The sequence below is a fragment of the Lontra canadensis genome, unplaced genomic scaffold (genome assembly GCF_010015895.1).
Source record: "Lontra canadensis isolate GAN:19392208 unplaced genomic scaffold, GSC_riverotter_1.0 scaffold170, whole genome shotgun sequence".
Classification (NCBI taxonomy): Eukaryota; Metazoa; Chordata; class Mammalia; order Carnivora; family Mustelidae; genus Lontra; species Lontra canadensis.
In genome coordinates, this window is record NW_022631164.1 from 1060949 (window position 1) to 1182003 (window position 121055).

At 38.2% G+C, this 121055-nt stretch overlaps 3 protein-coding genes and 3 non-coding genes across 12 annotated transcripts; 1 reads left to right on the top strand and 5 right to left on the bottom strand.

Moving 5' to 3' along the window:
* Nucleotides 1–12420: 12420 nt before the first annotated feature.
* On the bottom strand, nucleotides 12421–57455 carry WDR43 (WD repeat domain 43). Its single transcript, XM_032845881.1, has 18 exons — nucleotides 57187–57455; nucleotides 48576–48713; nucleotides 45764–45885; nucleotides 41266–41386; nucleotides 40365–40504; nucleotides 35435–35537; nucleotides 34817–34881; nucleotides 32725–32896; nucleotides 30737–30823; nucleotides 29727–29858; nucleotides 28039–28170; nucleotides 20971–21057; nucleotides 20130–20161; nucleotides 18851–18914; nucleotides 16502–16615; nucleotides 15877–15946; nucleotides 12946–12995; nucleotides 12421–12842 (listed from the first exon to the last, which is right to left on the bottom strand). The coding sequence occupies exons 1-18, from the start codon at nucleotides 57409–57411 to the stop codon at nucleotides 12648–12650; spliced, it is 2049 nt and encodes a 682-aa protein (XP_032701772.1). The 5' UTR covers nucleotides 57412–57455; the 3' UTR covers nucleotides 12421–12647.
* On the bottom strand, nucleotides 29350–29425 carry LOC116860068. Its single transcript, XR_004381267.1, has one exon. It is a non-coding gene; the product is annotated as a small nucleolar RNA SNORD53/SNORD92 (small nucleolar RNA).
* On the bottom strand, nucleotides 30178–30257 carry LOC116860067. Its single transcript, XR_004381266.1, has one exon. It is a non-coding gene; the product is annotated as a small nucleolar RNA SNORD53/SNORD92 (small nucleolar RNA).
* LOC116860069 lies at nucleotides 40813–40897 on the bottom strand. Its single transcript, XR_004381268.1, has one exon. It is a non-coding gene; the product is annotated as a small nucleolar RNA SNORD53/SNORD92 (small nucleolar RNA).
* A 10471-nt stretch (nucleotides 57456–67926) lies between the features above and the next one.
* Nucleotides 67927–83262, top strand: TRMT61B (tRNA methyltransferase 61B). Of its 2 annotated transcripts, none has more exons than XM_032845845.1 (7): nucleotides 67927–68667; nucleotides 73827–73929; nucleotides 76603–76793; nucleotides 81508–81599; nucleotides 82053–82279; nucleotides 82985–83065; nucleotides 83148–83262. In XM_032845845.1, the coding sequence occupies exons 1-7, from the start codon at nucleotides 67957–67959 to the stop codon at nucleotides 83189–83191; spliced, it is 1449 nt and encodes a 482-aa protein (XP_032701736.1). In that variant the 5' UTR covers nucleotides 67927–67956; the 3' UTR covers nucleotides 83192–83262. The 2 variants fall into 2 exon arrangements, with proteins under 2 accessions (XP_032701736.1, XP_032701737.1); XM_032845846.1 differs by having other exon boundaries at nucleotides 82988–83065.
* A 177-nt stretch (nucleotides 83263–83439) lies between these two features.
* On the bottom strand, nucleotides 83440–116192 carry SPDYA (speedy/RINGO cell cycle regulator family member A). 6 transcript variants are annotated; one of them, XM_032845852.1, is made up of 8 exons: nucleotides 116157–116192; nucleotides 110080–110332; nucleotides 107860–107918; nucleotides 105647–105732; nucleotides 100708–100879; nucleotides 90687–90981; nucleotides 87781–87848; nucleotides 83471–83541 (listed from the first exon to the last, which is right to left on the bottom strand). In XM_032845852.1, the coding sequence occupies exons 2-7, from the start codon at nucleotides 110312–110314 to the stop codon at nucleotides 87829–87831; spliced, it is 867 nt and encodes a 288-aa protein (XP_032701743.1). In that variant the 5' UTR covers nucleotides 110315–110332; nucleotides 116157–116192; the 3' UTR covers nucleotides 83471–83541; nucleotides 87781–87828. The 6 variants fall into 6 exon arrangements, with proteins under 6 accessions (XP_032701738.1, XP_032701739.1, XP_032701743.1 ...); XM_032845851.1 differs by lacking the exon at nucleotides 83471–83541 and adding an exon at nucleotides 86912–86984; XM_032845853.1 differs by lacking the exon at nucleotides 83471–83541 and adding an exon at nucleotides 86928–86946.
* Nucleotides 116193–121055: the final 4863 nt, after the last annotated feature.

Here is a 121055-nt window from a genome sequence, read left to right on the forward strand (position 1 = left end):
TGCAGTTATACAGGTGTAAACACCTGTTGAAACCCATTGACCTATATGCTTAAAATGTATGCTTATATAGATTGTAAATTATACCTCAATAAAGGTTTGGTTTTCCTTTTCTTTTTTTTTTTTTTTTTTAGCTAGCATCACTACTTGTAAGACCATGTGTCATTATCTCACCTCCTGATGTGTTACAGTGTGAAGTATACAGTGTCATCTTTGATGTCTAATCAAAACTAGGAAACCCAGGGGCGCCTGGGTGGCTCAGGGTTAAAGCTTCTGCCTTTGGCTCAGATCATGATCAGGGTCCTAGGATTGAGCCCCGCATCGGGCTCTCTGCTCAGCAGGGAGCCTGCTTCCCCCTCTCTCTCTGCCTGCTTCCCCCTCTCTCTCTGCCTGCTTCTCTGCCTACTTGTGATCTCTGTCAAATAAATAAATAAAATCTTAAAAAAAAAAAAAACCTAGGAAACCCAAATCTGACTAAGTCTTAAGATCTGTGCTGTTCCATACCATAGCCACTAGCCACATGTAGCTATTTCAAATAAGTGAATGAATGAATATTAAATAAAATGTAAAATTCAATTATTCAACCATGCTGAATAAATTCTAATTGTTTGATGACCCCATCTGCCTAGTGACAACCATACTGGGTATTACAGAGAACATTTCCATCATCACAGAAAATTCTATTGGATCGTACCAAGATGTAACATCTGGGTTATAGAAAACACAGAGTTTAGAAGAATGAGTTATACCCACAACAGAGAAACAATCAAATCCAGTGTGTGGCTCATTCTACAAGACAACTGGCCTGGTCACTTCAATATGTTGATATCAGAGAAAAACCAGAGACTGTTCTAGAGCAAGAGTAACCAAAGAAGACTTAACCAGATCCAATGAGCTAAACTTGACTAGATCCTGGCTTGAGAAAAAAGACAGCTATTAAAAAAAAAGTAAAAGGAAATAAGTAAAAGGCATTGAGGGGACAGTTGAAAAAAATTGAATATGAAGCAGACATCAGACAACATTAGGGAATTACTGTTCAATTTTTTGGGGTGTAATATTGGTGTTGTGATTATGTTGGCAGTCACAATTTTTAGGAACTTCACAATGAAGTATTTAGAAGTGTTGTGACGTCTCCAGTTTACTTTCTGAAAGATGGGCAAAACTAAACATGCCCACAAGTATAGAGGATGCAAAATATAATATTAACAACGGTTTAATGTAACCGGTGTACATACAGATAATTATACTATTCTTTCAGCTTTTCTGTATATTTGAAATTTTTATAATTTGGGAAAAGAAGTGGGAAAAAATTCTACGCCCCTTCCATCACTGCCATAGTGTAAAATCATGGCTTCCATGGACAAGGTTCTGTAGGGCAGACGAATGCTGTTGGTGTATGTATGTGTGACTTTTCTGACTGTGGCTTTATCATTATTACTTTGTGAGGGAATGGAGAAAGGGAAACATCGATTCGAACTCCCTAAGCTGAGCGACTCCCACAGATTGCTGCTTTTCCTGGCAGCTGGCCATTTTGTCAGGCAGGCGCTTGTGGTCCCATGGGGGACCTGGCGGGGTTGGGGTGGGGTGGCACGCAGCAGGCAGATCTGAGAATCGAGTTGACAGACCAGCTGCCTACTCCACAGCCACTGTCAGGAGGGGCCAACCAGCTAGAGACTCAACCTCTTCTAAATTCGGGTTCACATCTGGGTCCCTCTCACAATGCACGTTGCTGGGTTTGAGACCCTCGGGCTCTGTTTCTTGACCTGGACCCCAGAAAAGAGTTCTGGGCAATTTGCACAAAGCAAGGATGGCACCTAGTGGTTGTTTTTATATTGATGTTGTCCTTCTAAGCTGAGAATGTACCAGGGCAACCGGACAAGGCCTGGTGAGGATGGGAGAAAATGCAATGCTCTGGTTCTAAATGCACTCACTGGGCTCAGCAGAGTCAAGCCAGGGCAATAAGCAACACACGTGTGCACTGGACACGGAATGTCGGGTGGGGGACAAAGAACCATGTGGGGCTACCTGAGAAAATTTTGCCATAGGCTCTCTGGTCATCAAAACTCATTTTGGTTTCTTAAAAGTGGATAGTCTCCCACACTTCACTGATCAAGGATCTCAGGCCTAAGGTGTTCATGTTGGAAGTTTCTAGAACGCACCTAGTAAGCATCTATTTGCTGCTCGCTTTCGTTGTTCTTGCTTCCTAAAAGACCCTCCCTCAGGCCAGGGTCAGTGTAGTAAAGTCTGATTCTGATTCCTGGTTGGGACAAGTTTATCTCCCCTTTTTCATGACTTCCATGGCATCTCTCTTGTGAAAGGAAATGACACTTACTTTATTCCACTTGTTTTCTCGTTAGTTGTTCCACGGTCTCTCCCTACTCATCCCCACCCCCAAATTATAAGTGTGGGAAGCAGCAATCCCAGGGAACTTCAACGCCGCGTGTCAAATGCAATCAACTGTGTGCAAAGCACTAAGCACCCAGCTCGGGAAGACGAGAGACACAAAAACAAAACAAAACAAAAACAAAACAAAACAAAAAATAACCCTTCCCATTGAAGACACTCACCTGTGCAGAAGCCCAGTCCCTCCCTAGCCTATTGGAGTCCTAAACAAACACACAAAGTAATAGCCTAGCAAATATTTTGTGCAAGAATCTTGTTTACTTTGCCTAAACTGGGATGTTCAACCACACACACTCCTTAAGGAGCAATTAGGTCATTTCTTCCAATGCAATGACCCCAGCCTGAGGAGATAGAAGCAAGAACCACCATTTCCCAATTTAAAAAAAATCACAGGGGCGCCTGGGTGGCTCAGTGGTTAAAGCCTCTGCCTTCGGCTCAGGTCATGATCCCAGAGTCCTGGGATCGAGCCCCGCATCGGGCTCTCTGCTCAGTGCAGAGCCTGCTTCTCTCTCTCTCTCTGCCTGCTTCTCTGCCTACTTGTGTTCTCTGTCTGTCAAATAAATAAATAAAATCTTTAAAAAAAAAAAATCACAATCATCATGTGATATTCCTATCAAATGGGAAAAATAAATTTTAATGTTAGAATCTTTCAAAATGAAATCAGTTCTCTTAATGTCCTGGTCTATTCCAAGCCCCACCAGCTGGTCCTGATGCAGTTTGAAGGAATGTGGTAGTTCTATCTTACTAACTTGGAAAGTCCTCCAAGATACGCTGGCTAATAAGAGTGAGTTCAAGTTGCAGAATACAGTATGATTCCATTTACATGAGAAAAGAAGAAACTATTTATTTCCTAAGAGCACACCTGAATGTACCCAAAAGCACAGGAAAAGACTTGGATGCCTAGGTGGCTCAGTGGGTTAAGCAACTGACTCTTGGTTTCAGCTCAGGTCGTGATCTCAGGGTCTTGAGATCAAGGCCCGCATGGGCTCTGCGCTCACTGGGGATCCTGCTCCAGATTCTCTTCCTCTGCCCCTCCCCCTGCTTGTGTGCCCCTCCGCCCACTGGTGCGTGCTCACACTCTCTCTCACTCTAAAATAAATACATTGTTTTAAAAAAAAAACTTGGAGGAACCCAAGTTTCTTTTAACCTAAAATAACCACGCTCCCTTCTGCACGTAACCATTGCAAGTGGAGAGAGAGGGAGCCAAGGTGGTGGGCACATTCAGTTTAGCCTTATACCTAATGTTTTCATCCTTTCTTGTAAGAATGTATTTGTATTACTTGTCTAATTAAGATTTATTTTTTAATGAGGTGCCTAGAGTAATCAAACTCAAAGGCTGAAGGGAGAACAGTGGTTGCCAGGGGCTACGGGGAAGGGGAGATGAGTCCGTGTTTAATGCGTGAAGAGTGTCAATTTGAGAAGATGAGATGGTTCTGGAGACGGATGGCAACGGTGATGGTCGCAGTGTGAATGTACTTCCTGACACCGTACTGTGTACTTAAATGGTTCAAGTGGTAAATTTCATACTCTGTATATCCTACCACAACTTAAAACTTGTTAAATATATTTTTTAAATGCTTAAACTCTCATGAGCAAGACAACAGCTCAGCTCACAATGAACCTGGCTTTGGGCAGAAGACTGCCCCCCCGCCACCCGCCTTGACTGAGGTGGGCTCCTGGAAGGCACCCATGTGGCGCTGGGCGGTTGGATGCGACCCGGCAATCCTGACCGGCTCAGGCTCCCTGCGGAAAACAGGGGCACACTCCGAGAGTGTCTGAAGAGTTTCATCACGGGGCTGCTTACAGTGGTGTGGCCCGAGTTAGGAGAAATTGGCCAGGGAGGGGGAGGCATTCTAAGACAAGGCAAAGAAAGCAAATCAAACTTTAAACTGCAGCCAGCAGAGGAGCAAAGAAAGGCGACTGTCACTGGCCTCCAGCTAGAGCTAAGCCCTTGCTACCCCAGAGCAAGGTGCGGAGCTCGCCAGCCCCAGACAAATCAACATCACCCTCCTGGCCCAGACGCCCATCGCCGATGCCAACCAGCTGCCCGCCCAGGAGCCAGGCTGATGCAGTGTGTAAAACTCAGCGTCCCAGGGCACAGAGCAGATGTAGAAAGCCGGAGAGTAGGGCTGGGGAGGCAGAGAATATCCAGCTCTCCTGAAGGTCAGCAGTGGCTAGATTGTGACATGACAACGTGGGCACTGTCAGGCAGCCAAACGACGGAGACTCTGAGGCAGCAGAGGGCAGCAGGTAAGGGACCTCACGAAGACCCTGGCGGTTCTTGCCCCTGCCACCTGCAGTCCCTCCCCGAGGTCCAGCCGGCTCTGCCTGTGTGCAGAGATGCTTTGGGCTTTTAATACACCTGTTTTGCTTAAGCTGCCTCTGGTTAAATGTTTGTTTCTTACAACAAAAGAATCCTTCCTTAATAATATGTAAGAATGAAAAGGCAAACGAAGATTTAGGAAATATGTGGGAATAAAGATACCAAAAATAAAATGAAATTAACTATAAAGCTACAATAGTTCAAACTATTGAGTCCCGACCCGAGAGGGGAGTGGACTGAGTGGATGGCACTGAGACAGACTGACGGACGGCTGGAGCACGGGTCTGTGGGAGAGAGTGTTAGTGCGTTTGGGCCGCTGCAGCAAACTACCACAGTCTGGGGGGGCTTAGATGACAAATGACACTCACGGTTCTGAAGGCTGAGAAGTCCATCATGAAGGTGCCGGCAGATCTGGTGCACGCTGAGGACCCGATTCCCGGCCTGCGGGTGGCCATCCTCCGTGTGTCCTCACATGGAGAAAGCAGAGAGAGGGAGCAAGCTCTCCTGGGTCTTCTCTATAAAGTCACTAATCCCACCACAAGGACTTCACTCTGCTGACTTGATTAGCTCGCAAAGGCCCCACCTCCAAATACCATCACATCAGGAATTAGGGTTTCGACACAGGAATTTCAGGACACAAATTTGGTCCATAGGAGACTGTATTCAACAGTGTAGGGAAAACTGATGTGTGTAGGGGGAAAACTAAATTAGAGCCTCATCTCACAGATACACTGAAAAGAATTCCAAATGGATTACCTGCCGAAACACATTTTACATAGCAACCTAACATATATATGCCCCTGAACAATTACTCTCAACTACATGCAATGTACTGATAGATTTTATAGTAATTATTTTTTCTACTTTGAAAAGTGATAGTTGCAACCAACTTTATTTCCACAAGCATAATAAATCACAACCAGTGCCTAGAGAGGTAAATGTGAGGGCGGTGGGGGAGATATAAAAGGACTAAAACAAAATACAAGGAATATTTTCCTAGGGGAAAGGTTTTTGTTTTTTTTTTTTTAACTTAAAAATAAGAAAACTATAAAGGAAAATAGTATCGCACAAAAAAGGAAAAGGCAAACTGGGGAAAATATTTGTGGTATAAGTTTGGCAAGGGTTGAGTATCTTTAATTTATAAAAAGCCTTTACAGGTAAATAAGACAAATCTTTTGAGGCAAAGATAAGGACCTGAACTTGTAATACACTATGGAAATATAAGCAGCTATGAACAAAGCAGGTGAATGGAGATTCATAATAAAGCAGAAACACTAGCATTGCTTGTGGAGCTAAAAAATAAATACAACCTTTTTGGAAAATGATTTAGCAAATTTCTCAAGTCTGAAGAGACTATTCATGTGGAAAGTAACACTATTCCTATACATTTAAAAAGAAATATAAAATGTGAATTAAAATGTTCATTGTAGCATTACTTATAACAGGTTCAGTTCAAGTATAACGTGGCGGGATACTAAAACCACAGACAGCGTTATTTCAAAGGATAACTAATGATATTATGCAACAAAGAGTAAAACAAACAGATATTAGGACTCCAGGTTCATAAGAAAACTGTGTGCACTCAGGCAAAGAGAAAAAGATTAAAAGTAGGTACACCAACAGTATAAATGGCTATGTTTTATTTTCCTTCTATATGCTTTTTGCTGTTTTCCCAATCTCACTCAATGGACGGCACTAGTTTTAAAAAAAAATAGATTTTAAAAATATATTAAAGAGGGGCACCTGGGTGGCTCAGTGGGTTAAAGCCTCTGCCTTCGGCTCAGGTCATGAACCCAGAGTCCTGGGATGGAGCCCTGCATTGGGCTCTCTGCTCAGCAGGGAGCCTGCTTTCTTTCCTCACTCTCTGCCTGCCTCTCTGCCTACTTGTGATCTCTCTCTGTCAAAAAATAAATAAAATCTTTAAAATACATACATATATATATGTATATATGAAAGAAGGGAGAAACGATTCATTTTACTTTTCACCTGTGGAAGTGGGGAGGGATGTGTTCACCCATAAGGCTGTGTGAACTTCTTTAAAATGCCAGACACAAAAAGGAGGTTGCCTTAGAACTCGCACCTCATCTTCCCCTGTTAGAAAAATGTCTGACAATTGTTCTGAAAACTAGCTCCTCACCAAGTCCCGTGCCTTGGTGTTTGGTGTTCAGTGTCCCCCAGACACTGTTCCATTTGCTTCTCACGGCATTCTTGTCATAGACAGCATGGTTGTTACCTTCCTGTCACACGCCAAAAAAGAAAAAATTACGTAGATTTATCATTGCATCCTGCAGTGTGGGCCCAGAACTGAAGCTTCTGGCCCTAAATTGGGCCCCTCCACAGCATAGCAACTGTATTCACGTTTGCCCTCTTTCATTTCCTGTACCTGGCCCTATGACAAATTTCACCAACTGACTTTGCCAGTTGCACAACAATGTAAATGTAACGAATGCCACAGAACCGTACACTTAAAAATCTGTTAAAATGCTGCATTTTATGTATATTTTACCACAATAAAAGAAAAGGGGGAGAGCCACATTTTTGCTAGCTTAAATATAATGAACAAGGTCAAAGTTGGGCTGAAAATGGCAAGTTTCTTTCTTAGGTGTAACCGTGTGGTGATGGTACCATGGTCAGGAGGAAGCTGTCCCCTATATGATTAGGATACCCTAACCAGGTGCCCTAAGTGGGTGTCTGAGGAGACCCCAAACACCAGCACTGCAACCACAGTGACTGTCCTGTTAAAAGAAGGATTAATATGAAGCGAGAGGACCCAGAACGGCATAAAAGGAAGCCAAGTGGGGCGCCTGGGTGGCTCAGTAGGTTAAAGCCTCTGCCTTCAGCTCAGGTCATGATCTCAGGGTCCTGGGATCCCCCCGCATCGGGCTCTCTGCTCAGCGGGGAGCCTGCTTCCCTTCCTCTCTCTGCCTGCCTCTCTGTCTACTTGAGATCTCTGTCAAATAAATAAATAAAATCTTAAAAAAAAAAAAAAAAAGGAAGCCAAGATCTCAACGCTACCCATAACACCAGCCAGTAACACCAGCCGGTAAATCCATCCAATTCACTTCTCTTATTCTAATTCCACCCTCTGATGCAAAGACAGCCTTCCAGTTATAAAGGCAGCTTCCTCTGCGGCGCTGTGGCTTCCCTGCGCAGAAAGAAGACATGTCACCACCCAGCAAGAACACTCCGCTCCGCTGGAGACATAGAATTCTCATGGTAAATACACCAGATACCAAATTTTTCTTAGAAGTCTGGTTAATGACTTCACTCTATGCAACTGCATCAACTCCAAGGACAAAGATAAAACAAACTTTCTGAACCTGAGAAGCTTTGGCCCAGTTTCAAAGCATCGTGACCACACCGGGCCAGCTAAGGCAGTAGCCAGGTGGCCTCAGGCTTCAGGGACCGCATTGGCAGACCACCATGCCCCTTCCCTTCCTTCTAACTAGAAAACACCCATGGTGGGGCCATGATAGAATGGAATGCTTTCACACCTACTTAGCCCATCAGGAAATCCTTTACCTTCAGCAGCCAATAAGTAGAATATTTCCTCCCTCTTTGAGCCTCTTACTACCTGCAAACAATATGCCAGGCAATTTTTAAAAGTGGTGATTTTCAACTTCCAGGCTTAAGGGTTTTTTTGTTTTGTTTTTGTCAGAGAGAGAAAGGAGAGCACGCAGAGAGAGGAGTAGACTCCCCACCCAACAGGGAGCCCGATGTAGGACTCGATCCCAGGACCCGATCCCAGGACCCTGAGATCATGACCTGAGCCAAAGACAGACAATTAACTGACTGAGCCGGCCAGGCAACTCAACTTTTGGGTTTTTCATTTGACCTTCCTCACCATAAGTGCATTTATAATTGCCTTGTTCGTCTCTGAATGACCTTACTAAAAATTATCCACATATTTAGGACAATCTGATCAGAGTACTGCCAAGTACAGCCCACCTGGTTTTCTCACAGCAAGGCAGCCAGCACTGTACAGAAGAGTGAACCACGCCCCTGCCCTGGGGCTCTGCCAGACTGTGTTCTGATGTGAATGATGCCTGCTCATCTGTCCACACGGCTGTGGCCACTCATTCTGCATCCTCTGATGCAGTATACAATTTGGACACATAATGGGTTGGCACAAGGGATGGTGCTGAGGGGCCATAAAGGTGAAGACCACAACATCGGATTAAAGAAAGAGATCGTATGCCCGAGTTGCCTTCAAAGAAGGGATCAACGAATGGTCATTTGTGAAGGGCGGACATCATATCCCCTGCAGCCCGGGAGGACTGACCAGGAACATCACTTATAGTTTAAAGAAATCAGGGCTGAGGGTTGTCACGAATCCAGATTTGAAGAGAATGAAGAGTAAATGAACGCCAATCCTTCCTACCTTATGGACACGCTCTCTCGCAGCTTCTCTTCTCCGATGCTGGGGCACCAGGCCCGGGTGCTCTGCCTCTGTGCCTTCACTCCACGGGAAGCTCATGCAGTCTTGTGGCTTTACTGTCACATACATGTCAATACCAAATCTCTGCCTCCCTCTCAACCTTTCCCCAAGTCAACGTATGTATACACATTCCCAATCTGGTATCTATAATGTATACACATTCCCAATTTGGTATCTATAATTCAGCATGTCTGAAACTCAATTCCTGATCTACTTTTCTAAAACCTGTTCCGCCCACAGCATCATCCAGGTGCTCTAAAAACAAAACAAAAAACACCTGGTAGTCTTATTGGAATCCTCTGCCTCTCTCATACCCCATAGGAAATCCCATTAGCTCTAACTTTAAAACAATCCCAGAAACCAACCGAACTCCATGACCATCACCCTGACCTAAGTCACCAACATCTCTTGTTTGGATTACTGCAAAAGCATCCTACTGGCTTCTGCCTGTTAGGATGCAGTCCTTCGATTTCTCAACATAGCACCAGGGTGATCACAGAAGCCAGAGCACAGAGCACTCCTCTGATCAAACGCTACAACCGTGTTTCACTGAGAGCATGGCTAGTCCCTACAGTGGCCTGAAAGGCCTTATGCAACCTGACTGCTCTTTATTTCTGCTAACCTCTTGATGCACTCTTTCTCCCTCTGTTCGTCTCACCGACCTCGCTCTACAACACAATTGCAGGCATGTGCTAGCCACAGGGCCTTTGCTGTTTCCTCACTCCGAACACTCTTCCCCAGATATGCACTTGCTAATTCCCTCATCCCCCTATGATCAAATCTCACCATCTCAATAAACTCTAATCTGACGTGTACTTAATTCTGCAACCTACATCCCCCCACACAGACTACCCATTTCCGTACTCCACTCCCCAACCCCAAGTTACCACCCTCTAAAATACTACACAGAATCTACTTACTCTTTATACATTGTTTTTGCATAGATATCTCCGGCAGAATGTCAGCTCCTCGGGACATAATTGTGACGTATACCAAGCAACTACAAAATCCCTGGTAGAGTTGGCAATCAGTCAATATTTGTTAAATGAACGAAATGTAAAATGGAACTGTGGCTGGGGCTCTGCCAGAGGGGCAGAGCAGGGTCAGAAACAGGATCTTGGAAACAGCCTTATATAGCATCAATATACCCAGTGTTCGCACTACCAAGATCCTGTTTCTGACCCTCAAACACCCCTGTGCACTAAAACTTCAGAAGTCCCAAACCTAAAAGCTTGACATTTACTTATGTCAAAACATATTTATTCTCAATATATATTCACCTATACCCAAAGAACTACTTCTTACAAATTAATCTCAAATACCATTACCTATTTAGTATTCTTGCTAAAAAAAATTTTAAGCCAGAATCTAATCATAACAGACAAACCCAGACTGTAAAACATTCTCCAACACAGCTTAATTTACATGGAATCATTTAAACATCAAAATCATCACACACACACACACACACACACACACTCTTAAGAGAATTCTGGATTAACAGAGCAAGAACACAACCAAATACAATAGATAACCCTTGATGTTGATGGAAGGTTAACTTCTCAAAACAAAAGGTTGGGAGGAAAAATTAATCTCAGAAAAGATGACCCCACCCACAAAGAACGTTGCCTGGATTTGGAATGGGAAATAATAGTGAAAAATACCCTGAAACCAGGAATGTCTTTGCAACAAGCCTAATTAAGCCCTGGATTAGTCTAACCCAAAAAATACCGAGTAAGCAATCACTACACACTGTAGTCCGCGGCTCCATCATGAGAGTCGGGAAGTGAGACGCAGACAAGGCGGAACCAGGTGGATGAGCACTCTCGTCCTGGCCTGGGGGATGCCACTGCAGCCTGGGGCAGTGGAAGCACCACACGGGGCTGCATCTAAACTCAAAGTTCCTGGTTCTTTCACTGCTTTGCAAATTCTAAGTTTTCCAACAAACCCTGAGAGCTATTTTTAACCTTTTAATGCTAGTGGAGTAAGATCACTTTGACACCTGCACATGAGCCCAAACATGGCTATGTTCCTCTACATATACCACAAGACGAGCACCGGGTAAAGATGAATATTTATTCACTTTACAAAGAGAATGGTATTAAATTGCCATAAACAGTTCCATTTATAGACAAATATAACTGTACATTACACCAGTAGCGGCTCAAACTTGTCTTCCCAAGATGCTTGTGTGGCTCCAGCTCTGTGAGCTGAGCACAGAAATCTCTGTTCTGCCATTAAGCTTAAAAAGTCCCTCAGAGATAATGGTTTTGTGTTTTACATATTCACAGGTGGTAAGAATAAACCCATCTCCACAGCCCTCCCTTAGAGCTGAGCTTCCATCTGCATGTTCCCTAGAGAGCACTAAACAAATACTGGCTCATTCATGTAAAAAAAAAAAAATTACTGATAATTTGAAAAGGCTTTTGTAGCACACCAAAATACTTATTTATACATACATAAAAAGTCTCGAGTCAGATTTATTATTTTAAAGGTAAACAGATACCCTAACACTTCCAAGAGTGGGTAATGAAAAGGAAGGAAAACATTAAATTACTGAATTATAAAAATATTTTCTTTGGAAAAAAATTCCAACAAGGTTATCATTAATATCTAAAACCAAAGAGAAAAAATAAACAGTTGTTCTTTGATCCATTAGTAATTTAAATAAAAATGAAAACCTCTTCAAAAGCAGCTATAACTGAATTTTTTAAAAAGTTGCAGATAATGAGTATTTCTAAATCTATACACTGATGATTCTTTACAGGCAAGTTGCAGTCAAGAAAAATCCTTAATATGGCTAATTCTTTAGTTTTAATTACCATAATTTTTTGTGTTTTAAAAAAATATTCCACATGACAGCTTAAAAAATAAGTGGCTGTTTGGGGGAAGCACTCCAAATAGTCAACCTGACTCAAATCAGATCACCACCAGTAATAGACAAGCTAGGGATACTGGTATTTAAGTTTTTAAATTCCAACCGTTTTTACCCTGAATCTTTAGTTACCCCTTCATATTTTATGAAAATGTACCAAATTAAAAATTGTTTTTACGCCGCTTCGTGTCTGGATCTGATGAAAGATACCAACCTGAGATAAGAGCTGACTCCTTCACAAAGTCCAGGTCTTGAAACCTTACATGGGAAATGTCTGTGTCTTCACTTACGTCAATTCTTGCTATAACCAACCATACTGGGATATTATATTATAAAAATATACCATATATCGGACACTTATGTCAGTACATTGCAGAAAATGTGTCTATTTGCTGTGTAAAGTTTATTAACATTTGAAGGAAACACTCTTATTTACACAGTGAAGTCTGGGGTGCTCAGGACAGCGAGATGGCATGGGAACCACCACGAGGAATCTGGAAATGTGCAACGGTCCTTGGCGCCTGTCCCAGAGACAACCCTTCCCAGGAGAACTCGGCAGCACTGGGGAAGGCGCACCAGAGGTGATAGTTCCATCAACTTGTTCTCCGTCCTCATTCTTCTTCACTTTCATTTTCAGGATCTAAGTCAGAATCTCCATTTAATTCTTTCTCACTGGCCACATCCCTGTCCTCCTCCCCGTTCTCCTCATCTTTCTCTTCGGCATCTTCCTCTTCCTCTTCGTTCTCTTCATCAACATCCTCGTCTTTTTCACTTTCTTTCTCTTCCTCATCTTCATCCCAGTTATCCTGGTACGAACAGATGAAGCACGGAAAGCACTCATTAAGGACTCATTTGTAAGAGCGCAAGGGCGTAAAGGCAGATTTATGCACCAGGAAACAAGGTACTCACATCAGAGTCCTTCTCTGCAATTTCATCATCTGACTCCTCTTCAGAAGATTCTGCAAGGGGAAAAGCCCAGCCTTAAGTTTGTAATCAACAAGCAGAGGGCAGAGCCCTAACAACTAAACAGTCAGATTCCTGAATTTACTTTTAGAAATACTGCATTCAGCGATCATCCATCTAAGCAGTAACATGAATATTCTTATCCGCATCAAAGTTTGTTTATTATGTTCTTCTATCAAGATCTCACTGATTAGGACAAAGTACCAAAAACCTAACAAAATCCATCTTAAAAAAACTAAGCCGAGAATGTGGAGAAAAGGGAACCCTTGTGGTAATGTTGGTAGAAATATAAGTTGGCCAATCACTATTGCAAACAGTACGGACGCTCCCCAAGAAATTACAAAGAAAGCTACCAGGTGTTCCACCAATTCCACTACTGGGTATATGTCAAAGGAAACAAAATCAGGATCTCAAAGGGATACACACACCCCATGTTCACCGCAGTATCACTTAGAACAGCCAAGACAGGGGAACAACTTAAAAGTCCACCCATGGACTGGATGGATGGTTAAAGAAAATGTGGTAACTACATTCAGCCATTAAATTCCATTCAGCTATTAAAAAAAGTAAATCCTCCCATCTGTGACAACATGGATTGGCCTTGAGGGCACTGTGTCAGGTGTGTGAGTCTGACAGAGAACGGTTAGTGCTGCACGATCGTACTCAGATGTGCAACCTAAAAACAACAAACCAACAGACATAGAGAACAGATTGAGGGTTGCAAGAGGTGTGGCGAGTGGGGGAAATGATGAAAAATCAAAAGGTACAAACTTCCAATTATAAAAGAAGTCAGTCCTGGGAATTTAACGTACTTAACAGTATCATACTATATATTTGAAAGCTGTTAAGAGATGGGCGCCTGGGTGGCTCAGTGGGTTAAGCCTCTGCCTTTGGCTCAGGTCATGGTCTCAGGGTCCTGGGATCGAGCCCCACATCGGGCTCTCTGCTCAGCAGGGAGCCTGCTTCCGCCCCCCCCCCCTGCCTGCTGCTCTGCCTACTTGTGATCTCTGTCAAATAAATAAATCTTTAAAAAAAAAAAAAGAAAAGAATCTTTTGAAAGCTGTTAAGAGAGTAAAAGAAGTTCTCTGAGCAACTATGTGTGGTGATGGACGTTAATTAAACATATAATGGTGATCAGTTCACAATATATACATAGATCATCAAATCATTAAGTTGTACACCTAAAAAAATGTTGTATGTAATTATAACCCAAATTATATCTCAGTAAAACTGGAAAACAAATGAGGTCTAAGTAATAACCCAGGCATGCTTTTACGTCCTTCAGTTATGTTTTATTATTTTCTCTATAAAGGTTTTATTTCATTTTTTAGATATTAGGTATATATCTAGGTACTTCATAGTTTTGACTGCTGGTGTGAATGAAATCTTTTTTTCCTAATACATTTTCTGACCAGGACACACATCAGTAGACACACAATACATTACTGAGACAATCATGCTATTGATTCCTTTCTGCTGATCTTGGTGTCCAGTAAACTTACTTACGTCCGTATCTCATTAACTGTAGATTCTCCTACATTTTCTAAGTTGAAAAGGATAGCAACTGCCAGGGCCAAGGTTCTAGAATTCACTTCTTTCATATAATACTAGGCAGGCTATCCAGAAGCAATAAAAGGTACATTATTGTCTACTTGCTGACTTTATGGGAATGCTTCTCAACTTTTGTCTGATAGAGATTAAGGAAATTCCTTTAAATTTGTAGGTTACTCATATTATCAATAATGAGATGAAGACTGAATTTTACTGAATTCTTTTTCTGCATCTATTAATATATATTGTTCTACATTAATCTGTTTATGGTAATTAAGCAGATTTCTTGATGCTAAATCACCTTACAATCTTTAAATAAATTCTACTTGGTAATGACATATTATCCTACTTAAGTACTTCTGTAATATTAACTTGCTACTAAGGATATTTAAAGACATTGTAAAATGTTGTTTTCTTAACTGTCCTTATCTGGTTTTGACTCATAAAATGCCTGAACTGCTGGGGCACCTGGGTGGCTCAGTGGGTTAAAGCCTCTGCCTTCAGCTCAGGTCATGATCCCACGGTCCTGGGATCGAGCCCCGCATCGGGTTCTCTGCTTAGCGGGGAGCCTGCTTCCCCCTCTCTCTGCCTGCCTCTCTGCCTACTTGTCATTTCTGTCTGTCAAATAAATAAATAAAATCTTTAAAAAAAAAAAATGCCTGAACTGTTATATATGACAAAACTGACTTGTTCCTTGAAAGACTGATGAAATCCCCTATAAAAACTCTGCGCCTGATATCTGAGCAAAGCTTTTGATTAAATCAATTCAAAGCCACTGGCTTATTCAAGGTTTCTATTTCTATTTTTTTTTTAAATTAAAGATTTTATTTATTTGACAGAGAGAGAGAGAGCAGGAGCAGGGAGAAGGGCAGAGGGAGAGGGAGAAGCCAGGCTCCCCACTGAGCAGAGAGCCTGATGCCAGGGCTCAATCCCACGACCTGGGGATCATGACCTGAGCCAAAGGCAGATGCGTTTAACCAACTGAGCCACCCCGGTGCCCCTCTAAGTCACTTTTGGTCAATCATGTTTCCTAAGATATTATCTCTTATTATCTAGGGTTTTAATGTGCTGGCATAAAAGTTTGTTCACAGTGTTCTCCTACTTAAATCTCTTCCATACCTAGTGCCCTTTCTCATTTAACTCTATGGTATTTGCACCTTCTCTTTTCTTACTGGATCGTATTTTTGTCAAAGGCTTGCCCACTTTAATAGAAAATCTGACGTGCCACAGTATGATCTTAGTCATGTTCTACAAAATAAGGTAACAGAACTCAATGTTAAAAAATGAATATTCCAATTCTAGATCTACAGAAACCTCAAGCCTTACCTTCCTCGTACACCAATTTTGCCTTTTGTGCAGGACAAGTCATTCCCTTTGTTTTTTCTGATGCTGTAACCTGAAAGATAACCAAGTATTTTCATGAAGTGGAGTACAAGGTTATCTCAAGTATGTAGCCACCGCTATGCTCCACCTTCCCCAACAGGAAACTCGTCCTCAACCAGTATGATGGATGACCTCAATACGATACAGATCAAATACAGGGCAAAAAACAAACTTGTAAAATACAAGAATAAAGAGTTACTCTGTAAAAGCTGAAAACCTTTTAAGGTGATCAGAACTTGTTTCCAAAACTGCAACAATATCCTATATTAAGTTATAATATATATAAGCTATTATATATATGTTGTAATATATATGTTATAAATATCCTGTAACTTGCTATTCGTAGTAGCACAGCCATCTTAACTGTAATAACAACTGAAACAGGACAGTGAGAACCTTTGAGGAAAAGCTGAATCACAAGGAAGTTTACTTCCAGTTAAAGACTGGACCCTGATTTATCAATTTCTTGCTGAAACATGGGGCTTTTGTTGTTCAGGTAAACAATCCTTATTCCTCTCCATTCCTATCACATCCAAAGCTTAGCACAAAACAATCTTGATTTACTCACTTGAGTGATTAGAAGAATAAGCTTTCCATGAAGGTGGGAGAGTTTCTGAAAAGTTTTTACTCTGCTTTCCATTAACTGATACAGCGTTCCCAGCTGGGGTACCAGATCAGGCAACTAGGCGGGAAAAAGATTATCTCACACTATCATGACAAAGTACAGATAACAGACATATATACAAAGTACAGACAACAGACATACAAATCATGCTCAGATACAACCAAGTATCCAGCCACCACACCACAAACATCTGCTTACACCTCCTGTGGTAGTGGCTGCTTGGGACACACCCCAGTAACATCTTAAACTTTCACAAGCTGACCTTTAATGTCCTAATGGCAAAAAATAGTGTGCTTTTTAAAATAATGATACAGGCGGGAGGAAGAGGCCTGGGTGGCTCAGTCAGTTAAGCATCTGACTCTTGATCTCAACTCAGGTCTTGATCTCAGGGTAGAGAGAGAGTTCAAGCCCTGAGCCTACTAAAAAAAGTAAATAATAAAAAAAAATTTTAAATAAAATATTGAGAGGTCAATGTAATTCAAACACTAAATAAAAAATACCGTCACCACGTATCTCCGGGCTAAAGAGGGTTTCTTCTGAAACTTATTCTTTGATAGTATCACATGATCTACCTCTACCATAAGCAAGCTAAAGAAAGCTTTGCACAGCTTCCAGAGACCAGAAAACAGAGCGACAGAGTACAAAGCTGAACTTACAGTATTTCAAACATACATCCTGTTAAAGAACTCTCTGGAGTTCTTTTAAGTTACTTTTAAGGAAGTAAAGCCTGAAATTTGTCCCTCCAGGGGGGAAAAAAAAAGAACCCCACTCTTTGCCCTTTAATTAGCCTTTACTTGCCCTCTGACTGCTGACAATTTAGCATAAATAAGAGTTTCATTCAAATGTTAAACTTTAAACAGCAAACACACAAAAATGCATAAAACAAAGTTTAAGGTGATCACGTATCAACTGCCATCATCTCTTTTTTTATCTGTCCGTATTCACACAGTAAGCTCCAGGAACAGGGGCACCACAGTATCTTGTTCATTCCTTAAGCCCCGTGCCTAGCAGACCCTCAGCTTGGAGAAGGTAAGGACACCTGATAAGGAGGAGGAACCAAAGGAAGGTGAAGGAAAAAGCACTGCTCTCTGAGGAGAGAATTCCCGCAGGCCGTGGAGTCCTCTCCACACCATCCTTCTTTGGTCTACTGTGCCATGACTGTGAACTTTACACAACTGCTACCTCAGCAGTTCACCCTTGGCTCCAGAAGGGATTTCTCTACAAGGCCTCCTAGGGCTCTTTTCACTTCTAAGCAAATGAATGAGGTTATAAAATAAGTGCTGTCCTTTTCACCCCAAGTCCTGATGCTTGTGGGAATCTTCTAGTGCCCATCGCCCACCACTCAGCCATTCCACTTAACCACTGCCCTCAACTGATCCCAAGATTCCAAACCTAGGAAACCCCACAGCCACTCCTAGTGTCTTGTACCTCCTCTCATTCTAACATCCTGGCAGAGTTCTCCCCAGACACAGAAAGATCAAACTGCTGGCCTTAAAGCAGGTTATCAACTTGTTTCCCGTATTTCAAACTACTCAAGGCACAATGAGCCTGAGACAGAACAAGGGACAGCGACCAGGCAGAGCTGGGTGAAACTGTGTTAAGAAAGAAGAGCAATTACGAATTTTCTTCAACTATCCATTATACCTTTTTAAAAAATCTATTATAAGGTGCTAGGTATTAAAATTAAAGAAAAAGAAAAAAGGGAATTTCTAGCTTAAAATGTAACTGATTTAATGAGCAAAGAACCCAATTCATATTATGAAATGTATGTAAATATGTGTATTATAAATTTGTGTTTTCTGGTATTGATTAAAATTTGATGTTTCCTCTCTTCCATTTGTAACAGAGCTGACAGCAGCCCCACAAAATGACAACCATTTAATATTTAATTTCATTTTTACCACAAACTATCTTCTATTGTCCTGGAACAAGGCAGAACAATGGAGAGGTACATACATTGTAAAAATAATTTTGCTAAACAGGTTATACACATAAAAAAACACCTAAAGGCTAACATGACAGTATCTTCTCTTTCTTTATTTCTCAAAGTTCTCTATAAAATGTATATTACACTTTTAAAATCCAGGGCAAAAAAAGGGCAAGTTTTCAAAAGGCAACAATGATGACATTATTACATTGCACCTGGGGTAAAATAAAATCTTTAAAAGCGAGCAGCTGATGGTTGAAGGTTGAAGGTTGAAGGGCAGGTGGAAGGAGGATGGTTTCATTAACACAACCGTTTATAATCCTTATTAAAGCCAAACTATTCAGCAACTACAACTGAAGACTTACTGTGGATAAGTAGGATGCATGGACCGTTAACACACATTTTAGCCACTGAACCATTAAAACGGCACTGAAAAAAAAAATCCAAGTAAATGAATATTCATGATTTCAAAATTAAATACAATGGAGTGATAATATTAGATAAACTCAGACCAAGATCTATAAATTGTGCCCTGTAAAAAACAACCCTACTAAATAACCACTGACTTTGATGATCTTCTCGTCCCTCTGAGAGTCTGAGATCTGTGAAACAGAATCATCTCTTGGGGAGGAGGGGAGAGTAACATCAACTGAACCGGACAAAACTCTCTTCCTCTAAAACAATTCAAGAATAAAGCCCATGCTTTACTCCAACTGATACCAGGGCGGTAAACTGGGCTCAACTGACTACATTTTTACACCTATCATCTACTCGCCATCAAGTACAAATAGCATAAGATTTCCATGCCACATTCAAAGACAAATACAGACCAAGAATGTGGAAGCTGGGCTTAATCAATGAATTCGTTGGCTTTTCTTTGGAAGCTCCAAACACGAATGCAGTCTATCGGGGGAAAACTTGGAAAAGGGGACACCTGGGTGGCTCAGTAGGTTAAGCATCTGCCTTCACAGCTCAGGTCATGATCTCAGGATCCTGAGATCCAGTCCTGAGTTGAGCTCCCTGCTCAGCAGGGAGTCTGCTTCTCCCTCTGTACTCCAACACCACCCCACCCGACTCATACTTTCTCTTGGTCTCTCTCTCTCTCTCAAATAAGTAACATCTTAAAAAAAAAAACAAAAACAAAAACCAACTATATACTGTAGCACTGAGAATACTGTCAGTTTAGGATCTCTGAGATACCAACTCCCTATTCAAATACTTAATCATCAAATTATTAACAAAAAAGACTCACAAAAATTCAGTCCTACAAAATATTTACTTACAGTGTCTTACCAACTACCAGAGGTTTGGGGAGTTTGACAAATGGCAATTTTACATCTGATCAGGACTAAATCATTACATAAGACTAATTCATTACAAGACCGAACAACGAAGCTAGAAAAACTACACAGGATTTTACTAAAAGAAAGGGAAAAACTGTACTAAAATCTTAGGAATAAAAGTTATTCAACTTACAGTAAGAGGGAAGAGCAGTATCTGACCTTACAGATACACAGTCTTACCAATTAAGAATGTGGAGCTGCCCACTATGTAATTTCAAGCCAAAAACTCTTTTTTTTTTAAAACAATCGCCTCTAAAATATTGATAAAATCAAAGCAATTTAAGTCGCCTAAATATCTTACCTATTAGGATGTCCCTGCAATCTCTTTGTAAGCTGAGGGAGGAAAAAAACTGTATTAGCGACCGCACTTCAGAGGCAGTCCATATGCACCAATTCCCACGATACACACATCCAGGAGAACAAAGAAAATACAGAAAAAATATTTAAAGGGGCTCCTAGGTGGCTCAGTTGGTTAAGTACCCAACTCTTGATTTCGGCGCAGGTCATAACCTCAGGGTCCTCCAGGTCGTCAAATCAAGTCCCAAACTGGGGTTCCTCGCTGGTTGGGGAAGCTGCTTAAGATTCTCTCTCTCCTCCTCCCTCTGCCCCTCTCCCCAAAAAAGACTTAGGAAATCACTATTCCTAAAGGATCACTAATCCTAAAGGATTCCTAAATTTCCTAATTCCTCAATGTCCAACCAATGTATCATAATCTAGGAACACATTCCCACATGAAGAATAATTACTGATAAAAATCTAGGTTATAATTTATATGAATGAAAATTTAGAACAGGCAAATCCAGGGACAGAAAATAATCTCTGGTTGCCAGAAACTGGGTAAAGAAGAATGGGGAGTAGCTAACTGGTACATGATTTTTTTTGGTGTGACAACTGCACAACCTGTGAATATATGAAAAAATACTGAATTATATGCATTTAAACAGTGTATTTTATGGTATGTGAATTTTGTATCAATAAAAAAAATACATGAAAAAATGTGGACTAGGTAAATTTTTAGTAGATCTATTATCTACTGTGAATACCTTGCTTGCTTACACACTACAAATCTGCTTCTCTAAACAAGAGATTTTCTCTTTAACTCCCAGCGTTAGGACCTTAAAAAGAAAAGAGTATTCAGTTACCTCTTGCAACAATGGAATAACAGCATGCAGGGGCATCCTTAATACAGTCCTCTTAATTAGGTTTAAATTCCTAGTTTGAAGTACTTTCTGTGAGAAAATAAAAGAAACATGAAGATAAGCATATGCAGAAGCTAGACACTAGAGGAAAAACAGTAAAAAATGATTTTTTATTAATTTAAAATCTATTTAGTCAACATACAATGTATTACTAGTTTCAGGGGGAGAATTCAATGATTCATTAGTTGCCTATAACACCCAGTGCTCACTCCATCAAGTACCCTCCTTAATGCCCATCACCTGATTACCTCATCCCTCTTCCCACCTCCCTTCCAGAAACCCAAATTTATTTCCCATAGTTAGGAGTCTCTTATGGTTTGTCTCCCTGTTTTTATCTTATTTTATTATCCCTCCCTCCCCCCATGTTCATCTGTTTTGTTTCTTAAATTCCACACAGGAGTGAAATCATGGTATCTGTCTTTCTTTGATTTATTTCGCTTAGCATAACAGCTCTAGTTCCCTTCACGTCATTGCAAATGGCAAGATTTCATTCTTTTTGACAGCTGAGTAATATTCCCGTGTGCGTGTATGTGTGTGTGTGTGTGTGTGTGTGCGTACGTACACACATCATCTTTATCCATTCATGTTATCAATGGACATTTGGAATTTTGTATTTTGGCTATTGTGGATATTGCTGTTAAAAAACATTGGGGTGCCCCTTCAAATCACTATGTTTGCATCCTCTGGATAAATACCTAGTAGTGTAATTGCTGGGTGATAGGGTATTCTATTTTTAACTTTTGAGGAACCTCCGTACTGTTTTCCAGAGTGGCTGCACCAGCTTGCATTCCCAACAATAGTGTAGGAGGGATCCCTTTTCTCTGCATCCTTGCCAACATCTGTTGTTTTCTGACTTAATTTTAGCCATTCTGACAGGTGTGAGGTGATATCTCCTTGTGGTTTTGATTTGTACTTCCCTGACACTGAGTGATGCTGAGCATCTTTTCACACGTCTGTTTTAAAAAACCAAACAATAAACTACCAACTGAATTTTAGCTTGGAGGGACTAACTAGACAATGTTATGTTAATGTCTTTGGCTATCAGGAAAGTATTATCTTCAGGAATCAGGACATTTACTTTGATAAACGGGTTACTTTCCTACAGATTCTAATCTTTATGAACAAATTTTTATATAAAATACCTCTAGACACTTAAATACAGTAATATGCCACTGTAGAGAAGCTGTCAAAACTGTTATTTTAAGAAATCAGAGACATATCCATATGAGAATGAGCAAAACACACTAATACCACACTTAGCAACGAATCTTTCAAAACTGACAACTTTTTGATAAAACTTCAAGCCAATCAAAAGATCATATATAATGAGTGCTTGAGTCAAAATCCTGGGAGGGTGCATCAACTAGAGAAACCCAGTCTCCACCACAGAGGACAGAAAAGGAGAGATGAGTCCTAATCCTGGCAGGCCTTTCCATGTCTCAAACCCCAAATGCTTCATCTACAGGAAAGGATGGGAAATACAAGGCTTTTCAGATCTCAAAACCTTGATCTCCCCATTCCTCTTGAATACTTCTATATATTTTTTCTTTCCAAAGGGTTTAATTCCCAGAGTAACTTCCCTGATGACAGGTGCATACGGTTTTGGAGGTGGTTGGTACTACAAAGGTCATACCTAAGATACAAAGAGTGGAAGTACCAAAGAACAAACAAAATATAGAAAACTGGTTTACAGCCTATTTTAATAGTATCCTTTCAGAATTCCCTATGAATTTCATTTGCTTATAAAAATATCTTTACACGAAGCTCTTCTAATAAATCTATCAGGAACTATATAAAAAAACTACCACTGGCATAACTATATAGTTTCTCATGCAAAAGAAATAAAACTTTTTATACACAATCACTGAAGAAATGAGGGATGGAATGTCCTTATTTAACAGTCCCAATTAACCTAAATTTATATTTTCAAATAATCAGAATACAGGACTCAAAGCAAAATATGTTGATTAGAACTTCTACAGTAATTCAGAAGGTATGTGACGATACTAAACATTCCTCAAATCACCTCATTTATTGTAACTATTAGTTATCACAAAGTTCCAACAATGTACAGGTTATAGGGAACAATGTGTCTGAACTAGTCTACAAATTAGTGTTTGAGGTAAGACATGCTCTTGTTAAGATCCTGAATTTTCGTGGGATGTCCACCAAGCCATAAGGTTTCACTGACTTAACTGGCTAAGTAGGGCAACTGCCTTTCAGGTCAAGGAATACTAACTTGAACCTGCTGCCGCACGTTATTTCTACGAAGCTTAGTTATAAAACAATGTAGGAATGAGGGTTTAAAAAATATCTCCTGGTACCCTAAATACAAAGTGATCATAAAATCTGTTGTCTGAACTGGGACATCTCTAACAACAAAAGAAGTCACTAGTAATTACTGTATCAAGAAAAAAGGTATAAACCAGAACTATCAAAGGCAAACAAGAGTACCTATAGCCTAGGACGCTTGGGTGGAGTTGGTTAAGGGTCCAACTCTTGATTTCAGGTCAGGTCATGGTCTCACCAGGTTGTGAGATCGAGCCCTGCCAGCACTGGCTCCACACTGGACAAGAAGCCTGCTTAAGATTCTTTCTCTCCTTTTCCCTCTGCCCATCCCCATCTTCCCTCTCTCTTTTAAAAAAAAAAAAAAAGAGAGAGAGAGCGAGAGAACCTATGGCCTCGCTATTCGGAAGTTAAATCAAACTGCAAGGCAGAAGAGTTCTTAACAACCTCTCAAGAAATTCTTATGCCAACTAACAACAGGCTCTATGATAATTTTCAAATTTAAAATAAACAAGTAAAAATAAGTTATCCCAAAACAAAGTGAAGTGTTAATGGATACAGAAGTTAACATTAACTTCCACTGAAAATATATTTAAAGAACAACCCTATAAACCACAGTTGTAACTAGCAAGAAGATACTAAAGGTTTGGTTTTTTTTTTTTTTTACAAGTCTACACTATAAACGAAGCATAATAAACTGTACCCGCTTGAAGTATGCTATTTAATCAGTCTGACATAAACATTTGTCCATGAAACACTGTGATAAACATTCCATCGCCCTCAAGTTTCCTTGGGTCCCTTAACGTTCTATCCCTCCACCCCGCCCTCAGGCAACCACTGAACTACATACTGGTCTGCATGTCCTAGCACTGTACGTAAGCAGAATCACAGAGGGCGCGCACTCTTTGTCTAGCTTCTTTCTCACAGCGTTAAGTGTGAGATTCATCCGTGTTGTTGATGTATCAATAATACATTCCTTACACTGCCAGATAAAGAACTTGTTTATCCGTTCATAAGAGGAGGGTCACATGGGTGCTCTCCAGGTTCTGGCTATTAAAAAAATAAAGTTGCTACGACCATTCATGTACCAGTCTTTATATGAATATGTTTCTGATTCTCCCAGGTAAATACGTAGCAGGAAAAAGGCTGGGTCTTAAAGCAGATGAATCCTTAACTTTAAAGAAACTGCCAAATTGTTTCCCAAAGTAGCTGTACCATTTTATTTTCTCAACCAACAAGACAGGAGGTTCCAGTTGCACCACATTCTCACCAACAGATGGAATAGTCTTTTAAATTTTAATCAATCCATACTGGGAATATAGTGTTAGCTCACTGTCATTTTAATTTGCATTTGTGATGATCAATGATGTATAATACCTTTACATGCACTTATTGGCCATTTGAATTGTATTATGAAGTATCTGTTCACACCTTTACCAACTGCTTTTTATTTGAGTCTCATTCTTAAAAGTTTTTTGTATCTTCTGGATATGAATCCTTTGTCTGATGTAGAAATTAAAAATATTCTCCCAGCCTGCAGCTTGCCTTTCCACTCTCTTAACAGTGTTGTTTCTTTTCTTTTTCTTTTTTTTTTAAGTGACAGAAATTTATTGAGAATTCCTGGGATGATGGTTTTCACCTCCCCACCTGCAAGGAGGAACCATCACTGCAGGAAATCACTCAGAAATCACAAACACTATCATTTCAAGAGCAAAAGATTTCAACTTTCATTAAGTCCAAATGACCACTTTTTTTCCTATAGTGTCTAATACTTTTTGTGATGCCATCTAAGAAGACTTCATCTGCTAACATCTGCATAGATTTTATCCTGTTTTCTTCTAGAAGTTTTGTAGGTTTGGGTTTTACATTTATCTATTTTCGGTCAACTTTTGTGAAGGGCTGAGATGCATTTTCTCCCAAATGGGTATGTGGCTAGTTCACAACTAATTGTTGGTAAGATTTTACTTTCTGCATTAACTCAACTAAGTACTTTTACTAAAAACCAATTGTGAGAGGTCTGTTTCGGGACTCTCGATTTTGGTTCCTTAATCTGTATTTTTTTTCTAATATCAGACTACTTCGATTACTAAAACTTTACCTTGAAATCAAGTAGGCTAAACCCTCCAATTTTACTTGGAGATGCTACTGAAATTTAATTGGGAATGTGCTGGATATACAGATAAATAAGGGGAGAATTCCTCATTTTAACAGTACCGAATCTTTCAACACATAAAGGTGGTCTACATCACTATATACTCAATCTTTGTTAATTTCTTATAATTTTTTGTAATTATCAATGTAGAGGGAGAGGCATCTTCTATAGCTTTATCCTAACTTTTTGGTACTACTGTAAATGGCACAGAAATTATTTAAACAAATTTTTTAAAATCTTAAAAGTACCTGTCTTCTGTAGATGCCATAAATTACATAAATGACTAGGCCTCTCTTCTCTTCTTCTCATAAGCTATAGACATTTTCTTTGAGTCAAATTTCCACCTTCCTAACGCCACAAATTGAATGTCAAGTTTCTATGTAGGGATTCTTATCCTCACTTCTAGTAGTATGGTGCATCTCTGCCACTGCTCACATCATTCTTTTTGTCCTCCTACTAAATTTCATGTATCCCCATAAGGTAATTTTGGGGAATGGGAAGACTGTTTTTAAGAGAAAAAAATATCTATTTTTTTAACCTGTCCCTCTCTCTCTTTTTTTAAGAGAGATGTACAGAATATGAGTGCATCATCTCCTAGGTAAAATACTATGGGAAAATCTCCATACTTATTTTTTTATAGGATTATTTCAAACCCTTCACTATAACTTTTACAGGTTTTTTTCCAGGATTCTAGTTTCTAATTACTTCTACTGAAATAAAACAATATATCACCCAAAGATCCTTAATAATGAAAAAGTCTTATGTGCAGAATACTTTACAATTTAAGAAGTGCTTCCATAAAGATTTCATTTTTCTTCCAACAACTCTGTGACACCTGATGACACACGGTCACCTTTGAAGTACGAAAAGATTTTAACTTGAATCTCTACAAGCTTCTAGAGCCAACTACCAGTGTATAAGAAATATGTCAGAGGAACATGTTAAATGATACCATTTATCAGATTAAATTAAATGACCCAACAAAATGGAGTTTTGTGGGAAGCAAAATCTTGAATGTGAGAATCTCTACAGGGCAAATAAATTAGCTTCTCCAAAAAATCAGCTACAAGAGGTAGAAGAGACCTCTCTCTCTCCATACTGTGTGGACTTCATGGAGATTATGTTTTGAAGAAAGCAAACATAAAAACTTAAGTTTATGAGACAATCAGGGAAATGTAAACACACTAACTGGGTATTTGATGATTCTGAGGAATTACTGTTTATTTTTAGGTGTGATAATGGATTGCAGTTGTTTTCAGAAGGGGCTGTTATTGTGAGAGTTAAACAGAGATGTATTTATGGATAAAATGAGTGTCCCTATGCTTCACTATAACCTGAGGAAGCCTGTGGGCAGATAGATGACACAAGGACAGAAAGATATGGCCAGTGTTGATAATTTCTGAAACTGAGTGATGAGTTCATGGGGGTCCACTCTAGTAATTTTTAAATGTTTTGAAATGATTCTTTAAAAAAAAAAAAATTGGTAGCTAATTTAGTTGTACTACTGAGAAAGGTTTCAAAGGACAGTTAAGGAGATAATGGCAGATAAGTCATATTACATTTTAAAAACATTGTCCATTGTTTTCCATAGCTTATTTTTCACCTAGGTTTCTATGCCATGTTAACCAAAAACCACTTTCCAAATTACATACACTCACAAACTACTTTACAAGTAATTTTAAAAGTAATTTTAGAATGTACTGATTTCCCCTCTCATTTTGAAAAATCACCTTAGACACAAATGATATTCCATTTAGATCAAAATATAAATCAGAAAGACACTATTCATAGGTTACCTGAATAAAGTAACGTATGAATAAAGTCACATCAATACTAAGTGGCACCATAATATCACTGAATCACTGAGAATAAATGCACTTAAGAAAATATAAACTGTTTTAATCTAATCAGGAAATGCTTAAATCTAATTTTTACACTTATTTTTTTTCTACAGACCACTATTAAATTCTGGAGTCTAAGAGGACTAATTAAGTAACTTCATACAAGCAGTCACCAACTTACAAACACAGAAATAATAAATGCCTCCTTTACACAAATTTCTAGTATTTTTAACCTCTAAATACTTCACAACATAACCCCCAACCCTCTTGAATTTTTCCCCCAAACCTCCTACCCATTGCCAAGGTTCCACCTCACCGCCCCCTCTCACGGCCAGGGGGACATAAGTTTCTGGAATCCAGAGTAAAAACTCAGGAACGCATTTTCCTACAGAAAAAAATATAAATTGTGATCTAGAATGCTGAGTATTATAGTTCAGCTACACTATGTTTATAAAGGCTTTTGTGAACTAAAGCCTAAAACCTAGTAACAATTCATAACAGTATTTCTATGAGAAAATGCATTCCAGGTTCAAAATAATTTAATACAATGCCTTTGTAGGTTGGTGACTGTCTGTATAGTGCCACCAAGTGATAAATGTTTGACTAGACTCACAAAATATTAAATTCAAAACAGCTACATCATGTGACTATCACTCTGAGTATGCTATGTCAATCACTTTCTAAGAAAAATTAACTGTGTTAATTCATTTTCAAAACTGCCAGAATACTTACATTTAGCATTTCGAAATCATTACTTTCTAAACCCTGTGTGAGAAGAACTGGAAAGCTATTTGTCTGTGGAAGGTCATCCTTTTCTTTCTTTGTATCTATATCCAGTGCTCCCAAGCGCTCTTCAATGCTAATCTGCGAAACAGAAACGATCTATTAATGTTAAACCAGACAAGGCCTAAAGTTGTTTAGTCAAGGGGTAACTGGGTAGTTCCCAGATCGGTGATTCCCAATCCGTTTCCAGATTCTAGTGAAAAAAACAACTACCCAAGAAACCATGATTTAAAAACATAATTCATAAACATAGCTATATAAGATTCAAATAAGGCAAGCACCTGGCATCTATTACTAAAACACAAGAAAAGACCTATTATGGAAGAAGCTTTGTCATCAGCGTCAGATCTGCAAAAAGGAAACAAGTATTATCAAAAGGAAATTAAAAATAAAGACAACTATGTTGTTTTATTAGTCAGTTCCAAATGGTGGTTTATTTTCTAGAAGATGCTCTACTACAACTAAGTTTCCTTCATAAATACCTAAAATTTAAGTATAAATAAACATGATTCAATTTGCTACACAAAAACTCAATTGTAGGGGTGCCAGGGTGGGGAAGTCAGTTAAGCATCTGACATTTGGTTTCAGCTCAGGTGCTAATCTCAGGGTCGTGAGACTGAGCCCAGCATCAGACTCTGCAGTCAGTGCAGTCCGCTTAAGACTCCTTCTCCCTCTCCCTCTATCCCTTCTCTACCACCCCATGCGCACATGCATGTGTGGGCTCTTTAATAATTAAAATCTTAAAAAAAAACAAAAACCTTCAATTGTAGAGAACTGATCTCTTATTAAAACAAAACAACCATGTTCTGCCAGCCTCTTAGATTAAAATACAAATGTTCTACAACTACCAAACCAAATAGATAGGCTTTGGCAAAGCTTCCTATTTGGGTTAGCTTATCAAAAAAGGCAGGAGGAAATTAAAGAAGTGGATCTAGGCCAAGCTAAAAAAGTTGGCACATTATTTTTAAATACAGGTACCATGCTATTGAGAAATAATTTTTATGAATAGTTATTCAGCCCCAACCCCCCAGCCAATAAAGACATTTAAAATTGCATAAAGAAATAGAACACTCTTTCTCTAAAGACAGAACAGTTAAAGCTCTAGATCATTTAGGGTGACACACATGAAGGGCTGCAGAGGCAAGTACAGTAACCACAGGAAGGAAGGTTTAGGGAGTTGAGAAAAAATGAAATTTATATGCACTTTAAGAGGTTATAATGACCACTTCTAAAGACCAACTATCACTAAACTAGCCAGGATTGCTCAGACAGCCAAGAGAAGAGGCATCACTGATAGTCAGCGACATGCGAAACCCAATGGAAATCATCACAGCAAGTCCTGGCTTCTTGTATTCAATTATGTGGTCCAGCTGACCACTGACAATGGCCAAACAGCACCCTCTGTAGTTAGTGCCAGTCTGTCTTCTCCCTTAGCCTTAGAAGCGACCAAGTAAACGTCTCACAGACTTCAATCTGGAATTTCAGAACCTATGCTGCTGGGGATGAGAAAGAGGATAACAGCAGCAATCTCAGTGACTTCCTGAAGTTCCAAGTTTGGCTCTATCCAATATATGTGCTAGGGTCTCACAAGTCATCTTAAATTTCAAACTCAAAAACTGTAAAAGTGATTGCATTACCTCATTCTCCCCCAATTTCCTCTTGCTCTCTACTTCCTCAATTTGTGGAGGAGCAGGCTTGATAGCTGCATGATGACCAGGTACCCCTGGCACCAGAACTTTTGCTTCAGAATTCACCACTGGTGTTCTCACCTGTTGAACACGAACAGCGGGGGTGTGACAAAAAAATGTCTTAGTCCTGGCAAAATTGAGCCCCAACGAGAAAACAGCAGCTAAAAGGTTTTTCTACTGGAAAAATCTAATATAACTTAGTATGTTATGAATTAAAGATAAATTTTAACTGAATGTTGGCAAGTAAGTTTTTAAATTATAATCTGAAAGTTAATTTTAAAGTTTTCAATGCCAAGTAAGAGTAAAAACCAGGAACATTTACAGATTACAGATTACTTAAAAATGTTAGAGTGAAGCTGTATGTTTTATGACCACCTCCAGGAATCCAGCTGGGCCAGAAATGCTCAGACAGCCAAGAGAAAGGTGTCATCTCTGGAATTCAGCCAGAAGCGAAACCATATATGGATGTCATCATGGCATGTCTTGGCTTTCCTTTTCTCATTAAACTGCCAAACATATGATATCTACATGTAGATACCATGTTATATTCAAAATAAAGTATCAAGATAATAATCTTATATGGTGTTCAATTTCAGACCCCTAATTCTAGGCTTTATTCCACCCTTAAATATAAGATTCCTCTCAAAGCTATGCTCCTTTAAATAGTGACATCAGTAAAATAATTTATTGATAAAGGTGTTATTTATTTAATGATCATACATGGGGGGAGGGGCTAACTCCAAGGCCTTAAACTCCTACTCATTCTCTATTCATTCATGTATTCAATATATCAAGAGCACAGAAACAAAGTGATTTTATAATCTCGTTACCTGAAAATGATTCCCACCAATTTGTCAAGATTATAAAGAGGATATTAAACAGTCTAAACATAATGTTATATTATAATTCAATTTACCCAAATCTCTTTTTTCTCAACTTCTAATATGAAATGCACTCACCTTTGTTACAGCTGTTTCTACTTTGGGGGCCCAGCAGTTTGAAATATCTCTTACTAAACACATATGAGATTCTTTGGAATTTAAAGCCTGGGAATATAATTTCAAAGGGGGAGGGTAACAAGGGAGGAAAAAAAAAAAGGAATGTCAAACAAAGCAACTGGGAATAACATGAAAAGCAAATTCCTACTCATGCATTTTTATAAAAATACAAAAAAGTGCAGAAAGGTTCCCCAAAACTGAGCCACTCAGACTGACCACCATTCAGACTGATGATGGCAGCAGAGAAAAGTGGAAAAACTCTGAAGATATTAAGCATAATGTGTACTTTCTTCAGTTATGAGCTGCTCAAATTTTTCACATGTATAGCTTTAAAAAGATCAACAGGCTTTTAAAATGTGACACATTTTAGGGGTGCCTGGTGGCTCAGTTGGTTGAGTGACTGCCTTTGGCTCAAGTCATTAACCCCGGGGTCCTGGGATCGAGCCCCACACTGGGCTCCCTGCTCAGTGGGGAGCCTGCTTCTCCCTCTCACTCCCGCTGCTCTGCATCCTGTGCTCTCTCTCACTCTGTCAAATAAATAAATAAATAAAGTCTTTAAAAAAAAAAAAAAAAAGGTAACAGATTTTAAAGAAAACATTCCCATCTGTCACCCTTGTAAAGAACAGTCTAGGCTACAGGATGCCTGGGTGGCTCAGTGGGTTAAAGCCTCTGCCTTCAGCTCGGGTCATGATCCTAGGGTCCTAGGATCGAGCCCCACATAGGGCTCTCTGCTCAGCAGGGAGCCTACTTTCCCCCCTCTCTCTCTGCCTGCTTCTCTGCCTGCTTTTGATCTCTGTCAAATAAATAAGTAAAATCTTAAAAAAAAAAAAAAAAAAAGCAGTCTAGGCTAAAAAAGAATGGCCCTACCCTAAAACTTCCTACTGCTATACTTTTCACAAGCAGGTCAAACAAAGCACTGCTAAAGAACAAAAATGCTCTAGGGTGGACCTCTACATCCTGATGTGGTACTGAACGGGGGACAATCAGACACAGCCAAGTACATGATACCCATACCCCTGAGGCTTTAAGGTTATATGTAATTCTCTATAACCATATAACAAATCCATATCTGGAAGGACACAAAACAAACAGGAAACAATGGCTTTATGGGCAGAGGAGGCTTAGGGAATCCACATATGGCAAAAGGACTTAGGTGTACAGCTTAACAATCCTGTCTCTTTTTTTTATTAAACCATAACCATGTGTTAAATTTTCGAAACACGAACAGTTAAACTCAACAAGAGCTTAAATTTAAGTTTTAATTAAATGCAAGTTTAAATTAAACTCAACAGGAGTTTGCTTGGGCATGTACTATTCCACTCATCATCTCCCAGAGGGCCTTACTGAGTAAAAGCAGTACAAACACAAGCTGAAGAAATCACCTATTGGACATGCTCAAACTCACTGGAAGTCTTCAAAGAAAATCTCTGTAATCAAAAAGTTAAGTGATTAAAACGACCCATTACATTTCCACAGAGAAAATTTAATGAGTACTGTTACTAAGGGCTCTTTCATTAAGATTTAGCTTTTGGGTAACCGGGCAAAATCCACTCATACCTATGCTGATCACAGTATTTGCCACTAGGGAAGTGGAGCTACTGAGCACTTGAAATGTGGCTATTCCAAACTGAAATGTGCTTGTTAGTGAAAATATACACCAAATATCAAAGACATAATACCAAATAAAGGAGAGAAATAAAATATCTCAAATAATTTTTCATACTGACTCAGGATTAAAATATTTTGGATACGCTGGGCTAAGTAAAATTAAATACATAGCTCTCACAAACTAAAATAAACCACTCAATGAAAGGTCCTTCAGTTAAGGGAAAATACATGACTTCTTTTTAAGGATTCCAATAAGCAGACCAATGAATCATTTTGAAATCATTTTTTCCCATGGCCTTGCTGATGCGGCATTGCTCTACGCCAGAGTAGCATTTACGTACCACTCGCTCAATGACGGGCTGAAACCAATTGCCATATACAAGCAACAGTGATATTTTGTCTGAGCAAAAACCAGCTGCTAGAATAGGGATGGGTTTTGGTGTTGATTTCTTGCCTTTCCCAGGTGTTGCTATCTGAATTGTGCAGTTTGAAGTCAAAGGCTTTTTGCAGTATCTACAAGTGAAAAAAAATTAATTAGAAAATTTGAAGTAACACCTCACAAGAATGCTTTGAAGTTGGCATCAAGTCAGGAAATGTAACCTTCCTGTGGCCTCCACACTATAACCGTAACCAGGGTCACCACAGCAGCAATGTTGCTGTCAAGACCTCACTATCTTATCTGCCTGGAGACCACGTACCCTTCTATCCCACTGTCAGGCCCCAATAGGGGCCCAAGCTCCAAGTGCTCTCTTGCTGCCTTGAGCTTGAACCCTAGATGACTCTCTACATGTGTTCCAATCAGCCCCATCCCCAACTGTTTCCAACCCCCAAAAGCCTCACTATGATCTCTGCAACACAGTTCGGGGAGCAAAATTATCAGCAAAAAGCATAATCAACAGAATCTCATCCTCAATTTCTTCTCTAAGGGTTTTTTTCACCTTCTCGCTCTACGCTATCTCATCAGAGCAAATCTCCCAAGTTGCAGCTGTTTTCCCTCCGTACTCTTTGTGTCAGAAACCTTGGACATGATTTAAGTGTGTTCCTTGTTCTTCACGAATATTTTAAGACAAGCAGTCTTCCTCTTTCACCTCTATAACCTTGGAAAGTGTTTTCACCAGATACCAGCTATCCCCCTTTCCTGCTGTCACCCAGTGATTTCTGGGTCACTGCCCCCTTTATTTCTTAGAGATTCTAGTGGCTCCACTGTCATTCTGTCCAACATTTTAAGTGGTCTCCACATCCACCACACAGGTTGATTATCTTTCTGACATACTATCCTCCCAGTTCCGAACCCTTCCCACCTCCAACAACCATGGCCACTCACACCATACACATTTTATCACCAGTTAAGTACACCGCACTATCCCTATCTTTCCAACTCACTCTCCTTAGTTAAGCGGACCCCACAATCATCTCTATCCAGGACTTCTGGCCTCTGCTTTGGCCTTTGATCCCTCTGTAGTCTATTCTCAACACATCAGACAGGAAGACTTAAACCCTAATGCCTTAACACTTAGGTTAAACCTCATCAATCTTCTGCATAAAAGCAACGGCTTACTACTATTGCCCAAGGAGAGGGGCCCAAGTCCTCACTGCAGCCCACTACTTCTGGGCCCAAGTATATATTCCACATACACGTAACTATGTAATTAAAGGCCTCAAGTGTTACACACAAACTGTTCACAGTAACCTCTACGGAGCATAACTCAATGGAGGGAGAATTAGGCTTTATAATCAACTGCCTATACGACCAAATGTTTTAAAATAATGTTTTATGTTTTCGTAACTATTTTATATTTAAATAAATTGCTACACTAGGATTGTAAAAGGAAGAATACCAACTTCACAAAAAGTTGAAACCATTTTAAAATTTACATGACTGAGTCTTAGATCATGTTTATAGAGTAAAGCAAAGATTGGAAAACTTTCTATAGGGAGCAGATATTTTAATTTTGGGGGGCCACATATGGTCAGACTGATTTCACCCACAGATCAAAATTTACTGAGCCCTGGTCTCTGACTCCTACACATCCCAGCAGCAACATGCCCTTCTACTCACCAAAACACTAGCATTACCGCGCTTCACTGACCCACATATGTATTACCAAAGTTAGAAACTAAGGCCTTACCAAGATCACAAGCTAAGTTTTCCAAATGAACCACTTACTTTTTAAAAGGTATTATGAGAATGGCCAACATTTACGAAAGCATGTATTGTAAAACTAACTTTACCAACCACAAACATGAAGAAATGGTCCATGACTCCAAAAACTTGAGTTCTTACTGGGAATGTATGTACTCATACGGATAAGGAATAATGCTTTCAAAATAATCTAACTGAAAAGGAATATAATGCAAAAAATATTGAGGTGGGAATAAAAAGGAGTAACAAATTAGGAAAAGAAAATTAACTTGACTTGAGAAATTTCTTACCCATTTAGTATGTGTTCAAAAAGATGAACTTGACCATCTCTGCAAACAACAGCTAACTTGACAGGCTAAAAGAAAAATTTAACTGATTACTCTAATGGGTTAATATACTTCAACCTACTCTAATGGACAACTGTTTTAGTAAATTACCAAAATTCAACTATTCTTCCCCCCCCTCCTTTAAATAACCATAGAGAAAGTTAGAACACCAAGGTTGCACAACTCCTGCATTTAAAAATCATACTGTCATCAAAATGACAACTGGAGTTGTTGTTGTAAAGCTCAGGAATAAAAGTTTAGGGGAAGAAGAGAAGAGCCTGCAAGTCAGAGGAGCAAAGTCACTACTACCAAGTACGGAGACTGACAAAAGGGACTTGGCAGGTCCTGCACATCAGAGCAGTCAGGATCGCTGAAAATGCCTCTACACGCTGACCCCTCCCCTCACAAGTGCACCCTGACGATTGAACGGTCACTCTGGACAGTCTAAGATTTTTGTTATATTTTCTTCTACCTCCCTCGTGTCCCCTTCTTTCCCAAATCATTAAATCATCAAAACACTAATTTTATAATAATACAATTGTGAAATCCAAAAAACAAATTCTCAAAAATCAAGCCATTTACCTCTTCCTTATTTTCTGACAAAGTCAGATCAATATAGACAGGTTCATCTGTAACTGTAAAAGACATCACTGCATTCTTTTCTTTGTTTTCTGACCGGACCTGCCTAGATAACAAAACCAATGATTAGATAAAAAGAAATTAAAAAAAAAAAAAAAAAAAAAAAAGATGAGCACCTATGGGGAGTCACAGCATTAGATTCGCCACAGCTTTTGCATCTTGAAAGCCAAGTAAGGGGACTACAGATCAAACTTAGTGACCCATCTGTGTCAATGCCATTTAACATGGCTGTAGGGAAAAGAAAAAGCACTAATGCATTTATGCAGATTTAAACAATGAGTAATGTTCTCTATTCTTTTTCATGAATCTATTTGCCTCTTGATGCCAATACCATACTATATCGTTTATTGTAGCTTGTTAAGTCAGGAAATCAGGCAATGTGAGCCCTCCAACTTTTTTCTGCTTTTTCAACGTTGTTTTGGTTCCTCTAGGTTCTCTGCATTTCCATCTGAATTTTAAAATTAGACTGTCAATGTCTACAAGAGTCTTCTAAGATTTTGACTGTTCACATTGAATCTATAGATTAATCTGAGGAGAATTTATATCATAGCACACGAAGAAAAGAGTCCAGAAATAGACCCACAAATATATTTACCCAAATGATCCTCATTATTTGTTGATTCCTTGTTTGAGAATTTGTCTACTTGCTAAAATTTATTTGTACACCCCCAAAGCAGTATTTGTGGAACTTCCAAGGTCTTTAACAGGTATGTTCAGAGCAGTGAAATTAAGAGTTACCAACAACGTTAAACAAAGCTATATGCTCTTATTTCAGCTCTCATACTATATAGTAGTAAGTATTCTAAGTATTACTTAGAATACTTAAAAGATTCTTTCTAGTGCCACTTTTTTTGCTTTTTTTTTTTGTTGTTGATTTCACTGTTTAAAACATCCCCCAAGTATAGTGCTGAAGTGCTGTGTAGCGTACTTAAGAGAAAAAAGCTGATATTCCTTATGGAAAACAGCTAGGTAAACTCTGCTCTGACATGAATTAATGAACTATAGATATATATATATATATAAAATTATTGTGTTGTGTATATTATAGTATGTGTATATAGTTATACACAGCAAATTTTGTGTGTGTGTGTGTGTGTGTATAAAATGAAGTATTTTTAAACAGAAACACATAAAACAAGGTTATGTATTGATTAGATGACAAAGATGTGACCGACGCTTGCAGAAACCTAACCCTATATTTCCCAGATGAATAAATAGTTCACTATCACCAACTCAGTGCTCATGAGGATTTTATACAACATAACTACTACAAATAATGAGGACTGTATGTGAATACCCATGTATACATGCAAAACCAGTTCACTGTAAATAGTCTTTTCAAAAAATGGTACTGGGACTACTGGATAGTTTCAATACCAAAACACATATTTCCTTTCATTCCTTGGGAATGCAAACTTGTGCAGCCATACTGGAAAACAGCATGCAGGTTCCTCAAAAAGTGATCCCAGCAATCGCACTACAAGGATTTACCCAAAGAATACAAAAATATGAATTCAAAGGGATACATGCACCCTGATGTTTTTATAATAACAAATATCTACAATAGCCAAATTATGCAAACAGCCCAAATGTCCATCAATTGATCAATGGACAAAGATGTGATACACACACACACACACACACTACATTCAATACGGAGTATTACTCAGCCATAAAAAGGAATGAAATCTTGCCATTTGCAATGACATGGGTGGAGCCTGCTTAAGATTCTCTCTCTGCCCTGCACCCACCCCCTGCCCTCTCTCAGGGGGGGGGAAAAAAAAAAAAAAAAAAAGGAGTACACTTGTGATGAGCACCAGGTGCCATATGGAAGTGTTGAGTCAGAATATTGTATACCAGATTAGTATTACACTGCATGTTAACTACATACACACTGGAATTTAGATAAAACTGCAAAAAAAAAAAAAAAAAAAAAAAAGAGCCATGCATCCTTACACCATCTACAGAAAATAAAACAGACCACAAAATCAAATTTAAGACTTAAAACTAAAACTTTCAAGAGAAAACCTTTGTGACCTTGGATTAAGCAAAGATCTCTAAATATGATCTGGACTTCATCAAAATTAAAAAACGTCTCTTCAAAAAGATAAGGCTATATACTAGGAGAAAATATTTGCAAAGTGCATACCTGATGAATGGGTTTATATTCAGAATATACACACAATTCTCAAAACTCAGTAAGAAAACAAACCCAGTAACAGACCAAAAATATTTGAATAGACACTTCATCAAAAAACATATCCAGACAGCAAATAGGCACATAAAGATTCTCAACATCAGTGGTCATTAGGGAAATACAAATTAAAACCACACTAGGGTACACACCTATTAAAATGGCTAAAATTAAATGAGTATATCAAGTATTGGTGAGAGTATGAATTCACACTCTTAAACAGCTGATTAGAATATAAAATGGTATAATCACTTTGAAAAAACTTGACAATTTCTTTTTTCATAGGCCCTATGCTCAAAGTGGGGCTTGAAGTCACAACCCTAAAATCAAGAGTCATGGGCTCTGACCGAGACAGCCGGGTGCCCAAATTTGGCAATTTCTTAAAAAGTTAAATATACACCTATCACATGATCCCCCCGCCACTGCACTCCTATGTATTTATTTACCCAAGAAAAGTGAATCCTATGTCTATACAAAGATCTCTACACAAATGTCCATTTATTCGTAATGTCCCAAACATGTCAGTAAGCCTGGTGACCAGAGTGGGGATGAGGATTGTAAAGGGATATGAAGAAACTCTTAGGAGCCATGCACCTGGTCACTGTCAACTGTGGTAAAAATTTACGGATATATACATATGTTAAACTTTGTCAGACTGTATACGTTGAATACGTGCTATTTATTCATAACCCCTGAAACAGGAGAATGGTGGACCCCAGGTCCTGCAGCACAAGAGAAATGGAGAGAGGCTGTTGGTACAGCCTGTCATGTACAAACCTTTCATGGTAAAAACTTTCAATCATAAAATGAGTAAGGTCTGGAGATCTAATGTACAACATGGTGATTATAGTTAACAATACTGTATTATATACTTCAAAGTTACTAAGAAAATAGATATTAAAACATTCTGGCCAGGGTCCGGGGACTGAGCCCCACAATGGGCTCCCTTGCTTAGCAGGGAGTTTGCTTCTCCCTCTCCCTCTGTCCACTCCTGACTTGTGTGCATGTACATATGCACTCTAATAAATGAAAAATAAAATTTAAAAGAATAAAAGACTGAAACACCTGAGTAATATCAGGAGGCATTGGTGGTGTATTTTAACTTTCTGGCTTTACTAATACATAGAACTAAAAGGAATTATCCCAGTAGGCACATCTCAAAAATCCAAACACAGGACAGAAAACCAACACAATGTGATTATCAGAGGCGTAATTAGGAACTGCGGCTCAGATGATAATTCGAAGGTGAACAGAGGTCCACACTGGGCCTCATGAACCTGTCCCCACCCAACTACGTCAGGATTATATATCTGATGAGGCCCACTTCTATTTGAATATTATTTGGTGCAAATTCATAATAACTTTATATGGTCAAGAACATCCTCAAATGATTACTAAGATGAGAAACTGCATGTTTTTTAAATCTCCATTTATTTAAAAAAAAAAAAACCTTCACCATCAGATCTCATAAAATCTAACAAAACTCTTATTTTTCTTAAAATTAAAAACTTTCTGATAGCTGTTTAATACCAAGTTAATTTTTACTTTTAAAAGTAGTGTCAGGGGCGCCTGGGTGGCTCAGTGGATTAAAGCCTCTGCCTTCAGCTCAGGTCATGATCCCAGGGTCCTGGGATCGAGCCCCGCATCGGGCTCTCTGCTTAGCAGGGAGCCTGCTTCCTCCTCTCTCCTCTCTCTCTCTCTCTGCCTGCCTCTCTGCCTACTTGTGATCTCTGTCTGTAAAATAAATAAAAAAAATCTTTAAACAAAAAAAGTAGTGTCAGGTTTCAGTCATATGTGGAATATAAGGAAGAGAGCAGAGGACAACAGGGGAAGGGAGGGAAAACTAAATCAGAAGAAATCAGAGAGGGAGACAAACCATGAGAGACACTTAATTCCAGTAAACAAAAGGTTGTGGAAAGGGAGGTGTCAGGGATATGGGGCAACTGGGTGAGGGGCACTAAGGAGGGCATGTGATGTAATGAGCATTGGGTGTTATTACACAACTAATAAATCTTATCAAAAACAAAGTACTATAAGTTGGCTAATTGAATTTAAATAAGTAAGTAAATAAATAAGTAGTGCCAAGGGTGCCTGGCTGACTCAGTCAATAGAGCACATGACTCTTGATTTTGGGGTTGTAAATTCAAGCCCCACATTGGTTGTCAACTACTTAAAATCTCAAAAAAAATATTTTTTTTTAAAGGGAGCTCCAAGGAAAATTAGGAACAGCAACCATTGCAAAAAGCAAAAAAAAAGAAAAAGGGGGGGGGGGGGGAACGGGGGGTTTTCAAAAAAAACCAAGGAATTAAATGTCCTCAGGAAAACATCAGTAAGTAGACATGACATTACTGCACTAACCCAGAAGTCCTATCTTCTTCAACAAAATGAGAGATTATCCCAAATTTTTTAAAGAAGGTTATTTATAATTTGCCCAGTCACAAAAATATTCAGACTGTTCTACTTCTAAACAAGCAAAGAGGAGGTTCTATCATATAATGCTCTTAAATTTTTCTCATAAAGATCGGTTTTTTAGGCAGGCTCAATTCTTCATTACCAGTCAAGGTAAATCTAATACTAAATACAATAAAGTAAGACTCACATTCATCACTTGTATTAACCATACAAGTTGACACATTCTTTCAAGGCAATGCTACCTCCCAGATCCAAAAGACTACATACCAGACATTGAGTAACCGGTCGTGTACTGCTCCAGACAAGAAATAAAGACCAGTGATTCCATCAAAGGGCTGGCTCTCATTAGGAGGTCTGATAGTAGTGAAGATGAGTGTTGAAACTGGCGTTGCATGGCCTGTGAAGTGCTGGAGAAAGTTAAATCTCATTTAGGAGAGGGCACATTGCAGTAAAAAAATTAAAGAGTCCATGTGGACCATAAGCAATATGTATGATCCATATCCGAAATCAGAACTCCAGATAAAGGTAACAGTTAAATTTAATTCTGAGCAACTGAGGCTATTTGTGCTACATTCCTCTCACTTTTAAAAACTCCATCTGAAAATACTGAAAAATCACAATGTCTTTCTCTTAGGGTCCTACCCACAATCTTTCTTTCTTCCATTTTTACATTAAAGATCCACTTAATTCCATCCATATTTAAAGGGGTGCCTGGGTGCTCAGACACAGCCAAGGAATTGTAGGTCCTCATTTTACTCTCAGTGAGTCGAAACCACAATTTTAGGGCATCATCACAGCACCAAAAGTACACCCCTGAGCACACTCAAAACATAACACTACATATCCGCAGTCAAATACTATAAATGTACTACATGCTGGAGGTAAGCTAGAAACCAAAACTATTATCATTACACAGCAGAATAAAAGATTTTTAATTCAAATTCTACTTATTTGTTCTACTCAAATGCACGGGAAATGAACACATCTAACTTATTTAGTACCAACAAACCAGGTTTGGAGACTAACTTTTATCTACTGATTCTATTACTTGATATGCCTGAAAACAAATCTGTATTCTTAAAACAATATGCTACAGTTCAGACTTACTGCCCTGATCCATACTTACTCTAGATGACTGTTAGGTTTACAACTAATTTGATTCACTCACTCTGTAGATTTCTTTGGTCTCCAAAACCCACAGTTTGATTGTTCGACCAGCTGAAAGCAACATCTTTCCATCTGGGCTGATACACAGGGAGCTGACACTGCTATTGTCGCCTTTCCATTTGCTGTTTTGTGAAGAGAAACAAAACGTCTCAATGAATAGGGAGAAAACTTTACTGAGAGCAAAAGGATAGCAAAAAGCAAATCAGGCATTAAAAATATCACTTAAGGTTCTATGCCACATTGCATTCCTTAAAAGCCTGTGTCAAGTGACTAACTGTGGGCACTAAGGTAAAGCCTGCCCAATAAAACAGAGATTCTCAAGAGGTTCCAGAAAATGGAAGAGTAAGAGTTTTAAGAATGTAAAATGGGCAGTTGTGTGTCCTGTGAGGTATACGTACATCTACCACATATCTACATATGACGTAGATTTTAATACCCCGGGAACTATCAGGCTGTGTACCAGGACCACCACAAGTCCATTTCATCCCTTTGGAAAGGACTTCCAAAGCAGTTACAAACCTCAAATCATAATGGCAAAAATAACCTGATTTAAATAAATAAAACTTCTGTACCACAAAATAAGTTATAAATTTAAAAGCAAAAGGCTAAGGGCACCTGCATGGCTCAGTTGGTTTAGTGTCTGCCTTTGGCTCAGTTCATGATCTCAGGATCCTGGTATCAAGCCCCGCATCAGGCTCCCTGATCAGCAGGAAATATGCTTCTCTCTCTTTCTCTCCCCCTCCTGCTCTACCCCCTTGAGCTCTCTATCTCAAATAAATAAAATCTTTAAAAGTCAGTAAATAAAAACAAAAAACTTTCTAGCAAATGGCTAGAAAATACCAAAAATATATCCTTTAAGAAAAGAATATTCAGAACACATAAACTCTATATTCAAGAACTAGCTCAAGTTAAAAAAAACTCAAAATAAAAAAACACAAAAGATATAAACAGGCAATTCATACAAGAAATTCAAATTGTCAATAAACATGAAAACACTCAACCTCACTAGTAATCAAGGAGATGCAGCAAAAGCGTAGACCTTTTCCCTTACCCTTTCCAGCTCCTAACACTTTTGACAATTTCTCATCAATTCCCAGAGCTTCTACATTTTATATTCCCTATTCCACATCTATTCACTTAACATATATATTTAAAAAAAAAAAAGACAGGATCACCACTTGACAAGCTTCCCTGAATCCACCTCCCCAGTCAACACTAAAATGCCGGGACAGAACTAACACCACTGCCACAGCTCCCTCCTATCCCCCATTCAAAACTGTGCAATTTACAGTGTAACCTCCTACACTGGCATCACCTGGAGACTTACTAGACTTCCAATTCCCAAACCCCAACTGCACCTACTGAATCAGCTCTATCTGCACAAGTAATTCACATGCACACCAGAGCATGAGAAGCTCTAAATTAAAAGATTCCTCTCTAGGAAATATGACTGGTGCCAAAGTAAAAACCCACACATACTGACATTTGAAGGCTTCCCCATCATTCTACAAATGAAGCTCAGCAACTGAGCCACCCACCCACACGGGCCTTCCAATCAGCTTTTTAATGTTTCATTTTCAAATAGTGACAGGCAGCCATCCTCAGTCATTCGAAGAATGCCTTAAACAAAAGACAGAGGCTAAAATCAAATAAAAATCAAAACACAAAAACAAAAACAAAAAACAAGAGGGAGATGATATAAGGAATAAAAGAAAAATACTTTAAATCCTATAATTATTATCTTCAAAGAGTTAGAAAATATTATATCCACGAAAGAAACATGGTGCAATAAAAAGAAAACGGAGAACAAAAACAAAGTACCCAGAAGTTAAAAATATGGTTAGAGAAATTTAAAAATTCCCTAGATTTGGAAGATGAAACTGAGGCCATCTTCCCAGTAACAAAAGAAAAGGACAAAAGGGAAAATAGGAGGGAATAAACTTAAGGGATTAGCCCAGGATAAAACATCTAAGTAACAAAAGGGTGCACTTAGAGAAAGATCAAAGACAACAGAGGGGTGAAATGGTCAAACACATACTAAAATAAAAAGAACACAAACTCCCGGGCTAAATGGTCCCTTGAGTGCCAATGTAACTCACTGACTAAACATAAGGACAACTAGTACTGACAGCTAAAAACCAATGAACCAAAAACAAATAAAAAAATAAAAATAAACCAATAAACCAATGCTTCAAAATCCTGAGGGAGAATTATTTCCAAACTATAATTATCTTCAAACTATAAATCAACCATGAGGATACAATAACGGTGCTGGTAGACAAGCAAAATCTCACGAAATTTACCATCTGCATACTTTTCTTAGGAAACTACTGATTGGTGTGTCTTACAAAAAAGAGGAGAGTAACCTAATAAAGAGAAAAATGGGATCCAAGTAATAGAGGCTCCATCTGACAAGAGAATTTTCAGGATGATAATGAAAGAATGTCCCAGGATCATCACTGTTCAGCAGATCCTGGAGGAAAGCGAAGTCCTCCAAGAAACAGATGAAACTGGAGGGAAGCTGTCAAGAAACAAATGTAACCGATTAACGGATGTGCCCCAAAATAACATGTTACTGTGAGAGTGGAGCTAATGATAAGTATATAGGAAACTAAGCAATGAACAAAAAGTAATTATATACCCCCAAGAAAATAAGAGTTTTATGCCCAGAAATAATATAAACCTGGTAGAGTACAAGGCTCATCTATAATAATATTTAATGCAAACAATGACTAGCCTGTCATCAAAAACTGTAATGTACCAATACTCGGAGAACAGAGAGGGGAGAGGCTAGAGGCCGAGAGCTAAATCCTCATCTTCCACAGCAGGAAGTCAACACATAGTACCTAAGATGGAACACAGACTCCATTGACAGCAGCATAAGAGTAACAAGAATGAAGCTGGGAACACAATACCGTATGGGACCGTACTGTGGATGAGCGCTCAGGCTCGGATCCAACCTATTTCTCAACTGTAGAGCCCACCACACAGCGTGACAATTAAATCCAACACTGTGTACAAAGTGAACAGAGCCTTGAACACTGGTAGCCCCTAGGTGAAGGACCTGACATTATGAACTCTCATCCAGACAGCATTTTAAAAATACAGTTCTAAGGGCCCCACCCCAGACCCAGTGGGGGAAAATCTGCACAAATGTCTCTGACAGTCATCAGTGGGAAACTACTGCCACAGGTAAACGGAGACACACACTTACTGAAACTCTAAGCAGATGACCTGCTCATCCACATTTCCTGCCCCAAACCCCCTTCAAATTCTAAGCCTCTATCACCACCCCATCGGCTGGGTCTTGCCTTTCATGTATTATTTCAAATTCAACTTCTCTGAAAACTCAAAACCATTTTGTTCTGACCTGTAACTCTATTCACCTAGGAAGTTCACAAAGCTGAAAATCAAGAGCTACATTTAACTTATTTCTGTTACTTAATACCCCCTTCCATGCTACTCAAATGTTCTTAGTTGGTATCTTCATTCTCACTTCCTACTCTTATCATCCCACACTTGAACTACTACAACCACCTGGAACCTGGCCTCTGTGCCTTGTTTTGTTTTGTTTAATGACTTCTCTGCCTTTGAATCCGCTCCTTTCCATTTACTGTACACAATACTGGCAGAGCACCTTTTCCTAAAGCATTATCTTGGTGACTTTATTCCCAAGACATCACCTTCAGTGGTGCTCTCCCGCTTATGACATAGAATCTAAAACTCCAAGAAAACAGTTTTAATGCAGTAGAAAAACACTGTACCAGAATTCAAGATAGTATGAAAGAACTTCTTCCCTGGCACTTATTAGCTGTAAGACCATGAGTATCATTATCCTTCCTAATATCATTATCCTATCCTTCCTATCCATCCTCATCTGCCTAAGTTGAACCAATTCAACATTCACTGAACAACCACTATAAAGCTTATCACAGGATTAAGTGCTTGAACCAGAAGAGTAGTCTGAGATTTTTATCTATGACAGTTAAGGCCAGACTCTTAAAATACTTTGGTCCATATCCTCTACCAGCCATTATTCCCTAGTATGTAAATCCTCCAAATATTTTACTTCCCTTTCTCCTAGCCTTTAGTCTTGTCATCTCCCCACCACCTTTCCCCCACTCAAAAGGATTCTCCCACCCTCTTTATCCAAATCTTACCTCTCCTAGAAGGCCCAACTGAAATCTCTTTTCTTCCACCAGGCCTTGCCAATGCTATCCAACTCATTCGACCAGTACTCGCATGCTATCTTACGGTATCTCTTGTGCAATTATTTTACTCTTGTATCATTACTTAACATTCATGTATTAAAATCTTGCATGCCTGATTTGATTAACAATTCCTTGAAAAGTCTATAACCTCTTTAGTATCTACATTCCTCTCCATGTCCAGTATCAAACTTGACCTACCGCCAAACAGTCGATTGGTCCAACTCTAATGCGTTTCCAACAATAACCAAGTTACCCCTCCAGTACCATGGAACCCTCAATATTACTCACCACTTTACTTTGCATGTCTGTGTATTCCATTCCACAATATATTTATCATCTGAACAACTATACAAACAGCCATTGTCTTGATGCCACTGTATGCAATTAACCTTGTTGTCATGTCCACCACTCTACAGATTTAAAAAAAAAAAAAAAGATTAAAAGAAAAAAAACAGCCTGATATAACATAATTACACATCCCAGAATCATTACTAACAGTTAACAAAAAAGTCAGGCTTTAACCTAACTAAAACCACCCTAACCTACATCTATCCATTTCTAATATCAAAACTGAAATAAATCATCTATAAGTTCATCAAATGTTAACTTTCTCTTCTCTGCCGAAAAAATACACTTCCACATCACAAGTCAAAGGATGCTAGTTTTGTTTGTTTGTTTTTTAATGATTTTATTTATTTATTTGACAGAGAGAGAGAGAGAGACACTCATGAGGGAGGGAACATAGGCAGGGGACTGGGAGAGAAGCAGGCCTCCCACTGAGCAGGGAGCCCAGTGTGGAGCTCTATCCCAGATGACTTGAACCAAAGGCAGCCTCTTATCAACTAACCCACCCAGGTGCCTCAAAGGATGCTAATTCTAAATGCCACTTGCTTTTGACAGGTATGCCAGCACTAAGATAAGACAGTGGCCAAAGTCTGTGATTTACAATATACTATTACATCTAAATCCCAAAAAAGCATGCAAGGTAGGTTATAGAATACCCATTCAAGAAATGAGAAGTTCAGCTACTTACCCATGACCACATAACTAGCAGTCAACCTCAGGATGGAACCTCGGTTCCAAAGCCTGATCCCCTTCTACTTCACCAATCATAATCCCAACATCCCTTATTCTGATCTTCTTGCTTATTTTTTAATACACTCATTCCCTATTAAAGATTTATGTATAATCCCATGAAGTACCATAATCTAAAAAGGAGTTCTAGGGGCGCCTGGGTGGCTCAGTAACTAAGTGTCCGCCTTTGGCTCGGGTCTTGATCCAAGGATCCTAAGGTCGAGCCCCATATCAGGCTCTCTGCTCCACAGGAAGCCTGCTTCTCCCTCTACCACGCCCCCTGCTCCTGTTCCCTCTCTTGCCATCTGTCAAATTAAAACAAACAAAAAACTTTAAAAAGGAGTTCTAGGTTTCATTAGCATTATGTCCATATCCACAGTAGTTCAGTAAAGCACCTATCACACTGCATGGATTGTAGGCACCTGTTCACCACAAAAGATTGATCAAATCAAAGGATGGGCTCCCAGCTACAGTGGGGTAAAAGCCTGCATGAGGACAACACTTGACTTGGAGAGAAGGGAGGAAATAAGATAAATTCCCTTACTATCTATACTTCTAAATGCTTTAATTCGCTTTACAGTTGTATTTTTATAATATTTAACATGAAAATAAGTAACGTACTCTGAAATGCAGATTTAAAATCAGATAAAATTTTTCATATATCAAATCAACTGGGCTTTTGTTAACGTTATTGCTGTTTTAATGGGTATATCCAATGGTGGAAATAATGCTATTAGAATACAGGTACTCTTTCCATTAGTGACACATAAAATTAGGAAAACTTTCAGAAACTATTTGAATACCATGCATAAAAAGCATTACTCATTAATTACAGGTCAGTAATTTTGGGAATCCATGTAAACAGCAAACAAAATGTGTAACAAAAAACTGGAAGGCTCCTTAATGGTCAGTAATGGTCAGTAATAGCTAAATCACCAAGGGACTATCCAATTTAGTGGACTTTAGGCAGTCATTGAAAATGTTTGTAACAAGTTCTTGACAAATACGAAAACTGCTCATGTTGTAATTTAATGGAAAACATCAGGATACAAAATAGATGAGAATTCAATTAAACATATGCACAATGAAATACACATTCTATTAAACATCTCTTGGTGATATAAGAATAATTTTTCCCCTTTTCAACATTAATGTACTTTCAAATTATCTATGGAAAATGTTACTTAAAACAGAAAACAATGATTCATGTATACAGAAGCATTCCCATACAAAGACAGAAGTTCAGTGAACACCAAACAAGTAATGTAACAGACAATGTCCGAAACAAATTATGCTAAGTTAAGTCACTGCCCTGGAGTGCCAAGCTCTCACTCTGCTCCGTGATGCTGGGGCTAGACTCCACAGATCACACTTCTGCTTTGCCAGCTAGATGGCCAGTAGGCACTGCCAATAAGGGGTGCTAGAGACAGACAAGGCTGGAAGAGGAACGAGGGACTTGTTCCATCCTGTCTCCGAGTGTGCATCAGCCCAGCATTTCTTCGTCCCAGCAGAGCAATCCTTTTGGCAGAAGCTGAACCCAATATGCAACTGTTCCAACACCTGACGAACGAGTCTCCCCTTCCTTCCAGGACACCAGCAATCAGTTAAGAGCTCTGTCCTCAGAGGTCTGGCCCCCAAGCCCATGGGGCCACTCTTCCACAAGGGACCGCAAGCAAAGAGAACATCATCTGCTCCTCAAAGGTTTGCATTTCAGCAGTAATCCCACCTCCCTCATTTGTTCCCTCATTTGTTCCCTAGAGGTGGTGAGCTCTTTCCTGCAGTCAGTTTGTGGTACTTAGAACTCTTTCTACCCTTTATTTTAAATCTAGCCAAGAGTTCTTCATATTCTCACCTGTAACAAGGATTATGTTACCTATTATATTAACAAATATTACTGTTCACAATTTTAAATGCGGGGGCAGAAAAATCCTACAACACTATTCTGTTTTGTTTTTAAATCTCTAATGATCAGTTTCCCCATTTCTTTTATATACAATACACACACACACACACACATTATACTTACTATCAATTTACTGTGTAATTCTCCTTTTACTGTACTGTATAATAAAATACTACCAACTGCTGTACCAATAGCCAACAAGTCAATCTGGTTACTCGTTCCTATAGCTTCTGATTTCCTTTTTTTCCTCTGGGGACTTTCCTGGGGGGGAAAAAAAGGTTCATTTTTTTTGTATTTCAAACACAAGACATCATTAATGCATAAATACAAATGCCCACTAACCCACAAATGAAATGTGACTGCTACCAAAAGACACTTAACTTAAAGATGGCGGGGGCAGGGACAGATAACTCACTCTCAAATGCTTTCTTTTTCACTATTTAGGGGGAAAAAAATCACCCCAATGGAAAAGAAGAGCTTATAGTTCTCTGTCCCTCTCCCCTGCTTCTCTGGAAGGAACGGGACAAACAGGACATGCTCCTGGTATTCTCTTAAATGGTCCAAGCAGTCTCACTGCTGCTTCTACCTCTCAAAAATGAGCCACTTGTGACAGGGCCAAGTGAAGTCTCCATTCCCAAGCAGAGACTACAGATCCATAGCCAAGCAACCAACATTTCCCCTTTTTCCTCCTCATCTCTCCTGTGTTCTAGCTTCGTTCTCAGGAAAGGAGACTCAAACTTGTTTTTATAAACACACATTTATTTCAGTCTCAGTCAAAACACAGTTGGAACTAGTAGAGCACAGTGTAAGTTGCCCTAGTGTGTGAGAATTACGGGTTAGTCTGAAAGTTCCATGCGGTTTTAAGTGATCCTAATCACTTAAGAGGCACAAGTTCCAACCTAGTGTCGAATGCCACAAGACTGCTTTGATTTGCTTCAAAAACGGTACTGAAGCTTACAGTCCAAACACAATCAATGATCACAACTTCAGGGTATTACATCAAAGTTTACAATACTGAAAACATAGAATTTAAGAATTTCTTTACCACATGATGTTTTTTAAATTAAAGCTTGCCAGCCTGTGCTTTAGCATAAAGCTCTGAGATATCCATTCTTTTAACATAAAATTGACCATTACCACAGGAAAAAGAACATTTTCTCATTTGTGCAAGATCTTTGCTCTACAGCACAAAGCAGAAGCCCAGGATATGTAAAACTTTGCCTAATCCAAAACACACCAGTGAATTTATGATGTTACAAGTGTATAAAGAGTATCAAGGAGTAGAGATGCCTGAGTGGCTCAGTCTGTTAAGCGTCTGCCTTTGGCTCAGCATCCTGAGCTGGAGTGTCCCGCACTGGCTCCCTGCTCAGCGGAGCCTGCTTCTCCCTCTGCCTGCTGCTCCCTCTGCTTATGTGTGCTCTCTGACAAATAAACAAAATCTTAAAAAAAAAAAAAAAAAATATATATATATATATATATATATATATATATATATCGGGGTGCCTGGGTGGCTCAGTGGGTTAAAGCCTCTGCTTTCGGCTCAGGTCATGATCCCAGGGTCCTGGGATCGAGCCCCACATCGGGCTCTCTGCTCAGTGGGGAGCCTCCTCTCTGCCTGCCTTTCTGCCTGCTTGTGATCTCTGTCAAATAAATAAATAAATAAAATATTTTTAAAAATAAAAAAAAATATCAACAAGTAGATTTAGAAAGCATTTTCCATTTTGTTTTCATTTATTAATCTTATGGAGATGTTACATTTGAAGAATTTTATTCACTTGACACATTAAGGTCAACAAAAAGTGAAAATATTTAACAAAAAAAATAACTTTTATACAAAGAAAATTACACATTTTGTAAGTCTTAAGAAATATATCTACATTAATAAAACCCAAAGAGAAGTTATGATTAAAAGCCAAAGTATGAGAGGCACCTGGATGGCTCAGTCAGTTAAGTGTCTGCCTTCAGCTCAGGTCATGATTTCAGGGTCCTGGGTTCGAGCCCCACATCGGGCTCTCTGCTCAGCAGGGAGCCTGCTTCCCTTCCTCTCTCTGCCTGCCTCTCTGCCTTCTTGTGATCTCTCTCTGTGTCAAATAAATAAATAAAATCTTAAAAAAAAAAGTATAAAAAAATCCGATGGTCTTATCAGTAACCCTTAATTTCCCTGAAACAGTGAAACCTTAGCACAAGCAATGTCCTAGGTCCCACCTTCAGTTCAATGAATGTCTAATGCCACCTCTGAATGATCCCACAAGGCAGATATGGTTTCAGCACAAGGTTATGAACACAAATGCCCATCTCAGGCAAGGGCAGTAGGGGAATGTGTACCAACCTCTTACTAATTTCACCAGAAAACTCTTCTCTGAAAGATTCTAGAAATTATTTCTCCAACTCCTGGTTTTACCAAATCAAGTTAAAATCATTTCACACTGACATTTCTAACGTGTGAAACATAGGCTGGTGCAAATATGTGTATGCTTTTCTACAGATACAAATGCATCTGTCTTTGGCTCAGGTCATGACCCCAGTCCTGGGATCGAGTCTCTGATCGGGCTCCCTGCTCAGAAGGGAGCACGTTTCTCCCTTTGCCTGTTGCTCCCCCTGCTTATGTGCTCTCTCTCTCTCTCTGACAAATAAATAAATGAAATATTTAAAAAAAAAAAAAAAAAAAGGAGCACAAAAAGGGGCACTTGACTGGCTCAGTGGGAAAAGCACCAACTCTTGATCTTGGGTTATCAATTCAAGCCCCACACTGGCTGTGGAGGTTTCTTAACAAAATTTTGAAAAATTAAAAAATAAAAAGCACTAAGAAACTTCATATATTAATCATTAACATATTCAAACCCTAATTTCCCTATCAACAAGATCTGTGTATTTTGGGAGAAGCAAGCAGAGGCAAGTGGAGGAGCATCCACAGAACTTATGCCCAATTTTGAGGATCAGTGGTCCAAACCTAAATAATAACATAATTAATGCAACTCAAGTAACTACTGACTCAAGCATATTTTTGCAGAGCTGGACCATCTTTTTAAAAATCACTCCCCAGTGAGCAGGATGAGCATGTCTGAACAGGTCACCCAGATAAGTTTATATAAGCAATGTGCATTTTAGTAAAATCTGTTTTAAATATTACCCCTTACCAAGTATTTCTGAAACCAAGAATTTAGTGCTGATATTTACAGATTATGACAGACCTTTGTCAGCATTTTCTTTCAGAATCTGTTGCTCCTGTGATCACAAACTTCAATGACTCCCCAGGGAAGAATAAATCATTGTACTGGCATCTGCAATTTGCCTCCAGACCACCTTTCCCAACTTTATTTCCAATTTCCATCTTTATATTACATTCCCTAATCACTAACATCTTCCCATTTTGCTTCTGCTTTTCTCTCAACTTGGGAACTGCTTATCCCTCAACTTCCTTTTGGTTAAAAATCTATCCATGCTTCAAGGTCCACCCCAACTCTCATCTCTCTACAAAAACCTCTTCTATATTTTTATGTAAAGAGTTTATTTCAGCGAGTGCACGATGCGGAATGGGATTGGCAGAGAGGGAAGCAGAACCCCACTTAGCAGGGAGACCAATGCAGGGCTCTATCCCAGGCCCCTAGGATCATGACCTGAGCTGAAGGCAGATGCTCAACCAACTGAGCCACCCAGCGCCCCCCTTTCTCTTAAGGCACACATCATACCGTGCTCTGCATTACAGACACGGTATATCTGAATTGTCCACTTCTTCTCTGATGTGTCTCAATCACACTGTTTTACTTCCTCTGAAGTACCTAGCACAAGGTTATGTGCACACTCATTATACATCTCATGTAAATACACCAAATAATGAAAAGGGTAGGCTAAAACTTTAGTTCGTATCTGTGACTAAAAACCTGGAGTTCCTAGAGGTATCAGGAGTGAAGACCCCAAAAATGTGATTTCTTTCAAGCGTTTTTTTTTTTTCAGTGTGAAAGTCGGACTAGGCTAAGCAATAAAGAGCAGCACCATGGGGCACCTGGGTGGATCAGTCGTTAACCAGCTGCCTTTGGTTCAGGTCATGATCCCAGGGTCCTGGGATGAAGCCCCGCATCGGGCTCGACTCCCTGCTTGGTGGGAATATTGCTTCTCCCTCTCCCACTGCACTCCCTCTCTCGCTGTATCTCTCTCCAATAAGTAAATAAAATCTTAAAAGGAAAAAAAAAAAAAAAAGTAGCACCAGTCTGAAAAAAGTTTATCAGCATTCGATCCAGAAGGCAATCAGAAGGCTGAATGAGTCTCAAGGGGTCAAGTGCATGATTCACAAAAGCAAGACATAGGGCAGATGTGGTGAAAACAAAGAGGAAAAAGGGAAAGTGCTGAAAAGTCTGAATCTGATCAAGTAAGCAACCACTTTTTAGACTGAGATCCCAAGGAAGAAAAGTTCACATTGAGAGCCAGTATGTACACTCATAAAAATATGTACACATATAACTGAAACCAGCTCCACAAAAAACTTATCCTTTCCATGCAAAATATACTCACTTTTTTTACACTCATTTTTTTTAACTCTATCACAACCCACTAAATCGTTTCATAATGATCAAAACCTAATTTTGAAAAATCCTGACCTCTAGACACTGAAAATTATGCCCAAGTTTCAAGTTTCATTCTGCAAGTTCGTCTCCTATGCCTTTTCTTTTTTTTTTTTTTTTTAAGATTTGATTTATTTGTCAGAGAGAGAGAGAGAGAGAGAGATCACAAGTAGGCCAAGAGGCAGGCAGAAGCAGAGGGAGAAGCAGGCTCCCTGCCGAGCAAGGAGCCTGATGTGGGACTCGATCCCAGGACGCTGGGATCATGACCTGAGCCGAAGGCAGCCGCTTAACCAACTGAGCCACCCAGGCGTCCCTCCTATGCCTTTTCTTGGCCCACCTTACTGTCACTTCTCTGGCAAATGTTTAAGTCATGGGTAACAATGAACAAAATGTGTGCATTTTACATGTAATTACATAATATTTATTATCAAAAACAAATTCTAATAACCAGGACCTTCTATTCCTGCCAACAGGATCTAACCTGCACACTTTTCCTTGTTTTGAAGTCTACATACTGGAGAGACCCTAAGATACAGCAGCGTACATTCAGGAATACAAAGATACTGCACCGTATCTCCAAGGGACAGGAATGGGGATACTCAACTTAGATTCTTCCAAGAAACATTCTTAATGCTACTGAGCTTGCCTTGTCTTGTGTCTGAAATGCCATGTGCTTCGTTTAAAAAGAACTAAGCTGTGTGAGATCATTTTAATTGCAGTGACAGCAAAGCAGCATGGTAGCTGAGAGGAGACAAAGTCTGTTTCTTCAGGGCTATACACCAGCTAGGGAAGGAAAGTAGAAAAGTTTTGAGAGATTTTAGGGGGCAACAAAATAGGTTCAGTTACTAGGTGGGGCTCAGGCACTTATTTTGTGGCTTTGGCATATCATTTAACAGCTCAGCTTCAGTTTACACACACACACCTGAGAAGCTTTAAAAACAGCATCCATCTATAGTCCACCCATGTGTCTCCTTGCACTTTTCTTATCATTTGAAGTCCTCTTCCCCCCCAGGCTCCATCAACCAAATGAAATACTCAGCTATTTAATATGTACAAAAACCCTCCAAAAACTACTGTGGCATAAATGTGAGGTATTATGATCATTCTTGGCCAAGAAAACAATATGATTTTTCTAAACATCCAGGAACCTCTACTTTAACTCTTATTACCCAAGTAACCCAGCACTAATTCATTTTATTCCACTCACAGGAGTAATGTTCACCAAACTTTGTCCTTGGGTGGCAAACTGTCAATTACTGAAGCAGATACAGAATACTCTTACAAAATGATTTACACTGAGGAATGTAGCAGTAAATTATAAAAAGAGCCCAAAGAGCATGCTCATGGTATCATTCAATAATAACACCTAACATTTACTACGCACTTACTACACCAGTCATATATACTGCCTCATTTAATTCTCAAAGGACCATGAAAGGTGGGTAGCATAATCTCTACTTCATGTTTGAGTAACAAAAATCTTAAATTGTTGGGAACACAGGGAACACAGGAATAACATCCTTACCAAGACTCATACTCTAATCCTCAAAGATTTAAAATAAATAAGTTTAATAAAATGAGGGCATCTTAAAACTTCAGTGGCAAGGATCCCAACCCAGGGACCTGGGACCAGAGACTGAAGCAGTTGCTACACGTCGCTCTTCATTTTCTAGCTTTTAAAAAAAATCACGTGACTTTATAATTTTATCCTGTAATAAATGTGCACATTTAAGAGAACCACTTCTCTGGGGCGCCTGGGTGGCTCAGTGGGTTAATCCGCTGCCTTCAGCTCAGGTCGTGATCCCAGGGTCCTGGGATCAAGTCCCGCGTCGGGCTCTCTGCTCTGACGGGGAGCCTGCTTCCCCCCCCCTCTCTCTGCCTACTAGTGCTGTCAAAAAAAAAAAAAAGAGAACCACTTCTCCCTCTAATCTTCAAGTAAAATTGATGCTCTAGAAGGATATATCCCCAATATGATGAGGATCAAATGTCCTCTCTACATTCCTCCCAGCTCTCAATTCTGTGACTCAAGATCTAGGGTTACGGTATAAGAACAGTGGACCAGGAGTCCGAGGACCTTGATTCTAATGGTCCCAGTCTCTTTACTGGTTACTAAAAATTTGGTGAAGTCACCTCGAACTTCCTTAGCTCTGACTCTCAGTTTTTAAACATTTTATTTCAGGACATTTCATAGAGCTGTGTGGCTAAAATGAAAACATGCAGCTAAAAGAATACTGAACATATACAAACTTTTTTTAAGTAGCCAAATTCTCATTTTTCAATGAGGCCCTCCAAATTAGTAACTTGCTCATTGTGACAAAAGCAAGTTTGAGTTGAGTCCTGGATATGAAACCAAATCCAGATATTTTTCTACTATTTCAGAGTGGTATACATAATCCAAAACTCTGACTTTCAACAGGAAATTTAAGATTAGGTCAAAGTTTTATTCCTGAGGCATATCATGTGACCTAAGTCAACAGAAAAGCAAAGGGGGAGGGGGCAACAAATTTTTACTATCCCAATATTAATTATTATTTGTTGTAGATAACAGAGCACAAAGCTCTAAATACTTGAGTTCTAGTCCTGGTTCTATTTCTGGTTTTTATGCAAGCTGACTAATTTTCCAGAGTCTCAGTTTCTTCTTCACAAACAAGGCAAGAAGTTAGCCTTTATCTACCTGCAAGGACTAACCATACAAATCTGAGATACTAATAACAACACTTGCAGCACTTACATACACTAATAAATGTTTCTACGTTACTAACCACGTTCACCTTCACAACTACTCTGAGGTGGGTACTATCACCCCTCCCTGTTCTGCAAACAATCTTTGCTCCACGTATTTCCCCAGCATCAGTCTTAACATCTCTTTACAGGACTGTTAAATAGAAACACAGAAAACAATTTTAAAAAAGAAAAATACGTAGACTGCTGTAACTTTAACAATGGCTATGGTTTTGTTTTTTCCCCCGAAGTCCAAGTTCGCCTTGACTTAAGAGCCCTGATAAAGGTTTCTTTTATTAACTAAAGTCACTTCATCTAGAAACTAAGAAACTCTATCTTAAGATCCGAAAAATACCTAAACATACTCACCCAAAGCATAGTTAGATGTACCCCTACTTTCAACCTAAAAATTTAGCACACATTTACCGCACACTAGTCGGATGGGAGTTAAAAATCTGTCTTGAATAATAGCTTTTGAAGTTTTACACATAGTGTCAGCTAAACACTCAAGATACCTGTTCTTCCAAATCACATTAGACTGATTCGATTGCCTACCCTATACCTGTAGTACCCACGTGCAACTGCGTTAGAGCAGACGTAGTCGAGTGAATCCACAGTGAATGACATCTTACCTGAGATGGGGCCCTAACAGAAAAGCCTTCCCTAACACGGCAATGTCCTGTCTCAGAGAAACTTCACCTGAATTCACATTCATCACATTAAACCGGCTACTTCACTTTACCTCCACATCCTAATGCAGACTTCAGACTTGGCTAAAAGGGGGTGTATAAAAGGGAACTGAGCAGAGGTTTAAAAAAAAAAAAAAGTATAAAGTTTCAAATGACTGAGAATGGAAACGAGCCTGAGAAAGTCAAGAGTTTCAAGAGTGAGAATACCACACACTGGACGTGGAAGAGAACACGTGGTGAGCCTGCACCCAAAGGTTCGGGGGTGGGGGGGGGGGGTTGTCCGGAAACAAGGAAACAGACTTATTCATTCCAATCTCCTAAGGCAAAGCCGATGAGCTAGAGAAATCGGAATAGGGTACTCCAGCCCCAAGAAGGGGCTCTGTCAAAATCCAGGACGCTGAAGAGCACATGTTGCTGCGCCAGGCTTCGCAGAAAGAAGCCGCCCTGGGAAGCTGGGGGCCTACGCGAACATGGCGGCCCCGGCGACAGCGGGGCGCGGGGCGCAGACCGCATGGAGCCAGTCAGGAGGGCTCCAGCCTACGGCCGGTCCAACAGGGCCGCGCCCTCTTTCGCTACTCTGCGGACAGGCCGCACGCGGGACTGGCGAAGTGGACCGAGTCCGCGCCGCCGCCGCCGCACTCCGTGCCTCCTCACCCCGGGCCTCGGAGGGCCGCGCGAGATGCCGGGCCACGCGCCGTCTGACCGGGGGTGCGCTGAGTCCGAGTCCGGGCGCACGCCCGCCCCCCGCCGTCCCGCCTGCTTTACCTTGGCCTGCAGTCGCGCTGGCGCCCAGGCCAGGCAGGTGCAGGTACCGCTGAGGTGCGCGGAAGGCACGTACTCTTGGTGCAGCCTATTGTTGGCGGTCTCCCACACTCGCAACTGACCGTCGGCAGACGCCAAAGCGAAGTAGGCCTGGTTCAGCGGGGAGAAGGCGCACGGAACCCCTGCCGGGGACAGGGGGTCGGCAACACCACGGCCACCCGCCGCCATTGCTGCCCTGGCTCCGCGGCAGCCACGTGTTCGTCTGTGCGCATGCGCACCGGCGTGGGGCGGGGCCTAGAGGGAGGAAGTGGGGCGGAGGGAGAGCAGAGACCCGAAGGAGAGGCTCGTCGCGTCTCTAGCGGGCGTCGGGCTGGCCCAACCTGCGGACGGTGGCCCGGAGGGCTCAGTGCTAATTTGTACTGGTTGGAGGAGGAGACGTGTGGAGGGATGTGACTGCAGACTGGAGAGCAGGCCCGTTACTTTGAAAAAAGAAACAGAAAAAAAGAAGAGAAATAAAGAAAGAAAAAGGTTGGGTTAGAAATAAAGAAAAAGGTTGGGCTTTGTTTTGTTTTGTTTTTTAATAACATGATTGAACTAAATGTTTAAGAGACAATCACTTACAGCGCCGTGATTGTGGCAACTGTTTACATTTTTCTTAACCACTTCTAGGCTGTAATCATGTATACATATGACAATTTATTCAGTCATAGTAGTGTGAGAGTAACGGTGGGGTCTACTGTCCTCCCACCCCGCATTTCGTCAGGATTAATCCCGTTACTACATCAAATAGATAATTTGTACGCCATATTTCACCAAATCTATGCATTGTGATTCAAGAAGTGTCAGATTAATAATATTCTGCCTGCAGTTTATTGCCCAGCAAGAAAGACAAAAAACTCCACCCTCAGGGATATGGGTAGACTAAAACTTTTACAGCCAGGGAGTGCCACGGTAACATTTGTGTTTTAGATTATTTGTAATGACAAACATGTACATGTTTAAAAGGCCTCCTGGACTCCACGGAGATGGTAAAGAGGCAAGAAGGAAAACTGACACAATATAGGACAGTGCTGGGTCAGACTCAGATGAAAGCAGTAAAGGTGGGGAGAAGCACCCAGGTTTCAGATAGAATCTGAAGTTAAAAGTCAACAGGGCTTGCTAAATGATTGCAAAGGGTGAGAAAAAGACAAGTGAAGGATGACTCCAAGGCCTGAGCAAACTCATGAATGGTGATACCATCAGCTAGATTGGGGAAATGGGTTTGGTTGGAGTGAAAATCAAGAATACTGTTTTGGACAGTTAAGTATGAGTATGCTGAAATCCATGTCAAGTGAGGGAGCTGGGGGCAGCCTGTGCGACCACCCCTCCCTCAGGACCCTCACTGGCCCCTACTGGCTATGGGCTCCCTTGCTCCCCAGAGTGGTGGGGGCTGGGACCGTGAAGGGAGGGGGCAGGTGACAGTGAGGTCCTGGGAGACTGGAGTTGGCTACAGAAGATCACAAAGATGTAAATTTGGATGCACTAGCATACAGATGCTATTTGAAATTACGGGACTAGCCAGATCGTGTTGGATGCAAGTATAGATAGAAAAGAAAGCTTAGCCCCAAACTGTGCAATCTTTAGAGGTCAGGAGGAGGGGAAGATCCAGCAAAGAAGATTAAAAATGGGTAGGATGAAAGCCCAGGAGAGTGAGATGTCCTGGAAACCAAATCTTTATAAGGATTCAGGAAGGAAAACTTGATCAAAGCCATGTCAAATGCTGTAAGATGAAGACTGAGCATGAACCAGGATTTGGCAACATCAAGGTCATTGGTGACTCTTCAAAAGCACTTTAGGGGCACCTGACTGCCTCAGAAGGCAGAGCATACAACTCTTAAACTCGGGTTATAAATTCAAGCCCCACACTGGGTATGGAGATTATTTAAAAATAAAATCTTAACACACAAAAAGCAAAACAAAAGCATTTGGGGTGGGGGACTTACTATGGAAAGTGGAAGAGAAAAGGGGATGTGAGAAAGTAGAGAAAAGGGATTTTCAGAAAAGTTTTCAAGGATTTCTGTTACAATGGAGCATATATGAGTCTGTATGAAGAAAAGTCTGAGCTAGAGTTATAAAGTAGTCATAAATAAAATAAAAGCTTATTGCACTCACGGTGTGTCCAGTACTGTTCTCTGTGTTTTATGTCCATTAATCCATTTAGTCCTCACAATAGCCCTAGGATGTAGAAACTATGACTATCTCCGTTCTTCAGATCACAAAACTGAGGTATAGACCTGAGCAGTGGAGGAGGAGCTGGATTTCTAACCAAAGACATCTCTGGGTATGAACAACTTGACCCAATGAAACTATACAGAGTTCACGTAGATGACCCTTCAATACCCAGAATGTCATTCCTTGACCTCCTTCCTTTCAATGATCTTGGCCTCTACCCTACACCAGCCACTTATTCCCATGGTCCTATCTCAGACCTTATCATTACAATAGCTGCACTCCCTTCATAGTCTCAGTTTTCCCACGCCACTATAACCACTGACTCCTATCTTTCCAGCTTGCTCCCGCCAACTTCCAGGCTCCAGGCAATCCTTCTATCCCACCCAACTGTCAAACCATTGATCCTAGTCTTTTCTCCTACCCTCCCCCTCCTCCTTGATGGCTGCTCTTGCCTCTAAATTTATCTTAATCTCGATCATTACAACCCTCAAATCCCTTGCCTCTTTCCCACATCATTGTCCTTCTGCGGTAAAAGTGCAAGCCTGGTCAAATCTCTCTGCCCAGAAGCAGCTGAAAGCAATGAGAGAAAAGTCACAGCTTCCTATTATGACTCTTACCTACTCTAAATTCATGGTCACAAACTTCATGTGGAAGTCAATGCTGCCAAGTTATCAGTTGTTTCCTGGCCCATTCATACTTCCATTCTTCTCCTAGATATTGATTCATATCTCTTTTCCTACCACTTCAAACCTATCCCTCTCTCCCTGCTCTCAGTGAATGACTGTGCTTCCTATTTCTTGAGAAAATAGAAGCCATCCCAAGAGAACTTCCACAAGCTTCCAGTACCATGAACTCTAACCAAACTGTACTCTGTCACTCCTGCCACTCCAGATGGATTTTCCATGCCCCTAGAAAAGGTGACCCTTCCACATAAGTTTTAGATCCCATTATTCCAAAAAGTCTTTCCTCTATCTACAAGTATCAATTTTACTTCTCAGCTTAATCCTTCTCATTAACATATAAACATACTGGTTTTTTTCTTTCTTCCTAAAAAATAATATTTCCTTTATCTTACTTCCCCCTATAGTCACTCTCCCAATCTTTTCCTTCCTTAAAAAAAAAAGGTAGTCTAATTTTCTTTTTTTTAAAGATTTTATTTATTTGACAGAGAAAGAGAGAGCACATGCATAAGTAGGCAGAGCAGTAGGCAGAGGGAGAAGGAGAAGCAGAGAGTCCAAACCTAGGCTTGATCCCAGGACCTTGGGATCATGACCTGAGCTGAAGACAGACACATGACCCGCTGAGCCACGCTGGCACCCCAGTAGTCTAATTTTCTTAATCTCTCTCCTCCAATGGGACTTTCATCCCAACCCACCACTACCCCCAAATTCCCAGTAGGGCCACCTCTAACCTCCATATTGCTAAATATGTGTCCATTCTAAGTCTGCCTCTCATGTGACTTGTCATTAGCATGCCTGCCTTCCATGACTTCACACCTTTCTGGCTTGCCTCTTATTTCTCTGGCTCTTCTTCTCAGGTCTTCTCTCTTGGTTCTTCCTTATCTCTTACTCTTTAACATCAGAGTGCCTTAGTAACTTCTTTACTTGGGCAAGGGACTTTCCAGAATGAAGACTATACATTTTCCAGCTTTCTCTACAAATTGTGAGGCCATATGACTAGCAGCCAGTACAAAAATGTCTTTTTTAAAGGTATGCTATTCTTCATTGCTTTTTTCTTCTTAATTCCTGGAACTCAAATGTTATGGCCAATAGCTAGAGCATCCATGATGGATTTTGAGGAGAAAACAACATGGTGAGAATAGCAGAGCAGCAAGACAGAAGGAACTAGAGACCCTGAAACATGATATAAGTCCTGCACCAATGCCTCGGACCTCTTTTATACAAGAGAAAATAAACATCCCTGTTGTTTAAACTACAGTATTTTGGGTAATGTTACATACAGCTGAACCAAACTGTGCTCATTATTTTATAAACTTTGCCTCAGTTGGTGATCCCACCAGTCATCCAGTTAGTCCCTTGAGAAAGCCAGAAATAAGCCCTGTTTATTAACCAATCCCATATCTCACTTCTGCCCAAACACATAACTCACATCTGATCAATCACCAGATTCTGTTTTTATCTCTTAAATAATTCTCTATTCAATTTCCTCACCTCCATCAATTCTAACCACGTCTGTTCTTATTGTGCCTTGTCATTCTCACTGGAACTGTCACCAATGCTTGTATTGGACTCCCTTTCTCCATGCCAGTCTGGTGGTATGATCTTTGTAAAATATTTTTTTTAAAGATTTTATTTATTTATTTGACAGAGAGATCACAAGCAGGCAGAGAGGCAGGCAGAGAGAGAGGAGGAAGCAGGCTCCCCGCTGAGCAGAGAGCCCGATGCGGGGCTCAATCCCAGGACTCCGAGATCATGACCTGAGCTGAAGGCAGCGGCTTAACCCACTGAGCCACCCAGGCGCCCCGATCTTTGTAAAATATTAATCTAACCACTCCACTTCTCTACTTAAAATCCTTCACAGGGGCACCTAGCTGGTGCAGTTGGTTAAGTGTACAACTCTTGGTTTCAGCTCAGGTCCTGATCTCAGAGTCCTGAGATCATGCCCACATTGGACTCCATGCTCAGTGAGGAGTCTGCTTAAGACTGTCTCTTCCTCTGCCCCTCCCTGCCATGCTCTCACTCTCTCTCTAAAATAAATAAGTATTTAAAAAAAAAACTTCACAATCTTGCTGGCACCTATAAAAGAAACTCTATGCTGTTTAATATATTTGGATTACAAAACAATCTGTAAGCTGGTGCCTGTCAGCTCCCCAACAACATCACTATTAGACCCTCATCTGCTCCTGGTTTCCTGCCCTTATCATCCCTGTCATGGGTCCTGCTCTTTTGCATGATTTAGGCTCACCCAAGTCCCTCTCTGCCCCAATTCCAGCTCTCATCAAACTTACTAACAATTCAACTTTTTATTGTTGTAGATAAAATTGTAGATAAAAACCAATGATTTTTATCCTAAAAGGTGTTAGCTATTACGATCTCTAATCCTTAACAAAATATTTGCAAATCAAGTCAGCAATATAAAAAAAAAAAGATTAAATACCATGATCAATTGGGATTTATCCCAGGAATGCAAGGTTGGTTTTACATTCAAAATTCAAAAACTATAATGCACCATGTTAAGGGAATAAAGGACTAAAAATGCATGATAATCTTGAAAGATAAAGAAAAAGATTTTAACAAAATCCAACACCCATTTATAATTAAAAACAAACAAATTTTGGGGGTGCCTGAGTGGCTCAGGTCCTGATCTCAGAGTCCTGATCTCAAGCCCCGTCAAGTTCCAGGCTCAGCCTGGAGTATGCCTGAGAATGCTCCCCACTCCTTCCCCTCCAGCACCTCCCATTCCTCCTCTGACTCGTACTCTCCCTCTCTCTCAGATAAACAAACAAACAAACTTTTAACAAAGCAAGGACAAAAGGGAATATCTTCAACCAGATAAAGGGAATCTACAAAAAAAAACCACAGCTCACTTCATACTTAATGGTGAAAGATTGATGCTTTCCTCCCAGGATTGAAAATTAATGTCACATCAATTCTATTCAATATTTTACTGAAGGTTCCAGTTAGTGCAATAAAGTAAATAATGATGATGATGATGGTGGTGATAGCATCCAAATTGGGGAGAAAGGAGTAAAAGTATTTTTATTCACAGATGACCTATAGAAAATTTCAAGAAATCCACAAAAATTCTAAACCTAATAATTAATGTACCAAGGTCTCAAGATACAAGATTAATATATAAAACCAATGATATTTCTTCATTCTATTGGCGGACAATCAAAATTAAATTGAGAATGACTCCATCTCCAGTAGCACCAGAAAAAATAAAATACTTGGGGAAAAAATTAACAAAAGTTCAAGACTTATATTCTAAAAAGTATAAAACATTGCGGAGGAAACTTAAAGGAGACCTAAATAAATGAAAAGACATTGCATGTTCATGAATTAATAAACTCAATATTGTCAAGACAGTGATTCTACTGTTTGTTCTACAAATTCAAAACAATCCCTATCAGAATCTTAGCAGGACTTTTTGTAGAAACTGGTAAATTAATTCTTTTTTTTTTAAAGGAAATTCCAGAAGTTAGTTTTTTTTAAAGATTTTATTTATTTATATGAAGAGAGAGAGATCACAAGCAGGCAGAGAGGCAGGGGGAAGCAGATTCCCCGCTGAGCGGAGAGCCCAACGTGGGGCTCAATCCCAAGACCCTGAGATCATGACCTGAGCCGAAGGCAGTGGCTTAACCCACTGAGCCACCCAGGTGACCCTGGTAAATTAATTCTTATGCGAAGTGAAATGATTATCTAAAAGAAGAACAAAGTTGGCATCCTCATACTACCTGATTTCAAAACTAACAATTAAGCTACAGTATCGAGGCAGTGTAAGAACTTTTAAGATGTACTCTCTTAGCAACTTTCAAACATGCAACACTATATTAATAATTGTTGGGGCACCTGGGTGGTTCAGTTGGTTGAGCACCTGCCTTCAGCTCAGATCATGATCCGGGAGTCCTGGGAATGCGCCCTTTTCAGGCTCCCTGCTCAGCAGGCAGTCTGCTTCTCCCTTTGCCCCCCCCCACCCCCACTCATATTCTCTCTCTCTCTCTCTCTCTCTAATAAATAAATAAGTAAATCTTTAAAAAACAATATTTTTAACAATCGTTACCACATTATACATTACATCCTCAGGCCTTACTTATTTTATAACTAGAAATTTGTACCTTTTGACCTCCTTCAATTGACTTCCTCCATTTCTAATACACAACAGTAAATCCTGGAGGAGTTCTACAGAAGCCAGATTCGAGCTCAGCAGTGACTGCGGAAACAAGTGAAAAAGCAAGAGAAAAGCAGTTATATTCTCAGATTTAAATACTTTATCTTTCACTAAAAGTTTAAAAAAAATTACGGGGGCGGGGCGCCTGGGTGGCTCAGTGGTTAAAGCCTCTGCCTTTGGCTCAGGTCATGATCTCAGGGTCCTAGGATCGAGTCCCGCATCGGGCTCTCTGCTCAGCAGGGAGCCTTCCTCCTTCTCCTGTCTCTCTCTACCTGCCTCTCCGCCTACTTGTGATCTGTCTGTCAAAAAAAAAAAAAAAAAAAAAATCTTAAAAAAAAATCTTAAAAAAAAAAAATTACGGGGGCGCCTGGGTGGCTCAGTGGGTTAAATCTTCTGCCTTCAGCTCAGGTCATGATCTCAGGGTCCTGGGATAGAGCACTGCATAGGGCTCCCTGCTCCGCGGAAAGTCGACTTCTTCCTCTTTCCTCTGTCCCTCCACCCTGCTTGTGTGTGCTCTCTCTCTCTTTCAAATAAACTAAATCTTTTAAAAAATAAAATAAAATTTAGATACATGTAAAGATATACAATGAAATACACAAGTATTAAATATATTTGGGTCATATTTGCATGCTGAATTATTCAGTATAGTCACTTAGGTATCAGGACTACTGTTTTTCTCATTCCCTACTTTCTTCATTCGTTTATTAATATTACAAATATTTATTTGTTATTTAATATTACAAATATTTATCAAGGGCACATTTTGTTCCAGGCACTATGACGGGCAATGGAATTACAATAATGAATTAGACACAGCCCTCTCCACAATCTTATCCTCCAACTTGGGAAAATGGTAAATAAAGTGATTTCATTTAATCTGACATGTACTGTGGAGGGTTGGTCTGAAGACAGGATATACCAGGAGAGGCACTTCTCCCAGTGATTTCGACTTACGGTAAGCTCCCATTCTGGTGAGGCTGATAGCTGAAGGATGAGGGGAAAATTACACAAAACACGAGAAAGAAGCACACACAAAGAGGTAGAGGAGCACATCCATGGAATTAGAAGTAATGATCTAATTTGAATGGAGATTTAAAAATGTCAGTCATTAGCCAGAGTACTTCTTGACAACTATTTGGGCTTTAAAGTAATTGCTCAACTAAATGCCACTAGAAGACAGTGTCTTTCTGATCTTATAACGTAAACATGATGAGTTGATGCTGCCTCATACTGTCAGATAACAGTTTCAGAGTGCAGGCTGATTGTTTCATAGGGAAGGCAGAAGGAAAAGGAAAAGTATAGCCAAAAATAGAAAGACACATATAGTGACCTTTTTTTAAGAGCTTAAATGCTCTGAAAGATCATGAATAAATAAGGAATAATTATGTTTTTCAACATAATTAAGTTAGATGTGTATAGGATAAAACATAACATCCTTTCTTATTCAAACAATATAATGGGATGCCATTTACTGTTTATAGTTTATCTTAGAAATCAAAGAGATGTAAGTTTTTTCCCCTTTTGTCAATATAGCTTCTTCTTTCCAAGTCCTACTCCTTCTGAAATAATAGCCAAATATCATTTAACCATCTTTAAGAGATAATAAAGTAGGAATGATAAATTTGAAAACCATTAATAGGGCTTAGGATTCAGGAAGTTCAACTCAGGCCTTCATTTCACAGTAAAATAAAAAGATTGGTCATAAAAACTTTCTTTAAAAAAATCAAAACCAGAAATGAGACCTACAGGTGGAGTGGAGGCAAGAACAGTTTCTTTATTCATTTTTAGGACTGAAAAGAGAGAAACCCTGATAATGGATTTTTGTGATGGCTGATGTTTTAGAGAGCACAGTTTAGAAAGTACTAACTTGTGTCTTCAAAAGTGAAAACAAAACTTATTTTATTAAATTTAAACTGAGCCCATAGCCCTTTGAGCATATTTTGACTTTAACTCTAAATTCAGTTGTACTGTTGACTGGCCTTTGAGAGGGGGTGTTGTAGTACAAAGAGCATGGGCTGCTGAACCAGACTGACCTAGATCAGAAACCCCGTCATGCCATTTGTCAGCTATGGGATGTTGCCAAAATCATTTAATCTTCCTGGGTCAGTTTTCTTATGCACAAAGCAGGAATACTTATTTCTACTACAGGGTTGTTGTAAATTTAAATGAAGTTAAGTATCTACTGTGCTTGGTATTGTCAAACCCTCAATAAACTTTTGCCAAGAGAATTAATATTAAACAGGTTAGTGATATTTAATGTCAAATTAGACTTTGGACTCTAAAGATAACTTTTTCTGGCTTTGTTTTATTTTTAGGATTAAATCAATTTGTTTTTGTTTAACTCTTTTGGGTTGGGCTGCCAAAACCTGGAATAAGTGATTTAAAAAAATATATATATATTGTATTTATTTATTATATATACATAGAGAGAGAGATAGCAGGGGGAGGAGCAGAAAGAGAGGGAAGGGGAGGAGATAAGGGGCTCAATCCCAAGACCCTGAGATCAGGACCTAAGCTGAAAGCAACAGTCAGGTGCTTCACCGACTGAACCACCCAAGCATCCCTGGAATAAATGATTTTTAAACAGATTCAATTAAAAAAAAAAAGAGAGAAAATGCAAATAATCTTTTTTTTTTTTTTTTCTTACACAACAAATTAATTTTCTCACAGTTTTGGAGCATGTTAAGTCGAAAATCAAGTTGTCTGCAGGTTTGGTTTCTTCTGAGGCCTGTCTCGGTTTGTAGATGGACATCTGCTGCCTGTCTTTAGCCGATCTTCCAAGCGTGCCTGTGTTCTAATCCCCTTTTCTTATAAGGACACCACTCATAGTGAATTAGGTCCCACATTAATGACTTCACTTTAACTTAATTACCTCTTTAACCTATTCCCAAATACAGTCACATTCCGAGATACTGGGACTTCAATGCATGAATCTTGAGGGGATTAAATTTAGCAATACCCTTCTGCCCTACAACCCTGTTTTAGCAACGGCTTTTCCCCTCCTTAAAGAAGATTCTGTTGAGTTTTAGGGGTAGTAAAAGAATTAACTGTTATATTTTAATTATTAGAAACAGTTCTGCTAAATAAGAACCCAGTGAGTAACTTCAGTCGGCCCTCCTCGACTCCCTAAGCCTGGGGCAGGCAAGCAGACAGTCAGAGCCCAGTCGAAGGGACTTGCTAAAGCTGGCGGGGGAAGAACTTCGCAGTCAGTTGGAAAGGAACGGGGATCAGCGGGTGGCCCTTCCAAAAGGCGACAGTCCAACGCATCTCTGGGCTTTTTAATTCCTACATCTTGGGGTGACCATGTGACGTTCCTCTTTCTGATGACCAGCGAGCCGACCCTGGTCCAGGACTTCAGTTTACACAGCACTTTGACAGGCTTTGTCTCTCTTAATCCTCCTGTCCCCAGCGTGAGGCTGGTGGGGATTTGTCAGCGGCCAACTGTTTACTCTGCACACATTCCGAAGAGGAAAATGTGCCCCTGCCCCAGAGTGTGACTCGCTCCTGGGACAGTTACTCAGCGACACCCCGCAGCCCTTGCGCCCCGCCCCCCATTAGGACTACCCCGCCCCCTGAACGCATGCGCAGTTTGCGGAGCTCTTCCGGCGAAAAAGCGGCGGATACCCTGACGGCTGCGTCAGTACGTCCAGCGGGGGAGGGCCTCGCCCGGCTCTACGCCACTTGTGTGCGACGGCGTCTGCGCCGGACACCATGCTGTCAGCGGGCCGGCGAGGTCTGGTCCTCCTCCGGCTGCGGCGCCCCAGGAGGTGGCTAGGGCTCCGAGCTTCTCCGTTCCTGCGGGGCCTTGAGCGAGAGCTCTTGGAGACAGCCCGGTCATTGTGTTGCGAATCCTGTCCTAGAAACGCACGAGACGGAGAGGGACGACGTGAAGCGTCACAGAGGAAAGCCCCCAGCACAGAGCCTCCATCTCTCCCTCTGCGCGTCCGAGGCACTGGGATCGGATGTCTTTCCTCACTGGAGGTTCTCAGACAGACGCCGCCGCAAGAGGAGTCACCCTCTCAAGAGCGCGAAGACTCGAGCGGACACCGGGGCCAGCCCGGTCCCGTCCACCAGGGTTCCGGGGGTCCCTTGCCCGCCTCCATGGCCCAGTCCGTGACTGGGGTAGAAGAGCTTCCTGGCTCCTCTTCCTACCCAGCTTCCAGGGAGGGGTCCTTTCGCGCTGGGGAGCTGATCTTAGCTGAGACTGGGAAGAGAGAAACACAATTTAAAAAGTTATTTAGGTTGAGTAACGCCGGACACTTAAATAGTAGCTGGGGGAGAGTCCCATTCAGCGAGATCGTGGGAAAGTTTCCCGGCCAGATACTGACGACGACTTCCGGTAAGCAGCTCATGCTGAGGAGGCCGGCACTGGAAGACTATGTATTACTGATGAAAAGAGGGCCTGCCATAACGTATCCTAAGGTAATGCGGTGGGAGTTAGGTGCGTATTGGTTCCAGAAAGAGCCCAGCTACAGTCCTGATAAATGTGCGTAAAGCACATTTCAGAACATTTAAAGTTTTTATTCTCAGATTTAAAAAAAAAAAAAACCACCAAACAACAATGGATGGGACTTACATATGTTATGATTGCGAATATTAGGAGGAAACAGCCACCTTTTACTTTTATTCTGGGAGTGTTGACTCTCTCATCTGTAAAGTGAAAAGAATATTGACCTAATGTATAGAGTTATGTTATGTGAGCTAATCAGGCACTTATGTTTGTCCCCCATGACCCTTAAATTTACAAGTTCAGGATTCGAGAATGTTCAACCCTTTGGTACCATTACGAAAATATTTTAATCATCATTTAATTAAATAAAGCGTGTTACTAGGTGTATGTTTCATCAATGGTAGATATGTTACTGTGCATTTCTCTTTAGGGAAAAAATAGTTTTCTATTAAAACAGCTAACATTAAACACTGAACATACAAGAAATATTCTGTATAATAAATTAACTGCCTAGTTTCTTGTTACAACTTCATATGAATCATCCATTGCTAGGTTTATTTCAGTTTTTTAATCACAGTCACAGTCCTTGGGTAGAATATTCCTTTGTAACAATTCCTATCCCCAGATGAAGAGTCATTCATCATTCATTCAGCAAATAATTACATATCTTCTATAATCAGGGTACTATTATAGGGGAGGTATGGTGATGAGCCCCAGTCCTTGCTCTCAACCTGGATGTTACATCCTATAAGGGGTGCCAGAGAACACACAAGTAAATGAAAGGTTGAGATAATTGCAGGTAGTGCTAAGTGCCATGAAGACAAATAGATTAACAATGACATGCTGGGTGATCTGGGGGAAGAGAATACTTTATGTCAGATGGTTAGAGAAGGTCTCAAAAGAGGTATGTTAGATAAGAAACCTTATATAAGGAGAACCCAGCCATGCAAAGATCTTGGAGCCCAGTGTTCTCACAAAGGGAAGAGTAGTGCAGAGATGCTATAATGGCTTGAGTGAGTTAGGTGAGGGGGAGAGTGGTATGACATGTGGTTATTCCATGTGCATTGGGTACCACTGGAATATTCTAAGTAGGAATCCAATTATGGTTTTTTTTTTAAAGATTTTTATTTATTTATTTGACAGACAGAGATCACAAGTAGGCAGAGAGGGGGAAGCAGGCTCTCTGCTGAGCAGATCCCAGGACCCTGGGATCATGACCTGAGCCGAAGGCAGAGGCTTTAACCCACTGAGCCACCCAGGTGCCCCTCCAATTTATGTTTTAAAAGATCTACCAAGGGACTAAGAAAATCTTTTGAGGCTTTAGGCCAGGGGGGTACCATAAACTCTTGACAGAAACTGTCTTTTTCTTATTTTCTTTTTCCTTTTCTGACTGTTCAATCTAGCTCCAAAAAAAAAAAAAAAAAAAGAAGACTTTCATAATTTTATCTTGCTTCCCCACATCTTTTTTCCTCCTCACTAGACAAAACTGAGAGAATAGTTGTATTTTATAAAGTTATAAAGCTGAATCTTTAGTGCACTTTCTGCCTTTCCATTTGTTACAGATAAAAGTCACAGTGCTCCATTCTAAGGAGGAATTTACGTATGTATGTATGCATGTATGTATGTATTTACTTATTTTAAAGATTTTATTTCTTTGAGAGAGCACAAGTGGAGAGGAGAGGGAGAAGCAGGCTCCCCGCTGAGCAAGGAGCCTGATGCGGGGGCTCCACCTGAGCTGAAGGTAGGTGCTTAACTGACCACCCACGTACCCCCTCCATCCTAAACAGGACTTTAAATACTAAATATTCTAGGTGTTGACTTCTCTTTTTATTTCCCAAGTGGTGGCTACAGGAAATTTGACTTCAACCTTTACAACTTTGAAATGCTTTTTAAGAGAGTACCCCAGTAGGGGTGCTTGCATGGCTCAGTGGGTTCAAGCCTCTGCCTTCGGCTCAGGTCATGATCCCAGAGTCCTGGGATCGAGCCTGGCATCGGGCTTTCTGCTTCCCCCTCTCTCTGCCTGCCTCTCTGCCTTCTTGTGATCTCTCTCTCTCTGTCAAATAAATAAATCTTTAAAAAAAAGAGAGAGAGTACCTCAGTTGACTTGAAAGCTGGCCTCTGTGTTAGAATTACATAGTTTTGTCTTAATAGTAAAAGTAGATCTGTGGAGTAATTTATTTATTTTTTGTGGGAGTAATTTCAAATAAACTTCCTAACAGATACTTGTGAAATGTCAACATTTCACGTTGGTCAGTATCAAGCACTTTTAGGTTTGGAGTAGAAATATAAATGGAAACATTCCCCAAATTTTATTTTTTATTTTTTTAAATTTTAAAATACTTATTTATTTTTTTTTGAGAGAGAGAGTGCACATGTGGGAAAGGCAGAGGAAGAGGGAGAAAATCTCAAGTAGACTCAGTGCTGAATGCAGACCCTGACATGGGGCTTGATCTCAGGAATCTGAGATCATGACCTGGGTGGGAAACCAAGAGTCGAGACGGTTACCTGATAGAAGCACCAGACGCTCCTGCTCCCCAAATTTTTAAAATTAATATTTTCTGCTGATATGCATGATTGTGGCACTTAACAGAAGAACAAAGGGAGAGTAGAAATTGTTGCAACTTAATGAAGCCTAAGTGCAGCCTACTTATTAAATCTTTCGGCTGAGGGTTAGATTTATATTACTGAATTAATCAAGAAAGAGACTGGAATTCATGTTGAGGAAAAATGGAAGTTTGAAAGGGTTGTTGTTACCTGAAGTCCATTCTGGAAAACAGCATGGAGGTTCCTCAAAAAGTTGAAAATAGAGCTACCCTACAACCCAGCGATCGCACTACTGGGTATTTACCCTAAAGATACAAGTGTAGCAATCCGAAGCGGCACCTATACCCAGATGTTTATAGCAGCAATGTCCACAATAGCCAAACTAGATGTCCATCACCAGATGAATGGATAAAGAAGATGTGGGGTGTGTGTGTGTGTATGTTTGTGTGTGTGTGTGTGTGTATATATATATATATGCATATATATGCGTATATATATATATATATAATGAAATACTATGCAGCCATCAAAAAATGAAATCTTGCCATTTGCAACAACATGGATGGAACTGGAGGGTTTATGCTAAGCGAAATAAGTCAGAGAAAGACAATTATTGTATCATCTCTCTGATATGAGGAATTTGAGAGGCAGGGTGGGGGGGTCGTGGGGGGAAGGGAGGGAAAAAAACAAAACAAGATGGGACCAGGAAGGGAGAAAAACCACAGGAGACTCTTAATCTCAGGATTAAGAGGGTTGCTGGGGGGTGTAGTGGGGAGGGATAGGGTGGTTGGGTGACAGACATTGCGGAGGGTATGTGCTATGGTGAGTGCTGTGAATTGTGTAAGACTGATGATTCACAGACCTGTACCCCTGAAGCAAATAATACATTATATGTTAATAAAATTTTTTAAAAATGCAGAAAACTCAATAGTAGAATGATAGTTTGTAACTCTGGAGGACTCTCCCAATAGCTTTAAATCCCTTTTGGGAAGACGTAGGGAAATGATTAAATGCTAACGTCCCCCCTCCCCAAGTTTTGAACTGAAATTGCTAGAATATATATGGTGAAATCCAGTCTAGAAAACTCATCCCATTGATACCATGTAACCTGAATAGCGGGAAGCAAAAGCTAAAGCGTGCTTAAGTTTTTATTTCATAATAGTTGGGTTCTTTATTTTATGTGATCCAAGAAAATAGAATCGCCTTCTGCAGGACATTCCACTGTTAAAACTACCCAAGCTGCTCCTACTGCTGTGTGAAATTGTACTCCCTCCCCACTCTACCCCTAGGTGCCTGGCATTTGGGGAGATGTTATGTATGTCTGAAAGAATCAGCATTTGTGAATGAAACTTTTGGACTAATATATCTTAAAAATTATGTGTCTGTGTATCATTTGGCCCAAGCCTTAGCCTTTCATTTCAGAAAATACATTTTGGCTTTTAATTGGACAGCTGTACCTGTTGAACATTTTCTTATGCAACCAAACCTATATTTAATATACAATTTTTTGTGACTCGACAGGATCCTAGAAATCTCTTTAAGAATTTTCACAGCAGCTTTTTCCAGAGAAGGAAAAGCTAGTAAAACTTACCAGATGTGCTGCTTATTTATTAGCAATTTTCAAAGGTTCAGATGGGGTAGTGTTGAAATACATGCTAATGTTTAAAATTTTCTGTATAACAAGTGGTATAGTGTTAATGATCAACAGCGTGGTCTCTGTGAGTTCAACATCCATTTTACTCCTGACTTGTCCAGTTAATTCCTGGCTGTGTGACTTTGGGAAAATTACTTAACGTCTTTGATTTGTCTTTGTAATGGGGATGATGATAGTTTTCTCATATTATTGTCCTGATTAAATAAGTTTATGAAAGCAATTTGTATTCTTAAAGAAGCCTGGCACATGGTAAAGTTTCAATAAATAGCCCTTATTATTATTATTATCCCTGACACTCCTGTTAACAATTCTTCAATTATAGCGTTTGTGAAATAGGTCCTATTTATCACTGGTATTCTAATGCTAAATGAGAAGTTCATTTCCTTTCATACAGAGATTATGTAATACTTCCTAACTGGTCTTAGGGTCTAATTTTTCTCTTCTCTAGTATATCTTGCATTTCCCTGTCAGATTAATCTTCATAAAATGCCATGTATATTACCTTGGTGACATGCCCCAGTTACTGACCAGGTCAAGTTCAAGTGCTTTAGCCTGGCATTCAGTTCTCTCCTTTTCTCTTCTTCTGAGATGAGGAAACTGTGTTTATTCTACCTCTGTTTTCTTTAATACCATTTCTACTTCGTGATTGTTTCCTTAAATTCTCTGTGTCTTTAAGCGAGGGCCTTCTGCTGATACCACTATTCTCTGGGCTTCTATTGCTACGTACTGTCTGTAATTTTGGTATTATGCTGAAGTGCTTCTTTATTTGCTAATTGATTGCTGAATCTCTTATTTCGAAGTAAAATCTGGGCCAGATTTTAATACTCTTTTTCACTCCTTTCTTTTCCAGGTCTAACATAGTGTTTGATAAGAGTCTGTGCTTAGTACATATTTATTGGACACTGAGTCACCCATACTATGTTTCAATCATAGGATATGAGTATGATACTGTTGATGATGGATATCCACCCAGGGGATACTGTTTTGGAAGCTGGCTCAGGCTCTGGTGGAATGAGCTTATTTTTATCCAAAGCAGGTAAGAGACCGAGAGAAATGAGCTGAATTTAGATCAGCAAAGAAAACATTCAATCTTTCATAATAACAGAAAATTAAGTGGATAAAGATGTCTTAGAAAATATTCACATAACTGTGATGGAGAGCATTCTCCTTGAAACCAAATGCAGGCAACTGTTTTTCTTTCCACCTTGTATATTTCTTCTAGTCATTCTCTCTCTAACCTTCTCTCCATTTTCTGTGCTTTCTCTTGTGCCCTCCATGTGTTTTAAGGCATCTTTTTTTTTTTTTTAACTGAACTTTTTACTGGGACATAACATAGCTATAGTGCACAGATCCTAAGTGTGTAGACGTCGAAGAATTTTTAATATAGTGACTATACTCAAGTAGTTATCACCCAAATGAAGACAGGGACTGTTGCTGCATCACAGACATGTTCTCATGTCTCCTCTTAGTCATAATCGATTCTCCCTAAAGGTAACCACTGTTCTGCCTTTTACCATCATTGATGAGTTTTGCTTGCTTTGAACCTTGTATAAAAAGAATCATACATTATGTACACCTTGAATGTGGCTCCTTTCAACATTCTGTTTGTGAGAGTCAGCCATTGCGTGTAGCAGTAGTTCTTTCCTTTGAGTGGCTGTGTAGCTACTCCATTTTATAAACAAATCACAGCTTTTCCATTCTGTCGATGGGCGTTTGAGTTGAATATTATGAATAGTGCTGCTCTGAACATTCTTGTATTTGTCTTTTGGTTCATATGTGTACCTGTTTTTGTTAATAACAATTCCAGATAAAGATTCAGTAGGAGAGAAGATAAAATGTAGAGGGCGCTCAGCTGCAAAGTCTCTAAAAATTGTCAGTTGGTAAATGTATTGCTTGAGGGCAGCACCTCATCAAAAATCAAGAGGTATACAGTAAACATAAATATCTAATTGATTATTGCTCCCGTTGACTGTTTAATTCCTCTGAGTGTCAGGATTGCATTGGCTGCTCTGGCTGCTGGTGCAGTTGTTCTTCCTCGGTTAATGACAGACCACTGAACAGTGACCGCACTCTCTGTGGGTAGATTTTTTTTTTTTTTTAAACCATTCACGTTCTCTTTAGTGCATTCTTTTTTAAATAATAAACTTTGTTAGAGCTGTCATAGGTGCATGTGGGTAGCTTGTATAAAGAATACCGATAGAAATATACGGAATTAAACTTTTTGTTCTTTCACTTAATGGCATCACATACAGACATAATCCAGTTTATACTAGGTCAGGAAATTCATTCTGGCCTCCTCAAATCTTTTTTTATTCTTTTCTGTACATAGTTAAAGGCAGTCATTTCTTCGCAATCAGTAACTGAATCCTAAATGCATCTGACAGAGAGAATTTATAAAAATCTGTGGGAGAGGAGGAGCGCCCGTGTTTCTAACGTCTACAGTGTTGGAGTGTCATGGCATGAATAATCCCAAACTATGAGCGATCGAGAAATTACTGCTATTTATCTTTGCGATGGATTTTTTTTTTCCTCCATAAAATTCTTTTCCAATTATTTAGCATATGCTATTGTTAACATTAAATTCTGTCCCTTGAGAACATGATGAATTGCAGCTGGAGTTTTATTTCAAAAGACGTTCTAGAATTTAAATTTTTCATTAGTAAACTGTAGACTTACTGATCTAGGACAACTTCTAAATGATATCAAATAACCTCAAATAGAGGTGGGTGGGAAATTAATCGCCTTTAATTAAAATGCATAGTCTTCTGCAGAAACTATTACTATGCCAAACAGTTTAAAAGTTCTTCAGATACACACAAAAGTACAAATATCTTTTAAATATATGAAATGCCTAACATCCATATTAACATCCATAACAAAAGAAATGAAAATAGAGCTACCCTACAACCCAGCAATTGCACTACTGGGTATTTACCCTAAAGAGTGTAGTGATGCGTAACATAGATTAGGTTTAGGATTAGGGCTAGGGTTCAGGGTTTCATCCACAACAAAAGAAATGTAAATTACAACTACAATGATAAAACTATATTTAGTTTTTAGATTGACACAAATTAAAAGTTTGGAAAGTTTTTGTTGGAGAAAGTATGGAGAAATAGGCACTTTACTACATTGTTTGTAGAATATAAATTGATATTATTTTTTGGAAGCTAATTTGGCAATTTCAAAATAAACAAGTCACATACCTCTTGAGCTTGTAATTTCATTTTGACGACTTTGTCTTTTCATGGATACAAAGGTTTAGGCAACAATTTTCATTGCAATATTGTTTGTTAGTAGCATCAGGCTAGAAACAAGCTGAATGTTCATCAGTAGATGACCAGTTAAATAAACTATGGTATAGCCATACCATAGTAGCTCTTAAAAGGAATGGAGTAGATTATTAATCACTGAAATAACACTGGTAAGTAGGAGGAAGTATAGGACAGTATATACAATACATGTATGTTTTAATGTGTTAAAAACAGGGAAAGACACTTGGCACTAGGTATCTTGCAGAGTAAATACCTGGTAATATGGTTCCTCTGGAGAGGAAAATTGATTAAGGATCTGGGATAGGATAGTTTTCTAACCTTGAACTATTTGAATTATTTTTTCACATTAATGTAATACCTTTGCAGAATATTTTTTATATTCTTTTATGAAATGATACAATACAGTGAAATATAAATTCTTTTTTTTTTAAATTAAGTTGGATCACAAGGACGAGTCATAAGTTTTGAAGCACGAAAAGACCACCATGAATTGGCTAAGAGGAATTATAAAAACTGGTGTGATTCATGGAAAATGAGTCATGTAGATGAGTGGCCAGACAACGTGAATTTTATTCATAAGGATATTTCAGGAGCAACCGAAGACATAAAAACTTTAACATTTGATGCGGTAAGTTTTCTAAAGTGGGTCCTATGATATCTAATACTGACAATGTAGAAAACAAGGATCACACTTCCTTTGTGTGGAGAATGCTTTTCCTTTATTATTTGCCCCATTTCTGTCTCTAGGAGTAGGAGGAATATTTTCCTTTAATATTATGGTATGATTTAGAGCAGAGAGATATGCTGAATCAGATGCCAAAGCTGTTAATAAGCGTGGGGTAATGACCAGATAGTAAGAGGAGTAGTTGAGCATCATGAACTGCAGCATTTCTAGGATAAAGGAATAATAATTTAGGAGCAGCTTTGGGAGCATATCCCAGTACCTGACCTCATGTTGTGAGATTTGGGGGAATAAATAACCCTCATTTGTGGGGGAACAGGCAAGAGGCATCTTTAGACAGTTAACATGAGGATGTAGATGAGTGTTCATTAAAGATACTGAGGTTGGAGGCATGCATTATGAGCATAGCTCCAGAAGGTGGAGTGGATGGATTTGTGAGGAGGAGGACCAGTGAGAGGTTGAGTTAGGGAGAAGAAACAGAGTAGTATGAAGATGAAAGGATAGATGATGAGGGAATATCTTGGGCTGACCAGTGATGGTAGTGATGTGGGACATGGAGGTATTTAGTTGGCTTCAGAGGTTCAGAATTCTAATGTAAGTTGCCTTATCCTTGATGATTCCATTATCATTTCATAGCTTGGCACCACAGACTGAGACCTAGGTTGTCTTTGTTTTTTTTAATTGGCTGTTGGAAAGTAGGATTACTTTAGGACATTTATGGGGAAACTAGTTGAAAAATGAAGTTCAAAGAGATTTTTTTTTTTAATCAGGACTGGTTCCTATCTTGAATATTAATAAAGTCTGTAGTTTTGGTGACTCAGATTCCTGGATACAAAGACCACAGTTCTTTTTCCTCATCCTTGTTTGTCTTGCATATTACAGCTCAGTAAGGGCCAGAAAAAAGTAATTTCTTTACATAGACCATCTATCAGAATGTTACAGTTACCTGGAAGGTTAATTGTCATCAGAAGTTTGCTTGATGATCATGAAATACAACAAAGGATTTTAATGATACCGTTGAAGCTTTGTAGAAACCTGTTGAACCATCCCTGATCTAAAAGAATATTCCGTACCAGATTTATCTGATGGACTGTCTTGAGTAATACTGTCATATGATTGCCAGTATGAGAAATTAGAGGAGGAGGACCCATACTCCTACCATCCAAAATGATGGTAAATTGAACAAATAAGGTGTTAAACCACAAAGACAGAGAACAAAAGGAGAAAAAATGGCTAATAAAATATTTTAAACAAAATTTAAAAAGCCTAACCACCAGAAGAATGAATGGACAAATGGAATACTTTAAAAATAGTGTTATTTAACATAGTGAAATAAATGTACTACACCTACATCAGTGTATCTCAAAGACATGGTGCTTAGTGAAAAAAAGCATTATAAAGGAATATGTATGGAATGGCCACACATATGTAAAATTTAAAACTATGCAACAGGACAATGATTACCTGAGGAGAGAAAGGGGGAGAAGAGGAAATAAGTTTTGGTGTCCATTCAGTCTGGTTTACTCTTGGGCTCCCATAAAAGCCAAGATGATCTTGGATAAGTTACTTAATCTTTCTGTGCCTTAGTCCCCTCACATATTAAACAGGAATGATAGTAATAGTTCATATTTCATAGAGTTGTTAAGGATTAAATAAGATACTTCATATAAAGTACATAGAACAGTACCTGGTGTATAGTAAACATTAAAGAAATATTAGCTATGATTTTCATCATTATTATCTCTTTCCTTTTCTCTACCTGTTTAAAATCTATTTTCCCCTCAAAGTTTAGATCAAAGATCACCTCTTTAATGGAATGTACCTTACTCATCTAACCGGGGTTTATCCTCATTTTCTGAATTAGTGAACCACTGTTTCTTGATTCAACAAACATGAAAGACCTGTTATGTGCCATGTACCATGCTAAGACAGAAATGAATTATACATTTAAAGGAGCTTTCAGTTAGAAAATAGACATATAAACAATTACTGGAAAGACTGAAGCATGGGACACCATGGCTGTAGAAATTGAGTATCATGAGATGAAGCTGTAAATGCAGTCTTAAGGGGCTACATAATGAAGAACATTTGTATGTATATTAAGCTAGGGCATAGAGACATTTTCTTTTCTTTTCTTTTTTTTTTAAGATTTTTATTTATTTGACAGAGAGCACAAGTAAGCAGAGAGGCAGGCAGAGGGAGAGGGACAAGCAGACTCCCTGCTGAGTAGGGAGCCCGAGGCAGGGCTGCATCCCAGGACCTTAAGATCATGACCTGAGCCGAAGGCAGCTGCTTAACCAACTGAGCCACCCAGGTGCCCCAAGACATTTTCTTATAAATAATGAGAACTACTGATGAGTTCCTGAGTGCGGGAGGAGAATGTCCAGATTCCTATTTTAAAGTAACTCATCAGGTGTACAATATAGTGATTCAGCAATTCCAAATATTGCTCAGTACTCATCAAGATAAGTATACTCTTCCATTTTAGAGTAATTCTGGTGGAAGAATAAGGCTGTGAGTCTATGTAGAGACCTATTGTAATGTTACAACAAGATACAATGAGGTCCTGATCGAAGGCATTAGCAGCAGGATAAATTTGAGAAAAACTTAATAGGTTTGTGGGCCTGAGTAATTTTAATCCAAACAGAAACAACAAAATCCCACAGATTCTCAAAAGAGAATTCAAGGTAAAGAAAATGATGACTCCCAACAAGTTTCTGGTTTGAGTGACCAGATGGATGGAAGTATTAATGGAGCAGAGAGTATTCAAGAGCTTTGGCAAGTTTCTTTTGGTCCTTGTCAATAACACAAACTATAGCTGAAGAAGCCCATTTATGTTTATCCTGTTGACCCTTTGATTCAGTCATTGAGATCTTTCCTTGAAATCTAATAGGCATTTTTTTTTTAAACACAGTTTTTTTGTTTTATTTTTTTTAAGATTTTATTTATTTGTTTGACAGAAACACAACAAGAGAGGAAACAGAAGCAGGAGGAGTGGGAGAGGGAGAAGCAGGCTTCCAGTTGAGCAGGGAGCCCCATATGGGGCTCGATCCCAGGACCCTGGGCCCATGATCCGGACCTAAGGCAGACGCTTAATGACTGAGCCACCCAGGCGCCCCTAAACACAGTTTTCTTGGTTACTTATAGCTTAGCATCTAATAGGCATTTTAAACTCCTGTCCAAACCTGAATTCTTGATTATTTCTGCCAAGCCTGCCCCTCCCATGGTCTTCACCATTTTAGAAATCACCTCATTAGAAAATGACATCTATGTTCTTTCAGTGGCTTGGGCTAAAAACACTGGATTCATCCTCTTTCTCTGGTATCCTACAACCGATCCTAATTCTAATTGGCTCTATCATTTCAAAATATATACCCGCTGGTTATCACATCTAGTGCTCTTTACTATTGCAAGTCACCATCATCCTTCCTTGCCTTCTCCTGGTCTTTTCTATGTGTAGATTTAAAAAATAAGTCAGAATGTACTTATGCCACTGAATTGTATACTCACAATTCATCTCTTACCATTTCCCCCCTTTTGTCTCCACTGCAGTGCCAGTGGCCTTCTCAGACTCTCCAAGTATCCTACAGCCTCAGAACATTTGTATTTGCTGTTCTGTCCATCTGGAGCTACTTCCCCCCTAAATTTCCATAGGGTAAGCTTAATCATTTTCTTCAGGTCTCTTCACTGACCAGCCTATGTATAAAATAGCACTTCCTTTCCATTACTCTCTATCCTTCATATCCTGCTTTATAATTCTGTAGTTCTTCATGTCACTTATCCTCCTCTGACTTACATATTTATTGGATTTTTATTTAATGTCTGTCCCTTTACTAGAATATATGTTCCCTTGAAACGAAATAGAATATAAGCTCCTGTTATATTCTTACTACTTAGCAAAATGCTTGGCACATGGAAGGTACTCCATAAATATTTGGTGAATGAATTAATAATGAATGATGACCCATTAATACTATTTGAAAAAACACATAAATAATGGAATAATTTCTAGTTTAGTAACTATGTTGTGTCAATTACTCTTAGCTTTCCAGAGTTATCCATCAATAAAAGCCACTTTATTTTCTATTTTGACCAAATTTATTTTTGTTTTAAATGAGTTTGCTTTTTAAATTTCATTTACTCATTGTATTCATTTGGCATCTTTTATGAGTACAACCCTGTATTCTGCAGTTGGATGAAGAATAAAGAACTAAGGGTCAGGATTCTTGCATTTTAGAATCTCTAAAATTAATACTCATAACTTTCCTTTTGAACATAGGAATACATATTTGAGATAATGTGAATTTCTGTTAACAAAAGCTGAACTAAAGCAGTAAAACTTTATTTGTATACATGTGCATTTGTATATATATGTGTATATTAGATATAGCTGAAGAAAGATTCCTGTATTATTGATATTGCCAAGTACAAGACACACCATTATGATTTTCATGTAGTCAAGTACTGTGACACTGTGTATAATAATAAGGATGCCTTTTTGAGAGCAGCAAAATGGCAGCAAATAATACTAGAGTTTAAAAAAATGAAGATTTTAACTGGGTGATTGCTTTCCAGAAGTATATCATTTTACCACAGTAAGAAAGAAGACCTGTACTTTGTTTAACCAAAACTCAGTCTGATTTGCTTTCCCCCCTGACAGGTAGCTTTGGACATGTTGAATCCTCAAGTTGCTTTGCCTGTTTTATACCCAAATCTTAAACAAGGTGGTGTGTGCGCTGTATATCTAGCCAAGTGAGTAATGTGGCTATTCTTCTTTGTACTGTGATTTTAAATACACTTTTGTTTTATCTCAAGTAGTTGACTATAATGTTCATTCTGTAACCGAATTAGTTATATACGTCATCTTGTAAAACTGTTATGAAATGACGTATGTCCCAACAACACATATCGCTGTTGCAGTCACCCTTTACCTGAATGTAAAATAAGATGCAGATTTCTTACAATTTCGAAAAAAAGTTTTTAAAGTTTAATGTGAACAATAATGTTAAATCATAGTCTCTGTATTTTTTTACTTAGTATTCTATGAAATTGCGTGTTATGTGCTCTAACTTGCATGTTTATATTTCCCCCTTGGTTTAACAATAGCATTTAAATTTGGGTTAAGAGGTATAGTGAACTTAAAATAAGTATCAAGTTATTATTGTAATAGAAATTTAAAGTACTTTTTTTTCACTTTTCTAAAAGCATCACACAGGTTATTGAGCTTTTAGATGGAATTCGCATCTGTGAACTTGCTCTCTCATGTGAAAAGATAAGTGAAGTAATTGTTAGAGATTGGTTGGTTTGCCTTGCAAAACAGAAAAATGGAACTTTAGCTCAAAAAATAGAACCTAAAATTAACACCGATTTACAATTACATTCTCAAAAGAAAATCAGAATTGAAGGTGAGATGTTTCAAGAGGATGACACTGGTGAGCTTCAATTTTATTTCATACATGTTTGTAATAATAAATGGAGAATAGGTTCCTGAGTGTATTGACCAATGATTATAAAACTATTTCTCAGGGATTTGTTCTTTTTCTGTAGAGAAATTGAAATATATTTATTCTGTTAAATTAAAATCTTTAAGGGACAGAATAATGACTCTTCTTGCCTTTTATGTAAAACTCTGATACCTTTGAAGTATTGAACTTCTTATAGTATTAATATTTTTGTATCAAGGAGGTTGGCTTATGAAATACTTTAAATATATTAAAGGATATTTTAAATTTAGGTCAGTGATTATTACTGAAGGGAAAGAATTTAATAGGACCTGATATGCAAATAGCTAATGCTCCAAAAAGCAACTTCCAAGATGCTACTGGAATTCCTCAAAGAGGTAAATTTAGGTCCTTGTTGTGTGTACACACTATAAAGGCCATGAACAAGTTTTCAAATATCCATTGATTAATGATATATAAGCTTTTATCCATTTGGTTATAAAACCGTATATGTTTATCATTTAATCCTTGACAAATTGTTTCTGTAAGATAACTAGCAGAGTAGCTCCAAAACAAATGCTGAAAAAAAATGTCTGAGAGAAAAAACTTAAAGGGGCAGTAATTTGTATTTTAACAATTTTATGAACAAATTCTAAGATATTTTATGTAGCTTATAATATATATTTTGTTCTACAACAGAAGAATCACATTCTGATTTTCCATATGGATCATTTCCCTATATTGCTAGACCTATACACTGGCAAACTGGTCATACAGGTGAGTGAGGTTTTCAAGCCATATTAAATGGTGTTTTCTTCTAATTTTGTAATGACCTTACTTTTTTCTCTCCTTAAATTAGCTTTTCTTGTCAAGCTAAGGAAGTTTAAACCACAACATAACTGAGTACCTCAGATGACAGCAAGTGATTTGAAGATGGAAAAGTATCAAAATAGAACTTTATATTGTGAATCACTACTTTCATAAGTTGGAATTATTAGCTGTCACTATGATTTGTATAACTTTTACATATAATTTTGAAAAACAAAAGCTAAAGGAAGATGTGTAACATTTCAAAACTGTTTAAATGTCCCATTTTGACACTTGTCTTGTAGTTAGTTTGACATTTTGTAGTTAATGATTCCAAGTTGGTTTAGTTGAGCCATCTCATTCTTCACTTCCTGTAAACCACTCCATTGATTTGTCTTTCTTCATAAAATTAGTTTTCTTTTCTTTCTTTGATTGATGGTCATTGGCTACCAAAATAAAATATGCATTTTAAGATAAATTTTATGTATCTGTGTATTTTAAGTACATATTTTAATGGATTTTATCTGTCTTAAAAAGTAATCTGGGTTATAGTAAATAATAGAAAGAAAACTGATAATGATATAACCATCTTAGAAATTATAAGGAAAGTTGTAACAATTCTTGAATCTCTTTTATCCTTCTCAGAATCAATTTAACTCGTTTGAAAAAACATCAGAATTAATTAGGGGTTTATTATTCATATCAGTTATTTAGCATTTACCAGGAGCCCTACATTGTTTTAAGAACTTTATGAAATTTTTTCACTTAGTATGTGTAGCTCATCTTTAAGGTTATCCATATTTTACAGATAAACAAAAACTTAGAGTGGTTAGGTTATTGTTTAAATATAGATGTTTTATAGGTTTTAAAGGGTAGTGCCTGGGTGGATAAATGCTGCTATTCCTGGGTTTATCCCTTAGGCTGGAGCTATTTAAAATAATATATATATTCTAAATAACATTTTACATATTTTTCATTATGTGGAAATTTTTAACGTAAAAGCTCTGACTTTTTAGACTATAGTCTAAAAAAAAGCCTAGACATTAAATAATCACACAAATATAAAATTAAAATTGTTATAAATGCTCCAAAGAAGTACAGAGTAATATTGTAGGGACTTTTCTCTGGTTAAATAACTACCTGTGCAAGTGACAATTGAGCTGAAACCTGAATGGTAAGTACAAGTTAATTATAACAGGGAAAATGAGTACAAAAAGCCAGCAATGCTGAGGTTGAGTGAAAGAGACCAGAAAAATAGGTAGGGGTCAGGCCTTGCAGGATCTTGTAGACCTCTTAAGGAGTTTATTCATGCTAAGAAAAATAGAGTCTCACTGAACAATTTAGTGAAGTGAAGGGTAACATGTTTAGATCTGTGTTTTGAAAAAAAAGAAATCACTCTGGTTGCATTTCAGGAACTGACTGAATCATAAGCAGAGTAGTCTTCTGGTGTCATATTTCTTAATGGTAATTATATGAACACTCATACAGTAATAATGACTTTATAGTTTTCATTACATTGCCAGATATCTAGAAGCTCTGAAGTACATTTTAAGTTCTGTCAAATACTTCCCTTTTGGGGTGCCTGAGTGGTGCAGTTGGTTAAGTTGCCTTTGCCTCAGGTCATGATCCCAGGGTCCTGGGATCAAGCCCCATGTGGGGCTCCCTGCTCAGTGAGGAGCCTGCTTCTCCCTCATGATCACCCTGCCTGTCCTCTCTCTCCCTGTGTCAAACAAGAGAAAGGAAGGAAGGAAAGAAGGAAGGAAGGAAGGAAGGAAGGACAGACGGACTTCCCTTTCTTCTGCCATTCTATTTAATCAGTAATAAAATTCTGTCCTTCATGTATTGTTTTGAATGCAAGCTGTAATTGTTCTACTTGGAGAAGGGACTGGGTTAAGAGCAAAGAAAAGTTGTACCTTCTACTCCTATTTCTTTTCCTTTTTTTTTTTTTTTTTTTTTAAAGTAGGCTTCATGCTGGGCTCTGGTCCCAACGTGAAGCCTGAACTCATGACCCTGAGATCAAGACCTGAGCTGAGATCGAGTCAGAAACTTAACCGTCTAAGCCACCCAGGTGCCCCATTCTATTCCTATTTCATTATGTTTCTGTTTGGTACACTGTGTTCAATAGTTGTTGAACAAGTCTTCTTTAACAGTGTCCATTCTAATATTAAGCGAAACTGAAAAATCAAACTATATAAGCAAATAAGCATTTATTTATATGGTTGTAGTTCAGCTTAAGCCCTTTCTCCATGTCTCCACTAGAACATTAAGCATGTTTGTAGTCTTGCTTATGGGACAGATGAGGTTTTCTATAGTTAGCTTTCTAAATTCACATTTGGCTGTCATCTATCATACTGTAAACTCCTCCAGATTTGTGACTGACTCAACTGTCTTCCTAGTACCTTCCAGAGTTTCTACCTTTTCCACTCAGTAAATGGTCAGTAAAAGTGTGCTGATGGCTATAAGCCCATACTTGATCATGTATTGTTTTATTTGTTGCTTTGGTTCTAGGGAGAGATTTAGGCATATAGCTCATGGACTATGGGAGAATTGGAAGTTTGAACTCTGTACTTCAGAGGCAGTAGGGACTCCTGAAGGTTCTACAGTCAAGTAAAAGGAGGTATTTTTTTAAAAGTTAGTTTGTAAGCAGCATCTGAGTATGTAAAGGAAGGGAAAAACAAGTGAATTAGAAATTTCACAGTAACACATAGTATACATTATGAGTTGATTGGTAGTAACATACAACTTTGAGGTGAGGGAAAGGCAGAGACTTAAAAAATATTGTGAAGGAATAACCAGATGTGCTCGTGACTCATTGGATGTAGAGAGAATGAAGCTATATATTTTCAAAGCTTCATCTGCTATTCAGAAGCCGTTTCCCTTCCTTTGCTGGGCAAAGCAGGACTTAGTCAATGCTCAGCTCATATATTACTTCCTCTAAAAAGTCTTTAACAAGTCTCTCATCCTACAAAATTAATTCTGGAATCTTTGTGTTCCTAAATGTTGTTCATGTAATTAGCATTGCCCTGTTACATCATTAATTATAAGCCCTCATTATGCCTTCATTAAGTATTAGGATTTTAAACCTGTATGACTACATCATTTGTAGTGATTGAAATAAATAAGTTCAGAAAAGGATTTTTTTTTTTGAGGAAAAATTATTTGGTTTTAGATTATATAACAGTTGCAATGTCCCATTCCTGCCTATGTGATCCAGGAATAAGATTTGGCATATGCTTTTTTTCCTTTGGCTTCACTCTAAAATCTAAGGCGTCCTCTGCATATTCATGTTTCAGATTAATTTAAGTGTCATCAGGCTTAAAACAGCATAAGGTAAAGAGAACGTGTCATTTAGTGTAAAAATAGGCTATATATTCAGATAGAACTGGGAGCCATCTTGCTGTTTTTGTTGTTGCTGTTGTTTTACCTTACAGCTGTGACTTTTCTGAGTTTGTCACTAAAAAGTGTGTCATGATGCCACTTAAAGATTTCTTGAGTGGGGTGTTCAATGTTAAATGAGACTACCTTTATAATATACATGATTGGTGATTGTGAGGTATATAAATTCGTAAGGAATGCCTCATTTATCTCCCAACCTTGTCAAAATGACAACTGTTTTGTTCCTAATAAATGTCGTAAGCATGTTTATATAAAACTTGTTTTTTGAACATGTTCTGAGAGAAATTTTTAAAGGCAAAAAAACGGGTTTTTACCTGAAAAGCAAGAAGTTGCTTGCTTGTGTCTGAAGACAGAAGCATTGATAAGCATCTACTGCTATATTTTAGCACAAAAGTCTGAAGTAGCGCATCGGCTCTTTGTGTCTCTTGTAGAATGATGAATTGAGTTTTCTGCAACTGCAAACCATTAGGTGATTCCAACCACCTCATATAGACTGAAGGAAGAAAATTTTGCTAGCAGAGGTCACTACTGGGAATCAGCAGCTGCTGAGGCAATAAGAGACTGACCACTGCTCCCGATAAGATTGTGTTACCCTTAATGCCCCCACACCCCCAAAAAGCTCATTTCGAATTATACCTACTGAGGGAAAATGAATGTATATGTTTACTGGTCAAGGGTATGTACGATCAAGTATTTTTCTCTGTTTTGTCTACCCTCTGTCATCCTGAAACAAAAGTTTTACATTTAACTTTAATACTCTGAACAAAAGAAGATTGAGTAAATACTTGTTCCTTCCTGTACAGGATCTGTATATATCCTAAACCAGGGATAGGATAAAAGCATAGTTTCATTTATAACTTCCTTAGGTGTTCCACTTCTCATCCACAGTCCCTCAAAGTCATGCTCTTTTTTTCAAAGCAAACTGACTGGCAGAGCCCCTTCTTCCCCGGGTGCACTGTGCTTTCCTGTTGAGATACAAAGCCTAAAATATAGTGTTACTACTCTTGATATCTAGTCTAAGTAAACCATAACTACTCGTGTTCTGCTTTCTATAAATATCTGTTCAAATTGAGCCTAGAATTTTCTCCCAATTCACTCCATACAATCTTTCATCAGGAACTTGGTTCTTAGTACTTTCACCATCTCCTTAGTTCTTAGTAGTCTACTAAAAGACTTCTGTGGCAGCTTATTTTCACCACCAAAGATGAAAAGATTTCATCAAAGGATTTCATCAAAGGGGGCAGTAGAGCATAAAAGGAATTCAGGCTGTAGTCTCGAGTCAGACAGACCTGGGTTCAATTGTCGCTCCACCACTTTGGGCAAATGATTTAACCTCTCTAAGCCTCAGTCTCCTTATCTGCAAAGTAGAGATAATAGTATTTATCATAGGGTTGGCTGTGAACATTAAGTGAGATTATCAATACAAAATGTTTTAACACATTGCCTGGAACATTTTAAACATCTAGTAAATCTTACAAGAGTCAAAGAGTACAGGTAAAAGTTGCTGGGATAGAGGGGAAGAATGCTAAAAGGCAATTTTTATCTTATAATTTAGCCTATGGTATATCCTACTTACCTTCAGATACAAGTGAACCAATAAAAATTATGCTTGGAGGTGTTGGAAGGGAAGAGACTAGACAGTCAGTCAAATTTGTTTAGTGATTACTAAGGCCAGAGAATGGAACAATGACTGAGATGTGATTCCTACCTTGAAGAGTCTTAAGAGTTTAGTTTCTCTTTTAATAAAACTTCAGTAGCCACTGTTAATCTCATAAGGATACAACAAAAATAAATATGTGATATTTTGAAATAATACAGGTCTCATTATAGAGTTTAGGAAGAACCATAAGAAATCTCAGTCTTATATCTTACATGGGTGAAAATCTAGAAGGGCTTTATAAGAAGTAAAAGGGATCACTGCTAGTAGAGTATTAATGAGAACTGAGAAGTGTCAGAAATACTCTACCTTTATAAATATAATTTGAATGAAAATTATGGTGTGATTGAATAAAAGTATTTCTAGTTTATATGGTTATATTCTAATTAAGGTACCATTGTTCAAAGTCATATAAATCCCAACAAAAATGAAATGTGCAAATATATTATGATACTTATACCATGTCACGATTAAAAGTCAGGTTTCCTAAGACTAATGATATGGGGAAATGCTTTATGATAAAGTGAAAAAAAGCAAGCCTAGATATAGTATGCTTCTAACTTTTTAAAAATAGAAGATAGAAAAGTGTATAGTATTATAGAACTATAATGATAAAAATAGGATGGTATTTGCATAAAACTGACCCACAGAGAAATGGAACAGTATAGAGAGCCCAGAAATAAACTCATGCATATATGGTTAATTAATTTATGACAAAAGAACCAAGAAGTGGGAACAGATAGTTTCTTCAATAAATGGTGTTTGGAAAACTGTAGTCACACGCAAAAGAAAAATTATACCATGCACAAAAAATCAACTCACAATAGATTAAGGACTTGAATGTAAGACCTGAAACCATAAAACTAGAACAAAATGGGAGACATTCATCTTGCCAATGGCTTTTTGGACTTCACACTAAAAGCAAAGGTAACAAAACAAAAATAAATCGCGGGATTACATCAAATTAAAAAGCTTCTGTACAGCAAAGAAAACCATCCACAAAAAGAAAAAGCAGCCTATGGATGGGAGAAAATATTTACAAGTCATATATTTGATAAGGGGTTCATGTCCAAAATATATAAAGAACTCCTACAACTCAAGAGGGGAAAAAAAAACCACAATTACAAAATGGGCAGAGCCAATGAACAGACTTTTTTTTTCCTAAGAAGACATATAAGCCAACAGTTACACAAAAAGGTGTTCGACATCACCAATTATCAGGGAAATGCAAATCAAAACCACAATGAGAGATCATTTCATACTTGTTAGAATGGCTATTATCAAAAAGATAAGAAATAACAAGTGTTGGTGAGGATTTGGAGAAAAGGGAACCCATGTACACTGTTGGTGGTAATATTAATTGCTACAGCCACTATGGAAAAACAGCATAGAGTTTCCTCAAAAAATTAAAATTAGAACTACCATATGATCCACCAATTCCACATCTAGGTATCTCTCCTAAGAAAACAAAATCGCTATCTCAAGAAGATATCTGCACCCCCTTGTTTGTTGTAGCACTTGGCAACAGTCAAAACGTGGAAAAACCTAAGTGTTCATCTGCTGATGAATGGATAAAGAAAATGTGTGTATGTGTGTGGGTTTGTGTAGACTATCATTCAGCCATATAATATTGGAATGGAATATCATTCATCCATAAAAAATAAGGAAGTCCTGCCATCTGTGACAACATGGATGACCTTGAGGGCATTATGCTAAGTGAAATACTTTAGACGGAAAAAAATGTGTGATCTCACTTATATGTGGAATCTAAAAACAAAGCAAAACAAAAAAATGAACTCACAGATACAGAGAATAGATGGGTGTTTGCCAGAGGTGGGGATGCACAGTGGGCAAAATGGATGAAGTGGTCAAGAGATCCAAACTTCCAGTTATAAATCAATCTTGGGATGCAATGAGCAACATGGTTGACTATTGTTCACAACATTGTATTGCATATTTGAAGGTTACTAAGAGAGTATATAAATTCCCATCACAAAAAAAAAATAATTAAACTATGTGTGATGATAGACTTTAACTTATTGTGGTAATCATTTCACAGTATGTCAAATCATTACGTTGTACACCTAAAACTAATACAATATTATATATCAATTACTCAATTTAAAAAAGTGTATAGCAGAAAACCCATACTTAATCACTGATAAAGCTGGTGAGATTACAAATAAATTTATTTTTTTTGAAACTTATATTGAATAAAACATTTCAAAGAAAATGATTCAGGCTCTTCAAATACTTAATACTTCAAAATACTTGAGACTCATAGTATATTAGGCTTCAATTTAACATAAGTCACAATAAAAATCTTTTAGTGTAGGTAAGCTACTACAAAAACAGATATGGACACAAGACAAAAAGAAACTGAAAAGGAGAAGACTTTCAACACTAATTTAACTCATTGTTCTAGTATATAAAATTATTATGTATCCCTGCCTGTAAGGACCGACCACAGGTCAATAAATAACTTGGATTTGTTAATAACTTACATAAATCTAATTCTGACATAGTACTAAATCATACCTTGAGAATAGCTATAAGCTCGAGAAGGATCGACTACTATGTCCATTGAGAAGGAGTTGTGTGATTCCTGAGAATGTTTCTCCAACACCTCTACTGTATCACTGGATGAAGATGATGAAGACAATCCCAGTCTAACATATCTTCCTTTTTTACCACAGAGTGAACAATCTACTGGTGTGGCACTAGGTCCCCTGGGCAGTTGAACTTCATCTCTGTTGTAGTTTCTAACAGCTCCACTGTGATGCACAGAGCGTTCCCGTTGCCATATATAATGGGTTGGAGCAATAGCCATAACCTACGATGGAAAGCTTTCTTTTAGAATTTTATAAGACTTTAAAATTTGGTAAAATTAAGTACAAAAATATGACTCACAGGCAGCTGTCTTTAAAACTAGATCTAAAAACCTAAATTATTTGATGTTAAAAAAAAAAAAAAAAAGGCGGCAGCATCTCCAGATAAGACAGTTTTACCTAAAAGTGATCTCACTGCTAGGATCCTTAAGATAATACAAAGTACTTAAGTTATTTCAAATATTTCAACCTTCCAGTTTTTCAGTTCTGAATATTCTAAGTTTGGGATAGATAATACAGTTAGTCCAAAACAAGATGTAATTCTTAACTTTGGAATATACTTGGTTGAAAATAACATTGTTAAGTTTTCTAACTATGTATGTTAGGCTAATCTTAATATGTTTGCAATTATGGCAAGGGAAATGGTGAATAAGAAAATGGACATATTCTCTGTTCCTCAGTTTCCTTATCTGTAATATGGAGAGAATAATAGAGTCTCCTTTAGAGGGATTTGCAAGAATTAGATGAGGAATTAATTATAAAACACTTAATATTCGTTGCTACGTGTTGGGCATTATTCTTCAAGGCTAGATAAAATACTGACATTTGAGTCAGGATGGACTTAGTTCCTTAACCTGGCTCTGCCACTTGCTAAGTTGTTGGCAGTATTGGGCAAGTTACTTAACCTTTCTGAGGCTCAATTTCTTCATATTTAAAATGAGGATACTATCTGCCTCATAGGGGGGTTAGATATGTGTAAAATCCTTATCACATAGTAAGCAGCTGGCAAATGATCATCATTTAAGAAGTCAAAGTAGGGAGACATACCTACATATTTTGACCACTTGGTGTCTAAAATTTCTAAGCAGGGTGTTAGAATGTTATTTCTAAGCAAAATTGTTCAGTTACAGTTATCAATGATCAAAGTAAATGACAATTTTAGAATTTGTTAATTAGGCAGTGCCTTATTAATGCCTAAACCAGTGATTTTCAACTTGTTTCAGGAGCTCTGGGTTTTCATAGACTGTATTAGAGGTCCCAGGATGTGCGATGGGAACACCAATCAAGCGGAGAACCTCAATTTAGGGATTGTGTATAAAATATCGCTTGGAAAGAAAGGAAGCTTTTGTTGTTAAAAATGAAAACCTTAAAACCCCCAGATTGAGACCAGTCCACTTAGAAAACAGGGTACTTGTGGCCTCCCCCCAAATAATGGCATAAAGAATGCTAGCTATGCTAATTTTTAAAGTATATTTTAGGATTGAATTTATTTTATAATCCATTTCTTAAATCCTTCAAAAAAGTTTTCAACAAACATGTAATAAAGTAGATGTAAAAATATTAATTCAACAGTATTTCCATAACAATATAAAACTAGGTTTATCTATTTCTTCCTCAACACTTGTACATCTATATTTCCCATTTTTGGAATGTCCTCTCCCTTTTGTCTTAGTATTGCTTTTCCTTCAATGCTGAGCATAAGTCCCACCTTTCTAAAAACTCCAGTTTTTAGATCGTATTGTTTTATTGTTAATACTACATTAGGACTTTAAGCATGTGTCTAGTACTCAGATATATCTTTTTATGAATATAACCAATCTACTGAAAGCCCTCTGGGCAGGACTAGTCTCATACACCTCTCTATCAAAAAAATGCCTTCCACACAATATTATGTAGTCATTGTATATTTCTTATTGATAGATGAAAATAATTAAGAATTAGAAGCCACTGACATTATAAACTTCCAACAACATAATTTTTTAAAGAATCCTATAGCAAACTCTAGTGAGAAGAGCAGAGAAAAATAGGAAGCAAAGGGCACAAAATAGGTTTAGCAAACCATTCTTTGTATAACAAACTAGGTATCATTCCCTCAGCCAGAAAAATGCATGCACACATACTTGTATACTTTTAAATATGTTTGCACGTATTTTATACATACAAATATTAGAATATTATTGTGATAACAGCAAATTGCCAGGAAAACTGTAAGAGGGTCAAGAAAGCAGGATTTTAGTCTTAATTTTATTAGTTCTATGACCTTGGGCAAATTACATAATCTAGGCTACAGGTGTCTTTTGTATAATGAGAAAACAGGTCATTTACAGTCCTCAAATTCTGTGATTTATGAAAGTAACTTCTCTGAAGCATTAATACATTAATAGCACTTGAGCTACTATAAATGTTACCCTAGTTTTTACTTTACTGTTCTGTCATTCTTAGTGATTTTGTGTGTGTGTGTGTGTCTTTGATGGGTGTTCCAAAATTTAATACTTGGTCCTGTTTTTCTCTATATATTCTACTTCTCGGTGATCTCAAAAGATAGTATAGTGTAGGTGTTAAAAACACTGACTCTGGAATCAGACTGCTTAGGTTTGAATACTAGTGTGCTGCTTGACTAACTGTATAAACTTAGAGAAGTCATTTAGCTCCTCTGTGGCTCAGTTTCCTCTTCTAGGGTTATCTAGCTAGCTGTAAGAATTGTTGTGAGAGTTAACATACATGCAGTACCTAAAACAGTACCTGACAAGTGCCCCCAAAATATTAACATTACATTTACCTTGATCTCTTATCTACTCTACCAAGCTTTAAAAATCACTTATATGTGATGACTCATACTTTACTCATATGTGTTAACCATTCAAATTGATTATCCAAATATCACCTTGAATTCATATGTCTAATACCAAATTCCTTATTTTCCCAATAAACCAGTTTCTTTCTCTTGTGATTCCTATTTCCATTATGGAACCCATCACCCTTTCTGTTCTATGGATTTATAACTCTGAAATCTCACTCTCCCGTGGGCCCTATATTCAACTGGTCACCGAGTAGTGACAAGTATAATTTCTTAATTGACTTCTCTTTGGCATCACTATCTTTAGCAGTAGGTTTATACCTTTCTTCCTGAACTACAGCAAGTTTAACAGTTTCTAGTACCTTCCCTATATTGGGTCTCTGCTACATATAGTCACTGGATTTTGTTCAAAACTCTGTTTATATCACATCTCTACTTTCTAAATTCTAGTCTGGAATCAAATAGTAGCGGACAGACATATCAGTTCTGATGATACTGTGCCATCTAGGACAGAATATATCACAACATAAGAAGAACAGAGAAAAGTTTCCTCTTGATAAAACTGCCACCTTCCATCATGCATAAACTGACTGGAATTGGAATCTCATTCTCATCAGATTGGCATATTCCATAATCTATGAACAAATCTAGAAATTAAGCTATCATCAACCTAAATAATTTCCACCTCAGAGGAGCTGATCTCCAAAAAGTTAAACTGATTGTAAAATGATAATAAGATCAGAATAAATAGGGAAGTTGTCTTTACTCTTTTCTGAAGAAGCCCTACATATATTTTTCAATCATATCTCATCTCTTTCCAAAAAAGGATTTGAGGCAGCTGACAAAAAGTAAAAAAAAAAAAAAAAAAAGGAAAAAAGAAAAATCATTAAACTAGGACCCAAAAGGAAAACTTTGGCTAAAGGGAGCAAGCAGACATGCCCATAGTAAAGATTGATAGAATTAATGTAGTTAGGTATACAACTTGGCTCTTAGCTTCTTTGCAACAACCAAGGTAAAAAAAAAAAAAAGAGAGAGAGAGAGATATGAATTAAAAAATTTATACTATCTGAAAGGAGGAAATAAGTTTTTTGATAGTGGTTTATAATGGGAAGAGTGTCAAATTTAAGTACTAGCTGGCACTACCACTTACTAAATGAATGACCATGGACAAGTTACAATCCTTTTAAGCCCTAGTTTCTTCATCAGAGAAATGGGAGAGAATACTTATGCTACTTCAGTCCTTTTTAAAAATGCTATTTAATTCCTGAGATAAAATAACACAATAGCCATAAATGTGTTTTCCAAATTAACCAATATAAGCAGCGGGAAGCTAGCTGTCAGAGAAAACAACACTGGGAAGTCATTAAATGTGAAGTTCTCGGTTTGCCACTCAACTGACATATGATCTTGAGTAAACCTCAACCTCCTCAGTCCTCAGTTTCATCAGATGTCAAATGAGAATTCTACAACCCTCACAGATATTTTTGTGAGGATAAGAATTTGTATGAGGGGCGCCTGGGTGGCTCGGTAGGTTAAAGCCTCTGCCTTCGGCTCGAGTCGTGATCTTGGGGTCCTGGGATCGAGCCCCGCATCGAACTCTCTGCTTGGCGGGGAGCCTTCTTCTTCCTCTCTCTCTGCCTGCCTCTCTGCCTACTTGTGATCTCTCTCTGTCAAATAAATAAATAAAAATCTTTAAAAAAAAGAATTTATATGAAAATATTTATGAATTTGTACAGCATAATGCAGATGTAAATTATTGTAAGCCAGTTTGTAAATACTATCATAACTTGGGTTTACTTTAGGATGAGACTAAAGAAACGGGTTGGCAGTAATGTCCATACCTGGCTCTCATTAACAAATGCATAGAATACTTAACTAAATTTCTAACAACATGTCTTGCCACTTTAATGCATCAAACCTCAGGGCAAGAATGATATAATACTTCTTGATAACAACCCCCACAACACTGAACTTGAGTCTTACTCCTAACTTAGCTGTTAAATGAATAGTTAAGAGAACAGGATAAAGTCCAGGTAATTTCCTTTCCTATATACCACCATGATTCAACTGGACCTAGTTGAAATAGCCGTAAGAAACCCTATCTATGTGCCCCTGTTGTAATAGGCAGTGCTAAATCAGCCCAGTGAAGAACTTTTATAGTTTCTTGTTTTTCTACTACACAGATAAGAATGTATGAAAAAGAATCGCAAGCTTTACATTCCATTCACTTTGTCAGTCAGCAGTATTTACTGAGTACCAACTATATGCCACACACTGTTCTAGGGACTGGGGAGTACAATAAGAAAATAAAGGTCATGCCCTCTTGGAATTTATATTCTAGCAAGGGTAAATAGACATTAGCAAGATAGGTGAAACAGAATATATTATATGATGGTTACGTGCTATGAAGAAAACTGGGAAAAGAAATACAGAGGAATAGTGGGAGGTACCACTTGTTATTTTAGCAGCTTTATTGAGCTATAACTCAAATACCATACAATTCACCCACTTAAAGAATACAATGGCTTTTAGTATATTCAGAGTTGTACAACCATTACCACAGTCAATTTTAGAATATTTTCATCACTCCGTAAAAAAAGAAATCACACCCCATTTTTCCCTCCCCTCAGCCTCTGGCAACCTCTCATCTACTTTATCTTTGGCTTTGTTTATTTTAGACAGTTCAGCGAAATGGAATCATACAGTATGTGGTCCTTCGTGACTGGCTTCTTTCATTTAGCATAATGTTTTCAGGGTTCATTCATGTTTTAACACATATCACTACTTCATTCCTTTCACTTGCCAAGTGATATATCATTGTATAGATATATAATATTGTTTATCCATTCATTTGTTGATGGACATTTGAGGTTTCACTTTTTGACTTTTATATAATGCTATGAATATTCATGTACAAGTTATTGTGTGGACATAGCTTTCATTTCTTTTGTGTGTATATAACTAGGACTGGAATTGCTGTGTTGTATGGTAACCCTTTGTTTAGTCTTTTGAGAAACTGCCACACTGTTTTCCGAAACAACCACACTATTTTAAATTCCCACCAGAAATGTATGAGTGTTCCATTTTCTCCATATCCTTACAACACTTGTTCTATTTGTCTTTTTCATGATAGCCATCCTAGGGGTTGTGAAGTGATATCTCCTTGTGGTTTTGATTTTATGCTTCCTTGATGGTTAATGATGTTGAGCATCTTTCCATGTACTTTTTTGCCTATTTGTATATCTTCTTTCAAAAAGCCTTTTTGGATCCTTGCCCTTTTAAAAGTTGAGTTGTCTTTTTATTGTTGAGTTGTTCGGGCTCTTTATAAATTCTAGATACAATCCCTTATTAGATAGATAATTGGCAAAAATTTTCCCCTACTTTGTGACTTGTCTCTTCACTTTCTTTATGGTGTTCTTTGAAAGACAAAAATTTTTAATTTTGATGATGATCTCTATTTTCTTTTGTTGCTTGCACTTTTGGTATCATCTCTAAGAAAACTAATGCAAGATAATGAAGATTTATCACTACACCTTCTTTTAAAAGCTTTATAATTTTTAGTTCTTATATTTGGGTCTTTGATCCATTTTGAGTTAGCTTTTATATATGATGTGAAATAGAGGTCCAACTGCATTCATTTGCATGTGGATATCCAGTTGTCCCAGCACCATTTGTTGAAAAGACTATTGTTTCCCCATTGAATTTTCTTGGTACCTTTGTCAAAATTCAATTGACCATAAAAGTGAAGGTTTATTTCTGGACTCTTCAATTTTATTTCATTTCAGGAGATACTACTAGATAGAGGGTGGTAAGGAAAGGTTTCTCTGAGATGATATTTAAGTAGAGTCTTGAATGAAGGAGGAAGCGAAGTACACGGATATCTGGGGGAAAAGTATTCCAAATTAAAAAAAATCCTAAAAAAAAAAAAATCCTGAGCTTGGAATGTCCTTGTTGTGTTTAAAGAATGGCAAGGAAACCAGTGTAGTTGGAGGGAAGTGAGATGAAGTAAAGAGGTAAGAGAGTTGGCATACCAGGTAGAACCATGATAAGGGTTTTGCCTTTTACTTTATGTGAGATGGGAAGCCTCTGGAGGATTTTGAGTAGAGGAGTCATGATTTGACTTGGTTCTAAAAGATTTAGTCGGGCTGGTGTATGAAAATAGACTACAGGAGAGGAAGATTATAAGAGAGACTACTTGGAAGGTTATGGCAATAACTGAGGCAAGAGGGAAAAAAGTAGGGCTTAGTGGTAGAGGAGGTGAGAAATGGTAGGATGCTAGATTATTTTCTTAAGGTATGGATGTTGGAAGTGAAGGACAACACTTTTTTTTTTGGACTGAACAACTAGAATGATGAAGTGGCCATTTATTAACATGTGGAAGCTTGTAGGAGGAGTTAAGTTTGGAGGTCTATGTGGGGGAATCAGAAACTGGATTTTCAGCATGTTAAGTCTGAGGTATCTACTAGACAATGAAATATAGATAGGGAATTTGATATGCACATCTAGATTTAGGGAAAAGATCTGTTGTCAGTGTTGAAGCCTTGAGAGACTAAACTTTTCTGTAAATCTCATTTACACAACTGAGTTTACAGTGATCCAAAACTTTTTAGTCTTTTACATATACACCATTAAGCCATACCATTCTCTGGCTGTTTAACACTCTGATGCCAGCAACTGAAATAACCCCAGCTCTAATCATGTAAATTAAGTTGCTGCAGTTATAATGCAAGTCGTTCTTAGGAGCGGGTGGGCAATCTGCCATGAGGTGAGCATTACCTAGCCCAGCCTCTTGCCTCTGGTACCCACTCCATGCTCTTAGCTGGGTATACCATGGGACTTGTTTACTTTGGAAAAATCAGAGTGTTCAAATAAGGCCTACTATCATGTCCACAATGGCACAGGTGCACAATTTATCCTCTAGGGAGGTAGTGATAAAAAACAGCAATATAGGACTCTTTTAATGCTCTGTAATTGTTTAAATCCTTTAGTGAGGATCCAATAATATGGCGAAGGTACATACACCTGATTTTTCATGTTTTTCTTTTGAATTCAATTCTGAAAAAACTTGGCCTGCTACTCAGTCTTCTTGGTTATTTTTGAATCCTTTCATTTCCCCCAACATTCAACAATCCTTAGTCTGATCCATAATTATGCTTGCTTTCTAATATCTTCATCTCATTAATATAATTAAGAAAGTTAATTCTGGAAAGAGTTCTATGATGCACCTCCAAAATAGTCCCTGAAGTTTGATACTAATCCATTAATTGACTCTTTTGGCCTATCATCATTTAACTGGATATGACTTCATTTCATTATAACATTATCTAATTCACATTTACCAAACTTCACTGAACTAGTATAGGTTTACAATGATCACTGCCTTCCATTTAATTTTCTACTCTAGAATATTCTTTAGTTTGAAACATTAACTCTTTTCTTTAGTGAAAACAGAATGTTAGATAAAATAACCCATCTTTTGTTTTTATTTTAAAAATTTTATTTAAATTCAATTAATTAACATATATTATTAGTTTCAGAGGTAGAGTTCAGTGATTCATCAGTTATATATAACACCCAGTGCTCATTATATCACCTGCCCTCTTTAATGCCCATCCCCCAGTTATACCTCTGGCCCACCCCCACCGGCAACCCTGTTTGGTTCCAATAGTTGAGTCTCTTATGGTTTTTCTTTTGTCTCCCTCTCTAGTTTCATCTTGTTTTATTTTTCCCTCCCTCCCCCTATGATCCTGTTTTGTTTCTTAAACTCCACATATGAGTGAAATCATGATAATTGTCTTTCTCTGATTGACCTATTTTGCTTAGTGTAATACCTTCTAGCTCTACTCATGTCATTGTAAATAATAAGATTTCATCTTTTTGATGGCTGAGTAATATTCCATTGTATGTATATGTGTATGTATATATGTGTACATATATCCATACCACATCTTCTTTATCCATTCCTCTGTTGATGGATATCTGGGCTCTTTCCATAGTTTGGCTATTGCGGACAGTGCTGCTACAAACATTGGGTTGCAGGTAACTCTTTGGATCACTATGTTTGTATCTTTTGGGTAAATACCTAGTAGTACAATTGCTGGATCATAGGGTAGCTCTATTTTTAACTTTTTAATTACATTGTTTGCTAGAGTGGCTGCACCAGCTTGTATTCCCACCAGCACTATAAGAGGGGTCCCCTTTTCCCACATCTTCACCAATATTTGTTGTTTCCTGACTTCTTAATTTTAGACATTCTGAGTGGTGTGAGGTAGTATCTCATTATAGTTTTGATTTGTATTTCCCTGATGCTGGGTGATGTTGACAGCATTTTTTTCATGTGTCCGTTGGCCATTTTTATATCTTCTTTGAAGAAATGTCTGTTCATATCTTCTACCCATTTCTTGACTGGATTATTTATTTGTTCTTTGGGTGTTGAGTTTTATTAAGTTCTTTATAGATTTTGAATACTAACCCTTTATCTGATAAGACATTTGCAAATATCTTTTCCCATTCTGTCGGCTGTCTTTTGGTTTTGTTGACTATCTTCTTTGCTGTGCAAAATCTTTTTATCTTGTTCAAGTCCCAATAGTTCATTTTTGCTTTTGCTTCCCAAAATAACCCATCATTTAATTTTTAGTATCTTTCTGTTTTATCTTAATAGAATCTGGCACCAAAGAAACGTACTTTATGTATTATTCTACGTGAAAAGAGGTATGATTTTTAACATATTTAAATTTTTAAAAATTTTAGACCATGCAGTTTGCATTTCAATCTTGGGAACTTGAAATTTCACAAACTTTATTTAATGGAAACTATTATTCAGCTCCAAATGTTATTAACATATTTTGGAATGTGCACACTGCTCTTTCCCATATATTTGTGATCTTTTAGACTACAGAAACACAAACAAAAATACTTACTACAGAAGTAGGCTGCTCTGAAAAACAAATGACAATTTTTAATTATTGTGGTATAAAATTAAAACATCAACATTGTAATATACAAGTTGTACTCATGGTAACCATCAGGGTTAACAGTCTACTCTTACATATATGAAAAATGAAATATTAGAAGCACATTAAAAAACAAAACAAGGGAAATTACATAAAGAGAAAACTGAGATTACATATATAAAGTACTTAAAAAATCTTACCTCCTCACAGCATCGCCTGCTTACAATAGCCCTATAGTCAATTCTATCCCAGAGCTGGTCCCTTAACTTTAAGAAATTAGGGAACAATTTTCTCCAGTTTTTCCCTAAAGCCCATGGAAAAATTTCATATTTGGATTCTTCTTCATCTTCTTCAACTGTATTAGCCAGATACCTAACAAAAAAGACCAACAACTCAAAAAATAAATGAGAAAAGGACATGAACAGGCAGTTCACAGATGGACAGACAGACATACACACAATCACGTCTAAACACATAAAAGACATTCAACCTTACTCATAATTAAAGAAATGTAGGTCAAAAATAGAAATAGAGTGAATTTTACCTTCTTGAGTTCTGCATATTTTTGTATTCCTATAAATCTTGAGCTTTGTTCTGGGATGCAGTTAAGTTAGTTGGAAACAGTCTGATCCTTTCATGTCTTACTTTTATGATTTGTTAGGTGGATCTGGAGCAATGTTCAGACTGGGACTAATTATTCCCCGCTACTGAGGCAAGACATTCCTGAGTATTATACTCAATACCCTGTGAATCATGAGTTTATTTTGGCTGGTGGGAACAGGCACTATTTTCAGCCCTGGGTAAATGTAGGGCACTGTTCCCTCTAATCTTTTGTTATGTTCTTCCCCACACCCAGGTAGATTCCTTATACACATATGGGAATCTGTATCATCTTAAATACTTGAGGGTGATCAGGCATGCACAGAAGCAGGAAAACATGACCCATAATAAAAAGAATCATCAGTCAAAACTGATACATGTTAGAAATAATAGACATTAAACAGACAAGGACATGAAAGCAGTTATATTTATTCCAGATGTTCAAAAAGATAAGGAGACACATTCATTGTACTTCTAGAGATGAAAACTATATGTACAATGAAAAATACATAGAGTGGGACTGACAGACTAAATATTGAAGAAGAAAAGATCTGTGCACTGAAGACAGCAATATAAACTATCCAAAATGGACACACACAGAAAAAGAAATAAAAATAATAGAGGTGAAACTGGAGTCCCTAAGGGTACTGGCTGGACAAAAAAAAAATTTGAAGAAATGGCTTGAAAAATTTGGGATTTGATGAAAGCTATAAAATATTAATAAGCTCAATGAACCCCAAAGCACAAAATATGAAGAAAATTACAACAATGCACATCATAATCAAATTGTTCAGAACCAGTGATAAAGAGAAAATCTTAAAAGCAGTCAAACAAACAAACAAACAAACAAAAAAGACATGTTAGATAACACAGAAACAGAGATAAGGACAGAGATTTCTCACTGGAAACAATGAAAACCCCATAGATGACTTTCCAAGAAAGTTAATTACAAAATACGTAAGAAAACAAGGCACCATAAACTGAAACAGACCCTGAAGTGTGAAGATACTGAAATAGACAAACACCAAAGGAAAAAAAGTTCTTAAAAGCAGTAAGAAAGGAAGACAAATGATCCCAAGTGGAACGTTTGAGATGCAAGAAGGAATAGTAAGCAAAGATGTAAGCATGTGGGTTAATGTAAACAAATATTCAGTGTATAAAACAACAACAACAACAACAACAACAACAACAACAATAATGTCTCTAAGGTTTTGGAGGGCTTTATGTAGAAGTACAGAATTGCAAAACAAGAGAATATAAGTTGAGAAGGGGGTGACTGGAGTTAAAATACTTAATGTTCTTGATTAAAAATAAATGGGATAGAACTTCCTGGTAGATGAACATGTGGAAATCAGATGTGCTGAGAGGGTATGGAAGCTCCATGCCCTTTTTCCATACCCTGCCCTATGCATCTCTTCCATCTGGCTGTTCCTGAGTTACATCCTTTTATAATAAACCAGTAATCTAGCAAGTTAAAAAAAAAATAAGTAACTGGGATAACTGTTAAAAGAACAGATATAGGCTGCATAATTTCCTAACAAGTAGAGGACAAAAGGTATCAAAAAGTAAAAATTTTAAAAATCTCAATCAAAAAGAAGGTAAAAATGGAGTGGAAAGAAGAAACAGAAAAAGTGGGACATAAAGACAAGATAGTAAAAAAAAAAAATCAAATATAAAAGCAACAATAGAGTATCATTCTGCAGCCAAAATGAATGAACCAGGACTACTCATATCAGTATTAAAATCATATTATCAAAATCCTAAAGCAAAAGAAGGAAGTTACAGAAGAACAGAAAACATGACTACTCTACATAGTCATTGTAGTTAGGAAAAACTAAACAATATATTATTTAGAGGTTTATACATAGAATAAAGAAAATCAAGAAAATTACTACCTGTGGAAGGAAGGGGGCTCTATCTGGGAAACTGCACTGGGAGCTTCTAAGATTCTGCAATGTTCTCTTCTTGAGTCATGGGTACGTGAGTATTTGTTTTGCTTTTTCTTTTAACATACACACATATATACACTTTATCATACACTCCTTTTGTAGATATTTCACATCAGAGATTTCCAAAAGGCACAGCAGTACATAGTACACTTCTATTTGGGTGATATATACACTGGTTCATGTATAGAAAATTATTTCTAGACAGATACATATAAAATGTTAATTATCCTTGAGGAAGGATACTAAGGTCTTGAGATATGAGGAAGACTTACTTTTAATTGTATATCCACTTATGTCCTTCAAAAAAAGTATATGCATATTCAATTTAGTTATATTAATATAAAATTCACCAACATATTACTTTATCCTCCCTTAAAAAATTGTACATATATTACCTTAACATAAAGCACCTCATTGTTAAACCCATTCAGTTATATGAGTCAAAACATGTCCTCTGAAATTACATAAAGTAATTCCTTACTTTAGTATCCCTGACAGTTCTTATTCAAGGGTAGATAGAAGCCAGTGGTTGGCCTCTTTCATGCTTATTGACTAAGCAAAACACAGACTATCTATAATGTACTATGGTTCTATGAAATCCTGACTACATTGTAATTCTATTCTAGAGTAACAATTTTTCAGGCTCATATGATAAAATATCTGTATTGTATATATGTAAGTTGTCTTCTAATTTGAAGTAGATTTTTTTTTTTTTTGGTATAATAGTTAATTATGTTTATCCAAATAAAGAATTAAGAACATTCATATGTTAAGGATGCAAAAAAAAAGATACACATTCCTTGACTTTAAGAAGCCTATAGTCAAGTAAAAGAGGCAACTAAGTATGAAACAAATAACTGTACAAGAGAATATGGAATCATGACAATAAAAGTTCAGAGTGCTGTTAGAATACATAGAAGGGAAAAGAACTCGAGTTAGAACTGTGGCTAACTGAGAAAATATTTACTGAGAACTATTAAGTCAGGCTATACACAAATTATGATTAGATACAAAATGGAAATTAATAATCCATGTTATTTTTAACATGGAACTTATTATGCAACATAAAATGCAACTGCATATACTACTACATAGTGTAAACTGACACAGCGCTTTACTGGTTATAAGATTACTAAAACATCAAACAAATCCAATTTCAGGAATCTGGTAAGAATTAAAACTAAAGCTTCTTCTGGTTTGCTTTTAATTTTCAGGTGGGGAAAAACTACAAAATAGATATTGCATCAACATACAGATATAATACTAAAGAGATATGTAAACAGTAGCTAATCACTGAATTTGGTCACTGGCAAGTTACACCTGAATTTGCACCTGAGCTCTGCCACTACTACTTTTGTGAGATTGGAAAGTACTTATCTTCCTAAGTCTCAACTTCCCTATCTGTAAAATGAAGATAACTAAATAATGTATTTCATAGAGAAGATTCAAGGAGCTTATAAAAAACATTTTGGGATATCTTGCATATAATATTCAGTATTAGCTAGTACTATTATATTCCCACAATTTAGCAAGCATCACCAAATGTTACAGAGTTCATTTTTCCTCACGCTTGGGGAAGTATGTCTTTTGAACACAAGAAGAGATCAGTTTCTTCAAGTCCTATTCACACTTTGAGTCTGAGTTAAAGACTTTGAGTTAAAACTCACTCATCAGTGCTAACAGTTGTGCTATTCACCTTAAGTATTCATATGTAGTTCCCTAGTTAAGTCCTTTTAATTATATCACACATTTCCAACTGTAGTATTATATCTAGGTAGTGGGTAGAAAACGTTTTGAGATTGAGATTGATTTTCTTAAATTACATTGCTTCTAGTAGAATTCTGACCTATAGATCAGAAAGCCATGTTATTAAAACCATTTAATAGACTACAAAGTTAGTATGAACTGTCTAATACAAAGTCAATGGAAGAACTGGAAAACAAACCATATTCCTTGGTCAAAGTTCAGTGTCTTAAGTAAAAGAGTTAAGTCATTTCTAAAGGTATCAGATATGAATAACTTCTATGTTATAGACCTAAATCTACAATTAGTAGGTCTACAGCATTTCCACAAGCTGTTTAATGTAAAAGGACAATGATGATGATTTTAACTATAAATTTACTGGAAATTTCAAAGAGACTATTTTTGTTTTTAAAACATAACTAAATCCAAAAGAGGAAAATTTGGGATAATTTATATGGAGCACTCTGAAAAACGTAAAAGGTAAAAAACAAACTTAAGTGGAATACTTAGGCATCTAGCAGGATAAGATCAGTGAAAAAAACATAAAAATATCCTATTAAAGTAAAAAAGTATGTCTTCTATATATAAAGGGCCTGTTCAAAGATATATATCAGGTTTTAAAAAGCCTCTGTTTATTTTTTATGAGTTACAATGTTAACTTTATTTACTTATTTCTTTAAGTAGGCTCTATGCCCAATGTGGTGCCCAAACTCACAACCCAGAGATCAAAAATTGCATGTTCTATCAACCAAGCCAGCTACTGCCCCAAAATAGCGTGTTTTAAATAAGGTATCACATATATTACAAATAAGAACCACAAAAATCACTTAGTAGAAAGCATACTTACAGAGCAATAAAGAAATTTATCCTGGTATGCTCATTTATAGTAAATTTAGCTCTCTTGAAATAAACAAAGGTCATAGCCAAAAGATACTATAAGGAAAAAAGTAAAAGTTAATATTAATGTTTTGCTTTCATAAGTAAAATGGCTTTAAAATAGTTATCTTTGAGATGAGTAATAAGCTAAAAACAATAAAGCATGACTTATTTTTATTACAGAACTCCTTACTTATTTGGGTCCTTACTTTTTGATTCCTGTAGTCCATGTACATGGTGAGAAATAGTTCTGAACCATTTATCATGATTAAGATTAGGAAGAACTCCTGAATTTTATTATTGCCAATATTTTGTGAACTAAAAGCCAATTTTTTCCTACCTTAAATCTCAAATCCATAGAGAAGTTGAAATAATAATAAAACAAATAACCATATATCCTTTGCATAGATTCACCAATCGTTAGTATGTTGCCACATTGGCTTGATGCATGTATCTATACAAAAACTTTTTCCTGACTCCTTAACTGTAGACATCCATACTTTTTATTTATTGGTTGACTGAATGACTGATCGAAGGGTGGCAATTTTTAAACTGAGGTATAACTGACAAAGTTGTATATATTTAAAGTTTACAATGTGATGATTTGATATACATATACAATGTGAAATGAATACCAAAGTCAAGTTAATCAACACATCCGTCACCTCATATATCTTTTTTCCTTTTTGTTAAAAACACAGGATCTACTCTCTTAGCAATTTCATATACTCACTTTTTAAAATAACCTTTTAAAAATAACTTCTAACCAGAAATTAGAATACATGGCTCTATTTTCATTGGAAAACAGCGTTTTAACTTTGTTATTAGAAAGAAGTATCTAGGCTGGTATTAGGACACTATGCCAGGTCCTATCTATCCAAATTAAAAACTTATAGTACTGATGTATTAGATTCCCTCTCATAAAATACCTATTTATCCTATCTTCATAGGATTGACTACAAAGGTTATTCCAAATTTTCAAGGTACTTTCAGTAGAGAACTCGAAATAGTGTTGATACAGTATGCCAGTTAGTTACTTTAAAAGCACCGCCGCCTGCTGTCCAGCAACTTTAATTACTGTAATGCACTTACTGTTGAAAACTCAACAACTCCACATGCACATCTACATAGATATTTTATATGAAGGCATTACTGCTAATTTTTTAAAATATTAGTGACTGTGAATATGTTTAAAAGAATTTCATTTTCTAGAAATACATCGTCTTGAAAAATTTATGGACAAAATATTAGGATGTCTGAGATTTGTTTCAAAATAATCCAGTTTTGGGAAGGATTGTAAGAAACAAGCAGAGCCATGAGCTGATGATCATAGTAGCTACATGATGGGCACATGGAGGGTCTTTGTTCTATTTTCTCTACCTCAAGATATATGTTTGAAATTTTCCAAAATTAAATTTCCAAAATTAGAAATTAAAAAAACAAACTCTAATTTTATCTTTGCTACCTTAAGCTTGAAATAAAAAAGTTTACATCAGTATTAACTTAATAAGTATTTAATCATAAGCTAGTCTTCCATTCATCCCTTTCCCATTGGTTGTTACATTAAAATTAAGTGTGATGTGAGTCACAATGAATTTTCTGATATGACTACTTGGTCTAAGATGGCATTTACAAAGCTGAAATCATAACTGTTCAGCTAAACCTAAAGAGTATAGAAATATCATGGTCCCTATGTATGTAAGTTAGCATCATGATGATCTCTTATGAAACACTGATTCTTAAAGAACATAATAAACTAATTTTACTCTATGAAATTATTGGGATTTGTTTTATCTAAGTTACCTACAAAATATCAGAATGTATAACAGACTTCCTTAGTGGAATGAATATCAGAATATTCTTTCTCCACAGCTTGAAAAAAGGTAGTAATTCTGATCAAAACATATTAAGTCTATACTCATTCTTATTTCCAACCAAACAAATATGGACTTAGGCCATTTAAATCTCATCAGTAATATTCTACAATTCCTCAAGTATAAAGTAAATATCTGACATATGCTAATTTCAAAAATTAATGTGTAAGGACTTCACTTTGAGGGAGCAATGCAGGTTCTTTTTCTAACCTTAATTAATATGATTAAAAATTCTTATAAGGCTTTTTTAAAGTTCTGATGGTCTAGTAACATAATAATGCCGATTAATGATTACAGTTAATAAATTTACCTTGTCTGCAATTTTACAGCAGCAGTCCATCCACAAGAAATCTTGAATTAAATCGTCATCTACAACAAAAGATAGCTATGACTTGTCTTTTAAAAACAGAATCCTTTTGAAGAATTAACTTCTAGTAGAGGATTATAAATGGTGCTTAGAAAGCAAACAAAAATGGCTAGACCAGTGTTGTCTAAAATGTAGTTTGCATTTCTTTGGCAACCATGGCAAGCATTGTACAAAAAGCTACTGCTTTATTCTTGGGTTTCCCATCTGATTTGCTCAGACTGGAGGGGAAGTGTTAGAAGTGTTTGATTTCTTGACTATCCCAATAGCTCTTTGAGAAAGATGTCTCGGGTAACTCTAGATTAGCTCTTTATGACTTCCCAAAATCTATCTTTACTGGTGGAAATGGAATCTGACAAAAGATAACTCAGTCTTTAGTAAATAATGACTTAATATTACTTGTTTTATTCTTTCTACTACTTTCTCCTATTAGATCTCAGGGTGTTTTTAGTTTTGAATTCTTCTTTTCATCTCCTATTTATTTCTGCCCAATTATCAATTATCTAAATACCAATGAAAATCTCTATATAAAGAAGATTCATAATTTATTAGCTATTCATAATTAACATGTAATTTTGGAAAAACAGTATTATGACAAAAGATTAACAAAAATACTTTTAAAAATATGCAAAATTAGGTCAGAAACACTCAATTTTAAAAGGCTAAAACATATAGTCCCTAAATATATGAGTAGTTGTCGGAATATAATCTGAGAAAATCTGCTTTTTCCCATTCACCCCCTTCATTTTAAGTTAAATAACAAACAAAACATACTTCTTTATACTCATTTTTACATCCTAGAAATATCAGTATGCTCAAATATATGGAAATTCCAAGAATAAGTACCATTTTATTAGACTAATTAATTTCTTCTTAATTTCATTTTTTAAAAGTGAACTCTAAGCCCAACATGGGGCTCTAACTCACGACCCCAAGATCAAGAGTCAGTTGCATGCTCTACTGACTGAGCCAACCAGGCACCCAACTATTTCTTAGATTACTTACAGTAGAGCCAGGTATTTTCTCTTATTTCTCATGATCAGTTATGAATAATAAAAACATTTGTGGGTAATGGTTTTGCACTAGTCTTAAAGAGAAAGGGAAACTTATATTGACAACATTCTAGATCCTGACAGGGAATATTCTGGTAGTTCAACATTTTTCTACTTACACTACTTACATTTTTTCTCCTTTTTTGCTTTTCTTTAAAATCTTAACCAGCTTGCCCACCTTCCTTCCTTCCTTCCTTTCTTAAGATTTTTGTCTTCTGAGTAGGTCAAACACTCTTATCCCCAACTCTCTTATACACTTCTGCCTGTCACCTGCATCTAATAGACTATGGTATCTACTTGACTTGCTTCATTCCTACAGATATTTACCAGATTCATCTATTCTACTCTTTAATCTGTATACCTTACTACCTTACCTTAAAAAATCTTCCCTTTCTTGCATAATAGAATATAAAGAAATTTCTTTTTTAAGAAATTTGTCAGCAAGTAGTATTGTCTCGTGATCTGAGCAAATAAATTTAAACTCAATTTCATTATATGAGCATGATGATAAAGCATAATTTTTAACAAGTTCCCCTTATGTGAAGTGCCTGGCTAGTTCAGTTGGAAGAGCATGCAACTCTTGATCTTGGAGAATGAATTTGAGCCCCATGTTGGGTGAAGAGAATACTTAAATAAAAATAAAATATTAAAAAAAATATTCCCTATATATAATACTGAAGCTTCTCGAGGTTGACCAGTCTTCCCACTTTGCTCAGTTTTAGCACTGATAGTCCTGGGAAACACCTCAGGCCTAATCAAACTGGGTCAGTTGGTTCATCTGAGACTTCACCTAGCTATTTTACTTAGGTCACACAAAACTCATAATATGAACTTGAATTGCCCAGAATTCACATTTGACACTTGGATTTAAGTAGCCCAGAAGCTAGATGAGTCTGAACTTCTAAACCAAAAGCAATCGGGAAAAACAAAAACCCAACATTAAAACAAAAACAAAAATGACCTAAGTAAAACAAAAACAAACTGGTTGGAGACACAAATCTGACATAGAAAATAACATCCTCTTTGATTATTATGAAAACAGTAAAGTAGACCTTTAGATTCTCTCAGTTTTAAGTACTTTACAATTACCGCTATTAAAATGTTTTAAACCTACCAAATAACTTAAAGAAAGCAGTCATTTCCTGACGCTGTATAACGAGACAGGGTCCTTTGGGGCGTTTAGACTTGTTGCTATTATGTGCATTTTTTTCAGATGCTGGCCAACTATCTTTAAAAATAGGACGCTTCAGATTAATGGGTTTTTTAGGCTGATGTGATCTATTTGACCCTGATTTTACATGAACAGTGACAGTAGGTGGTGTGTCACAACACAGTTGATTATGTCTCATTTTGGTTTCCCAAGGTTCCTGTAAAAATAAAACATATAATTATTTACCACACTCTTGTTCATTTCTATATAAAAACAACTAATCAGATGACATTACAGATGCATTCATATAAAGTGTTACTGAACTTGCTACTAAAATGTTATTTGTGATAGTGACCCACGTAAGAAATTGCTTTTAGAATTCAGTCTAAGAAATGCTATGCTTTCTTTGGGTAACTGATATACCTTCTCTTCCCAACAGTAAGATCCTGTATACCATTTTTCTTTGATGGCTAGGGACCCCAAAACCAAATTTGAAAATTAATTATAGGAACTATGCTGAGTCTATAATCTATTTGTGGTATTCTTTTTTCTTAGTATTTTAAAATTCTGCTTCCATTGACATAATTTTATCATATAGTTATTATATATGCCACTTAAAATTTTGTATGGAAAAAGGCAAACTATTTCCAGAACTAAATCATTATCATATCAAGTCTTATATTGAAAGCAGTCCCACACAAAATATTTTTTTATTGGTTAATTCCTTGATATGTTACACGATTCACTTACTCAACAAGCATTTATTGGTATTTACTGAAAAGTTCAAACATTTCTAGCAAAGAAATGTAGGGTATATGTGCTTTGAGGGAGTCTCATAAATTGATCACTCTAATTTTTAAAGTTGTAAGTGTATGACCATATTATTTGAGTGACTGATTATAAGTGTACATGAATGTACAGTGTTATAATCCAACAAAATTAGAAACAAAGTTAATTCATCAATACTTAACAATATGCATAATCACTACCATGTTTGGTGGTAATCAGTTCATATAATTACTACAGTTAGTATTACTTTTGTGGCCAAAGTATTTATAGAATAGGAAATGGAGATAAGCATAGGCAAAGCAGGAAACTACTCTGAGACCCTAATGAGAACCTCTAAATCCATAACTCACAGTGACCCAGGCAGCCATGCCTCCCTTGGTGTTCAAGGAGTTAGGTACAGAATCTCCTTCCTGACCCTCAGAAACTTCCCTGCTGAAGGAAGGAGTGGAAAGTAAGATTGGATATAGTAGGGCTAGATCAGCAATGTCCAATATAATGTGAGCCACATATGTAATTATATATTTTTTAAAGCTGTATTCCATTAGTATAAATAAGCAAATGACCTGAATTTTAGTATTTTATGTAATCTAGTATGTCTAAAATATCCATTTAGTGTGTAAGCAATATAAAAATTAATGAGATATTTTACAAACTTTATTTTTAAACCAACTCTTTGAAAGCTGGTATGTATTTACACATACAGTATATTTCAATTTAGCTGCTAAATTTCCAACAGTTAGAGTGAAATGTAGTCCTACCAAAACAATAGTGTGTAAGTAAAAAATATTTTATACTCCTCCAGTAATTAAATAAAAGTAAAAATTCTTCAGTTGCACCATCCACATTTCAACTGCTCAACAGCCACATGTAGCTAGTAGCTACATATTAGACAGCAAAGTGCTAGATAATGAAGAACTAGGCAGAGGAAATTATATTCAATTGTTCTATAATCGCTTCTCCTTCCTCTGTTTCACTCTCCTCCCCTCACCTCATCTATCTTCTTAGATCCTAAGGGCCAACCTAATTGAAGGCAATTATGGAGTTGGGGGTGCCTCAAACTCCACAGAAAAAGGAATGAGTGATAAATTATACCTTGAGACTTGCATAAGAGCTTTCTGCTCCTTCCTACTGACCTCATTGGGGAGACAACTGGAGGTCTCATCTGCATCTTTTTTTTTAAAGTAAGAGCAGTCTTACAACTAGATAGAAAGAATTAAATTTGGGCTTTTCAAACTGGGGTGAAGGGGCTAGGCTTGGGGATGGAATGTACCAGAATATAGAATAACTATGGTATATCTCCCAGGAGGTAAGTTTTACTCAGTATTAAGTAAATAACTTAAAAATAGTGTTGTTATATTAGGACAACCATGGATATATTGTGAAATAGAATGCAAATACTGTCAATCGAATAAATATGTTCACAGTATAGCTTTATACTATTCCACTAAACCCTTATGTATGTGTTGGGATACTTCAAATAAAATTTGAGGAAATAGAGAAAGAACTGTGTGAAATTCCCCAAACAGAGATTCATTGAAGTTAATCAGCAAACACTGGCTGGAAAGTTATGGAGGAGCTTAAGGACAGAAGCTATCAATGGTACATTCCTGGTCAAATTTCACCTTGAGATAGTTTAGTTTAATTTAATTTTTATTTATTTATTTGAGAGAGAGAGAGAGAGATCACAAGTAGGCAGAGAGGCATGCAGAGAGGGGAAAGCAGGCTCCTCGCGGAGCAGAGAGCCCAATTCGGGGCTCGATCCCAGGACCCTGAGATCATGACCTGGGCTGAAGGCAGAGGTTTAACCCACTGAGCCACCCAGGTGCCCCTAGATAGTTTTAAATTTTGTTTTTTATTTACATATAATGAGAGAATAGAGTTCTCATGGCAAGTAAGAAGAAAAGAATTCAAGGCAAATAAAAATATGAGCCATTTCAGGGGGTATCTGGGTGGCTCAGACAGATAAGCATCTGCCTTTGGCTCTGGTCATGATCCCAGGGTCCTGGGATCAGGCTGTGTCAGGCTGCCTGTTCAGCGGGGAGCCTGCTTCTCCCTTCCTCTGCCACTCCCTCGGTTTGTGCCTCTCTCGTGTGCTCTCTCAAATAAATAAAAAAACTCTTTAAAAAATATATGAGCCATATCAGGAAAAGCTAAGAGACAGGGAAGAAGGAGGAACTAGGAGAAACTATGCTCATATGGCAAAATCCTTTAATGAGTTTTTACATAGACTCCACCAACATGAAAATAATCATACCAGAATTCACACTTGAATAGGATATCTCGGATTTTTTTTTAATAGACCACAGTTAATCTATAAGCAACTGAAATAATTTCTTTTCTCTGGGGGTAATATAAAGAGTGGTAGGGGTGGTGGTTCACAGAACCATACAATAGTAGTAGTATTGGGGACTCGTGTGGCTATATGAAAAATCTAAGAGCAATATCCAATGGCAATTCAGGGCAGGCAGGGAAAACTTAACTTCCTTATAATTATAGTCTCACACTAAGCACTTGATATGTGCCAGACAATGTGCTAAAAGCTTTACATGCATTTTCTCACTTAATCCTCAGAACTTTCTATAAAATGGGCATTATTTATCCTTATTTTCTAGATGAGATCTTTGGTGAGGCTTAGGGAAGAAGAAAATTGCCCACGGACACATATTTAGTGAGTGGTAAAACTAGGACTTGAATCTGGGACTGTTTGACACCAAAGTCCCATATACTAAAAAACTTTTTAAAAATTAAATGAAGTCATGTGTAAAACACTTGACACATGATAAGCAGTCTAATACTACTCACTGTCATCTTGCCAGGAAACAAAGCCAGCTTATGAGCTTTTGCTTTATAAAAATTTAAGTCTAGCATTTGCATTGTAAATATGCACGTGACTCCGTGACTTAGTGGTTAAATAAGCCATTGTTTCAGGGGAGAAAGTTGGGTTTATCACTGTTTTGCTAAAATAATTCCTAAAAAAGAGTCCTTATTGAAATGACTATAGCATCTTTCCTTATCATAACCACAAAACTTAAATTGTTAAAAAACAATATAGCAAATTGAAGAAAAATATTCTGGCAAAATTGCTGGAAGCTTTCGTGGGGCTATTATAAAACCTCCATTATTCTTATGTTTTAAATTTTTTTTCTAATTTAATTTATCACCTAATGGTTATAGAATACTTTTAGACACAGCCAAGCTCTAGGTGCTACAGTCTAGTAAAATTACACAGCACCGCCGTTTCGATAAGTTGATATCTGATTAGAAATCCAACCCATTAGTGAATAAACCAAGACACTTCAATGAAGTGGTGGGAATAAACGGAAACTAGACTGAATAGGATGACAGGTGATGTGTTACAAAAGGATGTGCACGAAGTGTGAACATACGCTCCTCCCCTTTTCTAAATGTGGCAATCATTGGAAAGAAGAAAATGAAAAGCAGCTAGAAGGGACAATAATCAAAGGAGAATTTTTCTTTTAAAGACAGGATTCTTTTTTTTTTTTTTTTAAGATTTTATTTCTTTATCTGACACAGAGAGGGAGAGAGAGAGAGCACAGCATGGGGAGCAGCAGGCAGAGGGAGAGGGAGAAGCAGGCTCCCCAAGCAGGGAGCCCAATGCGGGGTTTTGATCCAAGGACCCTGGGATCATGACCTGAGCTGAAGGTAGCCGCTTAACGGACTGAGCTGCCCAGGTGCCCCGAGAGACAGGATTCTTAAGTGTGCCTGAAGGCAGAAAGGAAGGAGGAGCCAGTTGAGAGTATATGTTAAAATACTGGAGAATAGACCTTTACTAAGACCGGATTCTGTCTAGCTATGTGACCTTAGGCTATTCAACTCCTGGGAACACCCATGTCCTCACTTATGATATTATGATACTAGAAACACCTGTTTTCTTAGAACCTGGTACATACTAGTATTCAATAAAAATTAATTATTAGATATTGTTAATAATCCACATTTAGTAGGGTTAATGAGCAAAGGAACGATATGGATAGTGCCTAGCACAGTGCTGAACCCTTAGCAAAAACTCGAAATACAGCAGTACTATTATTTTGTCTTTTTTTTTTTTTTTAAGATTTTATTTATTTGACAGACCAGAGATCACAAGTAGGCAGAGAGGCAGGCAGACAGAGAGGAGGAAGCAGGCTCCCCGCCGAGCAGACAGCCCGATGCGGGGCTCGATCCCAGGACCCTGGGACCATGACCTGAGCTGAAGGCAGAGGCTTTAACCTACTGGGCCACCCAGGCGCCCCTATTTTGTCTTTTTTATAGGTAACGGTACCTTTCAAGGAAAGAAGAGTCAGAATATGACAGACAGCCTCATTTCATCTCCAGTAATAAATATAATTTAAATGTTAAAATTGTATTGGTGACAGAGATCCTAGGTATTATAAAATGCGCTTTTGTTAGAGAATAAAATTAGTTAACAGGCGGAATCTCAATTTTGACAAAGCATGGGTTTTTCGGTCTTCAAGTGTTCAATTACTTCACAAGTTTCTGTTCTAAAAATCGAAGCTGGCTGGCCTGCAGCCGTGCGGGACCGGGCAGGAAAGGGCACCGCGAAACCGGGAGAAGGGCTCGGGCGGAGCACGGAGATGCAGCCGCTCATATCCCGCGACTACGGTGCGGTGGCGCCTGGGCAAGAAGACGTGATGAAGGCGGCCCAAGGAGAAGGGGCGGACGCAGAATGACATTGGCCCACCTGGAGGATAACGTTGGCCAGGGCCGTCCCCGCCCCCCACCCCCGGGCCTGCCCCGCCGCGCGCCGGGGGAGCCCGACCGCGACCAGCAGTCCAGGCCCGCGGCGGGAGGCCACCGCCCGGCACGTGCGAGCGCGTCGTCCCTTCGTGGCTCCCGGTCCGCAGCAGGCCCGAGGCCTCCCGCGCGAGGGCACCGCGCTCGCGAAGCCCCCACAGAACGACGGAGGGGACCGGCGAGCTACCGAGGGGACCGCACCGGCTCGCCCACGCCACCGCTGGTAGCCGCCTCCCCTCGCCGCCCAACTCCGACCTCGACGCTCCCCGCCCCTCTCCCCAGCCCAGGCCCCGCACGCTGGGAGGGCGTGTTCCCGTGGCGGGGAGGGAGCCTGAGGGGACTCACGAGCGGAAGCGCGTAGGAAAGGGGCCGCAATGCCACCCCGTCCTCACACGGTGGGCGGCGGGGCCCGCTGCCAGAGGGATGGAGGGACCAGGCGCAGCCGCAACTGGAGGGTGGCCGACGAGGCCCGAAGCCAGGGCGCGAGCGGAAGATACCTGCGAAAGCGTGGGGCTGCGGAGAGGGGGCCGGGCCGAGGGACAGCCTCCCCCGGACGCTCTGAGGCCTCAGGCAGTTGCTCGCTACTCGCTCCACAGCGGCCACTACCCGCTCGGAGACCTCCCGCCAACCGGGAGCGAGGCTCGTGCAGGCCAATCAGCGCACAGAGCCGCCGCCGGGGGCGGGGCCCACCCGAGGCTGCGCGCGCCGCACTCCCCCCGCTCAGCTCCAGCTGGAGCGCTCCCGCTCCCGCGCGGCTACTGCGTGCGGAGCCCCTGCTGCCTGCTGACCTACCTGGAGGTGCGGACCCTCTCGGCCCGGTCCTGCCAGAAAGCCTCCACCCTCCCAGACCTCTTCTGGCCTCCTAATTTAGCCCCTTCCTCTTGAACGTTTATCAAAGCTAGGATTGTATTCGAGCCTTTTCCCTTCCCTTCCGTTAGATGGAGAGGCCCGGCGGGGCTGGGACTTCAGGTCTTCCCAGCTCCTTTCTACCTCACAGCACCAAACCGGGCGCCTTGCACACACACACTAGTAGATAATAAAGAGAAACGTCAATAGTAGGAGGACACAGAATCAGAAATTAACTTTGCAGCAGCAAGGGTAATGCCCAAAGTTTCTGCTACGTTAAATAACTGTATTAACAGAGGAAGAGATCACTTAAACAAAGAAATGTGTGAATACCGTGGCAGCGGTGGTGTTACACTATTTCTTTGAATCTACCATTCTAAGCTGTAAATTCTTCTACAGGAATCTTTCATTTTGGTCTCATTGTAGCCCTTGGGCAAGTGCCTGGGATGTAACTGATGCTTAGTAAACGCTTGTAAAGTTTAGTAAACCCTTGTTTTCATTCTAAATATATCTCCCCACTTTTACCCACTGATTCTTTACTCCAGACTTACATACTTGCTTTTCTCAGAGCATCTCTCAACTTTCTTCTTTGAGCTGGCATATATGGTGCTCTCTCTTTTTCATCTTCATTTAAATTTTCTGTCTTATATCCATCCTTTAAGACCCAACTTAAGCCTTCCGCCCATCTGAGTACTTAGTGCAAGACTGTGCCATTCTTGAATTCCTGTAGCACCTTCTAAAGCTCTGATTTTTGCAATCTTATTAACCAGCTCTTTAATAAAAATATTTTATTATGTGTACATATGGATACAATTTTACATAAATGGTGTTGCATACATACTTTAAAAAATGGAATGTTTGATATGTACAAAAGAATATATATAGTAACATATATGCAGGCAGCAGAGCATATAACAAAAACTGGAGAAGCCACTACCCACCGAAAAAGGATGAACCTAACACCCAAGAAATAGAACATAATACTGATGAGATCCTGTATGTTCCTCCTCCTCCCCTTACTTTCCTTAAGAGGTGACTTTGGTTTTTCCCATTCCCTTAAGATTTACTGGTATCTTTAAACACAGATTTTGTTTGTAAATTTAATACTTTGTATTCTTCATAGTTTAAGATTTTTAACTTGCTAATGCAGAAATTGTAAATATTTTTTATTGTTGTATAGAATTCTGTTCTATGAATATACTGTAATTATCACCATACTCCCATCAATGATCACTTGGGTCATTTTTTGCTACTGTGAAAACTATGAGCCTTCTTGTACGCAGACTTGGTCATCAGTGGCTGTGCTTCGGTAAGACCCTGTTAGTTATAGCTGGTACAGTTTCTGATTAGTTGGGTGGTCTGATTGGTTGGTGCCCATGTTTCAAATATTCAACCACTACTGCTTGTACATGCCCCATGGTGCATGCAGCATGTAGTTTTCCTATAAATGCTGTGAAGTGAAAATGATGGGTTATAGGGTATACAATTTGCAAGATTACAAATGCTAAATTCAATTCTCAGGTAGTTGTACAAATTTTATTATTTTTATTTATAAATAATCTATATGTTCAACGTAGGTCTCAAACTCCAGTCCCTGAGATCAGGAGTCACAGGCTCTACCAACTGAGCCAGCCAGGAGTCCCCAGTTGTACCAATTTTAAGAGTTCCCATTGGTCTACATCTTGCCAACTATTCATTTTCAGACTGACTAGATTATCTCTTAAAGTATGTCATAGAGAACACCTTTGGATTTTCTTTTCAACACACTTTTTCTGGAAATATTCTACTCAACCTCCCAAACCACTTGGCTGCAAGGATAGCAGATGTATTCATACGTATCCTCACTCTTCTTCAGTTGTTGGGAGTCATAAGCACCTTTCATCCAAGCTGGGTCAAATCCTCTTCCTGGAATTTACACTAGCACCCAGAATTCATTGTGGCTGACTACTCTTTTATACTGGAAGCAATACAACTCCTGAGAAGTATCAGGATGGTACAACAATCAATCTAACAAAAGGACTGCATTAAATTTTTCTCTAGAATACGTTTCTTCACTGTACCTCATCTTTTTGTTCCTTACTGAAAAATATTTTTCCCCATACTTGCTTCTATGATACAATCCTTATTTGTTAAACTGAGGCAACAGCCTTTCCACTTTCAAGTTTAGATTCCTAATTTTAAGTGTTCATAAATACTAGGCGATTTTTGAAAGACAAAATGTTACACTATACCACTTTTCTAAAAATGTTTGAAGTAGCTCACAACAAAGGTGACCCTAAGGTCAATTAAACAGAGAACCTAGACTACAGAAAGGGGGAGGGGCAAGAAAGGAGCCATAAAGATCTTGGCAATTTTGATTCTGAACAAGAGGCAATTTCCCGGAGCACCTGGGTGGCTCAGTGGGTTAAAGCCTCTGCCTTCAGCTCAGGTCATGTTCCCAGGGTCCTGGAATTGAGCCCCACATCAGGCTCTCTGTTCAGCGAGGAGCCGGCTTCCTCCTCTCTCTCTGCCTGCCTCTCTGCCTACTTGTGATCTCTGTCAAATAAATAAATAAAATCTTTTAAAAAAAAAAAAGGCAATTTCCCCAATATGTCTGTCAGGTGCTACCTGGGAAGTAGTTCTTTAAGTAACTGGACACAATTTCTCGTTTTTTAAAAATTAACTATTATTATTATTTTGAGAAACTGAGCCTGTGAGTTGTACGGAGAGGAAGGTGAGGGAGAGAATCTTAAGCAGGCTCCACGCTCAGTGCAGAGCCCCACATGGGGCTCAATCTCACGACCCTGAGATCACGACCTGAGCTGAAATCATATTGGACACCCAACCAACTTAACTACCCAGGTGCCCCACAACTTCTCATATTTACCAATATTTTACCAAATGAAGATGACAGTTTTGATAATACACTGAGGATAAATGAAATTTGGAACTGTTAAAAACAAGTTCCGGGGCATTTTTTCTTTTGGGGCTTTTTTCTCCAAAAGATCAAGGTGTCAAAACACCAAGTTTTGAAATTCATTTGCATTCATTAAAAAAAAAAAAACTTGCATGCTTACTATGGGCCAGGCACCACTCTAGAAGCTAGATACACCCGCAGGAAAAAAAAAAAAAAGAAACAAAAAATCTTTGCCTATATAAGCTTACATTCAGGTCACAATTAACTGTCTAAGGGCCAATTACAACAAATTCTTAAAGGAATGTCCAATATACTAATTGATCTGTACAATGAATAATTGATTTTCTTTAAAAAATGGAATAGACCATAGTTCGCGTTAATCTGTCAATGAGCACACCCAAAGAGTTTAGGGAACTCAGCTGATGAAATATTAAGGTACTTCATTCAAAACAGGTGTTACAGTACAGTAACAAAGCTTTTAACCTAGATCTATGATATTATCAAATTAACCTCAGTGGAGTTACCAGGCCCTAACTAGGCATGGGCTACAAAACCTGAGGCAATTATTCTGGCACATAGGGACTTTCTTTTCTTTTTAAAAAATATTTTATTTATTTATTTGATAGAGAGGTAGGAGAGCACAAGTAGGCAGAGCGGCAGGGAGAGGGAGAAGCAGGCTCTCTGCTGAGAAGGGAGCCTGACACAGGACTCAATCCTAGGACCCTAGAATCATGACCTGAGCCAAAGGCAGCCACTTAACTGACTGAGCCACCCAGGTGCCCCAGAACTTGTTTTTAAAACTTTCTTTAGTTAGATACTACACAACAGCTACATGTTGAAAGTTGGGTCCTGGGCTTCACACATTTTTATGAGATAATAAAGTAGGTTATTAATTTTAATTTGGTAAATTGAGTAGCTTCATGAATTCTACCAATAAATGATTTCTCAAGTAATTCCATCCCTTACACCTGCATGAGAGAGTTAGAGAGACCTGAATGAGAAAGTAAATCACAGTGACAACAAGTTTATAAGTCAACTAATATAGGAGATGGTGGCTGAGGAAGTTAAGTTTTGACTTTTACAATTTTCTAACTAGGGAACTTGTTTAGAAATTCTGGAATGTACAGGTAAAATCCAATTTTAACAGATCAAAATTATTACACTGAATCTAAATTTCACTTTTGTTGAATAAACATTTTAAAGAGAACAAAGATAATAAAACTCTGTGTATACTTACATGGAATCGGTTTATGTCTTATTTTACTCCTGTTCATTTTGCAAGGTATGAAAATCCCTTTACCACTTTAAGATTCCTTTAACCACTTCTTAGCTGTTTAAGGAAATTACAAAACACTGAAAACTATTAGCAAAAGGGACACAGTATTTCTCAGTGGATGCCATTGATATACTTAGGCTATTTAGTGTCTTTTCAGGCACGGCTTTGATTCAGGGATGGATTCATAAGGAAAGAAGGAGGGGGGTTAGGTCAATGTAGATAGACCGGAACAAACCTGACCACTTTCCTTCTCTAAACACATTTTTAGTATATAGATGTGAAAGAAAATAATTGTTCTTTTGGTTCAAGAGTTATAGTTGCCAAGGAGACAAAGGAACAAACATACCTGAACTTATAAATGATGATACTATTTCAGTT

Coding starts and splice junctions, on each gene's coding strand:
- SPDYA (XM_032845847.1), bottom strand. CDS start 110,314: ATGAGACATAATCAACTGTGTTGTGACACACCACCTACTGTCACTGTT. Junction 107,919..110,079: donor TGCTTTCTTTAAGTTATTTG/GTAGGTTTAAAA, acceptor CTTTTGTTGTAG/ATGACGATTTAATTCAAGAT. Junction 105,733..107,859: donor GCTGTAAAATTGCAGACAAG/GTAAATTTATTA, acceptor TTTTCCTTATAG/TATCTTTTGGCTATGACCTT.
- TRMT61B (XM_032845845.1), top strand. CDS start 67,957: ATGCTGTCAGCGGGCCGGCGAGGTCTGGTCCTCCTCCGGCTGCGGCGC. Junction 76,794..81,507: donor AAACTTTAACATTTGATGCG/GTAAGTTTTCTA, acceptor CCCCCCTGACAG/GTAGCTTTGGACATGTTGAA. Junction 81,600..82,052: donor TGCGCTGTATATCTAGCCAA/GTGAGTAATGTG, acceptor CTTTTCTAAAAG/CATCACACAGGTTATTGAGC.
- WDR43 (XM_032845881.1), bottom strand. CDS start 57,411: ATGGCGGCGGGTGGCCGTGGTGTTGCCGACCCCCTGTCCCCGGCAGGG. Junction 41,387..45,763: donor CAGACATGCAAAGTAAAGTG/GTGAGTAATATT, acceptor TTCACAAAACAG/CAAATGGAAAGGCGACAATA. Junction 40,505..41,265: donor AGACCAAAGAAATCTACAGA/GTGAGTGAATCA, acceptor AACTTTCTCCAG/CACTTCACAGGCCATGCAAC.